At 41.2% G+C, this 144,179-nt stretch overlaps 5 protein-coding genes and 1 non-coding gene across 16 annotated transcripts in view; 3 read left to right on the forward strand and 3 right to left on the reverse strand.

Annotated features, from left to right (window-relative positions):
- The first annotated feature begins 8,923 nt into the window (after positions 1-8,923).
- KDELR3 (KDEL endoplasmic reticulum protein retention receptor 3) lies at positions 8,924-19,318 on the forward strand. The gene is made up of 5 exons (XM_010960303.3): positions 8,924-9,233; positions 13,381-13,481; positions 16,492-16,650; positions 17,339-17,591; positions 18,596-19,318. Exons 1-5 carry the CDS (start codon positions 9,143-9,145, stop codon positions 18,634-18,636), a joined length of 645 nt encoding a protein of 214 aa, XP_010958605.1. The 5' UTR covers positions 8,924-9,142; the 3' UTR covers positions 18,637-19,318.
- On the reverse strand, positions 19,316-37,258 carry DDX17 (DEAD-box helicase 17). Of its 2 annotated transcripts, none has more exons than XM_010960305.3 (13): positions 36,868-37,258; positions 33,325-33,475; positions 32,589-32,688; positions 31,878-32,011; positions 31,514-31,579; positions 30,007-30,148; positions 29,465-29,625; positions 29,209-29,381; positions 28,757-28,867; positions 28,561-28,622; positions 27,440-27,499; positions 23,208-23,450; positions 19,316-22,350 (listed from the first exon to the last, which is right to left on the reverse strand). In XM_010960305.3, exons 1-13 carry the CDS (start codon positions 36,915-36,917, stop codon positions 21,845-21,847), a joined length of 1,959 nt encoding a protein of 652 aa, XP_010958607.1. In that variant the 5' UTR covers positions 36,918-37,258; the 3' UTR covers positions 19,316-21,844. The 2 variants fall into 2 exon arrangements, with proteins under 2 accessions (XP_010958607.1, XP_010958608.1); XM_010960306.3 differs by having other exon boundaries at positions 23,214-23,450; positions 36,868-37,257.
- Positions 37,259-51,357: 14,099 nt separating this feature from the next.
- On the reverse strand, positions 51,358-82,851 carry DMC1 (DNA meiotic recombinase 1). 3 transcript variants are annotated; one of them, XM_045520707.2, is made up of 14 exons: positions 82,801-82,851; positions 81,331-81,414; positions 80,696-80,740; positions 79,638-79,784; positions 77,619-77,701; positions 71,008-71,060; positions 69,970-70,011; positions 68,783-68,855; positions 65,835-65,926; positions 65,360-65,433; positions 65,113-65,227; positions 64,686-64,746; positions 53,810-53,926; positions 51,358-52,192 (listed from the first exon to the last, which is right to left on the reverse strand). In XM_045520707.2, the coding sequence occupies exons 2-14, from the start codon at positions 81,379-81,381 to the stop codon at positions 52,123-52,125; spliced, it is 1,023 nt and encodes a 340-aa protein (XP_045376663.1). In that variant the 5' UTR covers positions 81,382-81,414; positions 82,801-82,851; the 3' UTR covers positions 51,358-52,122. The 3 variants fall into 3 exon arrangements, with proteins under 3 accessions (XP_045376663.1, XP_045376665.1, XP_045376667.1); XM_045520709.2 differs by lacking the exon at positions 79,638-79,784; XM_045520711.2 differs by lacking the exons at positions 65,835-65,926; positions 68,783-68,855.
- On the forward strand, positions 63,837-63,910 carry TRNAD-AUC (transfer RNA aspartic acid (anticodon AUC)). Its single transcript has one exon. It is a non-coding gene; the product is annotated as a tRNA-Asp (tRNA).
- A 1,769-nt stretch (positions 82,852-84,620) lies between the features above and the next one.
- Positions 84,621-141,111, reverse strand: FAM227A (family with sequence similarity 227 member A). Of its 2 annotated transcripts, XM_010960413.3 has the most exons (18): positions 140,681-141,111; positions 137,774-138,004; positions 135,900-135,982; positions 132,933-133,002; positions 132,237-132,313; positions 130,658-130,804; positions 128,703-128,804; positions 128,125-128,229; positions 126,082-126,205; positions 122,857-122,964; positions 118,585-118,664; positions 114,752-114,836; positions 113,980-114,071; positions 107,158-107,315; positions 105,275-105,427; positions 101,737-101,877; positions 95,104-95,227; positions 84,621-90,360 (listed from the first exon to the last, which is right to left on the reverse strand). In XM_010960413.3, exons 2-17 carry the CDS (start codon positions 137,913-137,915, stop codon positions 95,119-95,121), a joined length of 1,776 nt encoding a protein of 591 aa, XP_010958715.2. In that variant the 5' UTR covers positions 137,916-138,004; positions 140,681-141,111; the 3' UTR covers positions 84,621-90,360; positions 95,104-95,118. The 2 variants fall into 2 exon arrangements, with proteins under 2 accessions (XP_010958715.2, XP_074231661.1); XM_074375560.1 differs by lacking the exons at positions 130,658-130,804; positions 132,237-132,313; positions 132,933-133,002.
- A 101-nt stretch (positions 141,112-141,212) lies between these two features.
- The window catches only part of CBY1 (chibby 1, beta catenin antagonist), an 8,117-nt gene continuing 5,150 nt past the window's right edge, over positions 141,213-144,179 (forward strand). For 2 of the 7 annotated variants that reach the window (XM_045520653.2, XM_010960298.3), the window contains exons 1-2: positions 141,213-141,357; positions 143,505-143,623. The gene's annotated coding sequence lies outside the window, so the exon portion shown is untranslated. Of the gene's footprint in view, positions 141,358-143,504; positions 143,624-143,655; positions 143,675-144,179 lie in introns of those variants that run through there. The other 5 variants (XM_045520654.2, XM_010960299.3, XM_010960300.3 and 2 more) reach the window with 4 other exon arrangements.

Consider the following 144,179-nt stretch of genomic DNA (forward strand, 5'->3'; position numbering starts at 1 on the left):
GGAGGATGAGAGAACACCTGCAGTTAGACAGCCAGAAGGACTTCCCTGGCTATCTCTGACTGGCCCCAGTTTAGAGAGGGAGACTGAAGAACACCAAAGCCGGATTGAGAACTTAATTAATATTAAACTTCTTCTGGTTTCTCCTTCAAGCTGATCCTTTGAAGCTGCGTCAGGCACAGGAACCACAATACATGAGCCACCAGTACTGTTTCCCTTCCCTGCAGACTCTTCCCACCTGGAAGGATCCAGTCCCAACTCCTCAGCGTGGTATACAGTCAGGCCCCACCTTATCCTACCGCCCATATACCCACACATACACCCTGGTTCCCACAGATTCCAGAACACATCAGATTCTTCCACACCTCTCTGCCTTTGCATGTGCTGTTCTTCCTACCTGAAATGCCCTTTCTCCTCTGCTTCAAGAATTCCTGCTGTTTTCCAAGTCTAGCCTCCACACCGCCTCCCCTAGAAAGGCCTGATGCCCTCAGCAGAAGTCATCCATCACCTACTCATTCATTCATCCAGTACTGGGAACAAGTTTGGTCCTTGTTACCTGTGCTTTGGAGTCAGGCCAACCTGGGCTCAACAGCATTTAGGAGCTGCATGACCTTGTGCAAATTTTTTATTTCACCTGTCGATAAAATGAAGACCCTAGCAGTCCTTCCTCTCACAGGCACAGATTAAATAAGGTGGATGCACAAGAAATGCACTGTTCATATTAGATGCTCAGTGAATGTGACCATCCCTTCTCAGTCCTTCCTTCTACACTGTGCAGACCTCCATGGTGCATGGCCCATTCCATATCCGGCTTCCTCATTACTCTGCTGTGCCCTCACAGGTGGGCAACCAGGACTGATGTTCCATGGAATGAGTCTTTGATGTGTGAATGGATGGGGAACTCAAGCAATCTGAGTGCTGGGTCAGTGGTGATGTGCGCCTGGTACCTATCACATCTTTCCATGAATTGAAAGCGGGAGGATGTAGGTGAGGCAAATGTCCTGTGGTCTCTTCACCTGGCCTAGTGGTTGCCCTGATAATGAGGAGTGCAGAGGAAGGAGAAGGGACAGGAGAAGGGGGAGATGGATACAGGGGTGTCTTAGCTCCAGAGCATCTGTTCCTGTGGGATCAAACCCAATGCTGGGTCCCTAGTCACTAGCTGAAGGAAAGAGCAGGGGCTCAGGGGCAGTGACTTCAGGGAGAGGGGAAGGGGAGGCCTGGTGGCTGTGACATCGCAGGGGTTGGGAGGAAACATCTGGTCTTGGTCACCTTGAAAGTCCTGGGGCTGCAGCCTGTGGCCCCCGTTGCTCATCTCCGGTGAGGAGGGTCTTGTGGAGGCTAAGGGTGGACTGGGAGGAAGTGGGGAGGGGCAGAAAGGGCATCTCTAGGCAGGAAGAGCATCACAGACCCCCCAAAAAGAGTCTCTTTCCCACCATCCAACCCTGTGTGACTGGGCAGCTCACTCCTCCTCTCTGGGCCTCAGTTTCCTCAGATGTAAAATGAGGGGGATAATATCCACGTTAAAGGGCTGTTCTGAGGATGATTAAGGACTGAAAGAAGAATTGGCTGTGTTTGAGTAGTTTCCAGCCATGTGCAGGGCAGGGGTGGGAGGTGGGGGGAGGAGTGTGAGACAGGTGTGCAGGGGCTGGGGGGTTAGGAGTAGGCTTGGGTGTCAGAACCTGGGTGACCCTGGGCAAGGTGCTTGTCCTCCCTGGACCTCAGAGGCTCATCTGTAAGGGGACAGTCTGGACTGGAGCCCCAAAGGGCAAGGAGACTTTGTCATCATCAACACAGAAGCACCACCTGGATGGCATGAGGAAAACAAGCATTCTGTGAGAGCATGTCCTGGGCACCTTTAAGCTCTACAAGAGCTCTATGATACAGGTACTCGTTAGCAATGGGGAAACTGAGGCAGGTGGTGTGGCCCAGGTGGCCAGGAACAGCTCTTTGGAGGGGTGATACTTGCTCTGAAGTTTGATGGAAATGATAGTAAAAACCTTTGCCCACCTGTATGTTTTGCCAAAGCTTCCTTCCCGTTCTCCATTCTCCCATTTGACCCTCACAATAACTCACCGAGGTGGAGACTTTGACCATCCCTCGTTCACAGGGAAGAAACCTGAACTGAGACATGGGAAGAGGAAGTGCCTTGCCTGGGGTCACTCAGGGAAAAAGCAAGTGTCTGAACTACAATTTGAACCTTTGAACCCACTCCTAGTCTTTGGAGTAAGGTCATTCCAGGCCAGCAGAGCACTCACTTACTGGCTCACTCCGGGAATTCAGTTCAGTCTCCCTGGTCCCACAGGAGCCCTGAGAGGTTGTGTCAGTGGGGCTGGGAGGACTGGACGGAAGGGGGACTTGGGCCCGCGGGGGGGACTTGGGCCCGCGGGTGGGACAGCTGGGGAGGGGAGGGAAAGGTCCACCTCAAAATGCCAGAGTCACTGAGTCCAAAGGTTTTTGGTCTAGAGAGCTCCTTAAAATCCAGCAAGCCCATTCTACAGACTGGACCAGCTGAGGCAGCCCAGCTGCTTAGATCAGAAATCAGACCAGGACACAGCTGGCCTGCCTCAGAGCCCTAAAGTGCCAGCAGCCCTGAGGGGTGAGGACCAGAGGTGGGGAAAGGGGCACTGAGGGTCCAGAGGACCCACCCTAGCAGGCTGTGCCCAGGGGACAGAAGACTGTAGGGGTCTCTCCCGCCCTCTGCTCCCACCCTTGCCCACCCCCAAGCACTCTAGTCACCAGGGTGGAATATTTTAGCACCTATAGAAAAACCGCCACAGACGGCCGTGGCAGCTGTTGCTAAGGAGACGCTCCCAAAATAGCCCCCCTCCGCCAACCTTTCCCGCTGCTGCTCCTGCTGTGGGGAGGGGAGGAGGCCAGGCAGAGAGGAGGTGGCACACGAGCCCTGGCCCCAGGTTCACCCACCCACCCTTGCCCTCAGTGTCCACACCGGCCTAAGACCTGGGCAGCCACAGGTCTGCAGAGGGGGCAAGAGCTAGCCGAAGCATGCCTGTGGCATCAGCATCGGTCCTTAGCTAGGGAAAGGTCACCTAGATGAGGGGAGATGAAAGAGAAAAGAGTCCCTGCACCCAGGAACCCCAGCACACTCCCACACGTGCACAATCACAGGCCTCACAGTTTTACACACCCACTTGTGCATGTCACAAGTACAAACCCACAAATGTCCACCTAAATTTGCATACACACCATCAAAGACACAAATAGATGCATGGGTAAACACATGCCACAAATACACAACATACACTTGCAAGCACATGCCACACAGCCGTAAATACACATGTTTACATACACATGCTCAGATATACAGCCAAGTATGCACACACACACCAATATATGCATGCCGGGCACATGTGTACACACACACACATGCCAATATATATAGCCTCATAGCACATGAACATACAACTGTCCAAACATGTGCAGCTTGTGGCATTCAAAGGGAACTGAGTGGTGTTACAGTTGGGCTGTGTCCAGGGAAAGTGTCCTGGGACCTCCAGACAGCCTTACTTAGTGGAGAACCATTAAGATCCAGCCACAGGGTGGAAGATTAGAAGAAAGTGTACAGGAGGGTGGGTAGACAATGATGTCTCTGTGAACTCCTCTAAATAGGTGGTCTGGGAGACCAAAGAGTCCCTGGTGCCTAGGAGATCTGCCCTGAGCTCATTCCTTAGGAAGCAGAAGGGAGGGAACTGCCACTTGCAGACTGGAAACCCCTGGGAATGGAGAGTTCTGTGCTCCAGGTTCACTGTGCAGCTGGTTGTCACCAAGGCTGCAGTTGGGCTGTGGTGATGATGAGAATCAGAAGGCAGTAGGCTTTACAGTTAGTAAGCCACCTTTACACGCGTTATTTCACATACTTGGTAACGGCTACTCTGAGATATTGGTGGTATTGTCCCCATCTCTGAGACCCAGACAGGAGAGAGGACTTGAAGACCACAGAGCAAATCACTAGCAGAGCTGGAACCAGACCCCAAAGAGGTGCCAGCACACAGCTCTGTGCGCCTTCCACTTGGCTGCGAGGCACAAGCTGAAAGCAGACTACCAGGGTGCCGGGCTTGGCGTTGCCCCTGATTTGCCCTATGATACTGGGGAATAGCCAAGCCCTTCCTCTCCCCACCTGGAAAGCCGAGAGTGAATCTCCAGGGGTGTATTCAAGCAGCAGTTTATGGCCCACAGTCAGGGCTGGGGAGTGGAGCTTGCCAGATGCCCTCCGAATGCCAGCGCAAGGACAAAGGGCGCGGAGTCGCTCTCCTCCGCGCTTGGCCAGCCGCCGTCTCTCCAGTCTCGTTCCGTGGCTCCGGTTCAGGAATCCGGGCTCCGGGTCTTCGCTGGCGCCTCCTCACTCCGGAGACGCGGAGAGCGGCTTGCGGTTGCCTTGGGAACCTCGCCCCAGCCCCGCGCGCAGCGCACGACTCTCTGCGCTGTGCGCCGGGCTTGGGCCCGGCGCGCGGAGTTTGGCCTTTGGAGTCTCAGAGAGACACCGGTAGCCAGCGGCGAGGGAAAGGGGCATAGTGAACAGGGTTGTTTTTTTCTTCTTCTTTTCCTTTTAATTGAGGTGTAACTAACAAACACTAATTCATACATCTTAAGACTACACAGCTCGATGAATTTTTACATATGTATAAAACCCGTGTAAAAGAATATGAAATATATATATATACACACACATATATATAAAAAGCTGAATCACTATGCTGTACACCAGAAACTAATACAACCTTGTAAATCAACTATATTTCAATTTTTTTTAATGGGTTAAAAAACTCGAAAAAACCCAATCCATGTAACCACCACTTGGATCTAGATACAGAAACACTTCCAGCGCCCCAGAAGGCTTCCTCGGGCCGAGAGGTTAAAAATAATTGTCTTTTTTGCACTTTTCCGGGAATAAACCGGCGAAGGAGTGATCGCCTTCTGAGAACACGGAATTTGTGTTTTCTCCTGGCTGTGCTTTGCCTCGGTGAGCCTCTGTGTCCCGTAAAGGGGAGCAAGGACTGGCGTTTGTTGTGGGGTTGCCTCCTTGAAAAGCGCTTTACATACCTAGCTAACTTTGACCCTGAGATCTACCCTAAGAAGTCAGTACTTGGTTTATACTCGTTATCGATGAGGACACTATGACTTGGAGAGATTAAATAAATTGCACAAATTTGGATAGTTTGTAGATGGTGGAGCTTGCGCCTCGAACAAAGGTCTAACCTTGACGTCCATCCTTGCCCACCAGCCCCCCCACCACCACCCCCACACACATTCCCGTTCCTTAGCCTCTTTTACAGAGTGGTACAAATAAAATGCGTTGGGAGAGCAAGTCGTACCATATATATCTCTGCGCCTTTGCACATGTCATTCCTTCTACTTGAGACACTACTATCTTACCTGAGGCTTTGTCCTTGAGGCAAGCTCCTACTCATCCTGTAAAGCCCACCCTGGCATCCTCTGAAGCCTTCCTAACTGCAATTCTCCCTCATGACTCTCCTCAACCCAGGGTAATTACTCTCTCCTCCATGCCATATCCAATCCATGCACAGGCCCACCTCCCATGGTGCTCCAAGGGCTCCTCAAGTCTGCATCTACGTTCAACCAGCAAGACGCCTGGCACACAGCTGGTCCTCAATAAATGTGCTTGGAATTGAAAGTGGAGGAGAGATTTTGGAACCTTGATTTCCCGCTCTGTGAAAATGGGGCTTGCATTAGGCCCTGGGGCAGGTCACTCAAAACATATTGAGCCAGGTGGGGTGGGGAGAGCTTCCGGAACACCTGGGGTGGAACCACGTTGGTTGCTCTCAGCCCACCCCAACTCTGTTAGGGAATGGACTGCCTGGGAAGAGTTCATTCCTTCCCATGGGGGAGCGGAGCGTACACTCGCCAGAAAAAGCCACAGCGGCCCCTAGGGACCCAAAAGGAGTCCCAGGGGCCATAGCTCCCCCTTCCTTCCAGGACCCCACCCATCCAGGAGCTGATGATTCAGTGGTAGGGTTTCCTCAGGATCGTGGTTTTCACTTTACATCCACACTTTCCTTCCACACAGAACTTGAGGCAGTTGGCAGGACATTCAATACAGTGGTGAAAATATAACAAAGGACTAGGACCAGGAAGGAAAAAAGAATATTTATACATTTTTTCCTATAATTGAGCAACTCTCCCATTCTCTCTCCTACAAATCTGATTTTGAACATACAATTTGCTTTCTTAATGAGGGAAAAAGAATCCTTGCCCTTTGAGCTGAAGGAAATTTTCCTCTTGGCTTCCCCTCAATTGCATTCCTACTACAGACAAATTTTGGGTGTCAGGAAAGCAAGGCTTAGAATGGTGAGGGACTTGCCCGGAACCACCCAGCATCCGGGAAAGATAGGTCCAATGGTGCAGGCGGCCAGAGTGCCAGCATAAGCCAGGGAGGTGGGGTGGGTAAAATGAGTAAGAGATTTTCCCTCTTCTTCATGGGGAGCTTTGAAAAGTGCTCCACCTTGAAGATGAGGTAGGTATGAAAATAGCAGGGCTGATTACTGGGGACAGAGTGGTAGAACTTTGGGGAGAGGAGATCTATGTGACCAAGAGACAAGTTTGAGCCTCAGTTTCCTCATCTGTAAAACAGAGGTGATGAGCTCCCCGTCCTCAGACTGGGAAAACTAGACGTAAGGAGGACCAAGTACCAGCTAGCAATACTTCCATCTTCATTATCCCCATTAACAGATGGGAAAGCTGAGGCCTAGGGAGGGGACATGGCAGGCTCAAGGCCACTGTGGCAGGCCCAGGACAAAATCTTGTCCTTGGGGCCACCCAGCCTGGGTTCTTTCTCCTTCACCACCATGGTGGTGGTCAGGCCTCAGACCTCCTCTGGCCTGGGCCAGTTCCTCTGTGTTCCCCCCAAAGAAATAGAGAGAAGAGGAGGATTTTAGCCTTGTTTCAGCCCCTGCTGGCAGTTGGGGCTGCTTCTCAGGAGGACAGATGTTTCACCAAATGGCAAATGCACGTGCTTTTCCCTGGCTTGGGGAGGAGGTGGGCGCTGAGAAGGAGATGCCAGCTGGTTGGGCAGAGAGAACCGTAGCCACACCTGAGAGATTTAAATAGCCACCGCCTTCTCTGGGCACTGACTGGAGGGGAGGCATCTGGGCTGGGTTTGGGGGGAGCAGGGAGCATAGCAGCCCATTCAGAACCCGTCACAGCCCCGGGATGAGTGTCTGGCTTTTCCTCCCAGAGGGACTTGGACCACGCATCTCACTTCCCTGAGCCTCAGCAGCCTTCACCTGCAAAGTGAGGATTTAAAGACTGGTTCAGACGGGGATAATTGAGGCTGAACGGAGAGAAGCTATTTAACGTGCCTGACCCATGCCTGGCACCCAGTAGATGCTCAGTACTTGGTGGCTCTTATTATCCCAACCTCCCTGCCAGGACGGGAGTCCCCACTGCAGCATCCCTGACAAATGGGCACCCACCCCCTGCTCACCTGCCTCTCATGACAGGGAATTCATCACTTCCCATGACAACCCACAGTGTAATGTGGTGATTGAATCACACGAACCCTGGAGTCAGATTGTGTACTGGAATCCAGGCTTCACTATTAAGTGTCTGTGTGACCTTAAGTAAGTTACTTAACCTCCCTGTGCCTCAGTTTCTCCTGTGTAAAATGGAAATAATAACAATACCTCCCTCCTAATGTTGCTTAGATCAGTGCCTCTCAAACTTTCATGTGCATAGGAGTCACCCAGGGTTCTTGTTTAATGCCGATTCTCATTCAGTTGGTCTGGGTTGGGGCCCGAGATTCTGCAGTCCTAGCAGGCGATACAGATGCTGCTGCTCCTTGGACCACATTTTGAGTCTCAAAGGACGGCCTTGCCCTGGGAGTAATAGTGAGGGAGCCATGGAAGGGTCAAGATTGGAGGAGTAGACAATTTCATCATGGCAAAGACTCTGGCTGGCTGTGGCGGGGTGGAGGGCAGGGGAAGCCAGTAATTTAGGGAGAGATGAAGGTCCTGAGTTGGAGAAGGGGCTACAGGGATCAAAAAGTGGGGGGGAGGGGGGCGCGGTGGTAAGGGCCCTTAGCACATGCAAAGGCAGTCCACGTCTACAGATGCAGAGACCAAGGCCCAGAGAGGGTGGCTAACCTGCTCAGGCCACACAGCACTGAAAGGACTCCCACCCACCATTTGTCCTTCACCCTTCACTCTTCTGTCCCTCAATATGCTGACCAACATCCCACAACCTCCTGGAGTCTCTCCTGGTCTGTGATCCTGTATAACAACTTACACCAAGAAGAGGGAGATACTAGGGAGGACCTTGGATCTCCCTGACAGACCTGACCTCATCCATACTCACAGGAACACCATTTTCCAGATGAAACAGCTGAGGCCAAGAAATGGGAAGGCTTTCAGCTCCTAGGCTGGAACTGAGGTCAGCCTGACTCCCAGCCTGAGACTCTTTGGTTACCATTGTCCAACAGGCCAGGTCAGGACTAGGTAGCTATTCAAATTAACAGGTGAGAGGGTGGGAATCTGGCTCCAGCTCTTCTCCCAACCCAACGAGGGAGGAAGTTCAAATTCCAGGATGATGATAATGACAGCAGTGGGTCACCACTTATGGGGGGCTTCCAACCTGCTAAGCTGATGCCAAGCACTGGCACGCAGGATCCCACTTCACCCCGGCACTGGTCTTAGCCCCGCGTGTGTGTTCAGAGGAAGGAACTGAGGCAGAGCGGGGGCCGGGAGCTTGCCCACGGTCACGTGCGAGAGGACCCCGGGTTCCGAGCCGGGGAGGCAGCGGCCTGGACTCCTGGCAGCCCCCTCCCCGGGCAGCGGCGGGGCAGGACGTGGCGGGCACGGAGCCGCCGCCGGGCGGGCAGCGGGTCCAGGCCGGAAGCCCCCTGGCCGGCCGGGCCGCCCCGCCCCGGAGCCGAGGCGCTGGGTGGGCCGGGAGGCGGGATCTCGGGACCTCGGGCGGCGGCGCTTCCTGGCTCCCTGGCGCGGCAGCCGTCCTGGCCACGTCACCGCCCGGCCAAGAGCGCGCTGGCGGAGCTCGGAGCTCGGAGGCACCGGCAGGGGCTCGGGACCCAGAGGCCGGGGCCGGGGACGGGGACGTGGCAGCCGCCTGGCCCACCAGAAAGTTTCCCGGGAGTTGGCTGCGCGCGGGCCGGACCATGAACGTGTTCCGAATCCTCGGCGACCTGAGCCACCTCCTGGCCATGATCTTGCTCCTGGGGAAGATTTGGAGGTCCAAGTGCTGCACGGGTGAGGGGCGCCCCGGGCGGGAGGTAGGGGACCGGGACCGGAGGGCCAGCCCCACGCCTCTGCCTCTGGCTCCTTAATTTCTGTTCTGGGTGGAGACTTCGGCTTGGCCGTGCTTGAAACTGTTTTTGTCCAGCTCCGCTTCCAAAGAAAGTTTAAAATTGTACCACATCAAAGAAAAAGGGCCCGTGGAGATTATGGAGGGAGGATGGGCTTGTGGCTCCATTGACCCCTTCCCTCCCCTGCCTGGCATTGCCACTGCTAGTTGGAAGAGGAGGGGGATAAGGAGGAAGTGACACCCCCTTTGCTGCCCAAGAGCAGCACCCCTTGGGGCCCATTGTTCTCTCTACACTCACTCAGGCCCAGGGTGGGAATCAGAGGTGGGGGGAAGGAGGTGTCCATACAGGAAGTGACCCCAAACTCTCAAGGTCTCCTCTTTTCCTCCCCTGACTGCTCGCCTCTGCCCCTTCCCAGACTTGCCCCACAGGCTGGGCCATCTTTCCTCCCCTGACTGTGCTACAGGCGTCTGTGATGTGGCAGGAGGGGGACTGGCCCTGCCCAGGTGGGCATGGGGCTGCCCTTGAGCAGAAGCCCAGGGAGGGTAGGAGAGGTCCCCCTTTTCCCCAGCAGTCTGGCTGCCCTGCTGGGGGTTGAAGGTTTCAGGATTGGACTGGTGATGGCCAAACAGACCCACTGCATTTAGAGGCTGCCTGAGCCACCTGCAGCCATCTTTGTCCACTGGTGTCCTGGAAGCTCCTGCCCTGAGCTTGTCACTGAGGTGAGGGGACACAGAGATGAACACAGGCTCCTTATGGGGGCCAAGGACGCAGTGAGTGGACCCCTGAAGGCTTCACGGAGGGAGCAGCTCTGTGCTGGGTCCTGGAAGACAGGCAGGGTGTCACCCAAGAAGGGTGTGTGGTGTCACAGAGGGCAGAGCTCACTATGTCCCAGGAATAGTGAGCAGCCCGATTTGGGGGTGATCTGGGAGGGAGATGAGTCCAGGGGGGGTGGGTGGTCATATGTGAAAGGGCTTTGTCTGTCAGGCTAAGGAGTTGGGACTAGGGAGCCATGGAAAATTTGGGAGGTGAGGGGGCTTGGAAGGGGACTCTGGAAGCTGTGTGGATTGGCTGGTAGAGGAATCCGAGAGAGCATCGTGGAGGCTGCCAGCCTGGGAGGCTCGGTAGGAGTGAGAGGTGGGTGCTGGTGTGAGAGTCATTGCTGAAGGAGGCCATTTGGGTTTGGGGTCTCCAAGGTGATAGCCACTCACGGCCCCTCAGGTTCCCACTCTAGTGAAAAGGGCCAGGAACACTGAGCAGCTCCAGTGAGGGAATCTTGCTTGGTTGGACCAGTCTCTGCACGCAGGGCCATGGGCTGGGTGAGCAGCCATGACCAGGAGGGGGCGCTGTTCCCCAACCTGCTCTGCCAGGCATCCTACTAGGCACCTGGGATATTACCAGCCAGCACAGGCAGAGATCCTGACCTGATACAACTGAATCTAGCAGTGGGAGACCGCCAACAGGCAACAGTGGTAGCAACTGAGTAAATGATGTGGTTTGTCAGAGGCGCTAAGTGCTATGGGAAAAGAAGATCAGATGGGTGGTGGGACCTGTATGTGTGTGGAGAAGGATCATCGCAGGCCTGGTTGAGAACTGAGTAGGTGAGGTGCCTGGATGCCAGCCTGTCAGCCCCGAGGAGCAGGGCCTGGTGCGAAACCCCAGTGACCTAGCCCCAAAGGCAGGAGACTGGGGCTTTATTCTTGCTCTGCCACTGACTCTGTGTGTGACCTTGGGCCTCAGTTTCCCCATCTGTCAAATGGGAGGGAGGACTTCCCCTAGTAGGTGGGTCCCATACGTGCTTGGTGGACCCCCGAGGGACTCTGGCCAGGTGCTGGTTCATAGTCTCTTTTGTGTCCTGGGGTCTCCATGCTCGGCTTGCTTTGGTGGGAATTATTCACTGCTTTCAAAAGAGTGTGAAAACCATTGTGCTCAAGATGTGAGGGCTCCCAAAGCGCTAAGGAAAATGTGAGTGAAGCCCAGGGCCCTGGCAGGCTGGGGATGGAGAGAGGGGAGGGGTGGGGGAAGGTCGTGTGAAGAGGAAGCCAAGCATCCTCCACCAGAGCCACCTCCTGGACCCTCCTATGTGGGGCTGAGGGCCTCCCTCAGTGAGGGCTCAGGGAGATGGCACAACAACAGGCATAGCCCCGAGCCGGGTCAGTACTGCCTCCCAGACTACCACCCATCCCCCTACAGGGAGCTCCTTCCTGCATAGCCAGCCCCACGCCAGACCCCCAAGGAGCACTCACGTTCCCGCTGAATCCTATTTAGTCCTCACATCAGTCCTGCTCCATTTTACAGATGAGTGTGAGGAGCAGGCTTGCCATGCTGGTAGGAAATCCAGCATGTGGACCCAGTGCTCTCCAGAATGTTAGGGCTTCAGCGGTGCTCATCCTCACTCATTACAATTGCCCCCTCCCCAAAATGCCCCGCACCAGAGGAATGGTTAGAGAAGGCACAGGTCAGGTGTACAAAGGAGCCAAACCCTGAATCCCTTCTCCGTGTCAAACTTCCCAGTCAATCCATCACATTTAGAATAAAATCTACGGGTGGGCGGGCAAAGGTGAGAGAGGCTCAAGGCTGGCTCGTGGTTTTCTGGCTTGAGCGCGGAGGGGATGGTGGTGGCATCTATGAAGACAGGAGGAGGGGGTTCCGGGCGGGGTGGTTATGTGATCAGGCAGGAATATAGGTCAGAACTCTGAGGAGAGTCCATAGCCAGAGTGTCCCCCATGTGTGCCATGGGATGGCAAAGGGACAGAAGGAGAAAAGAGGTGGCCTTCCAAGGATTAGGTGTCGAGGAGGAGACGGGCGGTCAGAGAAGGTGAGAAGCTAGCAGTGTGGACAGTCACAGAAGCCCGGGCAAGGGTGTAGTTGAGGGGTTGGGTGAGTGAGGACAGAGTTGACCTTTGGATGCAAAAACATGGACATCATGGACCATGGGGGTGATTTGGAGAAGTATCCAGACTGCTGTGGGCTTGATCAGGCAAGAGAAACGGGAGGCAGGGTATCTGCTCACTCCACCTTGGAACCACCTCCAGGATGTATCAAAAGTGGCCAAAAGTTGGCTAAGGAGCACGATGGCTAAATGCAGCTTCGATTCCTGGATGAGATCCTGGAACAGAAAAAGGACATCATTGGGAAAACGTGAAATCTGAATAAAGTCTGACTTTTAGTCAATAGGGCTATACCGATGTCAATTTCTTAGTTTTGGCAAAATGTTTTGTGATTATGCAAGGTGTTAACATTGGAGGAGGCTGGGTGAAGGGTATACAGGGACTCTCTGTACTGTCTTTACAACTCCTCTGTAAACCTGAAATTGTTTCAGAATTAAAAGTTTAGAAAGAAAGAGGCCAAAGCAGATGAAGAACTAGCATGGAAAGTATGAACGCAGTTTTGTCGACTCAGTGTGTCCACATGTGTCGTGTGTATGTGTTAGCCAACAAGATCTGGAAGGGTGCACACTGAGGCTTTGGGCTTCAGGTGATTACTGCTTTTTTAAATTTGCATCTCTGTGTATTATCTGGTTTTTTGTTTTACAGAGGAAAATAGTCATAACTTTTATAATAGAATAAAAAGCTTTTTTAATCTTTAAAAGTTGGAAAAATAAAATAGAATGCTCCCCTGGCCCTGCGCCTTCTTCCGCCTGCTCTGGTCTCCCTGGTGAATCAACATCTCATAGAGTCAGTGAGTTGTTCTCCAAAAGTTGGAGCTTTGGGTATTGTCAGTGGAATTCTGGGGGTGGAGCGAAGAGAAGCCTTGACACCCCCGCCCCCAAGCCCGACTCACACCACCCCCACACCCTCCCCAGAGCAAGAGCCGAGGTAGGCACTCGCAGGGGCCCTGGGAACTCAGTGTTCATGCCTTTATTTGGAGACTGGGTGACAGATTACATCCCAATGAGAGTAACAGACTCCAGTGATCCAATAGGAAGGAGGGTTTCCTGACCCTCAGAGGGCGGCAGTCCCCTGGACAAGGTGTCATTGTTAGATGTGACTGGACACTCTGGAGGCCATTCCAGCTCAGAATCTGGGCTTCTAGAGTATGTGTGAGCCTGGGAGGCTGTGTTCTTACTATCTCATGTCCCCATCCGGCCACAGGCATCTCTGGGAAGAGCCAGATCCTTTTCGCTCTCGTCTTCACCACCAGGTACCTGGACCTGTTCACCAACTTCATCTCCATCTACAACACAGTGATGAAGGTAAGGGGGATGGATAGCCATGGCAGGGGGCCTGCCAAGCGCCCCTAGACCATGAGAGGCTTGGGAACTTAGCTGTGGAACCAAGCAGACCTGGATTTGAATCCCAGCTTTGCTGTTAGCAGCTGTGGGACCTGGGCTTGGGCAAGACTTCTGGACTCTGTGTACCTCAGTTTCCTCCTCTGCAAAATGAAGAGAGTAGTACTTACCTCAGAGGATTTTGTTGTGAAAATTCAACAAGGTCACAAATATAAATACAGAATAGCTGCCATATATTAAACACTCAATAAAGGTTAGCTATTATAATGGTTAAAAAATAAGCAAAAAATCAAACATGGTGCCCTAGGCTTTTAGAAAACGTATTCGTCCATTTATGTGTCAAATATTTACTGAGCACGTCCTGTGAGTGAGGTACCTGAAGTAGATGTGAGGTGCCGGTGCTCGTGGCACCTACATTCTAACTGGGGAGAGGGCCAATAAAACAATCCAGGAAAACTGGTGAGGATAATGCTATGCAAATAATTAAAACTGGGTGATGTTTCCTTCAAACATACAAAAAAATTTTTTAAATTGGGTTATGTGATAGAGAATGACTAGGGGACTATTCAGGGAGTGTGACCTGGAAGGGCCTCTCTGAAGAAGTGACATGTAAGCTGAGATCTGAGTGACACAAAAAATGAAGATCAGAGGAAGAGTATTTCAAGCAGAAGGAGTAGCTGATGCAAAGGCCCCAAGGCAGGAACAAGTTCAGTATAGTCGGGGGACAGACAGAAAGCAGGCCCAGTGGAAGCTGAGAAGGTGAGGGCTGCCCGCTGGCGGTGGGGATGCCGACGGCGGGCTGGGTGAGGGCAGATGGTGCAGGTGAATGGTTTGGATTCAGTTTTGTGACAGGAAACTGTTGCTCTGAAGCTTGGTCCTGTTTTACTTCGATGTTCCAGGCCCTGGGTCAGAGCTGTGAGCTTCTGTTGGGATGAGGCATTTTCTGAGGTTTTAACCAACCATCCTAGCTCTTGAAGGCAACAAAGTTTAGTGGAAGGAGCCCAGGCAGGTTTCAGAGTTAGTAAAGTAGGATGTAATTATCTGGATGCTGGTAACAGAGACTTAAAATAAGAGTTATTTTAATAAGGTAAGGATTTATTTTTACCTCACTCATAACATAAAATCTGGAAGTGAGTAGTCCAGGGCTGGGATGGCAGCTCCTTTTAACTTTCTGCTCTGCCAGCTTTAGTGTGACTAGGACTGAAGTTTGTAACCTGTGCAGTTGCTCATAAGGGCCTCGTGCTTGGTTTAATTCTTTGCTGTTGCCATCTTGAAATTCTTAATTTTTCAACAAGAAGCCTTGACTGCAAATTATATAGCTAGTCTTCAGTGTGATATCTATTCTCTGGGTTGCCTCAAGGTCACAGAATCGTTGCTAGAGCTCCTATCATTACATCACATTCTGGGCAGGAAGGAAGAGGAAAGGGAGAAAGAGCAATAGGGTGCCTGCCAGCTTGGTAAGCTCTTTTTAAAGAGCTTTCCCCAAACTCTACCCAGTGACTTCCATATGTATGTCACTGACCATCCTTATCTGCAAAGGAAGCTAGAAAATGTAGTTTTTAGCTGGGGACATGGTCTAATGAGAGTCCTGTTTTTAAGGAAGAAAGGCTACATGGGAGGAATCCTACCTATCTTGCAAGGCTATTGTGAAGATAACATGAGATAATATATGTAATGTGCTTAGCGCCCAGAAGATATTTAACCAAAAGTGAGTTCTCCATATCAGGATGTCCCTTTCGGGATACTGGGCATCTTGTTCCTAGGATTGGTGGAATGGAGGATGCTGTTACTTATGGGTTGTTGAACTCAGTGTGAGCTTCAGTCCGAGGGCCTGAAATCACTGTCTACTTAAATCCAACACAGAAGTAGCAAACACTCTCTGCTTGGTTAATTTCTCTGCCCAGGAGTCTGACTTGGGCAGTCCTGGAAGAGACTGTGGACCCAGCCCTTGCCATGGCTGAATGAGGTTTATGATCCTCAAAGAGGCCAATTTCCACATTTGTGAAATGAAGTAATCTCCATTTCACTGATTCATTCACTCATTCCAGCATTTTGTGCTGCGCCCTGAGTTAGATTCAGAGATAGACAGACATGGACCTTCTTATGGAATCTCTTCCAGTAGGGGAGACAGACTGGTACACAGACATTTACAGAACATGTGATCACAAGCAGCAATGAGCAGTTTTGCATAGGGGTATGGTGACCCAGAGCATGTGTACCTCATTCTGGTGAGAAAAGACTTTGAGGAAATAACCTGAGTTTTGAAGCACAAACATTAGTTCTCTAGGCCATTGTGGTCCTGGACCAGCAGCAACAATTTCATATAGGAACTTACTAGAAATGCAAATTCTCAGGCCCACTCAGACCTGCTAAATCAGAAACTCTAGAGGCAGGGGAAGGGGCAGCCGCCTATATGCTTTTGATGTAATTCAAATGAGAGCCTATGGCCTAGGTTAGAGGCCAGATCATAAAATCATTCTATATTGGAGGACAGCTGCCATAGTTAGAAAAAGAGTGCTTTTCTGAAGAATCGGTGATCAACTGATTCAAGGAATGTTAGCCTATGAGGAAGAATGCTCTCAAGTCACTGATGCAGATCCAGGAAGTTGAGGTTTTAAGAGAGCCCTGGAAGACAACTGCTAAATCCCTCTACAAAGACCAATTCTGGGTTTTTGTTTTTGTTTTTGTTTTTGCCTGATGCTTCACAGTGGGAGGACGCCTGAGCACGTTTGAGTCTTCATGAGCACTATCGGCCCCAACTGGGAGCATGTATTTACTTAACAAAAAGGTTATGAGCTTCAGATTCTAAGGCCACTGACCCAAGAGAAATTGCAAACACACTTCACCTTTTCCACCTTAAGGCAGAGCACTAGCTCCTGGGTTTGTTAGGTCCCAACTCAGGGTGGATTTGAAGCCCAGCAAATAGGTTGGGAAATGACTTCATTGATTCCCATGTGTCTCTGTCCCTTTTCAGGTGGTTTTTCTCCTCTGTGCCTATGTCACAGTGTACATGATCTATGGGAAATTTCGGAAAACGTTTGACAGTGAGAATGACACATTCCGCCTGGAGTTTCTTCTGGTCCCAGTCATTGGCCTCTCCTTCCTTGAGAACTACAGTTTCACTCCCCTGGAGGTAAGGGAAGGGACCCCAGAGTACTAATTCCCAAAGGTAAACACACTCCCTAAAATTCTTATCTCCAGACCCTTGGTAACATCTGGGCTGGCTTTCTACTGCAAGCATGGCCATTACTCTTTGCATTGTTGTCATGAGTTTAGAAATTGCCAATAAGCTATAGATAGTGCTCCACTTGAAAATGGGCATATCTAAATAGCCATGTTTGTAAACAAAGCAGGCATCGCAGCACCACTTAAGGCTGAGGCCTTCTGTCCTATCAGGTGATTAGTGGATGCTAGAGCACAGTCCAGACCCAGATTTCAACTCAGTAGTCCTGGGCCATGGCCCAAGAATCTGTGGGACAACAGACATCTGAGAAGATTCTGATGCTGATGTTCATGGATTGTATTTTGAGAAACCATGGCCTCAATTAAGGCGAATTTATACAACAGAACTCTGCAACAATTAAAAATTACGCTCTATAGCAATGTTCAAGCTGTTGTGAAAAAAGTGTTGAGTCTTAAAAATGTTTATTTGCAGAGAAAGGGTGCAATGATATACTGATTAAAATGTTTTAAAATTTCAGGAACATTATTCTTTTTTGCTTCACTGTATTCTCTCTCCAATTAACATCATTTTAGTAACTGAATTCTAAAGATGGGCCCCTTCTTGATCAGCCTCCTCTGGCAATTTCTCTTTGACTCAGATCCTCTGGACTTTCTCTATCTACCTGGAATCGGTGGCTATCCTGCCTCAACTCTTCATGATCAGTAAGACTGGAGAAGCCGAGACCATTACTACTCATTACCTGTTCTTCCTTGGGCTGTACCGGGCACTCTACCTGGCTAACTGGATCAGGCGGTACCAGACTGAGAATTTCTATGACCAAATTGCAGTGGTGTCTGGGGTAGTGCAAACCATCTTCTACTGTGACTTCTTCTACTTGTATGTGACCAAAGGTAGGTGCTGGGATAACAGAGCAGTGTTGCTGCCACTGGCTCAGTTACTACAGTAAATATTTGAGGGGTTTGAAAGTGAATGGAGACAAGTCTGTGTGCTCATCATGGTGCTTATGTTCTAACACAGATGACAAAGTATCTTCAGGAAACTGAAAGTACCATGAAAAAAATAATACAGACCAATAGAGCATTTTATGTATTGTGCCCCATTTAGAGAAGACAGCTATGAGAGTGATATTTGACATAGTATTTGGGTTAGGAAAATACAGGTCAAAGACATTCCAGAGAGAATGGTTTATTTGTAAGCCCCAAGGCAGGAACCAGCTTGGAGTGATAAATGACAAAAAGGCTAAGATAGTCAAAGTCTTTAAACCTGGAGATATCAGAGGACAATCAAGGTTAGTCACCTGGGCCTCCTAAGTCAGAGTAAGGAATCCACTTTGCATTAAAAAAAAAAATTGGGGGGGGATGGTAATTAGGTTTACTTATTTAGAGGGGATACTGGGGATTGAACCCAGGACCTTGTGTATGCCAGGCAAGCACTCTACCACTTGAGCTCTACTATCCTCTCTTCACTTTCTAATCACAAACAGCAACTGGAGGGGTTATTTGAAAACCTCACCAGTTGGTTGTGTACAGTTAAAAAGCAGCCAAAGCAAGGAGATATAAGGGGGCAGTTGGAATTGTCTGGGAGTGGGTCATCAGTGGAAACAAGAGATGGACATTTGTCTTGAGAGTGGAGCTGATAGGAACTGTTGATGTACTGGATGAATCATGGAGAGGACAACTGCTAGATTTATGGTCTACCGGGGGTGGGGGTGGGGGGCGGGGGCTAGTGGTGATCAGCATCCAAGGCGTCTACAGTGAACCTGTAATGAAGTTTCCCTTTGGCTTTAACATCTGAATACTTACTGTGAATTGGGCACTAGATACTAAGATTGTGCACAAAGTTACAACAGGGACCATTCCTGACAAATTCTAATTTCAGCTTCCTTTTCTTCTAGTCCTTAAAGGAAAGAAGTTAAGTCTCCCAATGCCAATTTGAGGGCCCTCAGATGTTCTACACCTCAACAAGGACACAAACTATTTGAAGTGTTTTCTATGGTGACATACACGACCGAATGTTTAAAGAGAAAAATGCTTAGTGTGGACTTCAAAGCACTGATCATTCTATCTAGAAGACCTTTTCAGTATCTCCTTAAATTATAGAGGTAATTAAAATCTTGGACCTATTACCAAGTATGGTACCCTCACAACGCCAACTGGACCAAGAAAACCTTAGGTGCTTAACCCATGAATGGGTCAGATATTGCCCTGGGAAGGCCCTAGTGTTAAACTCATGCTAAGGAACAGCCAATCCCAGTCTCACACTATATAGGGCAAAAACCCCAAATGAAGATCACAGTCCAAATATTAGAGGAGTATTCTGTTAATTTTCACTTCCCAGGTAGATAATCAAGTTTAGGAAGTCAAGATACAAGGGTGATATCAACAGGTGTGAAATGTTATGAGGAAACAAATAACCCAGGCTTTATCTACTAGCTATTGTCTTGTTGCTTTGTGACTCAGATGTTTGCATTAAGACCAGTCAATCCCACCTCCCTTTCACATTTATAGGTGGTAAGGTGAGTCAATCCAACATCCCCAACCTTGGTCTTAAAGCAAATAAAGAGACTACCATTGGACTACAGTCAGAATTTTTTCAGCAATAAAAATCACACACCTTATTGTCAACAGTGTTTTATTTATACCTACAAAAGAAAACAAGATGGTATCAAAAGGACAATTTACAAACTAAGAATAGTTAACATAAGCTCTTATTAGCATCTTGTGCCTGAACATCACACATCCACAAATCTTTCAAGTCTTAACGCAACAGGAATGTGTTCAGAGACCAGCAAGTACGTGAATAGAGAGAGCACTGATCCCAAGCAAAAGCCACCAACCTTTTAGATGAGAGAAGTCCACGCAATGAATTGTTAGGGAGGGACTGGGGAGAAGCAGTCCCATAGCTTAATATTGACATCCTTTCCCTAAGTGAGTTTCATTCATGACTGCAATAATTAGCATCAAATGAGGATTCTTCTGCTCATGTTCTGAAGCAAAGGCAGAACCTGAGTTATGAGTGGCATAGAGGCAGAAGATTTAACTCGAGTTACACAGTAAAAACTCTACTAGATTTCAGCTGTGCTCAGGCCACAATAGCTTTTGAGTTTTGGAATATGCTGTTATTTTGACTTTATGATACACCCCTGGAGGAAGAAGGGAAGCAAGCAGCAGACCAAATACTGTTTGCTTGCCCAGAGACATTTCCTGCAAAGAGATGCTTTCAAGACCTGCAAGAGAGGATACCCCGTCGTGGCACCTTTGTGTTTAAAAAACAAAACAAAACAAAACAGAATTTTGGTATAGAAGAAAAACATCTACAATGGATTAATCAGTGCTTAGACAAACTTTTTCTGAGGGAGAGATACTTTGGTTTGAAAGCACAGAGCAGTGTTGCCATGTTTTTTTCCTGTGCCTACCATCCTCCCTCAACCTCAACTTCTCTAAGGGGAAAAAGAGAAATTACGGAAGAAAGGGGTGAGGGGAATGGTGTCATAAAGTTCTTACATGCATTTATTTCAGCTTATGCTGACAACCTACCTGTATGTTGCACATTCAACCACACTTTCAGTACCCCTCAGAAATAATCCCTTCTCTCTCCCTAAAGAATTTTAAAAGGAAAACAAAAACAAAAACCTCAAGTATTAAGATCTTACAAACTAGTAGGCACTCTCAGGCCTTAGCCAAAGAATGCAGTGGAGCCTTCCCCCTTCAACTACACTATGAATGAACAATACCAGTAACTATTAAAAATAGTCCCACACTGGATATGGACGAGGTTTCTGGGGCTGACTGATCTTCCTCTCCTGTTACAGAGAAAAGGAGAAGGAAATTCTTTTCAGGCCTATCTGCTATAGGAAGTCCCAGTAAAACAGTCGGTATTATATGAAGGAGACAATCTCACCTACCTTCAGATGGAGGAAAAGCAAAAGGACTTGGGCTTTAGTCCTCTGTAACTTTTCTTAAACACTACCTACCTGTGAAAAGCTGAGTGCAAAAGGATGCTGAGGAAAATTTGCATCCAAAAGCTGTTACAAAGCAATGCAGAGAACAGAGTATGAACAGAGGAAGAGTTCTTAATAGACCCTTAAGATTCAAGATAATGTGGCCAAAACGGCTGAGCAGCTGGCAAGGAGTTGCTTTTATTCTAGCTCTACAGATAGTAAGTTTAAAAAGAAAATTTGCCCACTGAGTATATTGTTTATAATTAAAGGTGTTTTCTTACACTGCAGGTGAATACTTAACCGGTTAATAAATTTCCAGTGAGCAACTATGTTCATTCTGCTCACAGCAGCTGTCTGGTTGGAAAATCAATTTCACAGATGGTCCCTGGTTAAATGGGGTAGAAAAATAGACAGCTTCCACCCAGATGCTGAGATGCTACATTTAACCATTGCAGTAAACATCTGGGATTTTTAATTTAAAAGATATACTTTAAAAAAACTCAGACTCAGCAATTTAATTTCTAACCTGACACTAAAATGGTTATTTTTCAGTAATTGGGAAGGGGGAAGGCAGAGTATATAGGATACAAAGCCAATTAGGAATTTTTTTTTAAACTGTCAAATGCACGTAACAAGCAATCAGCCAAAATGACAATGGTAAATAAAGCACTGTCTTAAAAACTCATCAGGCCTGAGGAACCCTGTTCCAGCTTGAGAAACATTAAAAAGCATTACAGAAAATGTGTAGGGAACTCACTCTTGTTTTTTTTTTTTCCTATTCCAGTAATGAGAGCAATTTAAAGCACAGATGCCATCTTCTGCTGAATTCAACCCTCTACCCTCCCCCACCCCCAACTCAGGACAAAAAAAATGGGCTTCCACAAAAGGGCCTAATACCTTTTAAGATGAAAAATAGCTCAAATATCCTCAACATGCAAGAAGTTGGGGGGAAAAAAATCTCTTCCAGTCAGCTATACATATATATATACTTTTACAAAATCTGTTATTACAACAGACTGGATCATTTTGGCGGGCAGAAGAAAACTGGCAGTGAATTCTAACTAAGCTGCATGAGAGACAAATCACAATGGTTGGGGGGAAAAATTTAAAAAGAAAAAGAAAAAGGGAAGAGGGAAAAAGGGAAAGATAGCGTTGCTTTAAATGTAGTAAGTCTGCACAAAAGTCACTACCACTTGAGTGGTTTCATTTACGTGAAGGAGGAGGGGGAGGAGGAGGAGGGGGGTATTGGTAGGCAGTCTGCCCCATGTAACCTATCATATTGGTAGCTCCTGGAGGCTGTGCAAACTGTTGTGACATCAGTGGCTGTGGCTGCTGCCCAGACCGGCCTATCCCACTAAACTGCTGGCTAGAGCTCTGTGAACTTCTCCCAGTTGAAGTGGTGCTACTAGCCCCGTAAGTGCCAGCGCCATATTCCTGGGCGGTATAACCACTGGTGCCATAAGCAGCTGCCCCATAGGTGCCTTGACCATAGGTATATTGGCCTGCTTGCGCTCCAAAGGCAGAATTTGGACTTCCATAGCCACTGCCGTTAGCATAACCAGCTCTATCGGTTTCACTACGATCCCGATAGCTTGCAGAGTCTCTCCGGCCACCATCTTTGACTCCTCGAAGCCTCCGGTCACACTCATCCTGATACATCAGATTGGGATTGTTGGCCGAAGAAGTGGTCCGGTATCGAGAACGACCTCCTGATGAGGACACAAGGAATTTTCAATGCCAGATATATGATTCAAACATTAACCACATGTGAAAATGCTATTAGGTATAAAAGTATTCATATTCTTTCTTAATTTAGCTAGGCCAGCTTCCAAATGAACACTTTTAAAAATCACCCATAATTTGATTCTTTAAGAGAATATATTCAAATATTCAACTTTTCACCTTCTAGGCCCTTTAATTATTTGAAAATTACCAAGAAACACACTCTAAAAAATGCAGGAAGGATCCTAAGAATGGTATAAAAAAAAAAAAAAAAGGAAAAAACAAGAAAAACAAGGGAAAAGGGGGGGGGGGCAAGCCTCTAAGTTCATACCACCACAAAGGGATCCTCCACTAGTGCATAGTGGTTCTCAAATGTTGCTTTGCAGACCTAACTACATCAGAATGATCGAGCTTTAGGATAAAAGTTCAGGTTCCTAGCTCAATTTCAAAAAAAAAAACAAAAAACAAAAAACAAAACCCTGTATTTTAAAAACCTCTAAAGGAATTCTGATGTAGAGCTTTAACATGCAGTAAATTGGGGAAAAATCCTATCAAACTGGCAGGCAAGAAACTCAGATCCTAGTGTATTTTGCAACTGTTAAACTATACCTGTCTCTACCATCATAAACGGTGTGAAATTATTGATTTCTCTATATGGAAAACTGAAAACCTAACAAACCACTAAGGTTTTGACAGGCCCCCAAATGTCATACTGTATTACTTAGTAATTTTTCATAGTTTCTTCTAAGTAACATACATAAAACCTTCACTGGATTAAAAAAATAAGGCACAATGAACACAAAAATAGATACCTTGGCAGTACCTGGAAAACTCCAGGACTTACCCTTACCCCCTCCTCCGCCGCCTCCTCTGTGGTCCACCAGCTGCATCAGTTTTGGATTGATAGCCTGATTAGCCTCTTCTAGCACTTTGATCAACTCTCTGGCCTGCTTTAGGTTCCCTGGGGTGAAGAAGGTGTAGGCAGTGCCCTTGTTGGTGCTACGGGCTGTTCGGCCAATACGGTGCACATAATCCTCTGAGCTGTTTGGATAGTCATAGTTGATCACAAACTTGACATCTTCCACATCTTCAAAGCCAACAATGAGTCAGTGTGTAGGATGATGTTGCAGGGAAAGAGAAGGTAAAGGACATGCCAACAACAGGTGGGAAGCACGAATGCAGGTGACAGCAAGAGGAGAGAAGATTAAGTTAGTAACCACTCTGAACAGGAACAAAAAAAGACTCATCCCAACAGAGTAAAAGAGGATTAATGATGCTTGGGACATGCAAAGGAAGGGGCACCTTTATCAGCTGTAAAATCCTAAGGGAATCCCATTCAACCACCCAAACTCCTGCCTCTTCTATGTTTTAAGCAATATACTGACAGGAGTTATACTAAATTCCAGTTCCATCCTTTTCAAGACTGGAATGTAGAAGGTGGTACCACCACTAAGTTACAAGGCCAAATCACTTCTACTCTGTTGGGAGAAGCCTGGCAAAATTTACCAGTAATATAATAAACTTACCTTTAAACCAGTCACAGAGCAAAATGAAAAATAAAAAACAAAACAAAAAAACTTCATATACTTTATTACTACATTTTCATGGAGACTTAAATCAAGATATTTAGATCAAAAAATTCTTTTGCTTATATTAAAAAAAACCTGATCAGAGCCAAAGTTAAGTACACATTCATTTTCCTTCAAATTATCTTTCCCCTTTCAATTACCACAAGAGCACATTACACTAAAATTTCACTGTACTACCAAGCCCAGCTCTGCCAAATGAGGTTTTTTTTCTCAACTCAAGGTTATTTCAACTCAGTCCTTGCTTCAATTATCAAAGGTTGTCTACATAACCTGGAAAATTAAATAACCAAAGAGTGTGGGAAAAACCATGAAACCTTGAGATACAAGTTTAATGTTCTGTCCACTGCTGGGAATTAGATTGAATAACCTCCTAAAGCTTAAAATATGTAAATGTTAGTGTAATGCTTTCAGCTAAATGTATATTTTTACCTACTTATACAAACAAGTTTAATATAACAAAGAATCCTAATGTTTTGTGGAAAAAAATCTGCATTTTACAAAGAATATTCAGAAAATATCCTAGATAAAACACAGATTTTTGTGATATAAATAATTAAAAAACATTCTCTGTTTGTTACCAGACCGATGCACACTCCCTCCTCCTTTGGGAAACCGCTGCAGCCGATCCCGTCTCTTTGCCTTTTATTTTTGGCGGCCTCCTTTCGAAAACTCCGCCTTCTGACACGGGACCACTGGAGCGCGGGGAGCATGCATCAAGGGTCCGTGGCAGTGAGAAGTCCCCACACACGCTCGCTCTGTGAACTGGCTTAGATGCTTCTCTGTAGCCCCATTTGGTTGCCAAGCGCCGGAGAACCTGGGTTCGGGTAAAAATTTCAGGTCCTCCAACGCCTCCCCCAAGGATAATTGGGGTGATTGTAGAAAAAAATAATTAATAAAAAATGTAAGTTACATCCAAAGGGTCAGACTGCATCTATTGCCCAGACTGGATTAATTTCAGGGGGAAGGGGAGATGATTTAAAAAAAAAAAAATTCAGCTGTTGTTAAAGGGCCTGTGAAGAAAGGGGCTTATGTCTGTTTCTTATTACAATAAAGGCTCCTCAGTCTTTACTGACCCCTAAAGTCCTGAAATCACACCAGAAAGACGAGAAGGCAGTTATCACAGGGGGCAGCGTGAGTCTCCGGCTAGGGTCGTTGATGTAACTAAGGAAAACAAAAATTTACAGGGCCAGAATAGATGAGACTGGGGAGGGAAGGGGAGGTAGGGGGTAGATGGGGAATTATGCTTCATGACCACGTCTTCAGAGCTAGGAAACAATGCTCCTTAGTTAATCCCACTGTGTACAACCATAGGCAGCAGAGCAGACTGAATTACTGCACTGGATGCATAAACATGTGCTTTCCTAGCAGAAAGCACTGGGGACTGGAGTCAACAGTTCAGATACTAATACTTGGGAATACTTCTGGAGGGGTTCAATAAGGGGCAGATATGGCGCCAGTTCTTCATACTGGAAAGGTGTCTTGTGTGTGCACACATACAGCTGGCTGAGGGCACATTAAAAGCAAGCGCAGAATCTGGTTTTCTCCAGTCAAGCCTGCCCTGACATTATTCGTGCACTGCCGCTATATTACCTTGGTGCCTTTAGAGAAGATGCTGTAGCAGGGTAAGAAATCAAAAAGTTAATGTTTTGGCCAGCTGCCTAGGGTAAGAACTTTTGTTTGACAAGCCCTATGACATGGCCTGAATCTCCAATCTCTAATCGGGAGGGGCTGAGACTAGCCAATAGGCTCATCTAGAGCTGCTTCGGGCCAATGTAGATTTGCCTCGGCCATGTACTGAGTGATCTGCAGCTGATAGCAAAGCTTCTGTTAAAAAACAAAACAAAATAAATTCAATACTTTAGTTTAACAGTGTGTAGTTTAAACCAAAAAAGGAAAAATTAAAAATATCCCATTGGAAAGGGAATAGTGGTTTCCTGAGGATGACTATTAGAAAATTATGGGAATCAAAGAACTTACCTGAAGGGAACATTTAAGAGGCCATCGCTCGACAGGAAGTGAAAAAAGGCCGGGTGACTCAGCTGAAAATTGCACCCCTGTCTATGAAGTAGAAGCCTTCACTTTCCAGGATCTTGTAGGACCTTGGTCAGCATTCTGCCATTTTGGTGGGTTTCCCCCTTCCTTTTGATTTTTATAAGGCAGCAAACAAAGGGGCCCAAAACAAGCACGGATGCTGAGTAACAAGAAACAGACTCAGGTACCTTCCCTCTCCCCTCTCTTGGATGAGTGGGGGTGGGATGAAGAGTCTAAGTTATTCTAATGACAGCCAATTGATTTGGTTTAGGAATGCAGGGGGACACAGAACAAATATTTTAAATTGTCTAGGCAAGATGCACAAAGAAGCTACCAGCACATAGCAAGCCTGTTTAAAAACCACCATCACTGAAAGCTTTTATGTAAACCGCTTTCAGGCCTCAGCCTCTTCTCCCAACAGGCCCAAGTTCTAACCGCACAGATCCAGACATGACCTCAGAGGGCAGAGACAATTTTTCAGTCATGGCTGCAAGTCACCACCTCTGAAGGAGGGAATGATGAGTGCAATGTACAAAAAGTCATCATTACTTTTGTATTCCAGTTTGAATACTTGTTCTCTTAATGTTGAGTATCATAAGGGAAGATGGTACTTCTTGCCTTACTAGGCAAGAAATTATGTTAATTTTAAAGTAACTTTGTAACAGAAATAGTCTCATCTTTTTTAATATATAAGTTTTGAGTTACGCCTGTTTTGTTCAGAATAATGGGCTAACCACAGAATACCTCTATATATCTTAGATCATAACAGGTTGAAAACTCCAGAATGTCAGCTTCAAATCAAGTTCTTAAATTGAAGACAGCACATCTATGATATAAGTATGGGTGGGAAGAGGGGATAACAGAGTGCTCATGATAATTTTACTTCAGTAAATCATGTTGGGCAGTGCAGATTTAATTGCTGAAAGATAACATTATTTACAGATTTACTAAATCCCCAAAACGTACTATGACAGCATTCATGAAATTGGACCTCCATACATCTCTCTCTCTCTCTCAAGCATAGACTGGTAGAGGGGTGAAAAATAACTGAAGAAACTAGCTTCTAATAGCTAGGTTCAATCAGGCTCATTCCATCCACCCAGAAAATAGAATAAAACCAGGAAGAAGTTGAGCTGTTTAACTGAATGTCTCCTCTCCCTCTCACTGTTTAAAACAGTCATGCCTAGGCCTTGCTGCAGACCAAAGCCTGTTTTTTAGGAGCAGGAAGAGACTTTGAAAACAAAAGGAAAAAACAAAAAAACAAACAAAAAAACCCACCAAGGTAAAAAAAAAAAACTGTGGGGGGGGGCGCCAGAAATCACACGCTTTGTATGTATGCTTCTCTTTTAAGTATTTATCTAAACACATGTATGTGCAACTCTAGTATGAAATGACAAACACATCTTTAAACCAAAAGATACATATACCATTGACAGAGACACCTATCTATACAAACCTAGCCCACGGGAGGCTACATCTGTGGCAATGAGAATGGGAGCCTTTCCAGAACGGAACTCTGCAAAACAAGGATACCGTGAGAGCCAAGTTATAAAATCAAGGCTAAGCGATATGTATTTTTAAAAAAGACCAAGTAAATATTTCCAGCTATCTGGCCTTTTTACCTTACCATGCTAAACTTTCAAGTAATGGTGTCAAAACATGAAAAGCTCTTTTAAATTTACAGGTAATAGTAATTCTTTTGAAAATATTTATTATACTCACCTTTAGCAGAGGAGCAACAGATTTTTTAAAAAGTTACCTCTAATAATGAAGTGCCATTAAAATAGTGTGGCAACATATAACAAAATTAATATTATCTAGAATTTTTCTTCCCTTAAATTATGTCAAAAATCACCTCCCAAATGAAACAAAATCAAAAGTGGGGGTGGAGGGTGAAGAAAGGGAGCACATGAAAAGACGTGAAATGAAAGGAGACACCATAACTTTGCCCTGTGAAATAACAGAGTTTATGTATTGCCTCTGCCCTCAGTTCCTGGCACAGAGCCCCTAAAACCCTTTAAAATGGGGATGCTAGGAGACTGGAAGCTTGGAACTTTGAGCCTCACTCCCAATCCTTGGAGGACAGTAAAGGAGGTGGAGACTGAGTTAAAGTGATGAAGTCTCCATTAAAATCCCACAAGTACAGGGTTTGGGGAGCTTCCAGGCTGGTGTATGTACCTATAAAGACAAGAACTTACTAAAAAAAAAAAAAAAAAAAAAAAGGTGGCCTAAGTAATGAAAAAGCGGTATAAAGAGCCATTACTGACCTTAAAGGAAGGTGGAAATGCCAGAAATGTCCCTAATATTCAATTAAGTACAGCAAAGCTAGGCAAACCCTGGTCTATGGGTCAAATCTGGCACAATGCCTATTTCTGCAAATGAATTTTCGTTGGAACACAGCCAGGCTGTTTCTTTACATGTCTATGGCCATTTTTGTGCTAAAACAGCAGAGCTGAATAGTTGTGACACAAACTATTACACAGTTGATAAAGCTGAAAACATTTACTACTTGGCTCTTTACAGAAAGTCTGCCAATTCCTGAAACAGAGCAAGGACAATGCTTAGTTTTGAACTCACCATTAAGTACCCAATCTCTTTCTGGTTGACTCTTGTCTCCATGGATACACATAGCTGGCCAACTGTCAGAAGAAAAGAGCAAAATGCATGTTATGCATTACTGAAGTATTATATACTACATTCACAATACCAATTTAGAAATTCCAACTAAACTATAAAACCTGAGGCAAATTAATTACCTCAGTGCCACACTCACCCATCTCTGCGCATCCTTCGAGTGAGGTCATCACAGCGTCTCTTCGTCTCTACAAATATTATTGTCTTATTTTCCTTTTCGGCCATTATTTCCTCCATGAGTTGGATCAACCTGAAAACAAGAACAACAGTCATCCAGAGAAGACTCCTAGCACACACATTACGGGGAAGCTATGTTTGCAGTATCAACCCTCCAAAGCTTTAGTACTTCAGTTTCATATTACTTTCTATACAGCTGGTAATTATTAAAGCTGGGATTCAAATCCAAGGATCCAGAATCCCTGCTTTTAACCACAATGCTCTGAAAAATAATAAAGAATGCACTCTTGGGAAGCTAGCAATGCCTTTAATGTTCTCAAGCCTAAAAAAATATGGGCTTCTATAACACTTTAATTTTGGAGGATTATCAGGAAAGGTTTATCAGCATTATCAAAACAGTGAAATCTCCCATACTTGTGGTCTTTTTCACTTTCCATGCAGACATCCACAATCTGGAGAATGTTGTGGTTGGCACTCAACTCCAGATTGCCTACGTTGATCTGGGTGTAATCACGAAGGAAATCCTCTGCAAGCTGTCTTACTTCTTTTGGCCAGGTTGCACTCCACATCAACGTCTGCCTATCAGGCTATAAGGAAAGGAAAGACTTTCTTTTAGGCTAAGGAACTACAGGCAAAGGGCATAAGATAATGAATTATCAGCTTTACACACCCTAATTTGGTCAACAATTTTACGAATCTGGGGTTCAAAGCCCATATCAAGCATTCTGTCAGCCTCATCCAGTACAAGGTAAGTACATCGGCGAAGATTTGTCTTTCCTGACTCCAGGAAATCTATCAGGCGTCCAGGAGTAGCTATACAGATCTCAACACCTGCAAAATAAAACCAAAGATCTAGCCAACTAAGAATTCTTTATACACTGTTCATGTCTCAGCAAACTAAGAAGCACCAACTCTGGTGGTTGTACTTGGTGCTGCAGAGAGCATTAGCTAAATGTTAACACATTAACACAGTACCAGAAAACCATAATGTTAAGAAGAATTTATGCATAATCATCAGAACTTCACAAAGTTTAAGTCTCTAGCCATGCAGAACTTTCCTAAAATAGCATTTAACCATAACTGGGAATTTGTAAACTGTTGAAACATTGATTTCCCCTCCACCAGAACCCACTGTTTTCCTCTTCAATTTCATTTATAGAAATTAGCAAAAGAAGAGAAACTAGTAATTCTTATACTTTTTAAAAAAATTACCTCTCTCCAAGTCTCGAATCTGTGGACCTTTGGGAGCACCTCCATAAATGCAAGTACTCTTCAATCTAGAACATTTGCCATAGTCATCAGCCACCTGCTGTACCTGCTGGGCAAGCTCTCTGGTAGGAGCCAGAACCAGACACTAAAACAAACAAACAAACCACTTGAGATACCTACCCCAAGTTTAAGGGGAAAAAAGTATAGAAAGATTACAAAATTCTCTATTGTCTAATTTGGTACTTTCATAGTATATGACAGAGTGGGAAGTTGGAAAGGCATGGAGTATAAGACAGTGCTGTGGAGTGGGGCAAAAAAAAATTTCAAGGACTATTTATTTGGCATGTGGTATGATGCCTGACTTTTGATACGTGATTCATTAATTATGTAAGTAGATTTATAGGTTGTGTTATCTAGCTTTAACTAAACAACTCTCACAAAATGAACAAGTGGCTATAAAACATTCCTACAACAAAGCCACAGATTAAATATTAGAAACAGATGAATAAGAAAACAGCAGCGCTAACACTTTCCTGACATATAGTTTAAGTTCATGGCCAGGCACATTAGGCAAAAACAACTACTTATACACAATCTGACAAGATGACCAAAACAATGCAAAATTAAGACATTTTGAAATAGGTATCATATACATTGTTCACAATGCTCTTTGCTTTGTGTTCTGATCTGTTATACATTAGCTAATGATAATATAGCTAACTCTTATTAGCCATATGGAACATGTATTATGTAATTAAAAGCAATGCATTATTCCTTGCTGTAAATACGTTGAGACATACTGTAATAATGTACATATTTATAAATATATATAGCAAGTGCAAGCTCTATTTTAAAAAGTTAAAGGGGAGAGGGAATAGCTTAGTGGTTGAGTGAACACTTAGCACACACAAGGTCCTGGGTTTACTCTCCAGTACCTCCATTAAAATAACAACAAAAATAAATTAAAAAAAATTTTTAAAGTTAAGAATGTACATTCAAAATATTTGAAGAACACTACTCAAATCTTGTAGGAAATAGCATAAATAAAAATGCTAAAACCAGAAGATCGAGCTACTCTATAAACATTTATAAAAGCATTACTTAACCACAAAGAATACACATCCCAAACCTGACTTAGTTCCACAGGGCAGGGATCTCATTTCATACTTTTGTATCCCTCATAGGACCAATGAGCAGTTAAGAATTGCACTTGAATTTAATGCACAGTAAATGCTTATATATGAAGGTAATAAACATACTGGTTAAGAATAAGACTTGTTCAAAATTCAAGCTCAGCCACTTAATTCCTATACGACCCTGGGCAAGTCATTTATTTGCACTGTGTCTAAGATATATTTATTTATTTAAAGTAAAACGGAGATATTTCTTCCAGATATGGAAAGTGGGGTTGAGAAGGAAATCTGAGAACATATGTAAAGCACAGTACCTGAAACACAATCATCAAGTTGTACTTAATCTTAGAATTATGAACAAACTGAAACACACTTACAATTGGGCCGTCTCCCCTTTCCAAGTAAGGCTGGTGGTTAATATGAACAATTGCAGGCAACAAATACTAGGTGAGGGGGAAAGAATGACAGTCATATCAAAACTAAGCCATTATATTCATTGTTCTAAATTATCACAGTACTTGATAATACCTAATAGGAAAGGGAAAGCAGAAATCACAACTGTTACACATATGTGCAATATAAATTTGAACATAAACTGTTTCCATATGTTTCAGATAGCTAAAAAAGCTGAAGGATTATCTATACCAACTGAATTAGAATTTTAACAACTGAGACTACACAGAATATTTACAACAGCAAAATAATACCACATTAAAAAACTCTTCTCTTGCTAGTACATACCGCCAATGTCTTCCCAGAGCCAGTCTGAGCGATGCCCACCATATCGCGGCCACTAAGAGCCAAGGGAAATCCCTGGCACTGAATTGGAGTTGGTTCTGTAAAGTGCTGATCCATCAACACATCCATTACATATTCTGTACAAGAATAAATGTTATTGCTTTTACATAAAACTAAGGACACAGCCAAAAGAATTTAAAAAAAACTGTTAAGCTCACTCAAGGCAAGATTTACCTAGCTTTACACCTATCCAAGAGGAGTACTGCTTTTTTTTCTTCTTCAGTTACCGAATCTTTGACCTGCTGACTTCTTCTAAGAGGGCTACTGCCATGGCCATCTACCCTTATCCTCAAAAACTTGAAAACCACTGCCCTAAAGTATCTAACAACAGGGCATAGGTACATGGTAGTGACTTATTATTAATCTGGTTCAAATTATATCCAACTAGAAAGCAATTTCATTTTGCTGTTTTCTAAAAGGTAGAGGCAAAACCCCCAAGGAAAGATGAAAAACTGCAAAAAATCCCCAAAAATTCTAAATCAGAGAACGTATGAGCATTAAAAAAAAAAAAAAAAACAAACAAACAACTTTGTGAGGTTTCTACCTGTCTTTTCAACAAAATTCTGAGCCTGTTCAAACCTTTCAATAACCTATGACCACAATGACCATTCAAGCTAAATTAACAATTAAGATCCCGGATTGAAAAACACTTACGTGGGAAATTAGCATGATGGAAGGCAAACACAGGCTTAGGACAAACATCTCCCCCTCTCACTGTAATCTCTTTCTTTCGACGTAGTTCATCAACCTCATACTAAGTAAGAAGACAAAGTAAAGCAAATCAGTAAACAAGTTATTATAAACATGCAAAACTTTATGCTCCAATACAGCAGAACAATATCATGGAATTAACATGTCTAACACTTAAGAATAGTGCTTTCGTTCAACTTCATCCAACTTTGTGAGTCAATGAAGCAGGTTAATAACAGTTCCATTTTCCACATGAGAAAACAGTTATTCAGAAAGATTAGTAAATTGCTCAATGGGAAAAGTAGGAAGAGGGAGAAAACATGGAACTTGGGACCAAGTGCTCTTTCCATTACACTTTCTTCTGAACAAGTTACCTACCATGTCACGGGGAGAGCTCAAAACAATCATGAGGCTAAAATACAAACAGGAGTACATGATGCCAGTATTTTAAGTTTACTTAGTTTAACTTCACAGATGAAAAGACATGGCATCTCATATACACAGTTAAAATCACATAACAAATTGGCTGGGAAATATAACCAACAAATGAGAACCAAGTAATATATTAGGTACATATTAAAACTGGTTTCTCTTATTAGTATTGCTATACATGAGTAAACTCTGGCTAATATATCTACTTGGTTCATTACTGCATATGAAAAAAGGTAAACAAATAAATAAATAAACCCCCCAAACTTACTGGAGTCAGCCTTGCCACTTCTGGATGTTCAACATAAAAATTCTTCTCAAATTTGGGGAGCTCACTCAAATCCCACTTCTTTTTACGTAAACGCTCCCCAGGATTACCAAATTTCTTCGGGGGAAGGCCACCACCACCTCTTGCTCCAAATCTAGAAAAAACCCCAAAATTTTCAGTTTATTAGTATTTTTAAAGCAAAATACCTTAGATGCCATAAAAACATGCAAAAAAGATGACTCTTTGGATACTACCAACCCCTCCTCCAGAAAACATTTTATTACTTTCATTTGAAGGTATGAGGGGAAGAAGTTCATACAACTTCCTTTACTATCCAACAATACTATTATGGGTATGGTAATAAATGGTGAAAAATTCAAAATTCTTTTATCTGGAGAAGTGTAACATGGAGATTACAACCAGATTCTGGAACCAGAAAAGGTCCAAATTTTGATTCTGCAACTTAGTTACGATTTTGAGCAATTATTTAACTTCTCTGTACCTCAGTTTGTGTAAAGTAGAAATAATACCACCTATTTCAGAGGCTGCTGTGAAGATAAAATGAGTACATGTAGTGTTTAAAACAGTATCTGGGCATAGTAAACACAGTAAGTTAGCATAATTGTATTCATTCAATGACTAGTTACTGGGTACCAACTATGTACCAGGTACTATTTTAAGTGGTGCTAAAGATACTGAAATGAATAGAAGTCTCTACTCTTATAGAATATTCTGCCATGTAGGTGAGGACATTAGTTTAAGCTTGTATTAGGGCAAAATTGTGGACAGGTACAAAAAAATGTTTAAGCAAGTTGTCCCATACTTGGAACAGCTTCTTGAACCCCTTACCCCATTATACCATGATGAGCACTCCTTTTGCCTGCTAATCTGCTAAAGAAAGCTACTAGGACCCCTAAAAGATTCAAAGCTTAAAATGTCCCTGATGCTGGTGCATTCCAATGCTACCCAGATCTTAAAATAATGACCTAGAATAAAACACAACTTTTGAAATTAAGATTCATTTTAAGTCTTATTCATGACAGTCCTTATTTAAAAAAAAAAAGTCTTTCCTCTCACCGCCCCCCCCCACTATTTATCTTAATGGATACCATCCTAAAGATATACTGTCATTTGAAACATGGGGTTCTTAATATGCTTTCTACTGCCTTTATAATTAATGCTGACTTAAATATACAAGAGAGCTTTCACTCTTTAGAATTTGAGTACATTTGTGCCATCAGTTAAAGAGCACACAGCCTAATCCCTTGCATACTATGCCACTCATTGTTTTTATTGAATATTTAACTCAGTATTTAACTTGGCTTTGCAATAAATGCCATCTCTGAAGAATTATACGTTAACATACAAAATTATGCTAGTTTAAATGTACAATGCACATCATTTCTGGGCTATACATGTACATTTGCTGACCCCACTCATTCTCTTTTCAAAACAATAATCCATTTCAGCTCTGTACCATTCAGTAAGAATAAAACAATAGCAATTCAAATAATAAAAGAATTTTCATAGCAAAGATATAGTTAGGGCACAGAACTTATGAAAGAGGTTGATTTTATTTGAAATGTATTATTTGAAAGTCTTTTTTAAATTGATATGGTATGTAATTGTCTTAAGAGTCAACATGGGGTAAAGGAAGTATAGATCAGTACTTCACCTTTTCCTCTTTTCAAATAATGAGTTTTTATTATTAAAGCATATATACGGTGAAATATTAAACACCCACAGTAAAGAAACAGAACCTAATTGGTACCTTGCTAGCCTTCATTTGCCTATTTCAAATTTACAACCCCCATCATAATAACTAGTGCCACGATTTTTAACCATTCCTTTTTGTCTTGTCATATATTGTATCTTCAAGTTATCCTTTCAGCACAACTTTACTTAATATTATGCTTATGAATCAATCCCATTAGTGCAAGTTTTTCCTTTTCACTGTATTTTATTGTACAAATACCCAATTTATCCAGACATTTGAGCTGTTTCTAACATTCTGTCAGGAACAATAACATTACAAATATGAATACAAGGGTATGTGTACAAAGGCTTCTCTAGGCCTAAAAGTCTAGGGCATAAAGCTTTAAGAGATGAGCCCTGGGTCATTTTCATTTTACTAGGTAACATTAAATTCTTCTTCCTAAGTGGTTGTACTGAAATTCACTTCTAAATTTAGCTATACTGTTAAACACCAAACAAACATTCCACTTACAGCTCTCCGAATTTAATGCTAATATCAAGTATTTCCCTTCCTAACAATAACAAGGTATAAATCAAAACAATCCTTTTTATTTAGTAAATTAAGTGATAACTGAGGTGCTTATGACCAGTAGGTCTGGTACTTGTGTATCTGAACCACTAAAGACAAAAATGTTTGTAGAAAATAGCATTAACACAACGCCTACTACAGATAGACAATTACACACCGTATCTCAATTCTCAAGAACAATGCAAAGTAAAGGCAATTACTATCCCATCTTCAAATGGGAAAATGGGCTCAAAAAGGTTCAGGATCTTGCCTAAGGTCACACACATATATACATTAAGAAGTGGTGTCACATTTTTTAAACAGAGATAAAGCTTTTATTACAAAAAAAAGTAACAGCACAAATCTACATAGATCTCTTAAGCAACTTTTTCGTTTAACAGGGACATTAAGATTTGAATCTCAGTTATCTGGGAGAACTTCAGCTTTAATTCTGTTAACTTTCAACCCAGTAACCGTAGTATTACTAAAACAGAAACTTTCAAGCTAGCCTGAGAAGTTAATTAATGCTTCCGTGCAATTAGAGAGGGGGTAAAAAAAAAAAAGACCTAAACATTAAATGACCAAACAAAATAGTTCTCCCTCCCCAAACACTACCATTTAGATGGCAATTAAAACCATCGCTTTGTATTCCAATGTGCTTCCTCCCAATTATTTTAAACACGACTAAAGGTAACCTTAAAATATTTTTAAAACTACAAGTCAGCCTCTTAGTCTCTGGTTTCAAACCAGGTTTCCAGTTCCATTAACAGGGAAACCATTTCGCGTTAAGATTTTCCTAGGCTGAACTCCGACACCTCATCCTCTTCTCTCAGCAAGAACATCCGAGTTCCACAGATGAAAGCTGAGGCCTGAAGAGATCAAATGACTTGCCCAAATCCGCCGGGCTCGAAAGCAAGGAAGGCCCAGGGGTGAAGCCCGGGCCCGGTCTGCGGCGGCCAGGCCGCTCCTCCTGCTCCCTGCGGGGCTGAGGCCGGGCCGCGCCACGCCGGCCGTCCGCGAGGAGGGGCTGGGGCGTCACCAAGCCCCCGCCCCCCACCCCGCGCCAGGTCACCAGTGACCCGGGGTCTAGGCCCACCCCGAGGCCCACGAACTAAACCGCTATTATGTCTCAGGACGCCTGGCCTCCCGGAGTCGGGAGCGTCGCTCCCAAGCCTGCAGTCTGTTCAGAAGTCTTCCACTCAACCACACGATGCGGTCTCCTGAGGAAGCAACCCCCCGCCCCCCACGCACACAAGGCCTTTCCTCTCCTCCTCCCCCCTTACCCTCCACGGTCCCGATCCCGGTCCCGATCCCCAAAGCCGCCTCCGCGCATGGTCCCAAATGGATAGAGATCTGGGAGCGGGGCACGGATGGCCGGGCTCGGGAGGGCCTGCGGCTCCGGTCTGGTGACGACCGATGGCGGCGGCGCCTCCGCTGTTGGGGCGGCGGCAGGCGCGGCGCTCTCTCGCTCCGACGCGCTGTCTCCCGTCGCAGACGCCACCGTCGCCGCCTCTCTCGTCGGAGACGGGAGCAAAACACAGAGAATCGGGGTTATAAAAGCAGTGGGTAGGTTTGGCTACGCTCAAACCCGGCAGTGCCGCGGTTTAGGCGTCTCCTTCCTTCCCAGCGACTGCACAAAATGGCGGCCGGCCCTGAGACTGCTCCAGCTTAACGCTACGTACGTCGGAGACGATACGTAAACAGCGTCTCGGAATAGCCCGAGGGCTTCGCGGAGTACTACGGGTATTCTTGAAAGCATTTTACGTCAGTTGCGGAGATGGGCGCACTTTACGGTCTGTAGAAGAAAAACAAAGTACGGATTGGGCGTAGAGTTCTCGCGCCACCTGAACCCGAACGTGGGGTGGGGTGGGGAGAGGGAGAGCCCCCGGAGCGACGTAACATTCTTTGCGTCGTTAACCGGCCTACTATTGCGAAGATGCGCAGTGTGCGTAACGCATTCTGTTTGGAGAATAGAGGATTTTTGCCGGGTTCCGATACGAGGCGGAACTCGGTCCTGCTTGTGCAGGTTGCTTTGCAGAGACAATAACTGTCCTCCATATTGCAGCCGTCAAGTTTCAGGGTCTCCAGGTTCTAAAAGCATAGGAAGTTCTTCAGGGTCTCTGGCTGGCGCTCCTGGATGGTCCTGCCGGCCCTCTGGCCCCACCGTCCTGGTCCTGGAGTGACCAGTCGCGCCCCCCGGCGCCATTTCCTTTCGATTGCCTCTTGCAGCGCTGTCGCCGGCGGCCATGATGGATGCTCCTTGTCCGTTCTTTGGGGAGTTGGTCAGGCGGCGACGTCCCAGCTGAGTTAGAGCACTCTCTATTACGTTTGTTACACACTGGACTGCGTTTCTGAGCAGAACATTAACACTGTCCCCGGCCGAGTACAGTTGGCTAACAAAGAACCAAAATGTGGGTGGAGCCCCCCCCTTAAGGTAAACGCTGAGGTCCCCTGGGCGCCATGCAATAGCGCTGCCTCAGGAGGCTCGTGACAGACCCTTAGCGCCTTCCCGAGATAAAGTTTGAAAGCGGTGGTCTTCAGACACAAAAGATGAAGACATATGTACGTGTTTTTAACCAGGCAGGGCCGCCTTTCTCAATTCTTTCTGAGCTGACTTCCTTCTCCTTACCGGCTTCCTTCTTCCTAAACTGCACTTTAAATTCCTACAGTCTTGGCCAGACAGCCTCACAGAATTGTCACACTGCTAGAGCCCTTGGAGAGCAGCTGTGATTTCTACATATGGGCGATGAGGGGGAGATTTGAGGTCCCTCATTGTGGAGGCTGAGTGGTTTCTGTTAGTCTGTTCTATTTCCCAAAACATTAGAAAAGTAGAATAAGGAAAGGCTATTCATGACAGGCTGTGCAGATTTCTCTTGGGCTACAAACAAGATGGACAACCATGTATTCACTGGGCAAGCGTTGAAGGCCTAGTGGTCCAAGCAGTGTGCTAGGCACTGTGGCAAGCAGTGAACAAATGAATTCCTGCACCCGTAGATTTTACACTTCATTGGGGAGATAGACAGTGAATGTCTCTGTCAGACAGTTGCTAACAAAAATAAAAATTACAAGCAGAGAAAAGGGATTGTGTATGTGTGCCTGTGAGGGAGGAGAGTATGCTTGTGACATAGTGTTATATGTATAGTGTCTTGGGAACGCCTCCCTGATCAAGTGTCGTTTGAGCAGAGACTTAAAGTGAGGGAGCAAGGCTTGCTAACATAGAGGAAAGAGCAAGTACAAAGACCCTGAGGTACAATGTGGCTGGAGTAGAGCAAGGAGGAAAGACACGAGAGGGCCAGCTTGTGAAGGATTTGTATGCCACTTTGTCTTCTTTCAGGAAAATGGAACTCTCTAGAAGTTTCAAAGCAGAGCAACATAATAAAAGGACCCTTATCACTGCAGTCTAGGGAGTAAATTGGGATTGAGGTAGGACAAGCAGGCAGATCAGTTGGGAGTCTAGTGCAATAATACATGCAAGAAATGATGGGATTTGACACAGGTTAATAACCACAATGGGTAAGGGAGAAATGATCTGATTGAAAATCTAGCCAATGATATGTTGATGGGTAGGATATGAAAGAAAGAAGAGTCAAGGATTAATCTTGTAGGTAGGTGTTGGCAACAGTTAAGTTCCTGTTATGATTTAGGCTGTATAAGCACTGAAGGAGTTATTTCGACTGGTTTGCCTATTTATCATATATGCTAAGTAATTTAATCTGAGGCTCTATATAACAATAACTAATTTATAAAGTAGGTAGATCCACTGAAATCCTTACATTTTTCCAAGGGAAAATAATTCATATTTGCTATGACATCAGGGCCCTGTCTTAAAGCATCTCATAGCTCCTTTGTCTTCATAAGGATTTTCACAGTACATAATTATATGTTTCCATCATTATTTGACTAATCCTACTCCAAAAAAAAAAAGTGAACTTTCAGTCTTCCTCTGGCCGACAAGTGTCTGATTATAAAGTGAATCCATAGTATGCATTTCTCATTCTTGATATATCTGTCTTTTCCTACCAAAGATGGTTGAAGCTTATTACATTTTTTTCTAAACATAAAGATTTTCATTAAGCAGGGCGGTCAGAGAACCTTGGAATTTCATTAGTAACAGCCAAGACTGTTGATAGAAATGGAAATATGCTTTAGTCAATTCCTCTTTTTTGTTTTAAACCTAAGCACTTACCATATGATCCAATAATTGTGCTCCTAGGTATTTACCACAAATTTGAAACCTTACATCCACACAAAAACCTGCACTCAGATGTTTATAGCAGCTTTATTCCTAATTGCCAAAACTTGGAAGCAACCTGGATGTCCTGCAGTAGGTGAACAGATAAACTGTGGTACATACAGGCAAAGGACTACTATTCAGTGCTAAAAAGAAAGGAGCTATCAAGCCATAAAAAGATGTGGAGGAAGCTTAAATGCGTATTACTAAGTGAAAGAAGCCAATCTGAAAAGGCTATATACTGTATGATTCCAACTATGTGACATTATGGAAAAGGCAAAACTATGGAGATAATAAACAGATCAGTGGTTGCCAGGGGTTAGCAGGAAAGAAGGGATGATAGATGGAGCATAGAGGATTTTTAGGGCAGTGAAGCAACTGTACGATACTATAATGGTGATAGATGTCACTATACATTTATCCAAACCAGTAGAATATACTACACCAAGAATGAGCCATAATGTAAAATAGAGACTTTGGGTGATAATGATGTGTCAGTGTATGTTCATCACATGTAACAAATCCAACACCCTGGTAGGGATGTTGATACTTGAAGGGGCTATAAATGTGTGGGGGCAAGGGGTATGTGGGAAATCTCTGTACCTTCTCAATTTTGCTGTAAACCTGAATCTCTAAAAAATAAAGTCTTAAAACCCTAAGAACTGATAGTTATTGAGTGCTCATGCTCACCATGTTCTAGGTATGTGCTGTGAGCTTTTTATTTTATCCTCATCTGTAAATGAGGTAACATTACCTCTTTGGGGTTTTAGAAAGGGCAAATGAAATGTCACTTAGAGTGGTACCTGGCACATAATATTCAATAAATTTTATCTATTATTATCTCTTCACTTTCTCAGATGAGAAAGCTGAGGCTCAGAGAGATTGTCACGAACCCAGGATCACACAGCAATTGGCATAGCTAAGACGCAAACCCAGATGCTCTGGCATGATTTTTAACTTGGCACTTACATTTTGGGCTGGATATTTTGTTGTGGAGGGTTATTGTATGTATTGTAAAATGTTTAGTAGCATTCCTGCTCTCTACCTGCTAGATGCCAGCACACCCACCCTCCCAACTTGTAACAACAAAATGTCTCCAGACATTGCCAAATGTCTCCTAAGGAGCATTGAGAACCGCTCCAGTTGAGAACCACTACTTTTGAAGCCCTGTGCTGTGCTACATACTTGTGGGATAACAGGATCAATATCATTCTCTTTCAATTGTCAAGTTTTTCTGCAGATGGGGTGTGCCTTCTGCAGACTCCACCTGCCAACGATACCATTGCCATTTTTCATTTTATCTATGTTTTGTTATGATAGCAGTAAAATTTATACTCAAGACTCAGACAATTTCCAACAATCAGTTATTTATTCCTTTTGTCTAGGTTTAAAAAAAACCATAGGTTTTTGTTTTTAAGCTATTTTTACTTGAACCATGTATAGTAAGTTCTGTACATACATTCTCTCATCTCATTGTTACAACTCTGCAATTTTATAGTCATTAAATCCACCTAAATGTGAAATACAATGCCCCTGCTTTCTATCTTGGTAAGACCAGGTTGGTTCTTTGATAGCTTTGTTTATTGTATAGTTGACCCTTGAACAACACGGGTTTGAACTGCTTGGGTCCTCTTATACCGAGATGTCTTTCGCTAAATATGTACTGCAAGATCTGAGCTTGGTTGAACACACAGATGTGGAACCTTGGATTTTAGGGAAACTGTAAAAATAGGCTGCTTTTCAACTCCATGGAGGTTGGTTGCCCCTAACCCCTGTGTTATTCAAGGGGTTTATATGTTTAGACATGAGAGGATGAGAATACTGAGGTAATTAAATCAACGAGGTAACCTAAAGCAGTGCCTTCAAACTATGATATACAAGGGACACCTTGGAACAGAGTTTTCAGGAAAACCATTTCCAGAGCATGAACTTTCATAAAAATTCTTTTCAATATCATAGTCACTGATATGACTGAGAAATTTGTCCAAAATTGCACCCTCTCTCTCTCTTTACAAATAAAAAGAGTATTTCTCTTCTATCCAAAATCTTGCTATAGACTTTGCCATGGATGTAAAAATCTCAGAGGTGACAAACAGGACAACTAGAAATGCTAATATTGATGTGAAAAAAATAAATTATACTCTAACCAGTTAGTAACACATTCTTTTGCAGATGAGGAGAATTCCGGTTCTTAATTTTCAACGAAATGGAAGAAGGACCATGTGGAATTTTCAGCTGATAGATCCTTAAAAATAACTTCCTAAGATAGACTACTGGATTTTTGCCATATAACTTGGAAGAAGATCAAAGAATTGAGGGACGTAACCATAACAAAACTCTTTCCATTTCCACCTACTAAATTATGTGATCAAAGTTTCTCAGCACTTGCTCTAGAAAGGGAGAAAAAAATTGCTGAAAGTAATATTTTTCCAGGGTACAAGATCTGCTTTTTCTTAGTCTCCTTCTATCTTATTAAAAGATGCATTTCCAATAAAAATTTTACTTTCTATTTAATAGTTATTAAGAGTCGTAATATATTTATATTACTTTCCTTAAATGTGTTCTAATAATTGCAACAATAACTTAATCCTGAAGAAATTTTAATATATAGAGCCTTAGGATCACAAGAAATGAGAAAAATAATTTTAATTTTTGTGCCACAATTCTGTGTGGCAGAGAAATAAAATTAAGTGATGAATAAGACATTTGATATAAACACATATAATAAAATTCTAGAAAGAAAATAAGAGTTCAAAGAGAAAAAAGGATCATATAAAATGTTCAACTCTTAAAGAGCTTATTCATGTATTTTTAAAGGAAATGGGTATCAAACTGCTAAGTTATTCAAATTCCATTGGGATGCATTTAAAAGTGGTGTGACAGTTTCATTTTAAAATGTCAGTATTGCAGCGTATCATAAATTACATCCTTTAAAACAATTTAAACTGACAATTTAAAAAGTTTAGGCAGCAACCTAAAACATGTTTTTAGAATTTTCTTAGGGGGTACTATTTGAAGACCATTAATCTAGAGAGGTGAACCCAGACCAGGCAGGTAGGGCCTGAGGGAGCTGAAGACCATGCACCATGTAAAGTGGCTGCTTCACTGACTAGCCAATGGTTGCCAGGCAGAAATTTAGGCACAGAGGTGTTAAATTATTGCCTCTAACTGAATGTGTATGTCAGTGACTTCTGTATGAGAGAGGCATAGAAGAGTGGAATCCCACCCTGAGTGTTTTTCAACTTTGCTAGTTGTGTCTTGCTTAAAAACTTTCTACGGCTCCCTATGCATGGCCTAAAGACCCAGCTTTAGCTCCATAGTCTGACGTTCAAGACTTCCAGATTCTGGCCCCAATCTCTCACCACCTTCCCTGCTTTAGCAAAAGTCTTTTTATTCACCTGCGTTTCCCCCCAACTTCTGTGATTTTTGTTTGTTTGTTTTTTCTTAATCCCCCTACATGCATGCGAATAGAAAAACTCAAGGTCCACTTCTGCCCCATCTCCTACCTTAGAACCTTAGGAAAGTCATCTGTCCTCTGGCACTTAGAGCACCACCTGAAAACGATGTTTTTTTCTGTTCTTTTTATAGATAATGGGGCAGCTGCTCAGTTTCTCCCCTCAACACAGAGCACACAAGCAAGCTGGGAAAGAAGAGAGTTCAGACTATACAGTCAGCTCACTAGAAGTGAAACAGAATTAAAGAGACAGAATGACTCAGATTAACAGTGTTAATGCATCTTAAAGACTAAATGAGAAAGGGGGGATTATAATTAACAAGGTGTGACAAATACTACGGTCACATACACAAATGCTTGGCTCTTGTCTTTTGGAAAGCACAGGATGATACATCCACTGCCCTCTGCCTCAGCAAATGGACCTTTCTAATTAGGGTTGGATAAGAAAACATTGTTCAGTGACAGAAAAAATTGTTACAGTTCCCTAGCAGCCTTCTAAGTCAAAGGATCCTAGTAGCTGCAGGCTCTTTGGCTTGTTGAAATATAAATGAATTTAAAGACAGTGTTAAATGTTGGGAATGGGAGTGTAAAATCTCACAAGCTAGATAAAGTCAAAAAGCTTTGCGTGGGAAAAGAGGGGGGAGGCAGCAATAAGGTAATGATTTTACGTTCAATAAAATCAGTAATGCTCACTAGTGCTTAGTAGAGGGTGTTTAATGGAAGTGCCATTAAGATACCATGGAGTGCTGAGTTCCCTTTAAAAAGATGCCAGATAAGAACAGAGACTGTCAGTGGGCACATAGCCACATGGGAGATAACTGATTCTCAGTCTGAAGAGAAAACTCAGAGATGTTTCAGGAGATTGTAAAGCACAGGAATGTAATTTTCTTTACATTCCTGGTTCCCCAAATTTCCTGTTACTCCTCACCCCTACCCACCCCAACTCCCAGCGCCACTCATGCCTACTGTTACAAAGGTTGCAGCCAATCTTAAGAGTTTTCAGCAGTTTAAGACCAGATACAGCTGACATTAGTGTCTCCTCCTTCCTTACAAGCAGTAGAAAAACAACTATCACAGGCTTGGACTTACCAAAGGCTGAGTGACCAAGGCCATTATAGTGTCAGCTTTTCAGTTCCGGAGGAGCCATAAAACTAAGCCAAGCAAACATACTGAGTCACTATGGCCAAGGACCATATGCTGTGTCACCTACTGGGGCGCAGTCTCTGAGTTCTTCTAGGGTTGGCTCACGAGTTACAGATCAGACCTGCCAGGGCTGTTTGACTATGACTGCTGGTGCTTGGAAGGTCCTGACAGTCTCCTGAGCTGCAGCAGGACCTTGTCTTTGCTGGGGAATACAAACAAATCTTTCCTTTTTCTTGAAGAACAGGTGTTTGAGATTCTTGGTTTGCTTTTGACAAGCATAAAGAGGAAAAGTCAGCCCTCACAGGCTGGAGGGGAGGGAGGAGGTATACGCCAGAATAGAGACCAAATTCCTTAGTAGCTGAGCAAGAGTTAGGGAGGCGGGTTCATGTTTTTAAATAGATTCTCTGTATTCCCCAGACAGATAAAAGGGTGTTGATCAGATATGGAGCTGAGTGGAGAGTCAGAGAGGAAAGTTGCAACATCCTGCTGAGAAACAGAATGGAAAGGAGAATTGACCCGAAAGTATATAATTATGTTACAGTCAATTGTACTTTAGAAATACATAAAACTTAATAATGCGAAGAAAACCAAACTGGCACCAAAAATTAGAACATAAGGACAAAGACAGTGAAAACATTGATAGGTCAAACACCAACTGGTGTCTCTAAGATATTACATAATGAGAAGGAAAGCTCTGGTATTTACATAATTTTGATCACAAAGGCAAAATATAGTTTGTACATACTTGGAGAAAAACCAACTAGCATTAGGGTTATCGCCAATGAAGGCTATGCCAAACAAGGACACCAAGTCCAAACACACACACACACACACACACCCCTACCTATCTGATCTGGAGGTGGTTCAGATTGGTACCGACTGGAAATCAGGTGGAGTCAAAAGAGAGACTTTTGCTTTTGTGTACATATGTAATTCTAAATACGTATGTTTGACAATTTATGCAGATGCTGCAGGTCTGTTGTTTCCCTCTCAGAATGGCTTCTGCTCAGAGTAAATAAGTCAGTATAAGCAGATGCACGTGGCTCTACCTCCTCCACCTATGGGAATCACTACAACGATCAGCTCTCAGATTGGGGAGTGAGGGAGCTGACTCCCCTGGCGTACTTGTGAATTGAACTGGGACTGTGGTGTTCAGCACAGGCTTTTTGCTGTCTGCCAAGAAGGGGTGAAACTACTTGGGGAAGGGAGTGGAGGAGATTGGCAACGCAGCCATCTAAGAGCTACCCAGGGTAGAGAGTGCCTGTCAAAACAAGGTGAATGTCCAAGATGCCTGGCAGGCCTTTGTATCTGCCCCAGACCGTGTCAGGTTCACCCCAGACAAGGCAGCTCCCTCAGTGGGTACTTTTATAGCTGCCTATACTTTTGCTTTGTAGCACTTAACCATGTTTGTGGTTATTTGGGTGATTTTTCCTGCAACTCCACATCTCAGGGACTGTCTTGATTAATCATTACTATATCTGTTGTACTTAGCACCTAACTGGCATCTCAATATTGGTTGAATGCAAGGCAATACGCTTTATTACTCCGGGATATATATGTATATGTAGTGTAAAAATAAAGAAATGCATAAAATGTTTGACAACAAATTCAGGAAAATGAATGATTCTATTGGGGAGGAAAGAGTCAACCCTACAGGTATTCAGGGGGCATCAGTTGTATTGGTAATGTTTTATTTCACAAGCATTGATTGTATTATCTTTATACCTTTTTGTCTTAAATACTTCATAATACATTTAAAATACACATATGAATGAATGAAGATGAATGTAATGGGCCATCAAAGCCCATTAATAATTCAAGTTTTAAATTCAGGCAGCCTTATTCTGATTCCATGTTCATCAAGCATCTTTAGCTTCACATGAACTTGCTCACTGAGGTAATGGGTTGGTTGTTCAGGTCAATCTTTACATCTGGTCTGCTTGACATTGTATTCTGTTCTTCAATGTCACTGGCATCCTGGTATACTCCCCTTGGCAGCTTGTGTGCTTAGACTGAGGCATCTCTCTAGAAATTAACCAGTACTGGGGCACTATGCATATTAAAAATGGACGCTGAAGGCTAGACCCTGAGGCATGGAACGTTTGCCACCACATGAATTCTCCTGGGGAAAAATACAACTAGCTTTCCCAGGTTGAAACCCCTTTCTCTGGGTCTGCCTTCAAACTTACATAGTCTTAAAAATGTTACTTAAATATTTAAATTCTGTGTTGCTATGTAACTTTCCAAAAATCTGTGTCTGATGTCCCTGACCATACTGTAAGCTCTTGAAGATAAACTCTCCCCACCCCAAAGGGCCTAACACAGTACCCTGTAGAAGACTGTTACAGTGATGACCTCCAAGAAACCATACCTCCTGGTATTCAAACCTCTGTGTAGTCCCCTCCCACAATGACCCTGGGCTTGTGTGACTTGCTTTGGCCAACAAGACATTAACAAGCATGAGGCAAGTAGAGGCTTGATAAGCACTTGCTTCTCTTTGAAGCCAGCTGCCACGTAAAGAAGCTCAGGCTAGACTACTGAATGATGACAGAGAGAAGTCTCACTTTTTCAACCATCCCCGCCAAGACTCCACATATATTGGTAAGGCCATTTTAGACCCTCCAGCCAACTCATGGACTGAATGCAGCTGTATGAATGAACCATTTCCTTGCTCCTAAAAAACTGCCTTGTTATTTTTCTAGATGTTGTCCTGTTAGGAATGTGAAGGTAGAACTTCTATAGTCATCTTTTTAGAGACAACATCAGCACGATGGTGATGGGGAAGTGGAGAGAAAGAAAGAGAGCCCTTGATGACATTACAGAGTCGCTGAATTAACTAACTATGGAGTTGGTCACCTTCTGGACTTTTTATCATATGAGGTGGCATATTTCCTCATTCTTTAGGTTACTTTGAGTTGGGTTTTCTGTTACTTGCAGCTGAAGGCAGATTCTAATTGATATACTCCTCAGCCAGCTTTACTGGTACAAGAACAAAACTCCTGAAATGCCCTGCATAGTATATAACAGACACTCAAGTAATTTGTCATTGCTGAGAAAGTAAAAGAAGACTGTGTAGTAGAGATTGCTAGTTGCTTACCTAACAGCCATTCTCCCCTTCCTCCTTAATTACAGAACTCTGAATTTTAGCTGGGCATACTGCTGTCTAGAACAAAAGACAGTATTTCCCTACCTTCTTTGTATATAGATATGGCTATATCACTGAGTTCAGGCCAATAAGACGTAAGCAGAATTGTTGTGTGAGAGGGCTGCTTCATAGAAGCTGACTCGGCTGAAAAGAACCTTTTTTTTTTTTTTTTTTCCTGCCCTACAGCCTTTCCTCTTTCTTCCCCTAACTTGATTTCTCTGACTAGAGGTCCAGGCACCATCTTAGGCCATGAAATGACCTCGAGAATGGAAGCCAAGAGCTAGGATGGTCAAGAAGAAAGACAGAGGCCTGGAGTCCCGATGACAAAGCAGAGCCACTGTACAGCAGCTCTGGACTGCCTGGCTTCAGATTTTTTGTCTATGAGAGAAAGATAAACCTCAGTTTTGTTCAAGAAACTACTTCTTTAGGTTTTCCTCTTATATTCAGCTAAGTAAAATCCCTACTAGTAGTCTCCTCAACAACTTTCCTTTTAAAATACTGAAGACTGGTATAGAAGAATATATGAATCCACCTGAATATTAAGCAAGCCCTTCCTGGCTTCCTTTCTTCCAGTGCCTCGAAGCAGTATTTGGGTGTCGCCTTGTTAGTGCCTTGGATGGAATTCTAAATTGCAAGTAATAGAATCTGGCTTCTGAAGCAAAGAGAAATTTATCAGAAGGATATTAGGAGTCACTGAGTTGGCAGGAGGCTGGAGAATCACCCTAGGAATGGACAGGAGTCTGAGCAACTCTGCAGTTTAGGAATCAGAAACATGCAGTCTAGCAGCAGGAACAGCCACAGGTCAATGCCACTGCTGCCGACCCTGCTGTCACTGCATGCAAAAGTAGCCTCTAACCTGTGCTCTCATCTTTGTGACTGTTGATCAGTAGCCAACATCTCAGGATAGATGACATGAATTGGCGAGAGGTGACTCTTTAAAGGAAAACTAGGGTGTTTATTATGATGAAGATATGGAAACTGTGCAACCAACAAATGATAAACATTTACCATATCCAACAAGCCTGAGTCAGGTGAAGGAGACTTGACCCGCTGCAACTTGGTGTCTAAAGTCCCAATCTCTTTCCTCTCCATGAAAGACAGCCCTTCTCTGAGTCTAGTCTATTTCCTATTTTTGACTCGACCACCCTGTTCTGATCTCCTGACTTTCTGTCCTGGTTTTTCCTTTGTTTTTTTAAGGAATGGTTGAACAGGAAAGTTTGAAAGGGATGGAAGGGATTATCTATTTCAATCTCATCATTTTCTAAATAGATAAGTAGGTTTCCCCAGATCTTGACTTCCATGTTTCTGATTGTAGCAGGTACTGAATTTAGATTGTATCTTGTGCAATCTTGTGTTTGACTCCTTGACTGAACTTGGTTCTTATTAACTGTTATTTGTGTCCCCCCTAAAATTTATATGTTGAAGTCCTAAACCCCAATTCCTCAGAATGTGACCTTATTTAGAAGTAGGGTCATTGTAGAGATAATTAGTTAAGCTGAGGTCTTAAATGGAGTAGGGTGGGCCTCTAATCCAATATGACTGATATCCTTATAAAAAGGGGGAATTTAGACACAAAGACATGCACACAAGGAGAAAGCCATGTGAAGATTAAGGCAGAGATCAGGGTGACTCTGATCAGTCAAGGAACACTAAAGATTACCAGGAAACCACTTCCTCACAGCCCTCAGAAGGAACCAACCTTGATCTTGGACTTACAGCCTCCAGAACTGTTCTTGTTTAAGCCACCCAGTTTGTGGTACTTTCTTAGGGAAGCCCTGGCAAACTAATAGACTAATATTCCCAGGTAAAATCCCTGATCTTTGATACTTCATTCGTGGTCATAATACAAACATAATCTCCTCTCATAGGTTAGAGAACTTTGTCAACAGTCACCTATGACTCTGCCTTCTCTTCCTCTTTTTATATTCAATCTCACACCAAATCTTAACTATTTTACTGAAATGTCTATCCATTTCATTGCTACCACCCCAGATCCATTCTTTATCATCTCACAATTGATTTACTATAACTGTTTCCTAATTATCTCCTTGATGCCCGTGTTATTTCTTTTATCCACTGTATACGTCTTTTTCAGATTTATCCTCCAGCTCCCCATGCCAGCAACCTCCAGTCAGAGCAAACTGAAGCCTTTCTTTTTTTCCCTCTTTAAAGCTTTCCCATTCCTCTGCCTGCCTTTCAGTCTCTGCCAAAAGCAAATAAAGGTCACTGACTCTTGCTGTAGCAAATTTTAAATAAATAGCCTCTGTTTTCATTCGGTGTTTTTTGTATATTTCCACAGAATGAATACTGTATGGAGGAAAAAGGAATGTTTTTTCTGGTGTGTTTTCTAACTTGGTAGGATGTAAGCCTAGGGCTACAAGCAGCATCTTGGCTACTTACTATGTGGGGAAAGCCTGTCAAAGAACAGCAGCAGCATGGAAATGAGCAGAGCAGGAGATGGAGGCAGGGAGAAAAGTCCTGATGATGCTGTTGAAGATCCTGTCCCCAGCCAAGTGGCTAAAGTCATCTCTACTTCTGGACTTTTCAGTCTCTTGAGTCAGTGAGTTCATGTCTTGCATTTGCTAGTTTGAATTTCTATGGCTTGCAACCAAGAGGCCTGACCAATAACATCTTTTTTTTTTTTTTTTTTTTTTTTTTGAGCCTCTCTCTCCCCCTCGGAATAAGGAGCTAGAGCTATTTCTACAGTCAGGTAGAGGAGCAGGACTGGAAAGGCCTGATGCTTTGGTCACCCTGACAAACCCTGGCCTAGAAAAGTTCAATGGGCATGGCACAGTCTGCTATGCTGTCCCAAAGTTGAGCCGCAAGGTTGCCACTTTTTAGTTCAAGTTCACATGCTCAGCTATTGTTTTCCATAGCAGGGCATATCAAAGTGTCTAGATCCAGAGAGGTTTCTAGCCTTAACCACGTGCCACATTGAAACCAGCCTTCCCCACAGAACTGTAGGCCCTTGTGTTAAGCCCTCGTTTCCAACTCTACTGCTCACTAATAGGTAAATTCTCCTTGTCAGGGAGGTACCCAACTTAACCTAGAAAATTTTTCAGAATTACAAATCTTGGGAGTTTTATTTCCTTTCCAACCAAAATGTTCTGGGTTCCTATACAAATTAGTCCATTTCCACTCTAGAGCTTGAATCTCTAGGAGAAGCTCAGTTTTTATCAAGTAGCAAAACCTTCCCTTATCCAGGAAAAAGTATGCATTTATATTTGCATACTAAAAAAAAAATTGAAGTGATTCTATAGAATACAGAAAATCTGCTCCACAATGACTTTAACTTGTTTATTCAGAGAAGAAGCTTCTGAGCTTCAAAAATAATAAAATTGAAAAGCTCTCATTTCCCAGTACCCCACACTGTGAATAATTTCTGCTTATTAGCCTTTGTCTCTTTGTTTCCAAATCCCAGCTTCTATGCTTTTGCACAGGCTGTCCCATAGCTTAACCTTTCCTCTCCCTTTTTTGGAACCATACTCTCCAAATTATTATATAATCATTTGCTCTCTCATTCTTTCACAAGTCTTTTACCTTAACTAGTGTACACATTCTTTGAGGGCAAGAACCATACCTTCTTTAAATAATCTTTAGCACTTGACATTCAATATACAATTGGTGAATAAAGGACTTAATTGATAATCAAATACATTTTATAACAAATGGTACTTTCAATACTTTAATTTTCACCCAAGTTGATGCAACATAAGAGATTAAATCTTTTTCAGGTCTATAAAGATTGCCATTTTAAAGATTATTAGTGTTTTAATTTTAAAATATTTTTATCATACATATATTTTGAAAACTAGATTTTATTTTTGTTCAACAATTAAAAAATATTCTTTTATGCATTTCTAAAATTAGCATCCAGAAATTTTACATTTAAATTAATAATTAAAAAAATATTTTGAATTCTGTATCCAAAATTTAAGATATAAGAGTCATGCTATCTTGGCCACCCAAAATTGTAAAGTTCCTAATTACCTTCCTTTTTATCTTTCCAATAAAATATGTAGGTATCAGAAGTACATTTTTAAAAAGTAAAGTCAACTTGTCAATAAGTCAAATGATTTAAAATTTAGCTTAATTTAATGTTTCTTTTCTGTTGCTATAAATGTGAATATACAGTTTGATAGTATAAATAAAAAAGCTTTTTTATGTGTCCTGTAAACATTCTTTTCTTAAATGTCTCTCTCCTTTGGAAGCGTATTCAATTCTGTAAGTTTAGGAGAATGGAACATTTCTGAGCTCACAGACTTTTCATCTGCTTATTGGTTCACTTTGGAATGCTAAAGTGAGGTGCCCCTTCCCTAACCAGTTTTCAAAAGGTTTATTCATATATATATATATGCATTCCTGAATTGACATACAATGTGCAGTTACAAATCAGAGACTTTTAAGATAAATGTAAGATTTAAATCTCTTTTGCTAACTTTCTTTTAATAACATGTAAAAAAAAAAAAACAACACTCTTACTTCAAGATCTGAAATTTGAGACTGCATTTCCATTTCTTCAGCTCCTAACAAGCACTAAGAAGCAATTTGCATCAATTCGACACCTACTCCTTGGCATCCCCAATTCCTCCAGCAGTTATTGCGAAGGTGGCTTCATTTTCAGGCATCTCAGGGCTAACAGAATACAAGGGAACAGAAGTTTATAAAAGGCTCTGTTTCTATAAATACTGTATTCATGTCACAGGCATCATATTTCTATTTGTCTGAGTCTCCAGAGACATGTGAGTTGGTACAGCTAAATGTGGACTACAGAATATTCTTCACAAACATTTATTGAACAACTTCTATATGTAAAGTTCTGAATGCAATGAAAAATCACCCCAAACTTGGAAATAGGCAAAAGGGATAACTGGATGCTTCTTCGGTGTACTGTCAGGCATCATGTAGCAGACCCTCAGAGGCAGAACCCTAGTATTCTCTTAGGACTGTAAAAACTACAGAAGTTATTTGTTCCTACAGGTTTGGAGGACTTGATGAAATATACAAATGATTGACTATATAGATGAAGTTCATTCATTTGTTAATTCAACAAATAGTTATTGGGCTTTTACTATGTGCCAAGTACCGTGCTAGGTATTGGGGACATTAGTGAACCAGACTCAGTTCCTGTAGTGAGGGAAGTACATGTAATCAATTGATTACAACTCAGAGTAAGAAGTGTTCAGAGAAGTTCTAAGCACAGCAATCTGTTCAAGATAGAGACCAAGAAATTTTAGTAAAAAGAACAATCCTGCTAGCTATTTATTCAACAAAGTACATTTGTAACAAATTTCTAAAGATTGCTGAAGCTCCACAAAACATAGCATTTGCATATGTATTATAGTCTTCTACAGAGACTGATGATGAAAAGCTAAATGGTTTGAATAAAAACCAGATACATGGGGGAAATGATTATTTAATATTTATTCAATGACAATACATAATCGGTACTGTGATTTATATCCAAAACCAGATTAAAAGCTCATCTGATTTCTTTCTGGCTGATTTTTCCCTCTCTAGGGTAAAGAGTTATTGCACACCTTTGCCTTGTTGTCCAGAATTGGCTAATCAGTCAGTCACAAATACTGTGCATCGATTATATCCCAGGCACTAAGAATATAGTGATGAGCAAGAGAATAGTGTCCCTATCCTCAGGGTATTTACCGTCTAGTTGGGATGACATATGTTACATAAACCATTACCAAAGGAATGTAAGCTCCATGAGGGCAGGGACTTGTCTTTTTGTTTTTTTCACTGTTCTATCCCCAGAATCTAGAACAGCTGATACGTAATTCTCTGTAAAACATATTAAGCTTTTAACTATTAATAAATAAGTAAGGTACTGTGAAAGAATATAAGGTATAATATAGAGTATTAGCCTAGACTGTAAAGGTCAGGGAAAGATTCCTTGAAAAAGTGATGTTTAAACTGAAATCTAAAAAGAAGACTAGCAGGAAGAAAGAACATTCTTATCACATCCTGTACTTTTCCTGCACTTACCTCACTTCAAATGGAATTGATTATTTCATTATCTAGCTTTACTATAAGCTTTGGAAGGTCAGGGACCAAGTCTATTTGTCAGTAAAAAGCCCTGAATCCCTAGAACCTAATACTTAGTAGGGATTCTCAATGAATTGAATACTTTTTGAGAAGGAAATTCTGCCAGTGGAATAATTACAGCCTCTCAGGAGAGGCAATCCTATCTAATACCAATATGCATAAGAATCTGATTAAGAATAAGAAAATATTTACCTGTCATAAATCTTGGCAATTCTCAGTTCTCCTCTTCCCTTTCGCAAGCTTATTCTTGTTGTTGAAGCATGAGCCAGAATGTGTCCCCCGATGGGTTTTTTAGGGTCTGCTTGAAAACTGAGTTAAAAAAATACCTTTTCAGGTTTCATCATGTGGACTCTACACACTAATACCTGCAATTACAGGGCAACTTTTCTGTGGAGGACTGCAGGGGATAGGGTGTGTGTGCTCTAAACGAGCAGTGGCTTGTTTATAAACCAGGGAATGGGGTAGGGTTTGGAGCTGCTATGTACCTCATTGCCATCCAATTCAGGCTTTTGAGATTCCTATCATAAATAGTTCATGTTTTGTTTAATTTTTAAAAATAAAAAACACAAATAAAACATTACTCTGTCTTAGGATAACTCTTGCGGTTAAGCAGTTTTTCTCTACGAAATACAAAGACTGAATTTACTTATTGATTCATTTATCAGTAGAATTTATTAGTGGCGTATTGTATGCCAAGCACTGTTCTAGTCTAATGAAAAAGAAATACCCAAAGCTCCCTCATGATACTATGATGTAAATAAGAGCAGACTAAGAATCTCCTTCTTATTCATTAACTGTACGTGGGAAGTTTTCAATGTACTGGTTATGAATCTGCAGTGAGAATAATCTCAGAAATCTCTTTATCACTGATGTCTAAAGTTTATTCTTCTAAAATAGGATACAGAAAAGATAAGCTCTTACTATGATCATATGGATTCAAAAAATATAATTGCAAGGTAGTTACAAATATTGACACTCTTGAGAGATATACTCACTAGGGGACTAATATTCACTTGGCAGGAAGTGAGAGGTTCTTTTTTTATTTTTATTTTTTAAATTTTTTTATATATTTTTACTTATTTATTTTTATTGGTGGGGGGAGATAATTAGGTTTACTTATTTTTTTATTTTTAGAGGAGGTACTGGGAATTGAACCCAGGACCTTTTGTATGCTAAATATGTGCTCTACCACTTGAGCTATAACCTCCCCAACAAAAGGTTCTTAATAACCCTAATAGTAAGCCCTTCAAAAAAGCCTAGGTGCAAAAATCCTTCACAAAATACTAGCAAACCGAATGCAGCAGCATATTAAAAGGATTGTACACCACGATCAAGCAGGATTTATTCTAGGAATGCAAGAATGGTTCAACATAGGAAAATCATCAATGTAACATACCATATCAATAGAATGAAGGAAAAAGACCCACAGGATTATCTCCTCTGACGCAGAAGAAAATCCAGACTTTGACATCATCAATAAACAGAACTGAACATAAACTAACAGGTTATACTAGATCAAAATAAATTCTGGTATAGCATAATAGCCTCAGCTCTGGGAGAATTCAGTTGCAAGTCAATGCAAGTTCTGCTTGCTCCATGAAGCTCAGGATTCTGGCTACTGTAGGCATGAGGCTTGGTGTAGTGAGGATGTAGCTGACTGACATGAGGTTAGAGTGATTGGAGGTTGGTGGGGATAAGAAGCTCTCTGGTAAAGGAGTCTGCTATATAAACTGCTGCTTGATTAAATGGCTCAGAGGTTAGGACCAGCTGGCTGGGGTTGGATAGGATTGGTTAAGATTCAGCAGGTCCAACATGTGAACAAGAACAGACAGTTTTGGAGTGAACCAGTATCAAGAAAGCAGCCCGGCAGCTGAGACTGACAGGAGTTAAAAAGTCAGAAGGCTGGGTTGCTTTACTCAGGCAGCTGAAAGGGTAGTAAAGCAATAAAGCCATCTCAGTTGGATGAAACAGCTAAAGATGGGTTGTCTCTATAATGTTTACAGATCAATGCCACCCTTTTTAATGGAGTAACTCTAAACCTTCCAGGTCATCCTCCATTACGGGTGGTTCTTCAAGGTCTTTAAAAAATTCTATATTCTATCTATTTAGATGCGCTGCTTGAGGGCCTAATGATATTCTCAACAGGGCTGTAAACTCTGAACTTGCAAACATTGTATTTATGCTTCCTTAATGCATTTTTCATATTTCGCCTCTAGTGCTATTATTATTCGTATATTATACTCCCCCTCAACCCCTCTCCTATTATCCAGCACTAAGCTCCTAAGGGCAGATGACATTGTATTTAGCTCTATAGCAAGCAACCAGACAGTGGGTGCTCAAAAATATTTTTTGAACTTAAGATATGGAAGTTACAAAAATTCCAAGGAGGATATTGGACTATGGAAAGATAGGTGCGTCCACAGAAGGTAGACCAGTCAGAAATTTCTATGGGGAGGAGACAAGAAAGGAGAATCAGAGTTTGTTAAATGGGTAGAGAGAAGTTTTAACTGCTATGTTAACACTTCTCACAGATGGTCTCTCAATACTGCCTAGTAATTCTTCTACATGAGTATGGTTAGCTTCACCTCCCCTTTGCTAAATCTTCAGCAGTCTCTTTAAGCTCCATTTTCTGTCTTGTTCCCTAACCTTGGATGACATTGCCTGCTTCTTTATCAAGAAAAGGGGGCTCTCAGGAAGATGCTCTCTTAACTTTCCCCTCTTTTTCTCTGCTACTGACATACAGTCCTCCCTCAGTATCCACAGGGGAATCAGTTCCAGAACCCCCCTCCCACCGCCCAGCCCCCCCGGCCCCCACGGATACCAAAATTCATGGATGCCCAAGTCCCTTATATAAAATGGTGTAGCATAAAACCTACACACATCCTTCCATATACTTTAAATCATTTCTAGATTATTTCTGGGGGGAGGGAATCAAACCATTTTATGGAGGGGCTTTGGGGGAGGGTCAAAGGGCTGTGAGGACAATGAGGTCTGATGTCCTTGTCCTGACTGGGTCTCCCCAGCTTCAAGGTTGCCTAAAGCTCAAGATTATAATACCTAATACAATGTAAATGCTTCATAGTTATAAATACAACTTAAATACTATGTAAATTGTTGGTAGAGCATGGCAAATCCAAATTTTGCTTTTTGGAAATTTCTGGATTTTCTTCCTGGTATTTTTGATCCTAGGTTGGTTGAACCCATGGAAGTGGAACCTGCGGATACGAAGGGCCCGCTATACTTATCTATAGCTGTACTCATTCTCCCTCCGTCCCCCTCAAACTTCTTTTCTTTTTTCTTATTTAAGCAAGTCCTCTTACACCTCAGTGCCTTTATACACACAATTATCTCTGACACAAAAGCCCCTTTCCCCTTGTGTTTGTTCATTTAGCTCCTACTCACCCATCAAGTGTGTCATCGCTTCCTGAAAACCTTGCCCGATACCCTGAAAACAGAGGAGAGGAGAGCCTGCCTTCCCTGTGCTCTCACATCACTATGTATATTCCCCTATTAAAGTAACTACATTATAATTTTTAATTCATGGGTCTCATTCCCCCACTATACTCTAAATCCTTATGCATTTTTGTAACTTCAGTGCCTAGAAAAGTGCCTATAATATAGAAGACACTCAGTAAATACTGTTGAATGGATACAGAAGAGAAGACAATTTGGGTCACCCCAAAACTAGATACTTTTAGACACAGATTTGTGACATATCTTCACTGAAGCTGTAATTCAAGGAATTTTAAGGGTATTCTAACAGAAAGCAGACAGGATTTCCCCCTAACTGAAGTAATCTGCCCACCACCCCCTTACAGATAATCTAAAGAAGAGCAGGAATACAGAGCTTTTAGATGCATGGCTGCGTTTTTTTCTTAGCAAATTATTGGCTTGCTGTTACCAATGTGGTACCCTCTGCACAAACGGAGATCAGGTACTACTGCTTGTCATTGGTTACTCCAGGTGAAGAGCCTGAATGTTAAGAATGTCATTTCCAAATGGAGATGATTTTGAATGAACTAAATGGGAAATAAATCATAGGATCTTCAAAAATGCTAAGAAATCATATAGGAAAGATAATATGGGGAGAAAAAAGTCCTAAAAAGTGACTCATAATGTAAGAGGTTATACTTAATTAAAATAGATGGTAACACAGCGTAACAGCCTTAGCTCTGGGAGAGTATCAAGCCAATTCACATTTTACTTGCTCCATCAAAGTGTTTAGGATTCTGTGCAGAATTTTATGCAGAATTTACAGTTCTTAACTTTTCTTATAAGTCACTAGCACTTTGGTAATATAATAAAAGATATAGACTCTCCCCCCTTCTGCCAGAAAAATGCACATATGTACATATACCAAACTATTCATATAAGTTCAGGAGATTCAAGGTTCTTCCCCCTCTGATGTGGATGAGTATTAACAATAACAACAACAACCAAGATTTACTGAGTCCTTACTATGTGGCAGACACTCTTCTAATTCATCTAATTATTTTCCTTTGCTTGGATTCCATATTTAGTATATAACTTTGGATTAAAATTTAGATTCTTATTGAGGTCTGCCTATAAGGAGAGAATGCACTTGTCACAAGAACCTCAAATGTAGTTTACGTTTTTCTTCATCAGTAAACTGGCCCTCTGATCTTTCACTGAGTCTCATGAGTTTGATTAATATGTCTGCCCCTGAGAGATGGATTTGTTCTTAGTAGAATGACCAAATCAAACCTGTGTATGTAAGGCTGAAGGTCCTGAACTCTGGTTCAACTCACTAAGGTAATGGATACATCACTACAAAGCCTCTCAAATGACAGCACGCTAACCTTTCCCCAGGCATGTACAGCTTTAATGTGCTATGTGGTGTATGAGCTTTGGAGTTAGATCTGGGTTCAAATTTTTGCTTATCAGCCAGCCATGTGACCTCAGGAAAATTGTTTAATCATTCTAGGTGTGTTTCTTCATTTTAAATGGGGGATAATAACTGTACCTAATTTGTAGGGTAACTAAGAATAAAATAAAATAATTTAGGTAAGGCATTAACCCAGTCACTGTAAGTATTACTATCTGTTTTCCTAATCCAGACTCAAACACTTATTACCTATGTTACCTTGGGCTAATTACTTACTTTTATGAATCTCAGTTTCTTTAACTGTAAAATGGGAACCAAAAAAAAAAAAACTTCTTAGGGCTGTTGTGAAGATTCAAGATGTATTTAATATTGGGAGCCTACTACTTGCCAGGAACTGTGCCAGGTTGTTTATATACATTAGCTTTACCCTTGCAGTAATCTTGGCATGTATGAGATACTCAATAGGAAGGTGGGTATAGCTCAGTGGTAGAGTGTATGCTCAGCATACACAGGGTCCTGGGTTCAATCCCCAATACCTCCACTAAAAAAAAAAGAGAGAGAGAGACTCTCAATAAATAGTAATTATTATAATTTAACTAATGACTCAGTTAAAAACAGTTACTTTTTCAATGACATGTAAACCAAGAAACTTTTCTTAAAGTTTCTTTGAACTTTTTTGAGTATACTAGCAGTTACAACCAAGTCTTGAGGTAAAGTAGAAGGTGTAATAGCATTCCACATTCTTTTTGAGGGCTTTAATTTACTTCTATTTCTGACCAAGTAAAGACAGCTTTAGAAAACCACCCACATTCCTCCTTTAGCCTATTCTCTTATTTTCCCTTCTTTTATATTTTTCTTCTCTTCTTTCTTCCTTCTTTCAGTGGGTGCGGGAGTATGATGAGAAGGAGGAAGAGATAAGGGTGGATATTAGGAATAAAGAGGGCCCAGGAAAGATTGTTTCATTTATCTCCTTCTTGTTGAACAGGATACATACAGCATGTTATATTGTTGACAGAGACCCAGAACAGCCTGATCTCCCAACTTCAAATTAGGGTGCAGGGGTCATGAAGTATAGGATTCTGGTGATGGTAGGGCAGGTGATATTCTTCTGGGAGTAAGATGGGAAGAGTAGCACAGTGAAACTAAAAGAGCATCAACCTTGAAGTCAAAGATACCTGGGTTCAAGTCCTGGCTCCTGCTTTTTAACTGTGTGATTGAGCAAGTGGGCATTCTGAGCTGTTGTTTCCTCCTTTATAAATTAGGGATAATAATAGTGTCTACCTCAAGCACTGGTTGGAGTGGAAACCTGAGGGGTCTGGGCAAGGGCAGACTTGATGGACAATTGGTACTCCTGATACTTTTGACTTGCTAAGGAATAAACTTAAAGATGGAATTTTTGAGAAAGGGTCCATTGAGAGAAAGGATGAGTGAATATGTCCAAGAATGAGGAGGATACTTTGAGATTAGAGGAAGATAAAGAGAGTACTGCCAAAAGAGAAGAATTTTGGTGAAAAATAAGAGATGGTTAAAAACAAAAGGGAATATGTTTTACAGATGACCAATAGTAACATGAAAAGATGCTCAACATCACTAATTATCAGAGAAATGCAAATAAAAACTATAATGAGTTACCTCACACCAGTCAGAATGGCCATCATTAAAAAGTCCACAAATGATAAATACTGGAGAGGGTGTGGAGAAAACGGAGTCCTCCTACACTGTTGGTGGGAATATAATTTTGTTCAGCCACTATGGAAAACAGTATGGTGGTTTCTTAAAAAACTAAAAATAGTTACCATGTGATCCAGCAATCCCACTCCTGGGCCTATATCTGAAGAAAACTCTAATTTGAAAAGATACATGCACCTTAATGTTCATAGCAGCACTATTTACAATAGCCAAGACATGGAAACAAACTAAATGTTCATCAACAGATGAACAGATAAAGAAGTTGTGGTATATATATGTACAATGGAATACTACTCAGTGATTAAAAAAGAACAACATAATACTATTTGCAGCAACATGAATGGACCTAGAGATTATCATGCTAAGGGAAGTCAGACAGAGAAAGACAAACATCACATGATATTACTTATATATGGAATCTTTAAAAAAAAATGATACAAATGAACTTATTTACAAAACAGAAACAGACTCACAGACATAGAAAATAAACTTACTTTTACTAAAGGGGAAGGGGAGGGAGAGATAAATTAGGAATTTGGGATTAGCAGATACAAACTACTATATTTATATGTAAAATAGATAAACAATAAGGCCCTACTGTTTACATCTTGCAGTAACCTATAATGAAAAAGAATATATACATATGTATAACTGAATCACTAAGCTGTACATCAGAAACCAACACAACATGGTAAAACAACTATACTTCAATAAAAAAAGGAGTATGTTTAAGAAGTTTTGTTAAGTAACCCCACCCCCCATTTCCTCCCAAAATATGCAGAAAAATCTACACATTTTTCAAAATTTTTAAGGTGGAATTTTGGGGGTGGGGTGGGGAGAGATGCAGCAACATGAGACTGGCTTCATAGAACAGGGAGACCCAAGGAGGCTGAGTTACGTTGAGGTGATATGAGAAATATGTAAAATGATACAGGGAAGTACTTGGCACATGGTAAGCAACCAATAAACATAAATGCTCTTAATTTTGAGGGAGAGGAAAGTGAAGTTCAAATAATTTAAATGTTGCACAAGGTCACCATGCTAGTAACTTTGGAATGCTTTTTTCTCTAACCATATTGCCTCTTAACTTACACTAATGATGTAGAATCAGTAAGTGACATCCTTGAATAAACTGACTGCACATTTACAAGACTGCAAATGTAAGATGACTTCTTGTTTTAAGAAAACAAATACACAAATGAGGTAGGTGGCATCATCATGGTCTTATTTGTTATCTTATTATTTGCCCTGGTATGAAGCTTTACAGGCTGAAACTTTGACTTTATTTCCAGGTCTTCATCAACTGGATCATTCTAGTTCTAAAATTTGTATCTGTAAGCCTCATCTAGGAGCTACTGCTCTGCTGTATCATATGGCAGCTCCTTGCCTCTATAATTTTGTTCCTTTTTAATGTGATGTGCCATCAAGTATAGTGCATGGGAAATAAGCCTCAATCATTGTTGGTGAACTTGAAGACTCATACCAATTATAGTGATACTGCTCTGACAGGTGCCAGGAGAGCTGCAGCTTGAAGTTCCTTAACACTGAGAAACAAAGATATTTTCTTTATGGGAAATATTCTAACAGCATTTGACATCCTTTAGTGTAAAACTATTCTTTTCTAAAAAAATTTACTTATGGCAATTTATGTGTTTTATAGCACATGCATTTAATTTATATTGTTATAATATACTTTAGAATATACTAATTATAGTGAAACTTTTTTCCTTATGACTTGCATAGGTGGAAGACATGCTGTTTCAAAGCAGATTCACTCAGCAAAAGCACTAGCCTTTGTTACCTTCTTTGGCTCTTAGTTTACTTCATTGTAACTCTCCTTCCTTCTCTGACTTCTTTAATTATTTCCTTTCTGTTACCTATTTTTCTCTTATTGGATTAAATTCAAAATGGTTTTACTCTTTTTGAAACTTTCAACAAATAGAAGGAAAAGAACCCCTATCTGACCTAATTTCCACAGACTTCCTTTGCCTTCTAACTCTGGATAGACAGTTTTGGCCTCTTCAACGTTCCCTCCCAACACCTGAAGAAAGAACATTGCTCTTTAACTTGTACTGTTTTATTTGAGTGCAACCCACTTCCTCCCTCTGAACCAATGAGTCATTTTCTCTTTTTAAAGCAAGCCTTAAAAATCTTCCATTTCTCTTCAGTTTAAAATTATTCTCTTTGTAAAGTACTTCATGTCCTGTGTATGAAAGATACCCTATAAAACAGAGAAGACTGCCTTAACCATTCAAGGACTACAGACAATGCATGACCTATCAAGACTTTAAAATTTTGAGTTAAATGGACATCATTTATTTTCTTCCTAATGGAGGCAAGGCATATACTCTCTTTTGTTCACTAGTGAATGCCCAGAATCTTAATACATAGTAGATTTTCAATAAATATATATTGAATGAATAAATGATTGAATTCCTCCTCCTCAATCTTTTTAAAATGCTTAATACCATTCGTGTACTTAATACTTTTCACATTGGAATCTCCTGTAATTAAGTAGAAAATATTCATAAAAGGGTATTGAAAAGTGAGAAGTATGTCAAACTGCAGAAGATAAAGCAATACTTTTAGGGTTAGTTTAGAAAATGCCTAAAGAGAGATACACATTCATTTCAGTACAATTTACAGAATTTATGAAATCATATCAAATATCTTTTAATATATATGTCAATGACTAATTTATCTGCTGCTAAATGATGTAGTGACTCAGTTTTAAAGAAATAGAACTTTGAATTGCAACAGTCAGAGTAATAACTGATTTAAGCAAGAATCTTCAATGGATGCTAAAACCAGTAGGTGAAAACTTATTGCAGAACACGATATTTACACAAGTCTGAAGGTAACACTCCACAAATTACTTATTAATTACAAAGGGGAAAAGGTCTTTTACAACAGAGAAATCTTGTGAATGCCATTTTAATCACATGATTAAACTTAACATCACTAAAAATGGGACACACTGCCATAGTGGGCCTCTTGATACGATATATGGAAAAGGCCATAATATCACTTACATAGTTTTCTTGTCAAAAGTGTTTAACATTTTAAATAATGAGAAAAAAATCAACACCAAAATGAGAGACATTCTGAAAAACGTTGGTCTATGCTCTTCCAAAATGTCAGTGTCACAAAAGTCTAACAAAGGTTGAGGAGCTGTTCTGATTAAAGGAATCTAAAGAGATACGACAACTACACAGATTGCATGGTCCTCAATTGATCCTGAATCAAAAATAAAACAAAAAACCCAACAACCATAATGGATATTATTGGAACTGGAGACAACTGAATATAACTGTATATTAGACAAGTAGTATGCCAATGTTAAATTTCCTGCTATGCTAATTATATTGTGGTTATATAGGAGAATGGTCTTGTCTTAGAAGAGATATGCTGAAGTATTAAGAGGTGAGGTGTCATAATGTCTGCAAATAGTTCTCAATGGTTCAGGGGAAAAAAACTCTCAAAAGGTTCACAAAAAATATGTATGTATATATATTTGAGCATGTGTGTGTATGTTTGTATATAGAGAGTTTTACACATGCACACACACACAGAGAAAAACGTGGCAAAATGTTAACAATTGATGAAAATAGGCAAATGATATTTGTGTATTCATTGTGCTAGTCATGCAACTTTTCTCTGGTTAAAAATTGTTCTAAATAGGCAGGAGGGTATAGCTCAAGTGGTAGAGTGCATGCTTATCATGCATGAGGTCCTGGATTCAATCCCCAGTACTTCCTCTAAGAATAGATAAATAAATAAACCTAATTACCTCACCCCCACCAAAAAAAAAGATTAAAAAATTATTCTAAATAAAAAATTATTTTAAAAGATCTTTAAAAAAGCGACACATAGATTCAGGGTTATTTTGATTGCTTATTCAGATACAAAAATGTTCAAAATTTTTGACGGTGGCAACTAATCTTTCTTCAAATTTTCCATTTCAGTGTTCTACTTTAGCTCTCCTTGTCTTTCTACTCACTGCCATCTTTCAAGCAGAGCCATCAATATGTATGTTACGTGCACAACTACTTCAACAAATTATGAATATGCCTAGTGTGGACTGAAATTCTGTTTCTTCAAATAGGAGACTTCTCTCATAGGACCTCTTATAAATATATGTCATGTATATCCTGTAGAGAGCCTGCTTTTTTGTGTTTAGGCTAACAGCTTATCAGTACAATAGAAACCATTCATGTATCTGGAATATAAGTTTTTATTTCCCTAGGATCTTTTTCTTACTGTCCTCCAATATCCTGTCAGTCCTAGACAGAAAGAAACCCAAAGTATCTCTGAAAATGGTTAAACTCTTGCTTTATAAAGTAGAGAAAAATAGGTTCTGGATAACAAATAAGTGATATTTGCAATTATGAACATGCACTGCACATTAAAGTGATTTGTGATATCCTTGTGCCCAAATCAAGACTGATCATTTTAGAATTATTTCCTATTCTATACTCTAACCCTTTTGATATTAAACTTTGTGAAATACAAAAGCAAAATGTTGCGGCTTACGTCATAGTTGCTCCTGGATCGGCAGTCATTTGATTGGTCACAAACACAGCCACATTATATTCTGCATCGAGAAATAAAATTAAGAAACTAAGAGAATGACAATGTAAATATAAAAAGTTCAGTACTTAGATTTCAGAGTTTATAAATATTGTGCCATGAAATTATTTGATAAACAAGATTATATTCCTGTTTTTTCATTGATAACATAGATTAAATTATTTTAAGTTATTATTGTTATTATTATTTAGGTACCTTATTGTATTAGAATCAGTATTTTTGGTTTAAAAAGAGTTGTATTCCCATAAAGGTAATTTTATTTTTTAAAAATATATTGCCTCCTGCCATTATTCTGAGTGTCTCTGCAAAGCCTACTCGGCAAACAGTCACAGAAACTTTTCTGATAGCACCATTTATTTTAAAAATCTACCTTCTGAGATTTTTTGGAGTCGTGACAACATCTGGGCCAATTTTTGCTGCCGTTCAGCCAACTCCCCACGACCACTGAAATCCACTCGGAAAAGTGCCATTATTGAATCAATGATCTGTGCAGGATTAACGTAAAAATAAATACGCATTTGGAAATGGAAAGAAAAAGTTAATTTGAATTGGAATCAACAGAAGAAAGATAACATGCTGAATAGCTCTAGGAGTGAACAATATTTAAAAGCCTGTACCAATAGCTTGAAGATGCCAGCTTCTTCATGGAACTTTGCTGCTACATAATCAAGTAGCTCCATCTGATGTTCACCTGGTGGGAAATGCAGTGAGAAAATGTTATAAAACCTAGAAGAATCAGAGGCTAAGATCATGTAAGTTCCTGGGAGTCAGGCGAAAGAAAGTCCTTGAAGAATTTTCTAAATAATTTATGACTATTAAATATGATTTCATATTCCACCTTAGCATATATACCAAATGCTACCTTATCACAAAAGAATGTTACTCTCCATTTCAAAGACAAAGAATAAGAAATAATTTGAGGGCATTTCTATCTAATGACTTGCCAGATGATAAAGTTTGTGTACTGACTAAATAAATTTGGAGAAAAGTAAAAGAGAAAAAGAATAGTGTCAAAATGTTGTATCACTCAAATAATAATCAGTGCTGCCAACCTTAACACAGCCCAATCATCCAATTGCATAGGGCTCTTACTAGTATATGCACGTGCATAAAGTACATTGTCTAAGACTGCATCATGGTCTACATTGAAGCGATCAGCAATGTCCCGAAGGCGATCTGGACGGCTGGGGTAGGTCAAGATTAAGGATCCAATAAATCAGTTCCAAAAGGTTTAGACAACAACTACAAAAAAAAATACTGTGGGTAAGTATTTTAAAGAGAGGCAAAACAATGTACCTGCAAAGGTATTCTGGAGGATGCTAATAATCACTTAAAATCTATATCAGATTTTATTTTTCATAAGTGCCTCAATTAATGAATACCTTAGGTAGTGATAACAGTGATAGAAATGAGACAGCAGTAAATTTAAATACTAAGTTATCTGATCTAAACAATAACCTTGGAAGCTAGTTGTTATAGCCTATATAACTTTTACAAATGAGGACACTGACAAATGGGGATTAGGCAAATGACTCAGGATTATGCAGCAAATCAGTTACAAGAGAGAAACTAGAAACTAAGATTTGTGAATCTCTTTTGTTCTCAGTTCTATAAAAGTAGATCTATTCTAGGAAGATAATATCACTGAATTATAATTCAAGTCACTTCAAAGTGAATTAATTCACTCTCTTCATATTCCTCACTTGTTCGATATGAAATAGTTTAATATACCACTATATACAATGTGTTACCAACAAATGATAAATTTGACTGCATGAACAAAAGGGTCAAAAAAGTAACTTCAAGGATCCAGAATTCCTTGGTTTATTTTAAGGTTTAAAATCCACCATCTTCTATATGAGTTTTGTTAGCATTCTGAAATTAGTAAATTCATAAGGAGGCAAATTCAGTGTACCTGCAAAGGTATTCTGGAAGATGCTAATAATCACTTACTCCATCTAAACTATAAAGGAGTAATAAACATTTTTTTAGGTCTTTGATGATCTCAGCAATATGTCTACAGTATTCTCTAAAGTGCAGTGAGACAAAATCAAGTGCATGTCTGCAGTCTCAGTGCACACTGTTTACAGTGTTTGTAAATACTGATCGTACAATAAGTAACTGTAAAGCAGGGACCATTTATTATAATCTTATTTATGACACTTGCTACTAGTTCAATAAATGTTGAATTGAATTGTCTTTAGGTTTCCCCAGCCATTTATATCCTAAAGCACTATATATGTTTTCTTCAGAGCTTCAATGACAGTCACTAAAAATCTTCCATTGCTGCTGGGTATACCCAGTAGATTTTTTTTGTGAACAAGTCAAAGAAGACAAGGAATTGGAAGAGGCAATAAAAATGTTTTTCGTTACATCAGTTTTTACAAAACTGGGTTACTATGCGACCAGGAGTGTAAAAGTTGGGCTTATGCCAAAGGGAGGTTCAAATCAATCTACAAATATTTATCAACTGATTACCATATGGAATTGATTACCATATTAACCAATCACCAGTGCAAGGCACTGTGGAGGATATAAAGAGTCATAAGACAATCTATGCCATAGGTAAGCGTAAAAGATAATTATGTAGACAAAATATAAACATATAAAAATAAAAATACTAAGAAAGCAGTACACATGTAAGAGACACGGAAAGAAGGGGAACATTCCACTGGGGCCCTTGCACGTCCTTGCTCCTCCCAGCCGTTCCTCCCTACTCCCTCTTGCATATGATCTGGCTCCTAACTGTTTCTTTCTACCATTCTTGATAAAATCCAAATTGCCCAAACAGTGGCAGCTATTCTGCAGAAACAATTCCTCCTTCTCCAAGAACCATCCTTAATCAATTGTTTCTGAAAGTAGCTGAACTCCAACTGAGCTCCCCTTGTTACAGCCCTATTGTTAAAGAATGTCCTCAGAACCTGGTATCTCCTCAAACTACCATATTTCTTCTTCTGTTCATTGGTTAAATACACACTGCTTCTATTCCTTACTGTCTATTTGCAACACATTTCCATTATCTTCCTTTACTGTAAATGGTCTCTTGGACTGCTAATTGCAAACCTCAGTGATCCTTCTCAGTTTGCAGCTTCTCTCTCTCTCTCTCTGTGGAACATTGCTGACTACCCTTTTCTTCTTGAAACTTCCCTTATGCTTGGCATCCACAACCAGATTTCCTCCTACTTTGTCTATCTCTATGCGTTCCTCTTTTTAGTCCCTCTTCCTAGACATAGGTACACCCCAAAGTTATGTTCTCACTTCTCTTCTAAGTTCTCTTGCCCTCTTGGCTATTCCATCCGTAACTTTGGCCTTACCCCTTTCTCAAGCTGAGTCTAACGTTTCCAACTGCCATGTGGATGTCCTCCTGTACCTCATATTCAACATCTTAATATGAAACATCACCTTTTCTCTGCAACATGATCTTCCCAACTCTGTCATCATTATTCTCCAACTATCTAGACAAAGAAACCTAAGAGTGATTTCTCAAACCTCTTTCCTTTGTCTACCAAATACAGTCATCAAGTTTCATTGCCTGCCTAGAATATTGCAAAAGTATACAGTTTACACCCATCATCCAGCTTCAAGGTCCTTCATGTCTAAACTTTCCATCCTTGCATTCTGGAATAATTACACTTCAATTAAACTGCAATTCTTTTTGTTACTCAAACTTTCCTTCTGAGTTTTTGTTCAATTCATACCTTTCCCTTTATTTGAGACCATGACTTTGAGTAAATCAATAAATATTCTAACCATTAAGTAAAATCTTTCGAGAATTAAGAGGATTAAAAACAAGTAAGATATAATTTCCTCTCAAGTATTTCTTTTGTCAATTTTACACCAAACCCAATTGGAGAAGTGAAATTTTTTTAAACAAAAAGTGATCTGAGACTTGACTAGCAACTGTTTCCCCTTGGCTTTTCTCATTATTGCTGGTTTACAGGATTATTACAAAAATGATGTATTTCAAACAAATTCTCTTTTATAGTAACAGTACTATACCACAGTATTATGTTAGCAACTTGTTTAAATAAAAGGGATACAAAGTATTTTCTGTATCAATGAAGATAATCTTTCCTCCTGAGTAGCCACCTGCTCCTGGAAGTTGAGCTGTCACTAGGAAGCAATTAAAAGATAATTAACATTAATAGAAGTGAATAACTTTGTACAAAAGAGTATATAAGTTAACATGGGATTTACGCTGTTTGCAACTTTGGCCAATCTAACAAAGAATAATGATTCCTTTAGTTTCTAAACAGTGTGATATATTTTATATTATGAGCCAGTTATAAAATTATAAGTATTCTGTTGGCATAGTAGTAATTCAACAAAGAATGTCAATATCTTTCACAATAGGAGATAGTCATAAATTTAGCTCTCCTAAAGAACAGAAGTAGAATTTAAATATTACTAACTTTCTTCCTATAAGAAATAATCACAAATATAACTTTTGCTATACAACTCATTTAAGTAAACTTTCAATTAATGCATGTCAAAGTTTTTAATGTATTTTGTTTATAGGTAGTAGTAGTTAATACTAAGGACTTATTTTATATTAGGTACATGCATTGTTTCATTTATTTTTCAAAACAACCCTAAATTTGGCACTATCATTCCTATTTTACTGGTAGGGAAAATCTGAAAAGGTGAAGCTACTTGCCCAAGGTCACACAGCTATAAATGGTAGATCCAAGGCTGGAGCTGATATTTTGATTCCAGAATCCGCTTATTAACCACTTTTCCATGCTCCTTCTATTTAGGTCAAAGAAATGCAGTGTAATATCTTTGGGCAAAAGGAGGTTATTTTTGCTTATTTTGTTTTAGAAACATTTATTTTAAGTCTTTTTTAGGTCTAACCTTATACTATGGAAAGTAAGAGGTTCTAGGTGATGATAGATTCTGCGATATTCTTATAAATAGGATATAGAATAGACGGAACAGGAAAAATCGAGACCATGAATGAATGCCTCCTTCCACTAACACATTCATATACCCATTTACCTCCTTATTTCATTCAGGTGTTTGGAGTACAGCACATACATCACCTAAAGCATCACATATTCAAAGACACAGCTCTGGTTACATAAACATAACCTCTCTGAATTTTAGTTTCCTTGCAAGTTTGTTCAGATTACATGAGATTATGTAAAGTACCAGGCACAAAGTGGATTAGTAAGTGATAGCTATGATTATTATTATTACTGTCATAATTGTTGTTACATATCCTTACCACAGAGGGTATGAGAGAGTTGGGTTTTTCCAGTTCGAAATTCTGTGAAACACAGAAAAAAATATACAGTTAATTTTTAGATATTTTCATAAAGAATAAATATGACTTCACAGTATGGTTTTTTTTTCCAACTGTCAAATCTCACACATAAAGTACCTCTGTGTTATGAATGGATTCTACATACATGAACACCAGTAGTAAGAACACTTTTTAAAAGTTTTTTCTTCAGAACTGTCCTGTAGATAAAAATTAATTTAAACCAAAATTTCCCTGGGAATAGTCACATAAATGAAAATTTAAGGCTCCACTATAGGAAGGAGAGCCTGGGGTTCTCCCATTGACCTGAGATCCTCAAGCGGGACTCCAGGGGTTCCTCAGGTATCCCCTAGCTACCAACAAAAGCAAATTCTCTCCAGAGGAAAACTTCCCCACTCACCAGTTTAGGCCCATTAAACTCCAACAGATTAAAATCAAGAAACAAGCTCACAAATACCAATAAAAACACAAGAGGTAAGCCATTAAGACTGAGAATCAACAGAAATAAACACAGATTTATTTCTCCAAGTCAACAGAAACATCAATACTAAAAACAAAACAAAAAATAGTTTTAGTTCTCTGAGGACTACAAATACTGGAATTGTCAGGAATAGTATGTAATATAGTTATGCATGAACTTTTATTTTTAATAGGGGATATAATCAGGGAAAAGAAAATCTATTCTCTATGTCCCTGAAATGTGCATTTCATAGAAATAAGATTAGTCTCATTATACAACCACCTTTTGAAGGTATGAGAGAAAAAATTTCTGTTCTCTTCTATAGAAATCAGAGACACAAGGATGAAAAATGTCAATAAGACTCATCTGTTAATCTTGGAATATATTTCAATTGCAGCCCAGAATGATCCTGTATTATGATAATTGACACTTGATCATAAGTTCCAAAATAGATACAATTTACTATTAGTTGTTTATTTAATGATATATGGGTATATATATACATATTTTCTCACATAACAAAATATTAAGGTTATGCCTACCTCCAAAAGCTTCTGTGATTGCCATGCTTTCAATTCCACCTCCTAGCAATTTACTAGAAATAGAAAGTAAGCTTTAGTGACAGGAACAGAACTAGATATCAAGAAAGGAGAAAGTGTCAATATCATTAGTATCACTTCTGTCTACCTACCTATAAATCTCTATCTATCCAACATAAACAGGAATTCTTGGCTGAACAAATGGCCTCCCAACTGTTTAGATCACAGGCTATACTGTGTATAGGCAGGTGGATCAACAAAACAATTTATAAGCCATGCTATTCTTATTCCTGTTTACCAACAGGAAATGGGCTATGCAGGCCTTAGATCCCATTATTCTTTAGAACTGAATTAGAGTTCAAATAAATGGTTTCAGTTATTAATTGGGATTTTCATACTGTGCTGGGACTAAGTTTCTAAAAGTCAACTGAATATCCATTTTTTTTAAATGTGCTGAGAATCATGAAAAACAAATATTAGGAGAATCCAGCGATTGTCATCATGATTGGCTTATCTCACACAAACCAAATTCTATGAGGAACACATCAAGAATAGAAAATATTCAAAGATGTGATGGGTAATGATAGCAGTTAGAAGAATAACTGTCAGATTTTGACAGCATAAACTTAATTGGTAACTCAGTGATTTAGTGCACTTAATACATATTCTTGATTTGAAAAGACCTAAAGTTAAGTTTTTCATTCATTTATTAAATGCAACAAATATTAATTATGGTAATTGTGCTAGAATTTGGTAGGAGCACTTTAAAAATCTTTGTAGTTTATATTAGCATGACTTTTAGGACATGATCACAGATCAGACAATGTTTTAAGAGATATGCATAATCTAATACATTTATATTTACATAGTTTAAGAGAGAAATTTAAATGTAAATTGAAGCAACGTTGGAAGTTATGCACAAATTTAGTGAGGGCTAGGACTTTGATGAGGAAAAGAAAAACTTAGATACTGACCTGCATAAACTGAACCTAAAGGACATAGTGGAGAGATCACCTCATGTGGAGTCCATGTACTTAGAGATTCGTAAGCTTACCAACTATTAAAGAAAGCTTTCCTTGTCCCTCCTCATCTTGAGAAAAATCACCCTGAGAGGCTATAGCTCTGGAAAATCTCAGACAAAACATCTGGTTGACATGCTGAAAAGGTGATCCCAAAATTTAACTGAAAGGGTACCCCTAGTTATTTGGGATAACATAGTTGTTCCCTTTGTGAAACTCAGGAAAATTTAGAATTAGGCATAGAAATAGTGTTTTTAAATCTAAGAAGACTTAAAAATAGAGAAATCAAACCCACAGATGACTATTTTCATATTAAATTTGGGAATGATCTGTGCATATTTGGTATTTAAAGAACTTTCAAAGTTTAAGAGAATTTGACATTTTTACAATAACAGATTAGCCTCTGATTGATACAGACCTGCAGTTTCTAAGTTGATAACTAAGTTTATACACAGTATTTGAACATTTAAGAGTGCCTAAGACTAACTATTCTTATAAGTTTAATTTATTAGATTTATAAGACATTTAGGTAATTGGGAAGATTTTAATAATTATATAAGTAAAGCTCTTAGAGGAAATATAGTAAGTTTATAAATATAATTTAAAATGTTTAAGGGAATTTAGTTAACCATATTAGAAAAGCTCCCTTAAAATTTGTCAAATTTATAAATGGACTTGCAGCTTAAGAAAAATATAACATTTAAATAAATCAAATATTAATTTTTAAAAACCTGAGTAATCTTTTATGTACCCAAAACCCAACATCAGGGACACCAGAAAATTCACTATGATAGTAATAATTTCTCTAAGTTCAATAGATCTTAAACATGATGTGGTGGAGTAACTGGAGAATATCAAGTTGTCATTTGAATCAAGTTGTTTCGATCAACCTGATTTTGATCAATTTGCCTTGGAGTAGAATTTCCCAAAGACTCTTCCTTAGCTGTTACTTGAAAAAAAGTTCTGTGATTTTAAAAATTTAGGCAATAGTAGGTTAGAGAGGTGTTTTATTTCACTGCAGGAAATCAGACCCATTAATAGATTAGTGTGCCTATTAAATGTATGAATCTCCAAGAGAAATATATAGTATAGCACACTTCCCCAACTTATTTTATTCACTATTTGTTTATTCATTCAATTAGTCATTCAATAAATATTTACTGAGCACTTAGTTTATGCTAGAGATTGCTCCATGCACTTAGAGTAAAACAGTGAACAAAAGAGACAGAAATCCACTACTTGTGGAGCTTACACTCTATGACAGAACAGACAATAAACATAAGTAAGTAAAATATGTGGTATGTCAGATGTTATTAAATGGTATGGATACAAATTAGATCCGGAAAGGGGACGAGATGTGCAGAGGATGTAAGTGGGGATTTTTCAAATAAAGTGATCAGAGAAGGCCTTACTGAGAAGTAGACATTTTAGCAAAGACATGAAAAATTTGACAGCAAGCCATGTACATAATGAGAAAAGAGTGTTCTGGCAGAGGGAATGCTAAGTTCAAAGGCCCTGAGGCAGGAGTGTATCTGGCATGTCCTAAGAATAGCAAAGAAGTTACTGTGGTTGGTACATAGTAAACCAGAAGAAGAATAAAAGAATAAAATGAGCGTGGATGTGAGATTGGAGAGGACTATGGCTTTTGCTCTGAGTGAGATGCAGAGTCATTAGGGTTTTTTGGGCAGAGGAGTGTTATGATCTGACCTATGTTTTAAAAGGATTATTTTGGCTCCTATGTGAAGAATAAATGGTAGGGACATTGTCTGAAGGAGAGAGGTTAGTTAGAAGTTATTATAATAACCCAGAAGGGATATTAATGGGTGGTTTAGACCAGTAAGGTAACAGTGGAGAAGGTAGAGAAAAATAATTGAATTCACATTTCCTCTCTTTCTCTGTATGTGTGTGTGTATACACACACACACACACATATATATTTGTATATAGAATAAGAAATAGAAAAAAATATAAACTCTTATTATGGAAAATTTCAAACATAAACAAACGTAGACAAAAACAGTATAATAATAAACCATTATGTACCTACCACTCAGCTTCAACAATTATCAACTACGGTCAGCTCTTTTCATATAACCTTCAACCACTTCCCTCCCTTTTCATATTACTTTAAGCAGTACTAGGCAACATTTACTTCATCCTAAATATTTCAATAGGTATCTCTACAAAATAAAGACTTTTATTTTTAATATATGCACATTACCATTATCACATCTTAAAAATTAGTAATTTCTTTTTTAAAAATTTGACTTTTTATTGATTTTTTAACATTTTTTATTAATTTATAATAATTTTACAATGTTGTGCCAAATTCCAGTGCAGAGCACAATTTTTCAATTAAACATGAACATATGTATATTCATTGTCACATTTTTTCCTCTGTGAGCTACCATTAAGATCTTGTATACATTTCCCTGTGCTATACAGTATAATCTTGTTTATCTATTCTACATTTTGAAATCCCAGTCTATCCCTTCCCACCCCCCACCCCCTTGGCAACCACAAGTTTGTATTCTATGTCTATAAGTCTGTTTCTGTTTTGTATTTTTGTTTTGTTTGTTTGTTTGTTTTAGTTTTTTTTAGATTCCACATATGTGCAATCTCATGTGTATTTTTCTCTCTTTCTGGCTTACTTCACGTAGAATGACATTCTCCAGGAGCATCCATGTTGCTGCAAATGGCGTTGTTGGTTTTTATGGCTGAATAGTATTCCATTGTATAAATATACCACATCTTCTTTATCCGGTCATCTGTTGAAGGACATCTGGGCTGTTTCCATGTCTTGGGTATTGTAAATACTGCTGCTATGAACATTGGGGTGCAGGTGTCATTTTGGAGTAGGGTTCCTTTTGGATATATGCCGAGGAGCAGGATTCCTGGGTCGTATGGTAGGTCTATTCCTAGTCTTTTGAGGAATCTCCATACTGTTTTCCACAGTGGCTGCACCAAACTACATTCCCACCAGCAATGTAGGAGGGTTCCCTTTTCTCCACAGCCTCTCCAGCATTTGTCATTTGTGGATTTTTGAATGATGGCCATTCTGACTGGTGTGAGGTGATAACTCATTGCAGTTTTGATTTGCATTTCTCTGATAATTAGTGATATTGAGCATTTTTTCATGTGCCTATTGATAAAAATTAGTAATTCCTTAACATCAACTATCTAGTAAGCATTCAATTTTCTGTCTCATGTGTCTTATTTTTTGTAGTGTGTTTGAATCAGGATCCAAATAAGATCCCCATATTAGGATTAAGTGATAAATCTTTTAAATCTCTTTTAATCTCTAGGTCTTCTCCCTGATTCCATCTCTTTATCCCTTGAAATTTATTTGTTGAAGAAACTGGGTGGTTTATTCTGACTAAACATATTTGAAGGTAGAGTAGACAGGATTTCTTAATGGATTCGAGTTAGGGTGTGAGAGTGGGGAAAAAGGCGCCAAGGATGACACTAAGGTTTCAGATCTGAGGATCAGGAAAAAGATCTGAGATGAGAAATTAGGAGGAGCAGATCTGGACCAAAGACCAGAAGTTTGGTTTTACAGACATATGGATCAATGGGTCAGAATAGAGAGCCCAGAAATAAACCCACACACCTGCGGTCAATTAATCTTCAACAGAGGCAAGAATATACAATGGAGAAAAGACAGTTTCTTTGACAAGTGGGTTTGGGAAAGCTGGACATTCACATGTAAATCAATGAAATTGGAAGACTCCCTCACACCATACACAAAAATAAACTCAAAATGGCTTAAAGACTTAAACATAAGACAAGACACCATAAGCCTCCTAGAAGAAAACATAGGCAAAACATTCTCTGATATAAATCATAGCAATATTCTCAATAGGGCAGTCTACTGAGGCAACAGAAATAAAAGCAAAAATAAACAAATGGGATCTAATTAAACTTATATGCTTCTGCATAGCAAAGGAAACCATAAATACAACGAAAAGACAACCTATGGAATGGGAGAAAATACTTGCAAATGATGCGACTGACAAGGGCTTAATTTCCAGAGTATACAAACAGCTCATACAACTCAATAACAAAAAACAATCCAATCCAAAAATGGGCAGAAGACCTAAACAAGCATTTCTTCAGTGAAGACATACAAATGGTCAACAAGCACATGAAAAAATGCTCAGTATCGCTAGTTATCAGAGAAATGCATATCAAAACTACAATAAGGTATCATCTCACACCAGTCAGAATGTCCATCATTAAAAAGTCCACAAACAATAAATGCTGGAGAGGATGTGGAAAAAAGGGAACTCTCCTACACTGTTGGTAGGAATATAGTTTGGTGCAGCTATTATGGAAAACAATATGGAGATTCCTTAAAAAATTGAAAATAGACTTACCATATGACCCAGCAATCCCACTCCTAGGCATATATCTGAAGGAAACTCTAATTTAAAAGATACATGCACTCCAATGTTCATAGCAGCACTATTTGCAATAGCCAAGACATCGAAGCAACTTAAATGTCAATTAACAGATGAGTGGATAAAGGTGTGGTGTATGTGTGTGTGTGTGTGTATATATATATATATATATATATATATATGCAATGGAATATTACTCAGCCATAGAAAATAATAAAATAATGCCATTTGCAGCAACATGGATGGAACTGGAGATTGTCATTCTAAGTGAAGTAAGCCAGAAAGAGAAAGAAAAGTACCATATGATATCACTTATATGTGGAATCTGAAAAAAAATGACACAAATGAACTTATTTACAAAATAGAAAAAGACTCACAGACATAGAAAACAAACTTACGATTACCAAGAGGGAAGTGGGTAAAAAGGGATAAATTGGGAGTTCAAGATTTGCAGATACTAACTACTACATATAAAAAGATAAACAACAAGGTCCTACTGTATAGCACAAGGAACTATATTCAGTACCTTGTAATAGCCTGTAATGAAAAAGAATATGAAAAGGAATATACTGTACATACATGTATAACTAAAACATTATGCTGTAGCTAAAAGAAGTAAAGTTTTAACTGTATGATATGGGCCATTATATATTGTTTAATGAAAATATCATAAATCTAGGGGGGAAGGTATAGCTCAAGTTGTAGAGCACATACTTAGCATGCATAAGGCCCTGGGTTCAATCCCCGGTACCTCCTCCAAAAAATAAATAAATAAGTAAAACTCATTACTTCCCCTCCCAAAAAAAGATGAATAAAAAAAGGCTTTTAAAAATATCATGAATTTTACTACATGATCTCATTTTGGGAATATAAAATGTACATATTTCTATATCCATGTATTTATATAGCTATGCATATAAATGACTGAAGATACGCAAATCAAAAAAAACGGAATCTAGTACTGCCTAGTACTGCTTATATTTTGGGTCTGAATTTCTTGTAAGAAATTTAATTCCACTTTTACAAGCAGTCTGGAATTTATTTGCTTTGGTTGACTTTTGAGGAAAAAAAAAACTTCTTCAAAAGAAGCAGCCATTTCTACTATTTACGGTCAAAATAACAACCAGATAGAGGAAAAGAAATATAGTATTCCAAAGACTGTGCTTAGTGGTTATAAGAAATATGAGATACACACTCAAATTCCTGGCTCCCAGTGGTGATATGGAAAACCATCTTCCTCTTCTCACTATACTCAAATGCAGTCAAGAATCCTGGTTCCTACAGAAAGACAAAAGGAAAGGTTCAAAAAGGGTATAAAATGATGATTTTAATTTCAAATGCTGCCAAAAACTATATGCTTGATTATCAGGGTCATCATTTGATATAAGCCACAGTTAATCTGTGTTTGAAGGCTGCACAAGATCATGGTTAAGAACATACGGTCTGGAGCCACCCTACCAGCGTTCAAAATATGTCTCTAATACTTAGTTGCTGTGTGATGTTGGGTAAACTACTTAATCTTGCTGTACTTCAGCTTCGTCTTTGGGTCAAATGAGGATAATAATAGTGTCTCTCTCACAGGGTAGCTGTAAAGATTAAATGAGATATATTTGTGGCATAAAGCAGAATGGTACATTACTAAGTGATTCAGTTGATTTCATTCAAGAGCATCATTTTCCCTCAGCTCTAGAGGTTGCAAGGAGCACAGAAATTCTAGTTTTCATTATTCATGAGATGATATTTTCACATTAGATATACTACATATTTGATGAATTAATGAGCTACAGTTGATGCAGTGTTATAACTAGTGAAAATAGGCCCTGATGTCATCTAATGTATTTCCCTCTTTGTTGTTTTAAAGTATGAGACTGGTTCTCAAACTTTAGATAATCTGAGGAGGGAAAAGCCCATGCCCAATTCTACTTCAATGAGCCTGGGCCTCTGTGTTCTTTATTAACCCCTCCAGGTGATTCTAATATATACCACCGTACTATGAAATCAACGTCCTGTCTCTCTCTCACTTTCTCTCTCTGTCTCTCTTTCTCTATCCCTATGTCTCAATCTCTTTCTTTACAAACAGCTCTAGTTAAGAAAGAATAAGACTCTTATTCTCTTACTCTTATGCAGGAGTGGGTGCATGAGGAGAGAAGTTCTTTTCTTTGGTATTACTTTCCAAAGAAAAGAAGACTAATGCCTAGGAGCTATGAAGTTAGCAGTTTCCCAAACCCTGGGTACTGCGCGAGGGCTTCCTTAGACACTCTGGTAGTTTTGGATTTGACTTGTGGGTATACCACCTGTAGAAGGTAGAGCAACTGAGCTGGGTGTTCAGAGCAGTTCAGTTGGGTCCTCTCCAAGTTCAGGACCACACTGCAATGTGCATCACTCTCATGCTTTGACTGCCTCTGGGGAAGGAAACCAGATGGCTGTCAGTGAAGAGAGCATCTGGGACTCAATGGGAGTGAGACCACCACATACACATGTAGAACTGGGGAGGCCTGCTCTTCTATAAAAAGGGAGACTTGGTGACTACTTTCTGCACATTCATTTCCAGAGCTGGTATCTCTAGTGGCCCCCAAAAGCTCTACTCAAAAGCTTGGGTCAAAGGCACGTATTTTTGCTTGGAGCCTGTCAGCTGCATAGGCCTCTCATAGTCTGTGGGCTCAGCTACAAGCTATGGGTTTCACTTAGCTTTAAGGTCAGGTGCTTCAGTGAACACTCTTCTTCACATCTATCTTAACTGCTCACATGTAGACCCAAACACTGCTGGTCTTTTTCTAATGCAATGCTCTCCTTTCAAATGCCTATACCAGGAGAGAGCAACTTCTTTGGTGCCAAGCGCGTCATAACAGCCATAGATATAATGTTTGAGGAGGCAAGACAAAATAAGAAGGAGGAAGTTAAAAAATATTAAAAGGAGAAGGAAAGGCAGAGAAACAGAAAGGGAAAAAATAATATAAATGGAGACAGAAAGAAAAGTTTTGATAAAAATAATCATCTTCATAGTGTTCCAGGTCTCTTAACCCCGGTCTCATTCTTTTAGAAATTAACTTCTTTGAAACTGAAGTGATAAAGCGTTAACATGGGGCATATAATACATTGTAATCTACAGAAACTCAGAGTTCTCACAATAGTTTCTAGTGTACATAATGAGAAAGGCTACAGAGATTCACAGGGCCCTTCTAAGCTAAAAAAAAAAAGAATGGATTTTGCTTACAATAAGTTTGTTAGCTGCCTCTTTAATCTTGTCCACTTTTGCTTCTGAGAGCCCTTTGACATTGCATAGGGCTCTTCTTGTTGTCATCTGTATCCCTTTGATGGTACAGATGCCTACTGACTTCAGTTTCTTAATGTCAGCTACATTCTGTAAGTAAAAGAATGAGTGCAGCAGATTGAGAAAATGCCAGCCTGAAAGGCTCCCATACTATGTCATGTGCTTTTGTGTCCATCTACTTCCATCATGATGCCAATTTTATACAAGCAGCCAGGTGGAACCCACCCACCATGTAGCCAAATGTTCTGGAAATATCTGAGTAGAACATACCCAGCATGCTGCCAAATGTTCTGGCTGTGCCCTGATTTCCCAAGAATGTTAGTGAGACCATGGCAATGTAACAAGAAATTCAAAAGAAAAGTCTGCTGGTAGAAAAGCTAACAAATTTATCACACATTCACCCCCTCAAGTTCAGCTTCTTCCTTCTATAGAACTTCATTACCAATATGTTCTCTTAAATTTTTTAAAGATTTTTTTTCTTTATCCTTGGAAAATGCAAATAACTACATCACCAAAGGACTAGGATTTTCTCTTGCTCCAATTTTCTAAATCCAACTGAAAGAGATTAAATGTAAAGGTTTCAAAAGGTAACATCAGAGAAGTTTTACTATCAGATGATTGTTATTGAAATTCATCTAGTTTGTTAAAGTGTAGATTTCTGTCAACATCATTTACTCTAATCACATGACACAAGATGGATTTTCTATTGATGAAAACAGTAGGTAGCTCTGAATGCCTCCAGCTGGACCAATGGTTTTCAACTGGGGGCAATTCTGCCCCCAGGGGACACTTGACAATATCTGGAGAAAATTTTGGTTGTCACAACTAGAGAGGTGTTACTGGCATATAGTGAGTGGTTAGGAGCCAGGGATGTTGCTAAACACCCTACAATGCACAGGACAGCCCCCGACAAAGAATTGCCCAGTCCCAAATGCCATTAGAGTCAAGGCTGAAAAACTCTGAATTGGACAATTTCACACAGCATTGGAAAAAATACTTACAATCCCATGTTTTTGTAACAGGTCAATGTCTTGAAACAAAGATTCCTAAAGGAGATGGAACAAAAAAAAAATGGAGTGTTGATTCTTCATATCCAACTGTTTCACATATTTTAACGAGTTAATTCAGTATTATGAGTCACTCCAAAATGCCTCAAATTCCACTTCTCTAGACAGACTGAGGTAGGATCAATAATTCTTTTTCAAACACATTTTTCCATACTTAGAAGTGCCAACATTGAAAGGGCTGGCCTTACTTTTGTCATGGCCTCTCCAAATTTTTAAGACCTTATCCCAAAAGAGTGGACCAACATTTAATCTATTTTAAAATATGAATTCTCAATATACTTCCCCACCAGACCTTGAAATCCTTTCTCTGCTATTCAGTGCCAGGATGCATAGATACCAGTATGGCCATTCCAGTTGTTAAATTATTAAAATACTTTTATGCCAGCTGCTAAGTAGCTAATCTTAGCACCCTTTGCCAAACAAGTTGTTACATATTTGTAATATTGCCTCTGTCCAGAGCTATGTTTTATTTCTAATCTCAGTTTCTAAACATAGTAGTTAACAAAGAAGGAACTTCATTTTTGTAGAATGACTGAATGTCTGCCTATCTTTCAACATTCTAGTCATACTTCTTCATCTTGGAATCCTGGTTCTTCCATTACAACTTGATCCTCCTTCATATTGAAAGGTGAGCAGCAGAAAAATAATCAATTCTGGAAAATAAGAAATATTAAAAAGTAGTCATAGATCATACAATACAAAATCCTTTGCTTATAGGCCTTCTTGATTTCATTTCAGTTACCAAGGACCAGAAGGACAACTAGAAAAACATTTAGTTTGGAATGACTGGGCTGGCCTACTTTCTTTCTGGGAGGCATGTGGCATTCTTTTGTCAGTGTGGGTATGTGGCAGTGGGGGGACTTAGTTTCTTTTCTTTCCCTCAAAACTTGGCCACTTTGTATCATTTTTTGATTTCCTATAGCACAATTAATCATGACTGATATCTTTTTTGCTGTCTTGAAATGTTATTTAAAAGTAGAATATTAAAATTTAGAATATTAGAATTCTATACTGTTATTTAAACTTTCATGTTTATGTTAACAGCACTCCAAGAATCTAAATCAGTCTTCCTGTTCTTCACTAGCACCTAGAACGTAACATATCTTCAATGAATAGATACTATTTTTCTCATGTATGAGGAATATTTCCCTGCTTGTAAATTATGAATGGGCTTTCTTGTAAGATATATATTTTTGTTTCATAAAACATTAGATGTATTTTATTTTATATTACTTACTAGTTTCATGATTTTTTTTTTAAGATTTAAAATTATGGTGGCTACCCAATATTATAATATGATAAAATATTAGGGCCAATCAGCAGAATCTTTAACACTGTAGTAATTGTTCTAAGATCTCAGGAATCTCCATGGCATAACGGTGTCCACCGGAAAAATGTAGTCCAAGTAATCAGTTTCCTTGGTCTATTCCATCTCCTCACTGAATACCAAAGTCAGGGGTTGGGGCCCAGCAGAAGGGGAACAAAGTACTAAAGTAGAGATATGGTCGCTATCACCTAGTACCGCTGAACAGCCGAGTATTCGAGGCAAACAAGGAGACCGTGTAAATGGAATCTTCTGGAAGATGGTCCCTCGGTCTGATAGCTAATCATATATTTGATTACCCCAAATTGCACATTGACTGTCCTTTCTTTTCTCCTAGATAAAGGAAAAGATTGTTCTCCATCTTTTTCAAGTAGCAATTAACAGTGAACAGTTGGATCTAAAGTAGGGCTCCCAGGCACCGTGGCCTAAGGCGACCCGCAACAGGAGGCCTGGTCTCACAGCCACCGGTTGTTTTCCTTACACCTGACTCCCTCATAAGGAGGCCGAGAAGGCTTCTTCGAGACTTAAGTCTGACTTGGTTTAAAAATAAGGATACTGGAACTCCCTAGAGATCACTGAGATGCCTTCTGGGGGCGGGGGAGGGGCGGGGGCAGGACGCACAAACGACCATCAGGCATTACCAAGGAAAGGAACCCTCGACCTTCCCCTCAGATTTTCACCTGCCTTTCCTTTTTGCCACAAACCCCACTCGTACCCACAATCTGTCCAAGGTTTTCCAAGTGAATCCCTTCCGCCTCCCGACCGGCTCTTCCAGTCTTCAGGGATTCTGACTCGGAACCAGAACACGGAGACCGCCGGCCCGCGCGTCGCTGACGGAGAGGTTTGGCGCCAAAAGATTTTCCGGAGCTCGTGGGGTGTGGGTGGGGCAAGGACTAAGTGGGCGGGCTCACCGTGGGCGGTGCGGCGGGCGGGGGCGGGGCAGAGAACGAGGGGCGGGGCGGCGGGAGGGCCAAAGGGAGGAGACGCTCCCAGGAGCAGCGAAAGGAGCCTCTGAGGGTGGTGTGCGGGTTGAAGGATTGCGCTGAGGTGGAGGGAGTGTGCTGAGGAGAGGGAGTCTGATGGAGACTGGGGCGTCTCTAGAGCGGAGAGAGATGCTGAGGTCAGGGAGAGGACTCTGAGGTAGGGGCACCGAGGCGACGCATTGAAATTAGGGGGTACTGAGGTGGGCGCTGAGGGGAAGATAGGCTGGTGAGAGATAGAAGGCCCTTAGGTGGAATGTGTTCTGAGATGAGGAGAGTCCGCTGGAAAGGGGTCAGGAGGTGGAAGAGCCTAAGGCGGGGGAGGGGTGCTGAGTAGAGGTGAGTGACGTGGTGACAGGTGACAAACAGAATGCTTATCTTAATCAGGATCCTCCGGTTAGGAGGTCGAATATGGGGATCTTTCCCCCTGCTCAAAGGTTTTCTTATAACTCCTAGTTTTTTATATCTGGCTTCACATTCTGTACCTAATACCTCAGTCATTGTACCTAATTTCTCTCCCTTCTCTTGACTCTCTTAACCATTTGCCACTCTCTAGTCTATGAGTGAGGCACCCAAGGCCCATTCAGGATGGAGAGTAATTTTTCTTCGTCTTAACTTGAAAATTTAAATAGACAACAGAAGCCAAACATATTTTGGTCCAGCTTTTAAATAGAAATTTTAGGCCACCCTTCATGCCAGCAGAGCCATCTCTGGCAGCATCATCCTCTTCCCCTTAAATGGAGACTGACTGTTGAGAAGAGTCATGAAACATTTGAAAGAGCATCTGTTGAGGTGGAGGCTGTGATGTATCTTGGATGAATATCTGTGCAAATTGTTCTTTGGGTTCAAGACCTAGTACAGGGTGACCCTTTTTCTTTAGCGTTTAAATCATTTTTTGCTGGAATAAATAGCAAAAATTCCCACAATAGCAGTTGGCATTTTGTAGGACATTCCTGTCCACCCCCCTCCCCCCGTGGATTGTTTAAAGAGCCAACAAATAACTGCCATAGCGCTTCAAAATCTGTTATTTTCCGGAAACATAGCCTATGTTAAATGGAAATCAATGCCCATTTTTGAGATGAATAGGATAATGATGATAGGCTTTCACTTTGAGGCCTCACCTAAAATAATTATAGTAACTTCTGAGCAACTTGTTAGATGGAGACATCAACTGTACAGAAGAGCTGCAAAGAGCACAGCAACATGATTTAGGGAAATATAACATATGTAGTTTGGTGTAGTGACAGCTGGGAGAGAGAAATGTTCATAATATTTGAAGGTTGTGTGCAGTACACTTAAAGAAAGAAACTGAAATGAGCTTGGTAATGACAAATTCATGAAGTGAGGATAAAAATATTGTTTGGATATCATATTGATGGTTATATACAACTTTAAAATTAAAAAAAACCCCTAAAACCCTAGGGTAGTTAAAAAGTACACTTGAAGGTCTTTCCACTCAAATCAGGACAAAAAAGAAGACTAATCTTTAATATCTTACACAATTCTGAATATGATAAAGGTGGTTTTTCAAATCAGTGGGGAAATGAGTTCAGTGAATGGTGTTGGAACAAACTTAGGTAGTCATCTGGAAGAAGAATAAAATTGGAACCATACTTCACACCTTATACCAAAATAAATTCCAGATGGATGAAGAAATTAAATCTGAACAATAATAAAAGTGCTAGAAGAAAACATGAGACAATTTTTTTATTATCTCAGAATAAGAAAAATCTTTTTAAGTGTTATGCAAAATTCAGAAGCCATAAAAGACTTGTAAGAATGACTGTATTAGAGAAAAATCTTGCATGGCAAAATGCTACTTTCCTATCCAAGATATAAAGCATGGCAAGCCAGAGCTTTTGTGTCAGTTAGTAACCAATTAGTAATTGTGCCAATCAGCTGTCCCAATTTCTCAAAGCCTTCAGTGAGTCCACAAGTTCTTTACAAAATTTTTTAAATTTGTGTGATTTTAATGACACTATTAAAAAAAAAAAAAAAAGCAGTGGGATTACAGGCAACCTGAATTTTAAACCACTACACTTTACTGCCCCTCTGTGGACAACCACCTTATAATCAAATAGAAGCATATGCTTCTACTGTGCATAGCTGAGTTTCCTCAAACTGGTGCTAGTGGTTGTATATTCTTGGTTTCAAGAGCTCAAATTTGAGAAATGCTTTAGTAGAGAAGTAAGGAATGAAGGATCATCAGAAAGAGAGAATTTCACTGGGTACATCTCCCCTTAAACACATTTAATTCACTCAAGAAAATGTTATTAAATCCCTATTATTTGTCAGACACTGTGCTAGGTGTTGGGTGCCAGGGATTCAACAACAAACAAGATACAAACCCTAGTGGGGGCTATAGATAAATATATAGGCAATTACAGTAGCATGTATACATACACGTACATACATATCAGTCATTTGAGTCTTTCTTATTTACTTAGATTTACTTTGAAAAAAAATTCCAACTTTGGCACATAGCTGCCCAGAGAGGCATGGCCATGACTGTTTAGTTAACCAACATTCATTAAACACTGCTTGTTACCAGCTCTCTGCTGGATATGGAGATAAAGATAGGTCTATGCTCTTAAGAAGACAGATACAAAAATAGATAATTACACATAGGATGAGATAAGAGGGATTATACATGCAATTGGTAGCCAAGTAGACCTCTCCCTGGAGAATCCTCACAGAGGTGGTGACCCTTAATTTGGGGCTGGAAGGATAAGTGAGGATTTGCCAGCTGGACAGGGTGGGAAAGGCAGAGGGAACACAGAGGCTTATTTAGGGAGCTGCAAGTGGTTCGGCTGGAGTGAAAGGTCCTAGGGAGAAAGGAACTCTTAGAAGCCAAAGATAACATTTGATGATAGCTAACACAGCACTTAACTGCTTTCCACAGATTAATGCATCCACTCCACACAAAGATACCATAAGGTAGGAAATATTATTATCTCTATTTACAGATGATGGAACTGAGGTATCACAAGGTTAAGTAACTTGCCCAATGTTCACAGTCTGGATTCAGTATCCAGGCTCCCAGCCAATATGCTAAACCAGTATGTGGCAGACTTTGTATGTTTATAAGTGGTTTTATTTTCCATTTTAGAAGCATGGTATAAGCACACATAGGAGTGTGGCCAGACTTGTAGTACAGTTCAGCCATTTACGAGCTGTGTGGTTTTGGGGAAAAATTATTTAAACATCTTTATGCCTCAGTTTTCTCATCTGAAAATGAAGAATAATATTAGTACCAAGTTGTAGTGAGAATTAAATAGGTTAATACACTTCAAGTATTTGGGCTGCTGTGTGGAAAATGGATTGGAGGGGGCAGGCAGGAGCGCAAGGAGAATACCTAGGAGAACACTGTAAAAGTCCAAGTCAGGGGTATTGGTGGCTTCAACCATGAAAATCCTCTATTTGAAAATGGGAAAAACTGTAGGCCACTCATAGGGCTTTAGGAGAAGACAAAATAATGTGTAAAAATATGCTTAAAAGTATCTAGTCCCTAGTAGTGTCTTTAAAGTTTTTAAGAAAAAGGGTATAATATTCTATAACTCAACTTCAATCTTCAACACATAGCCAGTCCTGTACCTCCATCAACTTCTTCCCTTTCATATTATTTTGAAGCAAATTCTACGTGTCATATAATTTCATCTGTAAATGTGTCAGGTTGTATCTCCAAAAGATAAGGACTCTTAAAAAACATAACTATAATACCATGGTCACACCCCCAAAATTATAATTTTTAAAACTGAATATCCAGGCAGCATTCAGCTATCCAATTGTCTCATAAATGCCATATATTTTTTAAGTTTGTATCAACTGGGATCCAAAAAATGTCTGCATGTTGTAATTTATTGATGCTTTTTAGATCTCTCTTAATCTACAGATTTCCCTTTTTCCCTTGCAATCTGTTTTTTAAAAAATGGAGTCATTTGCTCTGGAGTTTTCCATACCTAGATTTTGCTGATTTCATCCTCTTGCTGTCACTTAACATGCTCCTCTACCCTTTGTATTTCCTATTATGATAGTTGGAGCTAGAGTCCAGATCAGACCCAGATTTGATTATCTGGTAAAGACTATTTCATAGGTGGTGTTGTAGTCTACTACCACAAGATATTTAATGGCTTTTTATCATTTGGGGATGTGAGTAGCAACCTACATCTATTAATTCATTAGGGTTTGCAAAATGGTAACATTTCAAGTAGGTGGAACATTTCTAAAAGAGAAACTTCCCTCATCTATTGTTTACTTGCTGATACAGTTCATATGTATGATAAATGTTGATTCCCCCCCCCCCTTTATTTGCTAGTTTTGAAAATAATGAATTGGTTCCCTAGTACACTTCAATGGTGACCAATTAATTTGTTAAAGTAATGATCTGGGGGGAGGGTATAGCTCAGTGGTAGAGTGCATGCCTAGCATGCACTAGGTCCTGGGTTCAAGCCCCAGTACCTCCATTAAATAAATAGATGAATAAACCTAATTAACTCTTCCCCCCCAAAAGATTAATTTAAAAAATAATAAATAAAATAATACTAAATAAATTTTTTAAAAAGTAATGTATGGGTGAAAACATGTTTGACATGCTATTATCCATGACAATTATTATTATTATGGATGCTCAAATTGTCCCATCTTCAGCTAACGGGGTCCTCTCTACGTTGGCTCCCCAGTCTTTCTGACAGGATTCTCATCTTTGGTATCTTCCTTGCTGTCCAGTACAAGATGTTCAATTATCTTTTTAGTGCAAATAGTATTTCAAAACCACAGTCCGGGTCATTGCTATTGGGTCAGTCTTTATTTCTAGGTCATTTCAATGGACAAAGTTAGTAAATATTTTTTTTAAAAGCTTTACTGAGGTATAAATAACATACAAGAAAGTGAACATATTTAAAGTGTGTGTCTAGTGTGTGAACCTGTGAACCCTTCACCACAATGAAGATAGTGAACATATCCCATGATCATCCCCAAAAGTTTCTTTGGGCCTCTTTCTTATCTCTTTCATCTTCTCCTTCCTTCCCTCTTTGGCTACTCCCACCCCCATTCCTTAAGCAACTATTTGCCTGATAAAGATAAAATACATCCTCAATTCATAATAAATCCAAAATCAGGATTTTAGGATTTTAACTTCATTTCTTCTAGTTTAACATCTGAATTTCCTTACTTCCATGCTAAGAATACTGGTTTCTCAGCAACACAGGAATGAAAGAATTGGAGTATCACACAATTACTCATTTGCTTTATCCCAAATTACAGTAAATGCTTCTTAAATGTTAGTTCCCTTTGATGCTCTACCCTCCTCCCTGGCCCCCTTATAAAAGGCAAAGAATTATTCACCATAATTTTCCCTTCTAATATTTACAAAGAGCAGAGACAGATCTTTTCAACTTGAACTTCCTGAGAGGCCTATGGTTATGAGTCCTCAGTAATTTCTAAAAGGAGTCCATGCAGGAATGGTCTTGGACCCAAGCTGTGCAAAGGATCATTCTGAAAGACAGCAATGCAGTTTGCCCTGGGCCCAGCAAACCAGGAGACCTTTCTGGGTGGGGGCTAGTGGTAGAGACAGATAGGAAAACAGGCAATTACAACCACTATGGTAACTACTACCCTAATGGGGGTGTATGAAAGTCTTTGGGAACATGCAGGAAGTGCACATGTGCCAACTTTGAAGATGGTGTATCAGGGAAGGCTTCCTGGAGGAGGGGATTACTACACAAGGTCCTTAAGGAGGAGCAGGAATGAGCAATGTAGGGAGTTAATGGTGAAGAGGAAGAAGGGATTTTCAGGTACAGAAGCAGCACCAGGCAAAAGGCCCAGAAATAGGACAGCACATGGCTCCTAGAGAAACTGCAAATAAAGAGCTGATTGTGGCTTGGGAAGTAAAGGGAAAGCAAGAAAGTTATCTGGTTATCTGAGCCACGTGGTGCCTTGTGCATGTCAGGTACTCAGCATGTCCTGGTTTCAGAAGAGGAGTATACCTTTTAACAGCAATGATAACAACAACAATAATAATAATAGCTGGTAGCAATTACCAAGTGAAATACGCTATGCCAGGAACTTTGGATAAATTATCTCATTTAACCATCACAACAACACTACCCTCCTAGGCAGGTATTCCCTTTCGCATTTAAGAAAACAAGTTCAGGAAAGTCAAGTCACAACAGCTACTAGGCCTAAGGGCACACATCTACTACGAAGCAGGGCAGGGACCCAAAGCCCTGAATTTTCTGAGGGCAAAGCTTGAGCTCCTTCCCTTTCACCCTTCCTCCTTCCCTTTATTTGGGTAATGTTTTACCTAGAATTACACTCAGGGTCAAGTGAAGATGTGTATCTGTGGGAGACACCACAGGTCTCAAGAAGGTACTTAACTACTTCTTGGTTCAGGCAAACAGCCATCTGCTTGATTTTCCTCTTGGATCTGCCAGGTGGACTGTTTCTAACACAGACCAGATTACTCCCTTGTGCCTTTTGAGGCCCGAATGATAAAGGCCAAACCCCTCAGCCTAGCTGCAGGTCCTTCCACACACTAGCTCCTCTACCTCTGAGCCTCAGTGAAGTCTCTCTCGTCTTGGTTTTTCTTGGATTCCACACTGATCTCTGACACAGCATTAACGCAGTTACTGGTTTACACATCATCCCCTCTTCCAGACTGTGTGTTCTCTAAGGTTAGGGACTATGTTTGTTCATTTCTGTATCCACAGGACCTGGTACGTGCAGGCATGGTATAGGATAGACACTGGTGAGTGCTTTCTCAACCTCTCCAAGCCCCAGTGTCCTCTGAGGAGAAACGGAGGTAACAACACCCACCTGCGGGGAGGAGAGGACAGGAGGGTTAAACTGACACAATGTCTAAAAAGGACTTAAAGCACTCAGAAAATAATAAATACTCAATAAATGATGTCTCCTATGATTACTGTGTTACATAATAATATTATATAGTCCACAGTGTTATTATTAATGAACAAGTGAATGAAAGAATTAGTAAGTAAATGCATGAATGAATGAGGTGATTTAACATCAATTTAAATCCTGACTTTGGCCCAGGGTAGGAGTGGACTTTAATATTCTTTGTCCTATGGACTGAGAATGACTAAACGTATTGCAGTATTATTTTTCACTTGTTTGTTTTGTTGTTCCAGTTTTAGATCAAATCCAACAACATGTTCAGGTTTCACCCAAAAAATTCTTCTGATTCTTGAACAAGGCTTCATGCAGGTCAGCTGGAAGGTAACAGGATAAGGAAGACTACTTCATTTTTCTGCACTGGTTTTGATTTCTTGGTGACCTCTCTGTGGATGAACCATAAAGACATAAACTGAAACAGATTAAAAAACCAGTGCGATCAAGAGAATGAAGAAAAGAATTCCCAGGATTATATGAACAGTCTAGAAATCAAACACTTAGAGTGAAGCAGGTCAGAAGGCTGGGAAATGAAGGTGAAATTGATAAGACTATGTAAAGTGTCTGAATGTACTAGGAGATTATACAACCAATTTGGAGAATTTAGAGATAAACTATGATAAGTACATTAAAAAAAAAAAAAAAGAAAACAGGCATATTAAAAAAGAGACTTAGTTCCAGGGGTAGCAAAACATTCTGCAAGAAAATAAAAATAACCAAAGTATACTCTATAGCTCAGGGCAATGGTGTTGATTGCACACCAATGCTAATTAATGATCCAACCAAACTCACAACAGAACACGGGGAGGATGGGAAATGGGAAGTGTGTGCATGTGAGAGAGAACCTAGTCATTACCTTTCCTAGTGGGAATTCAATAAGCAATGCCTAACACTGAAAAAGCAAGGAACCAGAGCACCATGGTAATTTAGACATATGGAGAAAAACAAACACCAAAACACCAGTTAAGAAAGTGAAAGGGGGTCTGGAGGAGTGCAATTTTTTGTAACAAGCTTTGTAGAACTATTAATTAGTTAATTTAATAAGCCTATATTATGCTTTGCATCAGTTAATCCAATCAGTTAATTTAATATGTACTTATGTATTACTTTACATCAGGCACTGTTCTAAGTGCTTTACAAATGTTAACCAGTTTAATCCTCATAACAACCTTCTGCTATACATATTATCATTCCCATTTTACAAATAAAGAAACGGAGACATACAGAAGTTAAGTAATTGCTCAAGGTTACACAGCTAGTAGGTCTTGGAGCTGAGATTAAAACTCAGGTGGTCTGATCCAGAGCTGCCTCTCTAGTTGATTCTTAAAGGATGAATATGTATTACTTTAATTAAAATAAAAACAAAAATTTAAAAATCTATATGTGACCTTTTAAGAGGATTTATTCCTAACTTTACGAGTATAGAGGCAAAGTTCTAAAATGTAATCAGTTATTTTTTCTATAAGCAATTAACTGAAGCAGAATGTTAAACACAAATTAGCTAATTTTCAATTCCCTCACCAAGAATTCGCTGAATTCCTACTATGTGCCAGCCACAGGAGCAGGTGCAGGAGACTCAATGCTCAATGAGAAAAGGTCCCTGAACTTGGGAGACTCACTGTACACAAAGGGAGACAGACAACTGTATGACTACAGTAGGACATATTTAGTAGATTATGTTTGGAAAAGAATGGAATACAAAATAGGCAATCACAGGGTAGTCTGGGGAGATTTCCTGGAGGTGATGACCTCTGAGCAGGGCTTTAAGGGTCAGACAGGAGTTAGCCAGATGATAAACTGGCTAAAGTATGTTCATGGAAGAGGAAAGACCAGTAAATACTCGTTAAAATGAACTGAATTGATTGGTCTCCTCTTCCATTCTGAAACAGATGCGAAAACAATAGTATTTAAAGCCCCTCTTAACCTGGAGAGCTAAAGCCCAAGCCAATGGGGTGCAAACCATGCTGCTAAACTCCAGTATCAGTGGTTGTTTCTCTAATCAAAGGAAAATATGAATTGATAAGACTTTCTTCATATTAAGCTTACCTTTTAAGCCTTCTCTTAAGAATAGTTAGGCAGTAGTCCAGGCCCTGGGGTCTGACAGCTGGTTTCAAATCTGTTGGCTCCACTCCTTACCAAATGTGAGAGCCAGGGCAACAGTCACTAAACCTCTCTGAGCCTCAGTTGCCTCAGTTGTAAAATGAGGATAACATCCCGTATCTCACAGAGTGCTGTGAGAATTAAATAATACACGGATCATGCTTAGAACAAAGACCTGGCAAACACAGCTCTGTTGTGTGCCACTGCTCAAGGTGATAATGAATAACTAAAAGTTATAATTAAGAAAAAAAATGAGTTCTGATTTCCTAACATATTATGTGTTGTGTTATTTTAAGATAACTTGGCAGCTATACCAAAGATTCATATTTTATGCTAGTCAATAGTCCTTTCTTTGGGTGCCAGAATTTTAAATGGTAATATTTTTATGGGTTTCTGCAAAGAGCACTATGACTTCTGGTTGTCCTGTCCCCGACAGATGGCAGAATCAAGGCTCTGAGCTAAGGAAAATGCCCCGAGTACGTCAGCATCTGATCCTTTACCCTTCAGTCCATCTGCGCTTAAAGTTGGCTTCGTCCTCTATTCTAGAGCAGTAAGTATGTGAAACAACTATTGGATTGTTTTCTCAAAAATGGGTCTGTCCCAAACCTCCCAGTTCCAGAATGTTCCAACATAGTTCCTTGCTCTTCTTTGGGCTCAGCAAGTTTTCATGTTACAAGAGGTCTGAGAGCTTTGAAGAGAAGTATTTAACCCTGATATGTGTGTGTGTGTGTGTGTGTGTGTGTGTCAGGGAAAGCATCCTGGAGGAGATATTATTTGTACTGACTCTGAAGAAGCAGCAGGAGCTGGCTGGGGAAGGAGGCCAGGGGTGGGAGGGAGAATTTCCTGCAGAGGAAGAAGCTGTGCCAAGCAAGGCCTGGAGGCTGGAAGAGCCTGGCCTCTTAATGCAGCTGCAAGGGCTCAGTGTGGCTTGAAAGGTGGTTGGAAGTGGTGGGTGGAGACAGAGGTGAGTTGAGCAGGGCCTCCTCATGAAGGCCTCTAGTCTAAGAGTTTGGATTTTATCCCTAGGATCCTTAGGGGTTGAGAAGAAACTTCAGGTTTTAAGCAAAGGAGTAGCAATGATGAGATATGGATTTTTGAAAGAGACCCACAAGGAGCCTGGGATAACTGTTGGAATATGCCTAGCACAGGGCCAAGACCGCTTCCCTTCAATTTCCTTTCCAGTGTTTGGAACAGAAAGAACAAGGTGTGGCCTTCTTCAGGCTCCTCAAAGTCTGGGGTCACCAGTTCTTAGTGATCTCTGAAAGAGGCGTGGAGGGGGACTGTGTCCCATCTGAATGTGGAACTCTTCAACTTTGGAGGCTTTTCCCTATGAATAAGAAGTCACATATTTTCTAGAACATCAGTATTTCAGTGCCCCACGATGGGTAAGCACAGGGTAAGGATTGCCCTAAGGGGTGAGAACCTGGCTGGTCCAGGTCCCAGAAAACCAGGGAGTCTTTCTGAGCTGGGCTAGACCAGTGCTCTCAAGGAGGCATGCTTGAAGGCCTCCTGGATTAAGGAATGGAAGAAGCTTTATGAAAATAATAATATATTGCCTCTAAATTATTGACAAGTTCTATGATAAGCTTTTTATATGGGTCAGCTATTTTACACAAAGCAATCCTCCACATTTTTTATGGCCAAGGAAACAGGCCTAGAGAACTTAGGTGACTTAACTGAAAGTCACAGAGAGGGCATGGCAAAGATTCAAAACCCCAGATCTATTTAGAGTCACAGCTCCTTCTACTGCTTCTTCTTTTCCTGTGGGGGAAACTAAAAGGTAACTCCCTTACCTGGTTAATTTTTACCTGGAGTTCATCCAGAGTAGTCATCCCTGACCACAAGATGGATCCACAATGGATCCATTATGGGGAGATGTTGGAACTTCTATTTATATACTCTTATCTCATTCTTCTTAATTTCTATTTTCTGTATAGTGTATATGTTATATTAGTATAGAACTATATATATTATTTCTGAATAATTAATATATTATTAGGGGCTAAGTTCTCATAAATGCTTTACTAAGAGAGATACCAGATCAGGAAAGCTTGGGGATTACTAATCAAGAGGTGTAGCCAGGGTTCCATGGAGAGGTAAATATTTGTGGGAGACTTTGCAAATCCCCCAAGATACATACATACTCTCTTCATGAAGCCCACTATCTGCCACCAGGACTTTTAAAATCCAAATATGGCCACATAGTTCCCTGTGTAAGATCTTTCATGGCTCCCCAGAACTTAGAAAATAAAGTACTTCATGGAAATCCCTTCTCCAGGCTCACCTCTCCTGGAGCCCCTCCCATACTTTCTTTACCTCTTGCCACATTACTTCCTGCTTCTGAGCCTTTGCCTCTGCTGCTCCATCTACTGAGAATGCCAGTCTCTTGCCTTGTCCCCCGCCTTCTACCTGGCAAACACCTTCTTACCTTTTTTAGATTCAGGTCAAGGGACACCACTTCCATAAGGTGTGTCTGCATGGCTCCTAGGCCGGCTGTTGCGTTCTTTGTCCCCTTTATCTAATAGCACCTCCGGAACTTATGGGATTTATTTGTTGATATATCTGCCTTCTATTGACCAGACTGTGAGCCCCTTGAGAATAGGTACTGTGCCTTATCTACTGTTATTTACCAGGGATCTGCTGCAGGAAACTTCTGAAACCTCTCCAAATCTGGGCTTATTGCTGTATAAAATGCACTGGAAAATCTCTATCTCATATGACTGTTATGAAGGTTAAAATGAGGTCATGTTTGTATCATGTTTAGCTTACTGTTGGCACAGAGTGAACAGTTAGTAAATGATAGCCATTATTATAATTCAATGTTGTAAGCTATAATATTTTAAGTAAAATAATGGGTAAAAGAGTAAATGCACAAATAAATGTGGTGACCTAAGCAAAAGACTCCCCACTCATGCTTTTCACTCAGCTTAGGAAAAACTATAGTAGAATCTTTCCCCTACCCTGGGAATAGATTTCTATTTCTCAGCCTTTGGCCACAATTTTCTTTTTCTCCTCCTGTTGTTCTTCCCTACCTGGTAGCGTAAGTATCAGACATTCTGTAGTTCCAGGGAAGAGAATTTATCAGGGCTTGATGGTAAGAAGGAAGTACAGTCCAACTGCTGTTTCCATTCTCCCTCTCTCTCCTTCTTTTCCTTCCTGTGGGGGAAACAAAAAAGATCTCAACAAAAATTGGCTCAAAAATTCAGTGTGATTTCTTCGAAGATTTCACTGGAATCTTGATAGGTATTGAAAGAAAAAGTTTACAAATCAATCAATAACACTGGCAATAATAAATAACTGAAGCAGAGTGCTGAACACACTGTGACGACTCCCTCATTCATCGTCTAAGTACTGACAGAGGACCTGTTGGGTGCCAGACCTTAGACTAAACCCTAGAAAGAAAAGATTGTCTAGGGCAATACTCCCAGCCTCAAGGATAAAGCTTCCAGGGAGATGGACAAGCAAATCTATGACTAGCAGGCTATGTTCTGTGGCATATGATCAGGAAAGCACAGGACGATACCCTGAAGTAGGCAAGTCAGGGAAGACTTCCTGGAGGTGATGCCTAAGATGGGTTTTAAAGGTTAGCCAGGGGTTTGCTAGACTAAGAAGTAGTTGAAAGATAGTCAAGTCTGAGGGAATAGCAATAATATTGGTGAACTGGACTAGTTGGCTTTCTGTATTTCTCAGAATCTAATGTGGATATCAGAGAGACTATTAATGAATCAGCATTGAACTAATAGGATTCCATGCCTCAGACAGGTGGGCCTTAAGCTAAAGTGCTATTGTAAAAAAGGTATTCTTTTTCTGGTCCGAAGGAAAATTTTGACTGGAAGGTTTATGATCAAAAGGTTTCCTTGGTTAAATTTCTCAACTCATTAAGCTTTGGTTTCTTCATCTCTGAAATGGAGAGTATAAAACACCATCTATCTGTGATAGAGAAAGCTAGTTACCAACCCATCATCCACTCTCCCCTTTTTCTTTAGCGATGGAGCTAGGTTTTGTTTAAGATGACAGTGTGCCCAGATTAAAACACACACACACGTTTCCCAGTCTCCTTTGAAACTAACATCACCATGTGACTAATACCTGGCCCTTGCAATATACTGCTAATATTATATGGTATTTCCAGGGAGGTTATTAAAAAGGGAGCGGGTAATAGGAATTGACCACACATGGGCATGAGGGAATCTTTCCAGGGTGATGAAAAACTTCTAAAGCTAAATTGTAGTAATTGTTGCAAAACTCTGTAAATTTACTAAAAATCATTGAATTGTACCCTTACAATGGGCAAATTTTATGGTAAGTAATACGTCACTAATATCATAAAATAATTATAATTATTATTAATATAGAAGAACATTGTAAGTGTTTTTTAAAATAATGCTTTATTAAAAAGACATTGCTGTAGCCATGTAGTCATGTTCTAGCAATGAGATGTAAGTGGAAATGTTACTTGGGACTTATGAGAATGCTCCTTAAAAGAGAATGGAGTTAAAGATTAAAAGTTAGTGGATGGATATCACTAATTACTAGAGAAATGCAAATCAAAACTACAATGAGTTATAACCTCATGCCAGTCAGAGTGGCCATCATTCAAAAGTCCACAAATGACAAATGCTGGAGAGGCTGTGGAGAAAAGGGAACCCTCCTACACTGCTGGTGTAGGAGTGCAGTTTGGTGCAGCCACTGTGGAAAACAGTATGGAGATTCCTCAAAAGACTAGGAATAGACCTACCATATGACCCAATAATCCCGCTCCTGGGCATATATCCAGAAGGAACCCTACTTCAAAAAGACACCTGCACCCCAATGTTCATAGCAGCACTATTTACAATAGCCAAGACATGGAAACAGCCTAGATGTCCATCAACAGATGACTGGATAAAGAAGATATGGTATATTTATATAATCGAATACTATTCAGCCATAAAAAAACAACAACATAACATCATTTGCAGCAACATGGATGTCCCTGGAGAATGTCATTCTAAGTGAAGTAAGCCAGAAAGAGAAAGAAAAATACCATATGAGATTGCTCATATGTGGAATCTAAAAAAAAATAAAATAAAAATAAATACAAAACAGAAAAAGACTCATAGACATAGAATACAAACTTGTGACTTGTGGTAGCCAAGGTGGGGGAGGGTGGGAAGGGATAGACTGGGAGTTCAAAATCTGCAGATACTGACAGGCATATGTAGAATAGATAAACAAGATTATACTGTATAGCACAGGGAAATACAAGATCTTCTAGTAGCTCACAGCAAAAAAAAATGTGACAATGAATATATGTATCTTCAAGTGTAATTGAAAAATTGTGCTCTACACTGGAATTTGACACAACATTGTAAAGTGACTATAACTCAATAAAAAATGTTTTAAAAAAAAGTAAATGGATGGAGAAAAATATACCATGTAACACTGATCAAAAGAAAGCAAGACTAGCTATACTAATTTCAGATGGAGCAGGCTCCAAAGCAAGAAAAGTTATCAGGGATACAGAAGGGCATTATATGATGATAAAGGGGACAATTCTCTAAGAAGACAAAACAATTCTTAACGTGTATGCTCCTAACAAAAGAGCATCAAACTACATAAGGCAAAAACTGATTGCATTGCAAGGACAAATAGGTGACTCCTCTATCACAGTTAGAGACTTCAACACCCCTCTAATCAGAAATCAACAGAGGCAGCAGGAAGAAAATCAGTAAGGATATAGCTGAACTCAACAACACCAACAATCAACCGGGTGTAATTGACATCTATAGACTACATCACCCCAAATAAGCAGAATACACATTCTCCTCAAGCTCACATGTGACATTCACCAAGACACACCAAGTTCTGGAACAAAAAACACATCTTGATAAATTTAAAAGACAAATCATATTATGTCTGCTCTCAGACCAAAATGGAATCAAATCAGAAATTAATAACAGAGTTGGAAAATCCCCTAATACTTGGAGATTAAACAACATACTTCTAAGTAATACATGGATCGAGGAAGAAATCTCAAAAGAAATTTAAAAATATTTTGAACTAAATGAAAATGAAAACACAACTTATCAAAATTTGTGAATTGCTGAAAGCAGTGCTTAGAGGGAAATTTATAGCATTATATGCACTGCACATATTAGAAAAGAAGGATCTGAAATCATTCATCTAAGTTTCCACCTTAGGAAACTAGAAAATAAAGAGCAAGTTAGATCCAAAGTAAGCAAAAGAAAAAGAAAAAAATAATAAAAATTAGAGTAGTCAATGAAATTGAAAACAGGAAATCAGTAAAGAAAAATCAACAAAACCAGAAGCTGGTTCTTTGAAAATAAGCTCTAGTCTGGGTAACTAAGGGAAAAAGAGAGAGGACACAAATTACTAATATCAGAAATAAAAGAGGGAACATCATTACCGATTCCATGGACATTAAAAAGATAATAAAGGAGTACTGTGAACAACTCTATGCCCATAAATTGGAAAACCTAAGTGAAATGGACCAATTCCTTAAAATACACAATATGCCAAAACTCACACAAGAAGATATAGACCATCTGAATATATATATATATATGTAAAAGAAATTGAATAAAAAATTAATAACCTTCAGAAGAAGAAAGTACCCGGCTCAGATGGGTTCACTGGTGGAATTCTACCATACATTTAAGGAAGAAATTATATGAATTATATACAATCTCTCTCAGGGGACAGAAGCAGAGGGATTGTTAACTTATTCCACGAGTCAAGAATTAACCTAATACCAAAACCAAAGATGTTACAACAAAACTATAGACCAGTACCTCTCATGAACATAGATGCAAACATCCTCAACAAAATATAAGCAAAGCAATCCAACAGTGTATAAAAACAATTGTACACTGCGACCAAGTGAAATTTGTCCCAGGTATGCAAGATCAGTTCAACATTTAAAAATTAATTAATATAATCTGTCACATCAACAGACTAAAGAAGAAAAATCACATGATCATGTCAATAGATGCAGAAAAAGCACTTTAAAAATCCAACACCCATTCATGATAAAATCTCAGCAAACTAGGTATAGGGGGAACTTCCTCAACTTGATAAAAAATATCACAAAAAATGCAGCTAACATCATATTTAATGGTAAGAAACTTGAAGCTTTCCCACTAAGATCAGGAACAAGGCAAGGACGTCTCCTCTCACCACTGCTTTTCAACATTGTATTGGAAGTTCTAGCTAGTGCAATAAGACAATAAAATAAAATAAAAAGTTTAAAGATTGGGAAGGAAGAAAAAACTCACTGTAATATAAAATGAAAGTAGGACAGAAATTCATACAGATGCCAACAGGAGAATAAAGATAAGAAAACTAGAGAATCAGTCAGGGAGGTACAACAACTGAGTATAACAGTTTCAAAAAAACAGAGTTAGAAAAATAAAGGGAAGAAAATTATCAAAGAAGTAATAAAGAAAAATTCTCAGAATTGAAGGGCACTGCTCTCCAGTCTGAGAGGGCTTCTCAATCCCAATGAAACATTAAAAAAAAGAAAGAGTCATACCAAGGCACATAATTGTGAAACATCAGAATAAGAGGGACAAAGACAATATCCTAAAACCTTCCATGGTGGAGGGGCAGGGGGAGGTAACAGAGAATGCCATAGGAATCAGAATGGCATCAAATTTTTAAACAGCAAAGTTAGAAAGTAGAAAGAAAATGTTTTCAAAATTCTGTGGCAAATTGACTTTTTTTTTTTTGCATCCTTTTTTATTTAAGTATAGTCAGTTTACAATGTTGTGGGCAAATTGACTTTTAACTTAGAATTTTATTACCAGCAAAACATCTGTCACATATTAATCAAGAGCAAAGTCATTTTGGATATGTAAAGATTAAAAAAACTTTCTATGTACCTTTTCTTCGAGAGTTACTAGAAGATGTGCTCCAGCAAAATGAGGGAGTAAAACAAGAAAGAGAAAGACCTGTGACCCAGGAAAGAGACACCAACCAAGTAAAGCTGACTAAGGGAAGTCCTAGGATAATGGTGAAGAAAAGCCCCAAAATGGTAACTGAGAGCAGATCTTGAGCACACCAGTCCAGATTGAAGGAAGATGAGGGCCTGAGGAGAACTCCAAGATAAAAAAAAAAAAAAGAAAGAAATTTATAAGATAAATTCTCACTTTTAGGATCTTCTGCCATAACTTTTTCTTAACCTCTTGAAGTCTACATCTGCTTCCATAGTAGAGGAAAAAAACAAGCAGCAAACTCTATTTGTCCTGGTTATGATCACATTCTCTGACAGAATATATTAATAGAATATACATGGAACATATATGATACATTAGCAAATATGGTAAATAATGCTGCTTAGTTTTTGACAGCTTTTAACAATCTGGAAACCATTATGAACAGATAACATCTAAAAGGAAGAAAATCAAAATGCATATGTAAGCATGTTATTTAGAATAATGGATGTAAATTCCAGAGTTGAAAATTATAATTTCTGTAGACTCTTGGATGCCTATGCATTACAGGATAGCAGAATCCAGGTGTGGCATGTGAGACCTTCTGAAGCCCCTCATTCCCTCCTCAACTCTCCTTTACTCCCTGACCAGCCAGACCCAATGGCAGGCTGGTAGCTTCCAGCTCTGTAAAGTGGCTTGAACAGCTCTCTGCCTAGAGTGCCAGCCCATTCTTGCCTTCCCCTTCACCTAGCAAGTATAAAGAACTCTGTTCTCTTTTGAAGTCCTGTCTTTGGACCTCTGCAATTTGTTGCACGTTATCTATTTACATACCTTTTTCCTCCTTCTACACTATGAGCCTTTGAGGGCAAGAACTTTAACTTATTTATTTCTCTGTACCCTTAGTGCCTGGAATAGTAGGTCTTTATCCAGTGTTTACTTGGCTTCTCTGTGCCTCAGTTTTCTATTCAGTAAAACGGGTGTTATGTTATCTAATAGAGTTGTGTTGAGATATAAATAAAGTGGGCACGTGCTTTCTGTCTGATGGCATCTCACCCATTCTACCACATGCCACTGACTTTGCCTTGCTCTCTCAGGCCACAGGGACAATTAGGTCTGGCTAATCACAGCACTGCTTCTTTCTGAACACAGCGTTGGTTCAGACAGAATGGGTGGGGCCATGACCCAAGCAGAGGCATCAGAGGCTTTGGTGAGGCTTGGTTTATGGAGGCTGGGAGAGGGTGTCTCTTCCTTTTAGGTTAGGCACCGTAAGGACATAGGCGTGGGGCTGTTTGTGGCCCTCTTTCTTTCTTTGAGGTCAGAGGCAGCTTGAAAAGCAAGCCAGCACACAGAGGGAAAGAGGTTTGAGAGAGAAAGGGAGAGAGAATCCGAAAATATCATTGAGCCCTTAGATCCAATGTGCCTGCAGCCAGCCTGTCTGTGGCCTTCCCAGTTACTGAAGCCACGAGATTTTCCTTCCACTCAAGCTAGTTGAGCTGGTTTCCTGGCATTTGCAACCTAAGAGCTCTGACATACAGTTCATAAAGTACAAATGCTTGGCATAGAGGAAGTATAAAGTCATTGGTAGCTCTTACTACTACCATTAGTAATAATAAAAATGAGAGTTGAGTAACACATAAAAGTGAGTGGGCTTTTCTGTGTTCTCTCCCATATATTACAAATTCTTGCAGTATTCACATTTCTACTTTTCCCACAGTCTTCATTCTTGCAAACCTTAAAAGAAACTCAGTCTTCCTCTGATGGCTTCTTCTAGGTTTCTTTTCAGGGGATTCCTCAATGACGGGTGAAGGCTGGAGGAACATGTGGTTTGCCTTTTTTTTATCTTTTGCTCTTTGATTGAGATTCTTCACTTCCCTGTGGGGAAATCACAAAGACACATGGAAAAAGACTAAAGAGTCAGCGTTATCTTTTCACTCCTATCTTCGTACATAAAGAGAGACAAATACTTACAAGTTCACTCATTACATCTGTCAGGAGCAACTGACTGGAGCAGAGAGCTGACTACACAGCAGCAACCCAGTCACCAAGCCCCTGCTCCGTGCTGGGAGTCACCTAGCCGTGGGGGACACAGAGGAATGAGATGTGTTCCCTACCTCAATGAAACATGCTCAAAGTAGGAAGACAGGTGAGGAAAACCAACGATCTGAGAGAAAGCTGAAGCATGAGCTTGAGGACAGGCTGAATTCAAGTCGGGGCTCTGTCACTTGCTGTATGTCCTTGGGCAAATTACTTAACCTCTCCATGCCAGTGTACTTGCCTCACAACGGCAATAATAGAACCTAGGGTTGTGGTGAGGATAAACTGAGTTACCACAGGTCAAGCACTTAGCACACTGCCTGGTACACAGGAAGTGCTCAGTGAATGTTGGCTGCTGCTGCTGGTGTTATCATAGGAGAAGTTTTTCAGCAAAATGTGTTCAGATAAGCTTGGGTACACAATATACCAGCTGACCTTTGAAATATGAGTAGTCATTTACTCGAAGAAGAAGCAGGTTACAGACATTCAAGGCAGCCAAAATAGCAATAAATATACATTCATGTGAATTAAGATGCTGTCTTTTACTTCTCTGCTGCTGCAGAATAGACGTAAAATGACTGGCATTTAAAAAGTATATTGAACTGGGCCTAAACCAGTGGTTATTCCAACAATGGGGGTCTTTTCCCCCTAGTCAAAGGTAAAAATTGTGTTGACACAACATTCTCACTTTTGGGATCCTCTGCCACAACTTTTTCTTAACCTTTTGAAGCCTGCTTCTGCTTGCAGTGGAGAATCAAAGAACAAACAGAACTGCATTTATCGTTGTTATGATCACATTTTCTAACAAAAACTCCTTGATAGTATTTTCTGTATTCTCTTTTCTTAAGATATTAAAGCCTATACACGTCTCAGGCCTCTATTTTCCAGTAGTAAAAGCACCTTTAGCTTGTAAGACAGAATCATATGTTGAAACACTTTATAAAGTTCTTCAAAGAGCATTTTGAATTGTGGGTGCTTTGCCCCAAGTTTCAGGATCAGGGCTTTGAACCCACAAATAAACAAGCATGTCCTTTAAACTGGTAGATGTAGGTGATCACTATTATCTAAAAGTTCCTTGAAATATAAAATAGATGCCAAAGTGTGTACAGACTCTAAATGTGCAGCTCAAGATTTCATGTACTGAGCACACCCATGTAACCAGCATCCAGATCAAGAAACAAAACATTGCTAGCCACACTGAAGCCCCTTTGCGCCCCCGCTCAGTCATATCCTACTGCCCTGATGTCTAACAGCACAGATGAGTTTTAAGGACACCATTTTTTCCTAGACACAAAACTTTGAGAATCCCATTATTAATAGAAGCCACAATGAGCTTTTTGAAAATACCATATCCAACAAAAAGTGAATGTATTTAGCAACATAATTGCTAACATATAACTACAAAATTGCTCCTGAATTTAAAAATCTTGACTATAATTCACCTGATAAGGATGTCTTTATTTAAAAGGGATTTCCTTATATATTTCTGAAATAAATATTCTGTAGAGTTAATCTTGAATATTCTATATGAATTTAATGTTAATCCTAAACTATTTTTGCCTCATTAATGACACAGCTGGGTGTGACTATGGTGCTAAGTTCTGGCCAATGGAATGAAAATGGAAAATTTATTTGTGACTTCCAGGAGGAATGCATTTCTTGGACCCATCTTCCTTCCAATTGGCTGGAATGTAGACCTGATGGCTGGAGCTTTAGCATCCATTTTGGACCATGAGGCTGATCATGGGATGAGGATTATAGAGCACTAAGATAAAAGGAGCTTGGGTCCCTGACACTGTGAACTGCCACATGAGAGAGTTATGGGGGTAGGCAGAGAAGACACAAGAGAAAGATACAGAGTGAAAAAAACGTGAGTTCTTTTCTTAGTTAAAAAATGCCAGCTATTAAATGTAGGAGGAATGGTAGAAGTAGAAAAATCACTGTTTTGCAACCCCAAATGTAACAATTGATTTAGGGAAAGATTATCAATAGATGCTAAAAACACTGGATGAAGATTGTTGAGAAAACATACTCACAGCCTCAAAGAATCACACCACTCATTACTGACCGACTAGAAACACAAAACTGTAGTCTTGCAATGGAGAGGTCTGGCAGAGACCACCTTAACCAAGCAGTGGGGCAACCTGACATTAAGTTTCTTCTGATGGAGTATAACATGAATATACTAGGTCATCTATGAAGTGCTCTTGGCAAAGAGATTTAACCTGAATCTAATCAAGCCTCTAGTATAGATCCCATGTCCAGATTATAGGAAAAATGAGATCTACTGGGACAAGTTAAGTGATACCTTGGAGAAATAATCAGAAAAATCCAGAATGTGGCTTGAATTATTAAAAACAGTCCATGTCATAAATAATAATAACAACAAAGCAGTGGGGCAGGGCACTGTTATAGACTAAAAGACAACAAAGTGATAACATCAAAATATGTTGATTGGATCCTGGGGCAGCAAGTAAAACCAAAAATGGTATTTCGGGCACTATTAGGGAAATCTGATTTGACCTAATGATTAGAGAGAGAGAAGGAAAATGTGGCAAAACGTGCATAATTGTAAATGCAGTGAGCACATATGATGTTCATAACACTATCCTTTAAACTTTTCTGAAAGGTCTGAAAATGTTCTAAGTAGGATAAAAATATTGCAAATGGAGAAGGCCCAGGAAAATGTTCATAATATGCTGCTAGTGGGGGGAAAAAGTCTAAAAAATAGTTTGACATCATGACTCCACTACTTTTGTTTAGAGATGCAGGTATATGTGCCCAGAAAAAAAGTCCGTGGGGGAGGCTTTAGCTCAAGAGGCAGAGTGCATGCTTAGCATGCACGAGGTCCTGGGTTCAATCCCCAGTACCTCCTCTAAAAACAAAGAAATAAATAAACTTAATTACATCCCCCACAAATAAAAACAAATAAACAAACAAAAACTAACTAAAATAAATCACTCTTCAAAAAAAAAGAACAGAAGGATTTATAGAAAAATGTTGGCAATGTGTATATGCAGGTGCTTTTTCCAGGTTTTTTGAAATGTTTCTATAGTTACAAAAAAAAACCCCAACTTGTTTTAAAAAAAAGATCTGGTCTCTGTTATTGTGGAGTTTCCATTCTGACCACAAGAAAACCGAATGAGCTGGCCCCCCAGTTACATACTAGTGATGTGTGGCAATTGATGCTCCAATGCTGAAACCATGCCACTGCCCCGGAAAGACCCTTGAATACCTGAGGAAGTTGTGGTGCAGCTCCTTCAGGTACTTGTCGAAGTAATTCCATTCTCTCCAGTGAAGCTGGTTCAACTGGCGCAATTTGTCCCTCCACTTTCTCATGCTGCTCAGGCTCAGGCTGATGACCTCAGTGTACGTCAGGGTGGACTCAGTGGCTTTCACGTCAAGGAAAACCCTACACTGTCAGCCGGTGTTGACTCAGCATTATTATTAGTTGGCTGTGTCTAGTGCATGGGGAGGAGGGGGGTTGGGGGTGGCGGGGAGGGCAGGGTGTAGAAAACTGTTTCAGGAAATCTGAGCAGGAAATAATTCCATGGCCTGCTTTTTGATCATGGTCTGCTTTGGAAAGAAAGAGGTTAGCTATCCTCTCCATGGCTATACTGTTCCCCATCTTTTAATAAAGTTCTTCTCCCCTCCTGCTGATGGAAGGGCTAGGAAATGCTTTTCTTAGGCTGTCATCTAAAATTCTTACTCTGTTATCACAGTGGTAAATTGGAAAGGATTCCAATTTTCCTTTCCTTTTGGGCCCAATCCTCCTTCCTTATCTCATGTTTGTTTGCTGAAAAGTTCTCTGTACCTCCCCAATCCCTCCACCCCTTCTGAACTGGTCACAATCTCATCAGCTACACTCATCATAAGCTGCGGGACCTCAGACAATATATGTCATCCTCTATGTCTTCATTTTCTTATTTATAAAGTAGGGATCTATACCTACCTTAGATGACATTAATAATAATAATGATAGTTACTTTTTTTTTTTAGTACCAGTTGTATGCCACTTAACCCTGGTCACAACACTATTGGTTTGGTATAAGTATCCTTATTTTAGGAATGAGTTGGTAAAGATGTTGAGCTTATTGGTTAAGCTGTGCACATGAGATCTTAAAACCAGTGGATTGCTGAGCTGGGGCTCAAATCTAGGGCTGTGTAACCCAGACTACTTCTACTGCACTCAACTGTCGTCATAGAACAATGAGGTGATATAAGGGAAAGCATGTTATGAACAATAAAGTGCTATGAACTGAGTTGTTGTTATTCTCTGCCTATTTATATATAAACAGGTTTGTGGATATGAAGTGTCATAGGGCAGGACTTAAGTCCTACCTAGTTCATTATGAAGACTCCTTCTGTATGCAGATGGGTGACATTCAATCACTTGTTGCCTGCCAGGCACTGTGCTAAGCCTTTACCCCTACTGTGCCTGGACTCTGCACAACAACCCTATGAGGCAGGTACTGTCATTCCCATTTTATAGGTGAAGAAAACATGAGGCTCAGAGAGAAGCTGGAACTTGCCCAAGATAACTCAGCTGGTAAGCAGTTGAGCTGGTTCCTGAGTCTAGGTCTATTTGATTCCAGGTTCTGACCCTCTACGGTAAACTGCTAAGACTCAGGATACCAACACATATCAAACCCGTTTTCTTAAGATCTGAGCTTTTTACTATCTCTTTAGGACAAATGTCAACAGGGCCAGGAATTTGCTGATGGGTCTGGAGGAAGGGTGTGTGTGAGGAGGGTGTCAGATGAAACACATACCTAGATACCAAAATTCCTGATCAATATATACACTCTGGGGTCAATGAGCATGTGGGAGGCATTACTGAGTTGCAAAGTATGAAGTTTGTTAGAGTCCCTAAGTAGCCCATTCTTTCCGGTAGATAGGAAGAGATTTTTGCACACAGGGAAATCTGACTTTGGATTTGGAACTAAAATGAGCAAGATTCTGACCCATAGGCTCGTACCAATGGTCACCCTTGACAGGCCCCTGCTATGTGTCAGGGACTGTGCTAAGGGCTGGATGCCTCTCTCCCCACCCCGGCTTCTGGGAAGAGGAAGCAGGGGCCTGGAGTAATGCATGTCCTGACCATGGCGGAAAGGATATGGGATAGTCTTGGTTTTTTCCCTCCTGATTATCAACACGTCTTCACCATGCTGCCGCAGAGTGGCGTAGTTATAGAGGAAGTACACAATCAGAGGGCTCTTTCCATAAATGTTGAAGAGGTTTGAAGTTAGCTCAGGGCTTCTGCAGACAGGGTAAGACTGAGCAGGAAGAAGAGAGGAAAAAAATGAAGGATATTGTCATTTTTACAGCCCGTATTAAGAAATGTAAAGGTATTAATATCCTTTATCCAGTAACTCCAGTTTTAGTATGCTGTCCTACAGAAATTATCCACAAAAAAGAAAAGAAAGATTTAGGCACTAAGACGTCTACTGCAGTGATAATCACTACAGCAACAGATTAGAACAACCTAAATGTTCAAGGAGAAAATGTTGGTATTTCTACCCAATGGCATAATTAAAATATTTATGAAGAATTGGTACTAAAATACTGTTTCAGCTATCATTGTAGATTTTAAAAATTGAGATACAAAATTAGGTAGATACTATTATGTATTTTATATGAAATAAATATAATTATATGAAATCAATTTTTAAAAAAAGATAAATAAGATACTAGAAGCATAGTTACCAAACTGTTAACAATCCATTCAGCAAAAATTTATTGGTGACTACTATGTATATACACTGTTCTAGATGCTGGAGTTTCAGTGGAGAATAAGACAAATTTCAGCCCTCGTGGAGCTTGCTATTATAGTTGAGAGAAAAACAGTAAATAAATCAAGAAATAAAAGAATAACATGATATTATGGAATAATAAGTGCTTCAGACAAGAATCAAGCAGGGCAAGGGGTGTGGGTGGTGGGCTGGGAGACAGGGGAAGAGAGGAGTCTTTTCCATGGAATGGTCGGGGAGGGCTGCCCTGAGGAGGAGTGATCCTGGCGGGTCCTGAATGAGAGAAGGAAGATCTGTGCCATGTTCCAGGCAAAGGGACAGCAAGTGCAACAGACCCTAAGGCAGACAAAGCTTAGTGCAGCTGAGGGACAGAAACAAGGCCTGCATGGCTCAAATGAGAATAAATGATGAGGCTGATGTGGGGTCTCTGGGCCACAGGAAGGAGTCAGGATCTGTTCTAAGTGTGATGGAAGCCACTGGAAAGTTTTGAGCTAGAGCACAACATAACCTGATTAATTTTTCCTAAAGACCTCTTGAGCTGATGTGTGGAGAAATGACTGCAGTAGTTCAGGGGGTTTTGAGGCTAGGAATGGGTAGCTGGGAGACAGGTGAGAAGTGATGGAATTTGCAATAAACCATGAAAGCAGAATTGGCAGGATTTACTGCTGGAGTCAATGTAGGTGTGAGAAAGAGAAGAGTCAAGGATGACTCTAAAGGGCTAGGTGCCAGCTGCTCAGGTGGGAAGACCTGGAGAGGAACAGGTTGAAGGAGCAGGAAAATCAAGAGGTCTGTTCTGTGGATAAAGAAGTTGTGGTATGTGTATACAATGGCATACAACTCAGCCATAAAAAAATAGAATAATGCCATTTGCAGCAATATGGATGGACCTGGAGATTGTTATTCTAAGTGAAGTAAGCCAGAAAGAGAAAGAAAAATACCATATGATATCACTTACATGTGGAATCCAAGAAAAAGACCGACGAACTTATTTACAAAACAGAAACAGACTCACAGACATAGAAAACAAACTTGTGGTTACCAAGGGAGGAAGAGGGTAGAAAGGGATAAACTGGGAGTTTGAGATTTGCAGACACTAACTCCTACATATAAAACAGAAAAACAAGTTTATAATGTATAGCACAGGAAACTATATTTAATATCCTGTAGTAACCCATAATGAAAAAGAATATGAAAACAAATATATGTACATATATATATGACTGAACTATTATGCTGCACCCCAGAACTTGACACATTATAAACCAACTATACTTCAATTAAAAATAAAAAGAGGTCTGCTTTGGACAGGCTGTATTTGAGATGCTAATAGACAGCCAAGAAGAAACATAGATCAGGAAAGAGACTGGCAAGGGCTAAGAGTGATTTGTTTTCCTTCCTTATATTCCTCTGCCTTTCCCCCAAAATGTCAGTGGTGATTATGTACTATTTTTGTAGTTTAAAAAAAATTATTTTGAAGAAGCGATTATAATTTAACCAGACAAATGCTGTCTCATGAATAAAGGCTGCAGCAGCACCTAACCACACTACTTTCTAATCCTGTTCATTTTCACTGCTTAATGAGATTTCTTCTGTCTATAGCACGGTCTCTCAAACTTGGCACTTTGACATTTGGGGCCAGGTAATTCTCTATTGTGGGAGACCGTCTTGTGCACTGTAGGACGTTGAGCAGCATCCCTGGTCTCGACCTGATAGATGCCAGTAGTACTCTGCCCCCCACCCTCAGCTGTGATAACCAGAAATGTCTCCAGCCATGGCCAAATGTCTCCTAGGGGGCAAAAGTGACCCCAGCTGAGAACCACTAATCTATAGCAAGGTCCCACTGGAATCACAGAGACGTGGGGTTAGTAGGGAAACTATAGATTGTTTAGTCCAATGATTCCTAAAACCTCATCTCCAAGTTGGGGCCAGTCTGTGTTCACTGGGCTCCAGCAAAATGAGGGAAACAAGGAAAAATACATTGTAATAAACCTGACCTAAAGTAAATGTATTCACTTTAAGGACTCTCTTTTATTCTGAGATTGTCTTTTCTACTTTTTTACATTAATGACCTTTCTTTTTAATGAAATGATGGTGATACTAGATAGCAGTCATTTTTGTTTTAATGAACTTATTTAGAGAAAAAAGTTTTTCAAAGTCTAGAAAAGTCCAAAGGGGATCTAGGATCCACAAATCTGGATCCACATTTATCCACGTGTTCTTGTGGCTGCCCAGTATTCATTCCCCTTTTACCCACCCCAGCTCTTGCGTATTTGGGGGAGTTTATTTGCCCTCTACTGCATTTGGGCTTGAGGGACTTTAAATCAAATGTTTTGCTACCCACCAAGGGCCACAGGGGGGCTACTCAGAGGCCTTGACAGGCTCCGCCAGCCCCAGCCTTCCTCTCACCCACCCAGTTAGAGCCGGAGCATGTGGACAAAGTTTGGTAAATCAAAACTTCCGCTTCTGGGATTTTGAGTCTTGAGTAAAGTGAAATACAGACTGAAAACACATGGGGGTTCACCTGTTCCAGAGATGTCACCTTGAAGAGATGGTTCGAGGGTTGCAACTGCCTCGAGTCTTCTCCTGGTCCCCAGACCGATTTTCACACTACCCAGTGACTCAGTGCTCTTCCAGTTTTGCTCAAGTTGGCAGATTTTGTTACTTGTCAGCGAAGAATCCCAACTGATACACGTCATTTCAGTAATGTTCTCAACAGGTACTTGTCCATTTTTGCTTCCCTCTCTCTGGAAACAAGGAACGCACTGCCTTTTGAAACATCCTGCTCTGTTGTAGGTAAGCAACTGGTTTCTGCTCCCAGGTGGCGGGCGGGGAGGCGCTTTGGGTGTAGCAACTGGGATGGGAGTGGAAGAGCTGAATCACAGCCACCGGACTGAGCAAAGATAGGCCACTGAACAAGAGGAGAGATGTTCTGGAACATCAGCTCCAAGGGGCAGGTAGAAAGCAGAGTAGGAGACTGACAAGGACACCGGCAAGAGGAATGACATGGCTTGAGAGCCAGAGCTAGAACAGGAACCTGCAGACGGTCTGAGAAGAGCTAGAGGGGAGAGCTGGTTTAAAATGACAGCTTGGACTCTTATGAAGTTCTCTCTTACCCTAGATAAAAATCTGCCTCTTTGTAATTCCAGCCCTCTCCCTCCAGGACTGTGTGTTACATAACAGTCTTTAAAATATCTGAGGAGAGCCCTCACATCTTCTCTAAGTTTTGCTTCTCCAACCCAAACATATTCAGTGCCTTCAATAACTCCCGGGCCCTTCTCTCTCCAGCCTGGTCCCTCTCCCTGAGCACATGCCAGATGGGACCATCTGAAGAGGAACCAACCTCCTTCTTGTTCTGGGCCAACTGTATTTCTTTTTTTATAGTTCTTTATTTTGACATTTAGATATCAGTTTCTGCTATCTCTGAGTGTAAAAACCCTTATTTTTTAACAAGATAAATTTATGTTCATTGTGAAAAATTCATACAATGTAGAAATATATAAAATAAAAGATAGAAGTCCTCATCCTCACCTGCATTTCCCAGGAATAAATACCATTAGTGCTTTTCCATGTATCCTTCCAAACCTTTTTATATACACATACCAACTTTATACCAAAAACATATTACAAAAATAAAAATAGAATCATAATACACACAATGTTTATTACTTTAATTTTTTACTCATTAGTATCTAAACACATTGTCTATAGTATTTTCTTTATTTATTAACTTTAGACTTTGTTGACTGACAATCTTTCATATCAGACGATAAAAATCTGTCATTTTTAACAACAGAGTATCCATATTATGAACATTTCACAATTTACCTATTTATCTATTGAAATTTTAATTTTCTTCAGTTTTTGCCGGCACAGACTGACACTGTAAGAGATGGCCTTCAATGACCACTTCTATAGGACAGAAGTAGTAATATAATGGAATACTACTCAGCCATAAGAAGAACTGAAGTACTGACATAGGCTACAACATAGACAAACCTTGAAAACATGATGCTAAGTGAAGGTAATCAGTCACAAAAGGCCACATGTTGTATGATTTCACTTATATGAAATGTCCAGAATAGGTAAATCCATGGAAACTGAAAGTAGATTAGTGGTTTCCAGAAGCTAGGGGGAGAGGGGACCAAGGTGGGGGGAGTGACCACTGATGACTATGGGGTTTCTTTTTTGGGTGAAAAAATGTTCTGGAGTTAGGGATGATGATGATACAACCTTGTGACTACTAAAAACCACTGAATTGTACATTAAAATGCTGAATTTTACAGTATATGAATTATATTCTTTAAAAAAGATATAATTAGCTCTACCACTTGCTAGCTATTTGATTTTGGGCAAAATACTTAATATTCCTAAGTCTTAGTTTTCTCATCTATAAAATGGAGATAACAAATAAAACCTACTTCTCATAGGGCTGTGTTAGGATTCAGCGAATAAGTATGATGTGTTTAGAACAAGGTTTGGAATGTAAGCTCTCAATAATTGTTAGCTATTATACGTTAGGTTGAAAAAGCAAGGTGCAAAATAATGAATATAATATACCAATGTGTGTTTAAAAAAAAGGTTTATATTCCTTGACACGCATCAAAGATTTCTAGAAGGATATATGGGAAATTTTGTTTGTCTCTGGAGAAGGGGCATAGGGTCTGGCATGGAAGAGAGATTTACCTTTTATTACATAGCCTTTAATTACATAGCCTGTTTGATTTTTACCGTGGGCAAAGATTATCTTTTTGATAAAAACTATGGTATTAAAAAAGAGGGGGCGGGAAGCAGATTATATCAGTGGTACGCTTGTTAAAGTGGTGGAGTCACGCGCTGGCTCTTCAGTCAGGAGCAGCCAGCAGGGCCCCGGCATAACTGGCTGGGGCACTTCTCCGCCATGTATCTGCCAGGCCAGCATAGCTGGCGGTGGCACTTCCCCACCATGTGTCTGCCAGGCCACGTGCAGGCCGTTCAGCTGCCTTCCACTCCTGCTGAAATCTGCCACCATCCGCTCTAACTGTTGGGCTTCCCCACCCCGCCAAGGCCGATCACAGAGCGGGACACGATGGCTCATCTCCTTTCCTTTATCTCTAGGGCAACCCCACCAGCCCTGTCAGCAGGAAGGACCACAACACTGCTGGGCTTTATTGCCTCCATTTTATAGAAGAAAGTCAGAAAGGTTAAACAACTTGCTCAAGTAACACAGCTGAGGAGACGCAGCACCAAGATTTGAACCCGCGTCTGTCTGTCTTTTCCACCGTGCCCTGCTCCTTCTCAAAAGTTTCACTGCTAAATGCTGAGGGGAGATAGGCAGTGGAATAATTATGGAGAAATGAAGAAAGTTCAAGAACTACAGTACTTGCTATACTTGACCCACGTCCTATGGCCTGACTCCCTTGCTAGGTGGTGGCCTGGGGAAACCTCAAAACCTCTTGCCCTGTTCAGGGCCCTAAGGACCTCTTCCTTCTACCTAAGACTGAATGTGCCATTGATGTAAACTACAGTGCGCTGAGGTGTGTGGGGAAGGGGAGGAGAAGAGGAGAGAAAACATGATACTCCTGTGCCTCTTGCCTTCTGGGGACTATGCTGGTGGCAGAGCTCAGAAGTTAAGAGCTCAGAGCCAGACCTGCACGCAAGCCTTGGCTGTATCACTTACTTGCTTTGTGAACTTGGACAAATTAGTTACCTGCTCTGAGCATCACTTTCCTCACTAATAAACTAAAGAATAGCAGGAATAATTATCTCGAGAGGCTGTGACAGTAAAATAAAAGATCCTGCATGCTCAGGTTTAGTATAGTGCCTGACAAGTAGTGAGTAAGTGTTCATTACATGTTCATTATCATCACTGCCTCAGGTAAACCTCATAAAAACACTGTGACCTAGGAATTATTGCCCCCATTTTATAGAGTAGGAAACTGAGACTCAGTCATCTCTTTCCATTACACCCAGGCTCCCGAGCTTCAAGCAAGTAATTTAAATCCTGGAGAAATCCAGGCAAAATGCTCACTCAACTTGTGCCTACCTTAGTCAGTAATTACTCTTAGGAGATTTCCTGACTGTATCATCTGAGTGTACAATCAGAAACAACCCAGTTCTTACCCTGAAATCTTCACAGAGCTAGTTTTTCTAGCCAGCTCTCCTAGCCGCTTTTAAATCACATCTACTATTAAATTTCAAATCGTGCGCTCACCTGCTTAAGAAGCATATGCTCGTATTCTTTTGTTACTGGTATCCCCTTCACTTGTGTTGTTTTCCTCAAGGCCAGAGTCGGATAATTATGCTCTGTCAATGTAACATTAGCAAAAAATGATCAACAGAGCTTGTCAGCTGTGGTAAGAAAGGGCATACGGTAGATCTTAGCTTCTGATTAATGTGAAAATGCCTGGATAGTTTCAGATCATTGGGAGATGCTAGAGGAAGTAGCTCTATGAATTCACAGACTTTCACTCGCATTTTAGCCAGATATACACTTGTGGCCACATATTTGTCCATCTACTGATGTAGCTGCCCATCCTTCATTCCAGCCATCCAACATTTACAGAACCTCTACCATGTGCTGGGCCCACCCTGGGTGCTGGAAGTAGACTGTCTTCAAGGAACTCACAGCTTAGTAAGAAAAAACAGACGTGTAAATAATAAGTGTAACACTAACTCAGGTGCTATGATAGAATATAGAATATTCTAGATTTACTTTCTTCCACTGCCAACAATCTCTCTTCCCCACAGACATTAGCACTGTGCTGAACTCATCATCACAAAAGCAGAACTTAATAGTGCTTGTTGGACTGAAAAGACAACTACATCTTCTTATAAGATATTACTTGATGCCAAAGCCCAAGGCTAGAAACACAGGTGTAAATGAGGGTGGCAGACTAAATTAAAAAAAAAATACAAGGAACTAAGGTTTTGGGAAAATAACCTAAATCAAAAGCCTACATTTCCCTTTTAGGTGGTTAATGTACCTTTTGCAGTATTCTGTATTTGTGAGCCATCCGCTGAATTCTTGGCAAAAGAGGCTCTCTCGCTGGTTGAATTTATATCAGAAGACTCCAGAAGAGGAAAAAAACAGATGAACAAATTTGGTAAAACTGGCTGTGAGAGGAATACAGAAAGTATACACGCAATTTCCTAGATATTTCTCCCTGTTCGCAGCAAAGGAACATGTAGAGGGAGACACAGCTAGACAACTCAGCCCTCCAGCCGGGGAGCATGGTGGGAAGCAGTGGCTGATGTGGAAAACACAGGGGCTGGGGACTAGGGTTCCAGTCCCAGCCCTGCCACTCAGCGGCTGGTGATCTTCGGCAAGTCATTGGCCCTTTCGATTGCCTTGGTTTCCTGCTAGGGTTCTCATGAGGATGAAGTCAGCTAATGCATGCAAAGTGCATGAGTTAAGCGCTCCGTGGACACTGTGCAGTTGTTCATGCGATCACTCACCACATCTCCTTCGGGACACACTTCACTGAGCAACTACAAATGTGTCTGGCACTGCGCAGAACCTGAAACCTAGTCCCCGCCCAGAGGAGCTCCCAGTCTAGCAGGGGAGATAACAGTAAAAAGACAATTATGCTAAGGTGTGGAAAGTACCACCTGTTTATTAGAGAGGTAATGTAACTTAGGATTAGATTCATATGTGAATGACACATGTGAGGCCCAAAATTAATAATGGCTCAAACTAGGCAGAAATTTCTCTCCCACACAATAGTCTGAAAGTAGGCAATTCAGGGTGTATGTGGTATTTCTGCTGTGATAAGTCCTCGGGGACTCTGACTTCTTCCACCTCCCAGTTCCACCTTTCCTAAGATAAGGCCCTTGTTCTTAAGGATCCAAGATGGCACCTAGAGCCCCAGTCATCATATTCACATTCCAGGCAGCAGAACAGAGAAAAGGACAAAGAGATGAAACATTCACGTGAGCTGTTTTTTCAGGGAAGGCTCCCAGAAACTGCCACATGGCATATCCACTTATATCTCATTAACTAGCTCTTATTCACACGGCTACACATTGATGCAAGGGAGGCTAGGGAGTGCAATCTTTATTCTGGCCATGTACATGCCCAGCTAAAAATGTTCTCTTCTTTTTATAGAGAGAGGAAACAACAAATATTGGGGAACAGCTAATAGCCGACCACAAGCAGTACCAACAGAGTATCCAAGGAAGCCAGAATGGGGAACGCTTGATTCTGTCTGGGGGAGAGCTGGAAGGCTTCCAAGGAGAGAAGACACTTTTGTTCTGTCTTGAAGGATGAGTAGGAGTTTGGCAATGCGAAACAGATGGCAGACAAGCAGTCCACCAGCCGCAACAATCATCAGTTTCCTTTTATATAAACATGGCACTTGAATGGGAAGAAGAAAGCTGAAAGGACGCCCCATCCACCATGCAGCTAGTTGTCCAACACCTACTGACTTCTATAGTGTTGAAATAGTTACTGGGATTTGTTAGAGAGAAGACACTCTCGGGCTCAACAAAGTGTCACCCTCACTCTCAACGGGCCTCAGAGAGATCTGTCATAGAGCAGAGGACACAGGAGGTGGGCTTGGATGAAGTTATGAGACCCTACTGTTTGCTGGAGAGGCAGCTTGATGATGCAGAAAGAGCCCAGACTGGCAGCATCCTGATGTCAGCTGAAGTAAGCCGTGTATCCTGAGGCAAGTTATTCATCAGTTTGTGTCTATTTCTCCCTTTGTCAAATAAAGATAATAATTACCCACCAAGCAGGGATGTTGTAAGGACTGGGAAGAATATCTGCAAAGAAAATCTGCACGTGGCGGGGTCTGCACACGGTGGACTGCAAGTACGTCCCCATTTACTCTACTGTGTCATGACTGGCAACCACCCTCTGAGTGTGTGAGGCAAGGTGAGTATTGTTGGGATCGGGGGAAACTAAGAGTGCCCTGAGACCCCCTCCCCACCATGGCACAGGGGAGATGGAACCGTTCCATCCCATGTGGTCACCTGCTACTCAGATCCTGCAGGCTGAGGGCTTAACTGTGATGGGACAGAGCAGCAGGGGAGCCTGCTTTTGAACCAACATGAGATTCAATGTGAGGGTGGCCTGAAATGTCTGGGAGGGAAGTGGGCTTGGCAGAGCTGGTATCAGCAGGTGTGGGAGCGAGCTGCAGGAATGTGGGTCATTATTGTTAAATGACCCTTACGTACCCATGCTCTAGAACTTGGGAAAATTCTGGTTAAAATGGGTAAACATTCTGACAGGACATGGCTAGACAACAATTTATGAGACATCTCTAGATTGAATATGTAAAAATCAATGATGCCCATTTTGTAAATAAGAACACAAAGGTTTGCATTTGCTTCACGCTATACAACTGATAGGTAGCATTATCTAGATGGAAATTTAGATCTTCAGGAACCAAGCCTAGTGTGTTCTTCTGCCTTTGCCTATGGTTCCATGGTAGTCTTTCACGCAGTTCCCATAATTTGTCACAAATACATGAAACTTGAGTAGAAATTGTTTTTTCTCTAATCCTGGCCTCTCCTCTGAAGCCTAGCCTGTATATTTGACCTACGTGACACCTCCATTTGCACTTCTCACAGGCATCTTACGGTTAATGAGTTCAAAACTGAACTCTTGATAGCTTCCCCCTACCCTGAACCCTCCACTTTCCATCTCACAAACCCTACACACCGTTCAGCTGCTTAAGCCACACACACTGGGACGCATCCTTGACTCCTCCCTTTCTTTCCCTTCCTTCCCAGTCCCAAAGCCCAGCCATTAGCAAGTGTCAAAAAATCAGTCTCCAAAACACGTCCCAGGTCTCTCTGCTTCTTGACTCCTGATGTCACTGTCTCCTCTTAAGATGACAATAAAAGCCTAACTGGGCTTCTGTCCCCCTACTCCATTATAGTTTCCAGATTCAGGAGACAGGGTGATCTTTCAAAAAATATAAATGAGATCATGTCACCTCCCTATTTTAATGGATTCCCATAGCACTTGAATTATATCCATATTCCTTACTAGGACCCACCCAACTCTGCAGGGTTCAGCCCCTGCTACTTCTCCAGCCTCAACTCCTGCCCCTCTTCCCCACACACACTGAGCTACAGTTATCACTGGCCTTCTCTCTGCTCCCTGAATATCTCAAGCCCTTTTTTTGCCTCAGGGCCTTTGCACATGCTGTCCCCTTTTCCTGAAAGGATCTTTCATTCACTCTTCTAGTGGCCGACTCCTTATCATTCAGACAGGGTAGGGCCGTGCAGGTCTGTCTACCCCAAGGCAAGAGGAAGCCTTCTGAGGTTTGGATGGTGTTTTTCATTTGGGCTGGAAGGAGGGGGTTTAGGGTTGGGGGGAGTAGGGGAGGGCCCGGTGGTGACAGGATGATGGAATTAGACCCATGTTTTGAAAAAACTGCAGGGGTACGAGAGCCTGAGGGAGGCAGGAGCCTACTGCAATAGCAAAGGGAGCTCCAACTGGGATGTCGGCAGTGGCAGGAGAGGAGCAGTGGTGCTGGGAGCTCCAGAAAAGGGAACACAAACCAGGCAGAGAGGAGCAGGCAGGTGTCCGAAGGACGCTGCCTTCAGGACTGTGATGAGGATTGATGGGAAGCAAAAGAGAGAAAGCACCTGCGCGGCAGCCCTAGTGATTGGTTCCTTTCCTCTCTCCTCCCAACCGCTGCCTTCCTGGCTGCCCTTTAGTGCTCCCTTCATCCATGCAGATCTGGAGGACCACCAGCGCCCCTCCCCAAGATGGTGGGCAGGGAGTACAGAGATGTGGAACCAACCGGGAAGTCGCTGAAGCTTTGGGGGCTCCGAGGGTCCTGGGTCTGTGCCTTACACTCACCTGAGTGCAGGAGATCCTCTTGCTCTGAGTAGGATTCCAGGTGGAGTATCTCCTAGAAGTGAGGAGAGAGAACTCTCTTCCTAGGAAAGAGAAAAAGTAGTTCTTCAGTACCTTCTCATCTTGGGGGTGACACAGCAGAGCAGGTGCTTTGAGACAGCCCCTTCCCTGGAGGCAATGGCAACAGCAAGGGGACTTGTCTCAGGCAAGGCAGAGCCTCTCTGTCACACTACCTGCTGAGGGACCTGGGGCAAACTACCTAATGTCTCCGATCCTGTTAAAGGGTGTGAGTTCTAACTACCTTGAAGGGCTAAATGAGCCAATTAAAGGAAATAATGTTTGCAAAGAGTACACAGGGCAAATGCTCAACCCACAGGGAAAAAAAAAAAAATTGGCTTCAGAAAAACCCCAAAAACTCAGAACCTTGCAAAATTGAAATGAATAAATACTGGATTAAATGCTCAAAAGAGTAACTTACCAACCTCATAAGATGTTAAATTTAATATTCATTGAGGTGGGGAGGGTATAGCTCAGTGGTAGAGTACATGCCTAGCATGCATGAGGTCCTGGGTTCAATACCCAGTATCTCCTCTAAAAATAAATAAGTAAACCTAATTATCTCCCCTCCCAAAAGAAAACTAAAAAAAGAAAACAAATACATGCATGACTGAAACTTTATGCTGTACACCAGAAATTGACACATTGTAAACTGACTACACTTCAATTAAAAAAACACCATAATATTCACTGAAATGTCATTAAATTTGAAGATAATTTCCAGGTCAGATTTTTCTCACTTTGAAATTCCTGTGTGTCCATGATGACTGCTGGGAAAGCAAACCTTTTAAATGGGTCAGTACCTGCACATGCTTAGAAAAGTAAGTGGTTAATTTCTAGCCGATAATTACAGCTGTACTCTTCCCTAAGGGCTGCCAGCTATTCTCTTCCCTTGTGCCCTGGACCTGAGCTAATCAAACTGGAATGTGCTCACACATCCCTGGGAGATCCTGGCAAATTGCAGGGTCTGCTTTAGTCAATTGAGAGATGCTGCTGCTGCTGGCCCTTGGCCTACACTTAGAGTAGCAAGTCGGCTACACTTCAGGGACCACGTGGAGCAGAGCGGTGAAGGCCCAGCAGCCTGCCTCCTCAGCCAGGACACCAACCCGATGGAGGGGGCCTCAAGGAAGAGGGGGCTGCTGAACCATCATGCCCTCCTCCCCTACCCATTCTCTTTCTGCACTTTACTGCTGGCATCTAAGAGGGATGGTGTTTGTTTAAACAAGAGTGGCTCTCCTACCTGCAACCCTACTAATGCCTCCAGCACACCTTTCTCTATTCTGTTTTCACTTCTGTATCACTTCCCCTGAAATCTGGCCCCACCTTTTACTACCTGATATAAACAGCTGTCTCAAAGTTCACTCACAGGAGTTTTTTGAGGGGGGATGATGAAAACATTTTAGAAATAGATAGTAGCTGCATGAGACGGCTGCATAATTTTGCAAATTTACTAAAAGTCACTGAAATGTACATTTTAAAAGGGTAAATTATGTTATGTGGATTATATTTCAATAAAGCTGATACATAAAGATCACTAGCAACCTAAATGTATGATTCCATGGCTTCCTCCTAGGCCTTGCTCTGTGGTCCTCTGAAGTAGCTGGCTCCACTGACCACCCCTCAGTATGGCCCCACCTTGGCTGCCATGACCTGTCCTTTCTGGGCTCCTCCTACCGCTGAATCCTCTTTCTGCTGCCTCCTGCATGTAGGAGGACCCCAAGGCTCTGACCTCAGCCTCCTTGTCTTCTCCCTTCCTTGATATTCCCATTTAGAGACAGTTTCAACCAGCACATTTATTTGAATAAATTTTCAGTTGAGAGTCCCAGCCCTGATCGCTCCCCTAGCCGTATCACCAACTGTGTCTTAACTCCACCTGGATGTTCCTGTCATGTCTGAACCTGTCTCCTCAAACCTGTCATGTCTGAAATTGAACACACAGCCTTTCTCCGAATACCTGATCCTCCTCTTGAGTTCTCACTGCTAAATGGAACATCTATAAACACTGGCTGCTAGATGCTTAGAGCTGCTTTGAATCTGGAACCCGCCCCAGCTCCAGCCTCCTCCTGGCCTGTCCCACTGTGCTCCTGGATTTCAATGAGATTCCATTTTCCTTACAAGCCTCATGTCTATCTTCACAACTGTGCAGAAAATCGTTAACACAGTAGTCTGCTGTTCTTGAAAAGTCCTGATTGCAAGGCTGGCCCTTGACTGGCATCCAGAAATTAGGTTTCAGGAGGGTTCCCACTGATAAGAGTGGCTCACTGTGCCTATAACAATGTGGCTTATGCTAAACACCTACTTTCCTTCTGGGAGTCTGGAATTTGGGTATGTATCAGGCAGGGAGTGCCTATGTGATCAGCCCCCAATGAAAACCCTGGCCATGGGTCTCTAACAAGCTTCTCTGCTAGGCAACATTGACACGTGTTGTCACAACACCTTGCTGGGGGAAGTAAGCAGGGCCTGTGTGACTCCATGGAAGAGGACTCTTCCTGTGCCCAGCTTTCCTGGACTTTGCTCCACGTCTTTTCCCTTTGCAGGTTGTGCTTTGTGTCCTTTCGCTGCAACAGATCACAGCTGTGAGTGTGACTACACACTGAGTCCTGTGCGTGCTCCTAGGGAACCACCAAACCTGACCGTGGCCCTGGGGACAGTTCCCACACCCTAGTTTATGTTAGCTCCTAGCCCTAACTGCAGCTTCCTAGCCTTCAGAGAGAGGGTCTTTAGGGGACACCTCACCCAGCCTCCCACCCAACAGGGAACCTTTAGGTAGCACGCTAGCCGCTCTGCCAGGGCACTCCGGGGACAGGAAGCTCACCGTAGTGGGCAGCCCTGCCTCTTCTGAGGTTCCTCCTTCCTGCTAAGCACCCTTGCTTTCCCTGAGGGCGTTAGACTGAGGGAGGAGAATGGTTTAATGGACCAGAGAGGCCGAAGACTGACCAAAGCAGCAGACAGATTAGCCTGTCTGGGCAAAATCCTGTTCCCCAAGCGTGCTGGAAAACCTTGGGCACGTGAACCTCTCTGCACCTCAATTCTTGCTGTAAGACAGGGATGACAGGATTTCTCATAAGGTTGGAGTGGGGATGAAACAAAGTAACATGAGCTGAACAGTGGCCGGTACAGCGAACAAGTCAGTGTGCATTAGCATTATTTTTATGGTTAATCGGATTACAGCTTCGGGCTCAGATTCATATTCTTTGACAGTATGAACTGTTTTCACCATATTTAAGGGAAGAAAAAAGTCTCCTCACTCCTATGCCCCACCTCCAAAGGGCCATAGACGTTGCTAAGGAGTTTGATTAGCTCGATGTTGTCTGCCCCCTGGCTCCTACTGACCATTAAAGACAAGCTTTGCTGCATCCTTGGGGTGCCCCATAAAAAGAGGCAGATACCCCCCCAGCTGGAGGATACAGATTTATTCTAACCCAAGGATGTGTCTCTCTGGCTTCACAGTCCTGAGTTTGAATCCCGGTTTAGCCATGGATTGTCTAGTTACCCATCACAGTCCTCTCTCTGTTGCCATGAGGAATGTCTCTGTTCTCTTCAGTGCCTCTGGGTCTTCTCACATGCTGTTCCCTCTGCCTGGGACAGCAATTCTTCCTTTCACTGGCCTAAAGCACACATCCCTCAAATCTCAACTTAAATGCCACTTACTGATGCTCGCAGGCTGGACTGGGTACCCCACCCCCTGCTGCCTCAGCACCCTGTACACCCTGTCATGGCACCCAAGCCACTGCAGTGTAACTGCGTGACCTGAATTTCCCACCAGACCGCACAGCAGGGGCTGTGCCTGACTCCACTCCGTGTTTCTAGTGTTCACTGCGCATAGCGCCCGGCACATGGTGCTTTTTCCGTGTCTGTTGAGTGCAGAAAGAAAGTAGGCCCTGGGCAAGTAGCTTCTCTGAACTCTAGTCTCCTCATCGGTGAAGTGGATCTAGTATGTATTTCAGCCGGCTGCCGTGAGGATTAAATAAAAAGGACACCTGGCACCTGGTACATAGTAGGCACCTAATAACCAGCATCCATTGTTTAATATAAAACATCCCAACACTTATGGGGTGCTGACTCTACAGTTCCTAAGCATTAACATTTCAGTCATTTTGGAGGCTAGTTTAGGGGTACGTGAGAGAGAACCTGGCCTGAGGATTTCAGTACTCAACTAGATGGTGGCTGGGTGCAGCAGGGGGCAAAGGGGACAAAAGTCCCCAGCTAGTACCTTACCCTTCAGCAGTCTGTTTCTCTGCCACATTAATTCTTCTCTCCGGAATCTCTCTGGATCCAGATTCGAGTAGTCCCAGCTGTTATAGCCTTCTGGGCAAGGATATATACCTAAGAAGGAGTCAAAGAGTGATAATGAAAACTTCTGCAAAAGTGAAAAGGAGGCAGAAAATGGAAGACAAAGGCCTCTGAGACGCCCCCTGCTGGTCCCGGGGAGGCTGGGCTTCCAGCATTAGCCCCACCCTGCTCTGGTCTTGTAGGCTTGGGTGAGTCACTTTCTCTCTAGGAGACTTTGGTTTCTTCTTCTGGAAAATGGTTCAGGAAACCTGACATGATATTATTATACAGAAAACCCTAAAGATTCCACCAAAAACTGTTAGAACTAATAAATGAATTCAGTAAATTTTCAGGACACAAAATGAACATACAAAAATCAGTTGTTTTTATATACTAACAATAAATTATCTGAAAAAGAAATAAAACAACCCCATTTACAATTAAACTTAGAGCCAAGGAATTAAAAGATCTATATTATACATTGAAAATTCTAAGACACTGATGAAAGAAATTGAAGACAGAAATAAATGAAAAGATATCCCATGTTCATGAATTACAAGAAATAATATTGTTTAAATGTCCATACTACTCAAGCCATCTATAGATTCAGTGTAATCCTTATTAAAATTCCAATGGTATTTTTCATAGAAATAGAAAAAAAAATCCTAAAATTTGTATGGATCCACAAAGACTCCAAATAACTAAACCAATCTTGCAAAAGAATAGAGCTGGAGGCACCACATGCCCTGTTTTTAAACTATATTACAAAGCTATGGAAATCAAAACAATATGGTACTGGCAGAAAAACAGACACACAGATCAATGAAACAGACTGAGAGCCCCAGAAATAAACCCATGCATATATGATCAATGAATATTTAACAAAGGAGCCAAGAATACTCAATGGGCAAAAAGTGTAGTCTCTTCAATAAATGGTGCTGGGAAAACTGGATATTCATATGCAAAAGAATAAAACTGGACCCCTCTTATACCACTTACAAAAGTTAACTCAAAAGAGGTTAAGGACTTAAATGTAAGACCTGAACCATAAAACTCCCAGAATAAAACCCAGGGGAAAAGTTCCCTGACATTGGTCTTGGCAGTGATTTTTGGGGGTATAATACCAAAAGAACAAGAAACAAAAGCTAAAATAAATAAGAGGGGCTACATCCAACTAAAAAGCACAGCAAAAGAAACAACAAAATGAAAAGGCAACTTACAGAATGGGAGAAAACATTTGCAAACCATATGAATAATAAGGGGTTAATATTCAAAGTACATAAGAAACTTACAGAACTCAGTAGCAAAAAAGCCAAATAATCCAATTAGAAAATGAGCAAAGGATCTCAATAGACATTTTTCCAAAGACATACAAATGACCAACTAGTACGTGAAAAGATGCTCAACATCAGTAATCATCAGGGAAATGCAAATCAAAACCATAGAATGGTTATTATCAAAAAGATAAGTGATAACAAATGCTGGCGAGGATGTAAGGAAAAAGGGAACTTTTGTGCACTGCTGACAGGAAATGTAAATTGGTACAGCCACTATGGAAAACAGTATGGAAGTTCCGCAAAAAATTAAAAGTAGTAGTACCGTGTGATCCAGGACTCTCACTTACAATATATAGCCAAAGGAAATGAAATCACAGTCTGAAAGAGATGCCTGCACCCTCATGTTGACTGCAGCATTATTCACTATAGCCAAGACATGGAAACAACGTAAGTGTCCACTGACAATGAATGAGTGAAGAAAATGTGACGCATACACACAATAGAATAGTATTCAGCCATAAAAAAGGAAACTTTGCCATTTGCGACAACATGGCCTTGAGAACCTTATGCTAAGTGAAATAAGTCAAAGGAAGACAAATACTGTATGATCTCGCTTATGTGTGTAATCTAAAAAAGCCAAACTCACACAAACACAGAGTAGAACGGTGGTGGCCAGGGCTAGGGGTGGGGGAAATTAGATGTTGGTCAAAGGGTACAAACTTCCAGTTACTGAAGGAACAAGTTCTGGGGATTTAATGTACAGCACGGTGACTACAGTTAATAATTCTGTATTGTATACTTGAAAGTTGCTATGCTTAAACCATCTCACCATAAAACAACACCAACAAAATGGGAATTATGTGAGCTGAAGGATGTGTTAACTAACCTGCTTGTGGTAAAAATTTCACAGTATGTACTTGTGCCAAATCATCACATTGTACACCTTAAAGTTCCACAGTGTCATACGTCAATTACATCCCAACAAAGCTGGGGGAAATTTTTTTCTCTAGCTGACAAAAGTGGCTCACTGTGCCAAGACTGTTTATAAAACAATGTAGTTTATGCTGATCACTCGCTTTCCTGGCATTTTGGAACATGACAGACAGAAAGGTCTACATGACCAGCCCCCAGTAAAAACCTTGGGTGCTGTTTCTCTAATGGGCTTCTGGGCACAAACATCACACAATGTTGTTACGTGTTCACCGCAGAGCAGGAGGGGGCTCTGCATAACCCCTCACGGGAGGGAGAGACCACAAGGAATCCTCCAAACACTGCCTATCTTTCCCCTTATGTGGTAAAGGCTGTCTCCTTACTACATCACAACAAATCTTGGCCATAAACTCAACTATAAGCTGAGCCCTGTGAGTTCTACCAAATCCCCTAATGTGGGAGTGATCTTGGAGACCCTCAGCACAGTGGGGAATGTGAAAAGTGCTTACTTAGCACAGTACCTCGTACACAGGTACCTCTCAGTAAATATTGCTTTTAATGACCTTAAAAAATGTTTAGCTCGAGATGGGGAAAGTGGGGAAGGAGACTGAAAAGCAAACATCAAACTGGCACTGTGTGTGCTGGAGGGAGAGGGGGACTACAGTTGCGCCACTTGGGGTCGCACCGGGGATGGAAGTGTGGGATTACCTACAGCACTGAAACCTGCTCCCTGCAGATGCCGCCGGGCACAAAAGGGGACTAGGGATGGCTCAAATGTTTGAGGAAGCAGGAAAATTGGCACTTCTTGGGCTCCAACCACACACTTTACTTTCTTTACTGCCAAGGAGAGAAAAGGACAACTGCCTCAGTGAAGGGGTGAGACGGCAACAGGTACACACCCAGGCTCTGGGGAAAGACGTGTTTCTGGAGTTGCTTTCCCCAGGAGAAAGCAGCCTCCTCTTACCTGAGATCCACAGGCTCATTGTGTTACAGATGTCAGACTTGAATTTGTGCGTGTTGAACCAGGACTGAGGGAAGCAGCAGCAGAAGCTGGTGTACAGGGCTTTACTCAGAAGTGATGGCAACCTCTAGGGGACAAGCAGAGCTCAGGCAACATTCTGGACGTTTCCACACCCAGAACAGAGCCCCTGACTTCAGAAAGTATCTGTGATAAAACTCTACCCGATGCCACGCATCCTTCCTGTTCACGAGGGGAGCAATTTCCACCTGCAGCTGCCCCACATCTCAGGGGACTCCTTACCCTACCTGGAGACCACTCCTCAAACACTGTGCTATGCTGGCCAGCATCCTCCCCCTCCCCCAGCTCTCTGCATGTAGTCTGTGGCTCAACCCCTTCTGCAACCTGGCCAAAGAGTAGCTCAGAAGATGATAAGGAACATTTGCCAGACCCATCTTGCTGTCTCCCAGAGGTAACAGTAAGTCCTACTTACTGTTTTTTTCTCTTCTGTGCACAGGTGGTACTGTTGTTGCTTTTTCACTATGGTTAAGCTCAAATTATACATCCATATGTGGCTTTATTCATTTAATATTATAACATAAACACTTTTCCAGGTTACCATAAGCTCTCTGGGATTTTTTTTTTCCAATAGTGACCTTCATAATCTTGTGCTGAGTGGCCATATCAAAACTTAAACATGTCCCATCGGTGGATTCTGTCTTGTTTCTAAGACTTTGCGTAACAAATTACGCAGAATAATTTTATTTATTTTTTAAGCTAGCTCAGTGTCTGGCACATATGAGGCAGTCAAAAATTTGTTGAATGCATGAGCGAAAGCAGCTTTTACTATACATTAGATTTTGACTTCTAAGAAGATGAGATAATAATAGTAATTAGAGCAGCTATTATATATTGGGAGCTTATCATGTGCTGGGTCATTTGTCAGATGCCTTACAAATATCATCTCATTTAATCCTTAGGATAACTCAGTGTGAGAGGTATTATTACCCCCATTTTATAGATGATGAAACGGAGACACAGAAAGCCTAAGTGACTAGTTAAGTAGACACTTAACTAGTAAAGTGCCTTTCAGCATATCTGCATCAACTCACTTCCCACTCATACTGTCCGAGTGCCATTGCCCTATATCCTTTGCAACCCTGGCAATTACGCTTCTTTTAATCTATGCAATCTAGCAGGGAAAAAGGGTATCAAATGATTAAGGGTATCAAATGAAAAGGGGTATTAATTGACTTAATTTGTATTTTTGACTAGTTAAAGGTGAACTTTTTTTCCCATTTGTATTTCTTACCCGGTAGATTTCTGGTTTATGTACTCTGTCCATTGGTCCATTTTTTCTTACTGATTTGTAAGACTTTTTTATGTTGTGTGGTATATACGCTACCAGTATTTTTGCATAGTTTCTCATTTGCCTTGTAACTTTGACTGTAATAATTTAAATAATTTATATAGTTAAATCAGTCTTTTCCTTTATGGTTAACTCCTTGGGGTCATATTTAGAAAGTCTTCCTCCACCTCCAAACCATGTATTCACTTATATTTTCTTCTAGCAATCCTTTTAGTACATATATACATACACACACACTAAAAAGTATATATCCATATTCATATTTTAAATTTTAAAATAATATGCGTATTTAAATACTACAGAAATAAATAAAATAGAAAAGGAAGTCTCTTATAACTTCATTCCCTGGAGATAAGCACTGCTACGAGTTTGGTAAATATTTTTCCAGACTTCCTTTTCTATTCATAGGCACACATACATATACGTATATGTATATATATACAATTTTTCTAACATAGAGTTGTATAAATCGCTTTGTTTTTCACTTAAAATATATCATTACATCTTCCCAATCAGACCTACCTTATTTTTGTAACTGCTGCATTACAAGTCAGTGTATGAAGATATTTACTAATTACTAATTACTCCCTTATGGAAAGAATGTTTAGGGCATTAAACTGGCACTAGAAGTGAATAGCCATCTAATGTGATTCTTTTTCTAAACAATGGTTGATACTTACTTTTAAGAGAGCCTCCTCATAGTGGGACCTGGATTCATGAAACAGAAGAAAGGCATAGTGTTGGGCTATCCGGTCAAACAGCTCACTCTGGATGTCCTTCTTTGGCTACCAGGAATAAAAACGGAGAAGGAATTACTAGGGCCCCTTGTTGAAACAGCCAAGGCCTGAGAATCTTAAGTATTTCTCTCATTTTTAGGAATCTTATTCTTAAGGTATCTAACCTCATATTATTTATGAAGTAATACACTAATTTGTTTTATAGGATCTATAAAACATGCACAGAGAGGGAGAGTGCTGAGGAAAGCACCCTAACTCTGGGCCAGGAGGTCCTGACTTTACTCTTGGCCCTGCCCTTGACCAACCACGTGACATGGACCGGTTCCTAAAGCTCAGGGGAGCTGCAGGACATTGTGCAATGGATATAGCACAGGAGTATGGACGAGGCCTGGATAGGGATGGGTGCTGCCAGGGTGGTCCCTGGAATTAGAGGGGCTTATAGCCCATGTTCAAGAGGCTGAGATTTGCTCCACAGAAACATAACTTAAGTAAGGGAGAGAAGCAGTCAGATTTGCATTTACCTGGTACCTCTCATGAAAGATCCACCAGAAGCTATCCAACCACAGGGCTCTTACAGAAGGAGAAGAGAGAAACTTCTCTAATTCTCTACCTGAACAGAAAGACTTGAAAAGAAACAAAATTCACATTATTATTGCTATTGTTATTGTTTTTTTTTTTTAAATTTACCTGGAGCCACAGCCAGATTCATAATCATCTCCACTCAAAATCTGCCCTTCCTCATGTTCCATGGCTTGTTATTGTTACCAATCACACACCCTCCCCACCAGACATCTTAGGTGTCAACATACTTTGGAGTCAACTTAAAGAAAAACACCTAACCTTTTAGTGACTGCTGACTATTTACCTTGCCAGGTATTTTTACATATTCTCATTTAACTCCTACAATAATCATGCAAGGTGTATGTTATTATCTCCACTTCACAGATGAGGAAACCGAGGACTAAACTGCTGAAGTCACTTGCCCAAAATAATAGAGCCAGCAAGTGGCAGAGCCAGGGTCAGAACCCATAGCTCTCGGCAGCTGCTCCAGGCTCTCACCTACATTCAACCAATAATAATCAACATCAACAAACAGAGATATTATACAAATGCCAAATCACTGGACCATGAAATTCTGCTGAGTTAGTAGTAAGCATACGGAATTCTCAAATTAGAATAGAATTATCAGTGAACTCAGAGAGGCAGAAAACTCAGGCTTCATTGCCCTACACCTGAGTCTTGTACGTTGTCCGAACTCCAAAGCTACTATGTAATATGTAACATTTGTTGAATGCTTGCCACGTATCTGGCACTGGGCTAAGCTGTTCATTCCTTATCTCACTTTATTTTTCACCATCTATGTGATAGGTGCTGCAAGATGAAACTCTTATTCCCAGTTTATAAGAGAGGGGAGTGAGGATCGAAAGGTTAGGATTCTTGCCTAAGTTTACACAGCCCGGGAGGCTCAAAAGCAGGCAGCCTGGCCCCAGAGACACCGCACAGGCTGCCTCTCCTCCCACCACTAGGAAGAGCAGAGACCTCTCTTGCTCTCATCCTAGATGCAAAAGGAAAGATTCCTTGGCGCTCCCTTCAAGCCTATAGACACTGAAGGCACGGTGCATCGATAAGCAAGTGACCCTTGTTAACAAGAAGCTCTCTGAGCCCTGCTCTTGGTTTTGTTTTTTTCACCTTTCCTCATATTTCCTTAGAGAGGCAGTAAGGTCAGGCAGGTGAACAGCAGACTTGTGTTACCACATTGCCTGGATTCTAATTCAGCTTTCTCATTTATTAGCTGCGTGACCCTGAACAATGTTATTGCACCCGGCTGTGCTCAGTTTCCTCATCTGGGAAATGGAGCTGATGAGGCACATCCTCCTCTCTCCACACCCCCTCACAAACATCCCCCAGCTTCTGAGTGGCCACCGTTGTCTCACATACGCACAGGTTCTTCTGAGCCTTAGAATCCACTCTCCCTCCCTCCCTCCCTCTCCCTCACTTCTTTCCTTCCTTTTTCCCTTCCTTGTTTTGGAACCCAGTGTGCGCTACTCTCCAGGTGGATAACTCACCCCATGGGGTACCATGGGGCATAGGAAGAAAATATTCTAACTAATGTCTCTTTAAGAAAAAAAAAATTAAATTCACCAATATACAACACAGTGACTGACAACAGAACATGTATATCATTTATAAGACACAAGCATCATGAGGGTGTGCACTCCAAATTCTGTGCTAACAGGACACATGATCAGAACAGCCAGGAGACCAGAGCTCTAAAAGAAAGGGTCTAGGTTTTACAGAGAACATGGGCCTGGGGTCTAAGCTCAGCTCAGTCACTTGCAAACCACGTGGCTCTCAGCAACTTAATTGCCCTGACTCTCGGTTTCCTGGGGTGTAAACCTGGGACAGCTGTGCCTGCTGCATGGGTGGTCATGAAGTTGGCTGGACATCAGAGGTGAGCTCTGCCTGCTTTCCTTACCTTGCCACTGAGAGTGTTTTTCTCTGCCCGGATCACATTGCCCACCATGTCACAGAAGTCTACCCCGTTCGGAAGACTGTTTGGCCTAGAGCTGTCAAACTGTGGATACCGGTACAGCTCTGCCAGCAGATTTTTATCTGCTGTTTTCTGAAGCAAAAAAGAATATGAAAATGGTCTTCCTCATTTGACAGTATAAAACAATAGGATAGCTTCCCATTTTTATCATGAAGATAATACAATATTACAACCTTATAGAACATTGAAAAAAAATGAGGGTACATTCAGGATCCCAGCACCCCTTACCAAACACCTATTTACATTATTTCTGCTTCCCCTTTCAGGCTTTGAACACATGTATACAAATACGTACTCCAACCATTTTATAATATACATATGCATGCACACATTTTTTGTCCTGCTTCATTAACTTAACTTCAGATTTTTCACATTGCTATACTGTCTTCAAATTTATCATTCAAAATAATGTATCTTGTTAAGAAGATGTGCTATAATTTAACTACTCATTGATTACTTCCAATCAACATTACCTATTTATAACTTGGAGCATATGGTTCCCTCATTTAAGGTTATTTATTTAGAATGAATTTCTCAAAATGGCAATATTAGATCAAAGGATAGGATTATCCCTATTGTTCCTAATATAGATCATAAAATGGATTTTTAGAATAAAAATAAAATGACTATAAAAATGTAAAAATACAGAAAAGTAGAAAAAGGAAACCAATTATCGCCACTCAAAGGCACCTACTGAAACACTCTGAGGGACCGAGTTACTCTCTAAGTGGGCTACGGCATTGACAATGGAAGAGCTCAGTGAGTAACTGCTTTGACTGTGGATCAGACAACCGGAGATCAGGTGTCAGCTCAGGACACTTAAATTTTCTCGGCCACCATCACAGGTAGTATGACAATTTCAGGGCAGACCATCAACTATCAGGCTTTATGCTGTGTGGAAATTTCCTAGGCTAAAAGGTGAAAAACGATGACATATTCTCCTACATTTACAGGGTGAATACACATGACCTGGGTAGTTTAAAGAGCAAGCTTAGGAGAATCTTAACTGGGGTGGTGGTGAGGCAGGGCCAGACTGCTGCTAGACAGACAGCAGAGAGAGTCTGGCCACAGGTACGAGAATCTGAGCAGGAAGCAGGGCTCTGCCGCCAACAGGCTGCGTGATGCTGGACAGGTCCTCTGAGTCAGCTCCCTGAGGGGCCTGTAGTGACCACAGAACTAGCACTGCTGTGGGAGAGGGCCCCTTGGAGCTGTGCAGCACAGTGGTTCTGTGTGAACTGAATCTGAGCTCACTGTTTCTAAGGGGAGACATCTTCTAAGTTCTGAAAATAAACAGACAAATGACTTCTGGAACACTCATTCTACCTTTTCCAGGCTGTTATGAGAAATTCTAACAGCAAGATACTTTAAGATTCTTTGAAAAGGGAACTCTGCCATTTTCCTGCATAATCACTATCCGCTTGCCAAGTATCCCTCCCTGGGAATAAAATCTACTTCATGCCCAGCAGAAACCGGTGAGAAACAGACTCAGCAATAGATCCCTTACCCTTTTGATAATGAAAGATTTGACATTCCTGGATTCTGAGCCTTTGCAAATATACTCTGATTTTCTTTGACTCTTTTCTATAGGAGGAAAGCAGAGAAATAGGATGTGAGTAACCACAGGGTCTGTCCACTGCTGTGTGGTAATTATACCTGTGATTTTGCACTCAACCCGAGCAGCCAGATGACACGCACACTATTAGTCTCCCTAGATTCCACCTGCGTTGCTGACTTTCTACGAATCCCCTCCTTATTCGATTAGACCACTTGAGCCAGAGAAGCGGTCAGGAGGAGTAGACAAAACACGGACTTTGAAATCAGGCTGGGGCAAATCCAGGACCTGCCACAGACATGCTGTGTGGCTTTCAGCAAGTTGTCCCCTTACCCTCAAGCCTGTTCTCGCATCTATAAAATATATTCAGTGGTACCTGCCTCACAGGTAGGGGGGATACTGAAGCTTTTACAAGGGGATATGTAAGAAAGCACCTGGTGCAAAGTATCCCATAGCAGGTCGTCTTGAAACGGTATTGTCTCCCCTCCCTTCCTTGCCCAATGCCAAGAGGTCAGATTTAAGGTTCTTTCATAAGAAGACAAAAATATCCTCATCTGAAACTCCAGATTCCAACTCAATTGTATTTTAGAGACTAAAAAAACCAAACCCCACAAAAACACCATCAAGGTGATGAGAAAGGAGTTTTGCCTCTGTCTCCCGAGCCGCCGTGACTTTTCTCTCTTAAAGCCTTCTTCTCCAACTCAAATTTCTCAATTGCCTTCAAAAACCAAAAAGAAATGGGGGATTAGGGATTACAGCAAATCTCAGAGGAAGGCAGGGGTCAGGGATTGGGCCATTTCTCCTGCTGATGTGTAAAATGCCTGGAGCAAAGCTTGCGGCAGTGCCTTGCTGTCTCCTCACTAGCTGGTAGGGCCTTGGTGGCCATCAGTGTCACTGACCCCATCTCCCTGAGTGTCACCACTAACAGGTCTCCTACCCACCTTCTCCCAGGCTGTCCCTCCTCCTGTCTACACCTCTGAGGAGGAAAGGATTTGGAATGGGGTTCCAATCATGGCTCCATAGGTTATAAGCTTTTGTTTAATCTCTGTAAAAGGGGATAATAATACCTACCTTCCAGTGCTCTTATAAGGATCAGATATAAGGAATTTAATGTGACTGTAAACTGATTATACTTCAATATAAACATATATATATATATATATATACATACAAAAAAAGAGATAGCTGGTTTCTAGCATTAGTAAAACCATTAATAATCTCCAGACACCTTAGACAAGTCATTTAAAACAGATAATAGTGTCTGAACTACCTACCTCAAAAGGTGGCTATGATGTGGATAAAGAGAGCTCAGATACAAAACTGTTCAGAAAATTTTAAGGTGCTACATAAATGTGAAATGTTTTGTCATGTTATGACTCTCGAGAAAATAAACATAGCTTATAATTGGGAAAAAAGAAAGAATTGAATGTGTTTTAAAACACCAGTAGAGAGTCTATCAGATAGGAGCTGCTCAATAAAGGGTAACGGTTATTATTATTAACCATCATACCCTTGACCTCTCAAGAGATTTCTCTTGATCTGATTCCTCCTCCCCCACTTCTCCTAAAAAGGAAAGGAAAATGAATGTCAGTGACCCAACAAGTTGCACTGATTATCAACCGTGAGCCCAGCACTGAGCCTGTATTACAAAGTTAATGAAGTATGATTCTGTGTCCTCGCCCTCAAGGAATTTACAGTCTATTCGGAGAGCCAAATCAGCGTGCTTCTGATGTATAAATGGCAGACACGCTGTGGCCAACAGAGGTTGGGTAGGGGAGCCCAGGGATGCTCTGGTGGCAGCAGGCAGTCAGCTTCTGCCAGACCTGACCAGCTGCATGGGCAGGGGAGCAGGAAGGACAGGCAAAGGGTCCCTTCCCCCAGGTCACGTGAGCCCCATCCTGACTCTGAATGGATGCTGGGTTCAATCCCCAGTACCTCCAATTAAAAAAAAAAAAGAAAAGAAAAAAGAAAACAATCCTAAATGTACATGTTGTATGTCTCTAAATATAGTTTAGAAAGTTCTAGAAGGATACCCACCACATAGTTAGCAATGGTTACTTCTAGGGAGGGAACTAGGGCTGGAGGAAAAGTGACTTTCACTGTTTACTTATATACTTGTAGATGGTTTGAATACTCCAGAATAAGCATGCATTGCTTTGCTCTTTAAATTTTTAAAAAGAAAAGAAAATGACTCACGAGCTCAACTGATCCCAAAAGTCAGTACTAGAAAAGCTGGGATGAGGGTGAAGCTAAAAATTGTGGAGCAAATCACCAGGTCAGGATGCTGGGGGCCAAGGAAGTTGGTGGAGAGCAAGATGCCAGGTGGTGAGGGATGAGGGGGGTTTGGTGAGTTGAACAGCAGGAAGTGAAGAAGCAGGGCTAAGACAGACCAAGGAAGTAGAGAAGGGATGAGAAAGAAGGGCCAGGAGAGCACAGGCCCTGAAGACCAGGCTAGGAGAGGACCCACAGAGAAGTTCCTCCCAGTCTATAGACCTGCACTGCCAGCAATGACTTGGGTTTTCATCTAGTCTGAGTCTCACTGTGTTTGGAACCATGGATAGTAATGTAAATGGAAAAAAAAAAAAGTAATGTAAATGAGTGAAGCAGGCCAAGTGTAAGGCGATGTGGCAACTAACACTTTGCCTCCGTATGAGGAACAGTAGGGAGTGGTGGGGACTCTGGCGACCTGGAGATGTCGTACTCTGATAAAGGGAGCCCCTGCTCTTCTGCACCAGCTGATGATGGCCACGTGGAAGTGCAGACGCAGCCAGGACTGCTCGGTCCAAAGGGAGCAAACAAAACTCATGAGAAGCCCAGATGTGGCCCACAGATTGCCAATGAGTGGCCTCCAGTGTAGATGAAAAACCTGCAGGTTAGAGAGCAAGCTTGCCTGCAGCACACAGGATCCCCCAAAGAGTAAATCTCCAACATCATAACCCTCCTCCTCCTAGCCACCATGTGTTGGAGTGAGGCAGGTCAACTCACCAAGCCGTTAAGGGCCTGTCCGGCCTGAGCAGTGTGGAACTGGCCCTCTCAACAATACACTTGTAACCAGTGAGGGGCAGGTCCTTGTTGTGACTTGTTGGTTGGTTGACTTATGTTGCTGTCATTTCAAACCTGTATATCTCGGAGATTTCTAGATTTATGCCTCAGATTTCCTAAGTGCAGTTAAAAATCAAATGCACTGTAGCCAAAGCCCAAGACAGCCAAACAGACATTGCAGATGACTCACGCTAGTGTTCCTACACGACTACAAAGGTGGATACACGTCATTACACGTTGTCCAAACTCACAGAACGTACAGCACAGAGAGAACCCTAATGTAAACACGGGCTGTGGGGGATAGTGATGTGTCAGTTTAGGTGCATCAATTGTAATAAATGTACCACTTCGGTGATGAGGAGGTTGTGCTTGTGTGGGGACAGGAGTTTGTGGGAACTCTGTACTTCAGCTCAATTTTGCTAAGAACCTAGAACTGCTCTCAAAAATAAAGTTGGTTAATTTAAAAAATATGTATCTTTGAGATTTCTATGGTGCACATGTGCTTTCAAATAGAGGAGCCCCCTGGGCCTTTCCTTCCTTCCTGGAAGCCTTGCCTCAGCACTCACAACTCACCAGGCTGTGCACCAGCGGGTTGGGACTCAGATCTATTTCGGCAATCGTCTGGTTCACCTGCTGTATGGAGCCAATAAGGCACGCTGGGGGGTAAGTCCGTTAAGGAAACTCTGGGTAATGATTACACACAAACAGAACAGGGTGGGGCTAGCCTGGCAAGGCGGTGGCTCACTCCCTTTTTGTGCTGTGTCTCCACTTAATTATTTTTGTTGTTGTTGTTGTTTTATTTTTCCATTTATTTTCCTTGCAAACATTCATACTTCTTTTATCTTGTTTCAAATGAGTTCCTTTATAAATGATAAGCAAAAATTAATCATATCGTAAATACCTTGGAAAACATAAAAATCTTCCATTATGCTACCACCCTAACAACTTCTGTTAGGTTTTGGGGAGATTTTCTTCTAGTATTATTACATATATCCTTTTTTACATAATTACCACCTTAGTGTATGCCTCTATTACTACTCTGACTTCTCTCCCACTCATTATTATGATCATTTTCCAAAAGGCTAAATAATCTTCATAATATTTTAAATGGCAGTATACAAATCCACTTAGACAACGTATCTTAACAGACTTAACTGTTCCTTGGCTATTGAATATTTAAGTTGTGTATAATTTTCTTGCAATTATAATGCTGTGATGTACAGAGTCGCACAAAGAGCTGTGTCCATATTTTGGATTCTTCCTTTAAGACAGACTTTTCAGGTGACAGATAGCTGGATCCAAGGGTATCTAGACCTTGTTTATCACTCCTGAAATCTCTGTTCAGTTCAGTGGCCCCTCTTGTTGCCCTCTTTACTTTTGCATTTCTTTCTGTCTTAGCTTCAATTGGTCTAGGATATATCCTTTGTAAAAGTCCAATAATCCTACCACTCCTCACTGCCTTCACGTAAAGCAAGGTTCACTCTTACTTCCATTACCCTCAAGTGTTTTTACAAATCGGAGGATACTTGACAAATAAAGATGCCAAGGAGGGACATGACAAATCTTAGGAAGTGAAATGGGTTAGCCAGGTTGAGAGGCGTGTGGGATTAAGAAGAAAAGGGGGGACGTTAGAAAAAGGCCCAGGAAAGCGAGACCCTGAAGCAGATCATGATTTGTGCTCATCTTGAGAAGGGCCTCTGGGAGGGTGGAAGGGGAGGGAATGCAGAGGGACACATGCACTTTGACTGGCAGGAGCATGACTCAAAGGTAACTGAGCTCTATATAAAATGGAAAGACAGGGTTATTTATAACCTGAGAATGTCTTTATTTGCTGGATGGGCTCTAAGGTCCTTCAATGATGGGATTCTGTGGGTACCTTGGGATACAGTGTAGGGTCTGAAATGAGATAAGGATCAATGAAGGCAGAGCCAGAGAAGGAAGATGTTGGTAGAGCCTGGATGATACCAGAAGGGGCAAAGTCTGGGCCCAGGTAGAAGTGCTGGCAGGTCAAAGTTTGAAAAAAAAAAAAAAAGAAAAGGAAAGAAAAAAAAAAGTTGGTATTCGGCTAACTTGTTTGAGGGCAGAGGGCTGGACATGACTTCTGAGTTGCTATCTGTAAGTATAATTCTTTGGAAGACAGAAGGGAAAGAACAATGGGGGAGAAAAAGAACTTTTTTTCCTCTTCTTCCTCATTCTTTCAACAAATATTTCCAGTACTTCTTCTTTTGGGGCTTTTTTGCTTATCTTAGTAAAACAAACTCAAGTTCAACAATCCTTTGCAGGCTCAAATTCTTTTAGAGGACACGTAGGACTTAAGTAATTGAAAAAGATTAATGAATATATGAGAGATGAGCTAGTAAGGGGTACATGTTATAGACTCGAGCCCAGGTTATACCGCTGCAGCAGGTTGTTTGGTCTCCACTGTGGATGGCAGCATGGAAGGATACACGGTGGACTGTCCTGTGGATCCTTCCTCACGGCATCCTTCATTTCATTCTGTGCAATGAGTGAGACAGCCAGGTGCTCATCCACTGGCACCATTGGCAAGGCAGTGAAATTGATGACATCCATCTTCCTGAAATCAGTCATTGTCCAGTTCCTTGTAAACTGACAAATGGTAAGTTTCCACTTTTAAGAGCCTCTCATTCCTCACTATGATCTTGCTCTCTTCCAGCCTCCTGGAAATCACAAATAGCACAGAATCGTCTTAGAAAGCACAACCATGCTCATCTTGTAAGCAAGGCTAATGGCAAGGCACATGGTGCATGTGACACAAGGAATAAAGGCTTTTGTCTGAGAAGCTCATTCTTAACTGAGGACTTCGAGGCATATATACTTTTTGCTTTCTATCTGCTGATCCCTCCCCTCAACCCCTAAATATTCCAGTTGTAAAAATAAGGAGACTAGAGTGCTGAAAAGGCTGGGGTTCCAAACCATGCAGCAAGCCAGTTTCCAAATTAGAAATCCAATCAAATCTCTTGGCTTCTCTGAGCCTCACCAATAAAGTCAGAGATTTGGATTAGGTCCCTAAGACCCTTTTCAGCTCTCAGATGCTGTAATTCTATGATACTGGGTCCATCTAGTCAGCATGAGGTTCCTGATCTACCTGAGGCTTTCTGCTCCCTCTTAGAAAACTGGCCCCATCACTACTCTTCCTCCTGGATTTGGAATAATCTGGCCAGACTACTCTCCTGGGTCTTTGCTTATTGGGCAAAGGGAGTTCATCACCACCATCTGTGGATCCTCCGTGTCCAGAGCCTGGTGGTATAAGCCTGGTTATAATGAAGTAAAAGATCAGATCTACCTTCAAGAAGCTTATACATGTGGAAAGAGAGAGAAAAGGTAGAGTTTGGTGGGAAAATTAACCAAGGCAGTGCCCTTTCGCCAGTCTCCTTTCCTCTTCTTTGGTTCACGCCTTCTGCTCGGCCCTCTTCTCCCTAGCCAGGCATCCTATATACCTGCCCCATGAACTTCCTCCTGGTCCCTGCCACACTATGCTCTTTGTGCGTCTAAGCCCTTGTACATGCTGTTCCCTTGATTCAGTGCTCAGCCTAGGTGACATATCTTTTGGAAAACCTTGATTTACTCCAGTACCACCCCTTCTCTGTGAAGCCCAGGATTCTGCTTTCAACTCTCTATTCCAGCACTTACAATACTGAACTAGAATTATTTGCTTCTACATCTTTCTCCATTAAGCAAAGTACTCCCTAGGAATCAGGCTCACTCAATTTTTGATTCCATTTTTAACTCACTCACCACATTTCTTTCTAGTTCAAAGAGGCTCTCCATTTTGGGCTGTCGCAAGTCAGGTGGATCATAGGAAAGACTGGCCCACGCCCAGGTCAGTACTATTTCCTTCCTCCCTCCTGCTCTTAGCTTTTAGCCGCACAAGCAATGGGAAGAGAGTAAAGAGGAGGCAGGTGCGTTTTAGCGCTTCTCACTTTCCTCTCACCCATCCCTCAGCATGACTGGAAAACTACAACACGTTTTCTGAAAAGCCAGGCTTAGGAGGACCCTGCTAAGAAGCCTCTTGCTTTAGGTTAACATTATTACTTATGTCTAATGACAGAATTGAATATTCTGCTTCTTAAGAGAAATGTTTAAAATACTCCGTTCCCTTCTGAATTTTTCATCATACCATTTTAGGTTAAGTATTCTCTGAAACATGGTAAGTTTTTATGTCACTATTTGGGGAGGAAAAAAGGATGAGGGAGAAAACTAACTTCCCTGAATATCCACCCCATGCCCAGCACAGTGCGGTGGACGAGCGGCAGATGAGTGGAAGAGGAAGAAATGTCTTGCCTTCATGGAGCACATATTCTGGCAGCTGAGATTTAAAGTTAACACGTTTTAACTTAAACATGTTAAACAAGTTAAAACAATACTGACCTTGGAGTCAGACAGACTTTTTGTTCAGGTCAACCTTCTGTCATTCAATGACTATTTACAGAGTGCCTCACACAGCCATCAAGTGTCCCTACTGGGGACAGGATGGTGAATTAAACCAGACTTGATCCCTGGCCTAAGGAAGCTTATGTCTAGTAGGGGTGACATGTGATAATCAATTACATACATAATGATGAATTACAATGGATCACTGCTTCAAGGGGAGGGGGACACAGTGCTATGAGACAATGTAACAGTGGGTACTGACCTAGTCAAAGTGGTAAAGATTTGAAGAACGAGCAGGAATTAATTAGATAAATGGGGAGGAGATATACCATCCAAGCTGAGGGGCACAAGAGTAGAAAGACAGGAAAAGTCTAGACCTGTGCCTCACAGTGGCCACTAGCCACGTGTGGCAATTGAGCCCTTGGAATCTGACTGGTGTGACTGAAGAATTAAAATTTAAAAACTGAAGCAGAATAAATTTTAAAATATTGACTGTATGTTGAAATTATCATATTTGGGACATATGAGTCAAGTAAAATATTCAAATTAATATCACCTGATTTTTTTAATTAAAAAAATGGCTACCAGAAAATTCTAAATTACATTTGGCCCACATTACGTTTCCATTGGACTGTGCTGTGTTAGACCATGTGGTTTGGTTCCAGAACATGGAACTCTCTTCCCTTTCCAATGAAGTGAGGTGCAATTGGAAGAAAACTGCACTTGGAGCCAGAGACCCATGGGTACTGACCCCTCGTTGGATGCATGACCTAGTGCACTCACCAGGCACCAAGTAAATAGCCCCCAGATGACTCTGAGTTTCTTCATTTATCAAATGGAACCAATAATACACACTGTTAGGATTTTAGGAAATGTGGAGTTGATTTCTCGAGTAGTTCTCTGCCCCTGGCTCACTGTGAGACCGTGAAGAGCAGAGAGGGGTCACTATTCGTTGGTCTTACCTGAAGACATCTGCAGAATCCGACGAACTCGGGGCCGATTCCGCCTCGGGTCCCTCACGGGGCACTGCAAAGTTCTGGATGGGACACTCGACACCCTTTGCCCCCAACCAGGAAGGGGCGCCCTTTGTTTTGTGGCCGGGGAGGAGGAAGGAGGGGCTTTGGGGAGAGACTCATTTTGCTGCTGTGAGTCCTTCAGTTCTCCAGGCAACGCGAGGCGCAGCCAACACCTCCACCCTTCCTACAACAATGGAAGCGTCGCAGCCTCCACGCGTCCGCCAGACGCCGTTACCACGGCGACCGCCCTGGACGGCCAGGGAGACCAGACCAAGGGGTTTGTGGAGGGGGTGAGTGTTGTTCCTCGTCCTAGCGGATAGCATGGAGAGTGAAAATGACTCCAGAAGACACTGCCTTTATGGAGTCTATTAAATATATCGAGGGACGTCTTCAAGAGTTTCTGGTGCTTCGTGTAGGCTCGCGTTGGGGACCGCGCCGCGCCGGGAACCCCCACCTCCCTCGGTGGTAGAGCCCGGCGGGGCTGCGCGTGCGCATGCGCTTGAGCGCGGCGGGCTGGTGGGCCGTGGCCGGCTGTCGCGGTCGTGGTGGGTAACGCGGCCCTGGATGGCACCTTGCGGTTGGCCAGCGAGTTAGCTTGGAACCCGGTTTCTGGGGCGCATCAGGTACGTCTCCGAACCTTGCGTCGTCCGAGGGCCCGAGGGCCCTAGGCGAGGTAGGATGCCCGGGCGTTCCCCAGGGGACCCAGGGCCTCCCCACAGCTGGAGCGGCCGGAGGGCGTGGAGCAGGGGGCGGGCACTGGGTTCACCGCAAGCCCCGGGTTCACCGCAAGCCCGTCACCGCCCTTTTCGAAGTGTGTTTCCTAGTTTGTAAATTGGGGTGGTGATTAACCCCGTAAGTCAGCGACGAAGGTGATTAATGAGGGCGCGCGAATGAACGTTTGTTCACTACCGTTAGTTGAGTTGACAGCCCTGGGTGGCAGTGTACCTGCGTGACGCGTACTTGGCAGTCTCTGAACTCTGGGGGACGCGTTATCTCTTTGAGAATCAAATGAAAGCCACAGACTGCTTCCTCACCTTCTTGTTAGGTTAAAATAATATAATGTACTTTATGGCAAACTGTGAAGCATTGCACAGTAATGAAATTATTATTAGCGCAGAGGAGTAGACCCTATTTGAAGCCAAGTTCCACCACTTTCCCAGGGTGTAATTGGAGGCAAGTTACTTAACTTCTCTAAGCCTCAGTTTTCTGATCTGTAGACGGGAACAAACTACTTGATCTTCTGCCAGGGTTGTTGTATCAAATGCCACAGTTTTTTAAATAAACGGTAAAGCACAGAACATCCTCTGAGTGGGTACTATTGTTGTTTATCGCTGATTATAAATAAAGAAGCCTGAGGCCGAGGGAAGGTAAGTGCTGGGAGTGAGCAGCAGGCGGTGGTTGGAACCCGTATGCTCTCCCTTCACTTCCTTTATGCTGAGCCCTCTCTCCCCAGGGAGCTTCACTGGCAAGAAGGCTTCTTGGGCCAAGAGGAGCTGGGACCTCTAGGTCTTCATTAGTGTTCCAGGACCCCAGGGCCTCAGCTGTTTGTGGGAGTAGTGGATCTGACTTAAAAGGCAGCTAGGCCAGACCCTTCCTTTCCCTCATCTGTAATATGTTGATATCTGTTCTTGGCTTAAGTGTTATGAGAATTAGTGAGGTCATGAGTGAAGTGCCCTGGTTAAAACCTGGAGAAATAAAATAACTTGGCCAAGGTTTAGCAGACAGTTGAGGAGCAGAGCCAGGCCTGGAACTTGTCTGTTGTGTCCCGGTGATCTGCTCAGGCTTAGTGTTCTTAGCACAGTTGTGGCCTTTGCAAGGACAACTTGGCTTATTTTTCCTTCCTCAAATGCCTCCAGATGCTTGAGAGGGGCAGGGGGCTGCTTTTTATTTGGTTTTTTGTTTGGTTGGTTGATTTTTTCATAAGTAGTACATGAGTATCATAATAATTCATTAAATCCAGAAATATATTTCTTTAATATAATTTTATATTGTGATATGAAATTGCCACTATTTGGCCTTTTTCTTTTTAACCTATAAAATGGGAAATTCAGTTGCCATCTAGTAGTCCCTTGTAAGAATGTGCCACAATGTATTTGGCTACACCAACCATTGGTAGACATTTTGGGTTGTTTCTTATTTTTCACTGTTATCAACAATAGAGAGCATTTGTGTGCACATGTCCAATTCTTTCTGGAGCAGAAATGTTTACAAGTAGATTTCCTGGCCAAAAAGTTTACACATTAAAAATTTTGCTAGGTTTTGCCTAGTTGAAAAAATGATAGCATTTTATGTTTCCACCAAGAGTAGATGAAAGTGTCTTTTTCTCCACACCCTCATCAGCATTGGATATGGTTGATCTCTTAAGTTCTGCCAACATGTTAAATGAAAATGCTTCTTTGTATGATGTACTCCACAAATTATTAATACCAAGATAATTTAATATATATCTTTGGCCAACTGACCATGGCTATGGATCTTGGGAAAACTGGATAACTTCTCCAAGCTCTAGTTTTCTCTTCTCTGTTATGGACAGGAAAATAACTACCTTGTGGGCTTCCTGCAAGGAACAGAAGAAATATATGAAGTATACTCAGCATTGGGTCCAATCCATAGTGGATATGCAGGAAACAGTGTTAGTTATTGTTATTGTGACCTTTTCTTTTTTGTGTTAAAATCCTTCTTCCTGAACATTGTCGTTTCATTCCTGTTCTGCCCTCTGTAAACATAAGATTAATTGTCTTCCCTCTTCCACCCTTTTTCTTTTCTCCAGCAGAAACAATGCCAGGGCCTTCCACTGTGTTTTGGATGATATGGTAGCACAGCTTCAAAATCCCTCAACATCCTGGTCCCCACTGCTGTCCTGTCCACCACCAAGCTGAAAGCATTCTGGTTTGTCCAAGTCTTAAAGTGTTGTGTCCCAGCCCAAATACCTTCTCCCAGGTTGTGGATCTTCTGCTGTTTTTAATCACACACACACACACACACACACACACACACACACACACCAGTAAAACTCTCATGAGCACACACCCGAAATATCTTTTTTGTTGTTGTTATTTATAAATATATATATATATATGTATTGTAAAGTTTCCAAAGAAGCTTCTAAACTTTTATCAATTTTAGCAACTAATTTCTGTGTCACTGAAAAAGGCACAGAAGTTTTCCTCGTGTTCTCATTGAATATGTATCTCACTAATTGTGAAGAATTCCTACTATGAGTTATCTTTTAACGATAGTTGATATAAAACCTTGTTTCAGAGAGTCTTGAGAAGGTCCCTCTTGTTTGGCCAACTGCTTGTCAGAAATGATAAACTCATTCCTGTTTTTATCTCATAATATGGTGAAGGAGGATTTTGTAGCACAGAGTGGGAAAAGTGAGAGCGAAGCTCTGCTGCTCTCCTTTGCTCACCTGTGCTTTCATTGCTGCCGTTGTCAGTCTGCA

Source organism: Camelus bactrianus, chromosome 12 (genome assembly GCF_048773025.1).
Source record: "Camelus bactrianus isolate YW-2024 breed Bactrian camel chromosome 12, ASM4877302v1, whole genome shotgun sequence".
In the NCBI taxonomy this organism is placed as follows: Eukaryota; Metazoa; Chordata; class Mammalia; order Artiodactyla; family Camelidae; genus Camelus; species Camelus bactrianus.

What these genes read in the sequence shown, in the direction of transcription:
- KDELR3 (XM_010960303.3), top strand. Translation starts at nt 9,143, where the DNA reads ATGAACGTGTTCCGAATCCTCGGCGACCTGAGCCACCTCCTGGCCATG. An exon ending in TCTACAACACAGTGATGAAG is followed by an intron (nt 13,482 to 16,491) that starts GTAAGGGGGATG and finishes GTCCCTTTTCAG; the next exon opens with GTGGTTTTTCTCCTCTGTGC. An exon ending in CTACTTGTATGTGACCAAAG is followed by an intron (nt 17,592 to 18,595) that starts GTAGGTGCTGGG and finishes CTTTTCTTCTAG; the next exon opens with TCCTTAAAGGAAAGAAGTTA.
- DDX17 (XM_010960305.3), bottom strand. Translation starts at nt 36,917, where the DNA reads ATGCGCGGAGGCGGCTTTGGGGATCGGGACCGGGATCGGGACCGTGGA. An exon ending in CGGGATCGGGACCGTGGAGG is followed by an intron (nt 33,476 to 36,867) that starts GTAAGGGGGGAG and finishes GGTTTTTTCTAG; the next exon opens with ATTTGGAGCAAGAGGTGGTG. An exon ending in GCTCTGGGAAGACATTGGCG is followed by an intron (nt 31,580 to 31,877) that starts GTATGTACTAGC and finishes CCCCTCACCTAG; the next exon opens with TATTTGTTGCCTGCAATTGT.
- DMC1 (XM_045520707.2), bottom strand. Translation starts at nt 81,381, where the DNA reads ATGAAGGAGGATCAAGTTGTAATGGAAGAACCAGGATTCCAAGATGAA. An exon ending in TGTTACAAAAACATGGGATT is followed by an intron (nt 79,785 to 80,695) that starts GTAAGTATTTTT and finishes TTTTACTTACAG; the next exon opens with AATGTAGCTGACATTAAGAA. An exon ending in ACTCCAAAAAATCTCAGAAG is followed by an intron (nt 64,747 to 65,112) that starts GTAGATTTTTAA and finishes TTCTCGATGCAG; the next exon opens with AATATAATGTGGCTGTGTTT.
- FAM227A (XM_010960413.3), bottom strand. Translation starts at nt 137,915, where the DNA reads ATGACTGATTTCAGGAAGATGGATGTCATCAATTTCACTGCCTTGCCA. An exon ending in AATCTTTCATTATCAAAAGG is followed by an intron (nt 130,805 to 132,236) that starts GTAAGGGATCTA and finishes TTTTTGCTTCAG; the next exon opens with AAAACAGCAGATAAAAATCT. An exon ending in GAAAAAACCAAGACTATCCC is followed by an intron (nt 105,428 to 107,157) that starts ATATCCTTTCCG and finishes CGTGAAAGCCAC; the next exon opens with TGAGTCCACCCTGACGTACA.